This window comes from Dipteris shenzhenensis, chromosome 4, assembly GCF_047967505.1.
Source record: "Dipteris shenzhenensis isolate YYH24624 ecotype China chromosome 4, Dip_SZ_1.0, whole genome shotgun sequence".
Classification (NCBI taxonomy): domain Eukaryota; kingdom Viridiplantae; phylum Streptophyta; class Polypodiopsida; order Gleicheniales; family Dipteridaceae; genus Dipteris; species Dipteris shenzhenensis.
In genome coordinates this window covers 37,914,583-38,058,761 of record NC_141599.1, presented here as the reverse complement: position 1 = coordinate 38,058,761, position 144,179 = coordinate 37,914,583, and the positions used below count along the sequence as shown (strand labels likewise).

The 144,179-nt window shown below is 41.4% G+C and overlaps 1 protein-coding gene across 2 annotated transcripts; it reads right to left on the bottom strand.

Annotated features, from left to right (window-relative positions):
• Positions 1-44,128: 44,128 nt before the first annotated feature.
• APP1 (aminopeptidase P1) lies at positions 44,129-134,000 on the bottom strand. 2 transcript variants are annotated; one of them, XM_087373828.1, is made up of 16 exons: positions 133,814-134,000; positions 113,616-113,679; positions 106,892-107,031; positions 99,913-100,197; positions 99,645-99,767; positions 97,793-98,212; positions 95,261-95,347; positions 94,811-94,878; positions 87,329-87,395; positions 78,107-78,241; positions 77,846-77,926; positions 77,546-77,600; positions 60,685-60,789; positions 60,464-60,535; positions 52,605-52,729; positions 44,129-44,756 (listed from the first exon to the last, which is right to left on the bottom strand). In XM_087373828.1, the coding sequence occupies exons 1-16, from the start codon at positions 133,922-133,924 to the stop codon at positions 44,607-44,609; spliced, it is 2,088 nt and encodes a 695-aa protein (XP_087229954.1). In that variant the 5' UTR covers positions 133,925-134,000; the 3' UTR covers positions 44,129-44,606. The 2 variants fall into 2 exon arrangements, with proteins under 2 accessions (XP_087229954.1, XP_087229953.1); XM_087373827.1 differs by having other exon boundaries at positions 44,130-44,768; positions 133,814-133,999.
• Positions 134,001-144,179: the final 10,179 nt, after the last annotated feature.

Here is a 144,179-nt window from a genome sequence, read left to right as displayed (position 1 = left end):
CTATTGGGTCATTTCTAACACATTTGTATAGCCGTTGATATATACTAATACTATAGTGTCGATATAGGCATTAGTATATACCGATGTGTTAACAGAAGGGAAAAACAAATTTGTGGGGCATGATGGGGCTTGTTTCTATCCCATCCTACCCAATAGATTTTTTTTTTCATTAGAATCATGATTAAATGTTACAAATGCCAATAGATTTTTTTTTCATTAGAATCATGATTAAATGTTACAACTGAGGTGTACATGTTACAATTTTGCAAAAAAGGTCTACAAAGTAGCAAAAGTAGTGCCAAAGTTGAGAATGGAAAATCTTCCAAAGTAATGCACTACAAAATGGCAAATCCACCAAAGTAATGCAGTGCAAAAGGGAAAAAGTGCCAAAATACTAAACGACTAAATGTCTTATCCTATTATTGCTCCTCCTCATCCTTCTCACCCTCCTTGCCCTCAGTCTCTCTACATGTGCCTGATCCCTTGTCCTCCTCTTCTGCGAGCCTAATCGCTTCTTCTTCAGATCCACTCTCTAAGTCCAGATCTCTAGATGGTCGATTGTGCCTCCCTAAGAATGAAACAAGTTAGAAAAACTAAGAGCGTCAATTGTAAGACAATGGTGATAGTCAAATGATAATGATGAGGATTAAGGTATACTCACATTACGCACTGCCACCTTGTGCTAATTGATGTTGTATCCCTTGCCCTCCGTCTCCTTAAACCAAGCGTGGGATCCAATCCTTAAGCCCTTCTATACTCCTTGTTAGTGGTTGGAGGCATACCAATTACAGATTCCTGTGGATCCAGATTCACAGAGTTAGATATGAATGACAAAACATTTGAATGACAGAACATATTAGATATTTAGTAGAAGATAAATATATACTTACCACCCATGCCTCGTTGCCTAGTCTGCCACCTCTCCCGAGTGTGAAGGACATATAGTCTCTAGGCATATCGCCATCCTCTGCTGAGCCTCGAATGCTTTTGGATTTTCCTTGTACTCGTTCTTTGCTATCTTCCAATCTTTTGGGTCCACCCACCTAGCTTGTGCTTACCCCCCTTAATAGCCAGTCTTAAGTCATATCTACGAGACTTTAGGATCTTCCTCATGCATGTAAGCATGCCATTGCGTTCAAACTCATACCATCTAAGGTTGGGAAATTGTCTCTTGAGGGCATCTATGATGGCCTCCTTGGCCCTATTGTCTTGTTGTTTCCAAGGTTTGAATATATCCTTGGGAAAGTGGGTGCTCATCAACCTCCTTATGTATCTTATGAACTTCTTCCCATCATTTTCCTATAGAAATTCCCCAACGTTGTTCACTTGGTAGGATAGGTCCTTGGGCAAAACAAAGTCCAAAGGATGTGTGGTGGATGGAGTAGAACATCTAGATTGAGGGGTGGAGCAAGCACTTAAGGAGCGAGTGTTCTGTAGGTGCTGTGTCTTTGAGAGGGGAGGCAAGGGACCAGATTGGTATTGTGTCTCATAAACAAGGGGAGACCTAAAGTGGTGGGAGTGTGCAGACTCGTCTACATCTCCCATGCCACCATAGTAGCCTCGACCCTTACTACCCTTTTTGGACCTACGATGATGATGTCCAAGTCATAATCCCTCCGAAGGGGCAAGAGGGGGTGTCTATCGAGTAGGTAAAGCCATTGATGTCCCTGATCTACCCCAAAGGGGTGTAGGAGAGGGAACGTCTCGGATACCAAAGAGAAGAATCTTATTGCCTCCGCGTCATTCATGGCTGCAACAAACTCATTAGGACTCTCGACGAAGCCATGGGTTGCTAGCAAAGGAGTTCCCCAAGGGGTAGTCCCCTAAGGAGTTGGCCCCTAGGGAGTCCAAGTCCCCTAATGAGTGGGCTAAGTGGAATCAAAGTCCTATGGAGAGTAGAGCCCATGACATCTCCTCCTACAAGGAGTCCCATGATCACGGGGAGTCCGCTCTCCACACGTGCAACATGATGACATGTCTAAGTTCATGGAATTGGATTGTGGGAGCCAATGGTTTTTGTCCAAAGGGAGACCATGAGTGGCACCGCATCGAATGCATTCATGACACATGCAAGCATTGTAGTCTGAAGCTAAAGAAAAAGGCATTTCATGTCTGTCCTAATGAAATGAGGGAAGACAACCATGTTGCTCTAAAATGGAGGAGACTTGAAAATGTCAATTTTGAAGTATTCGATAAAAAGAGATGGCTACTGTCATATAAGAGCACTCAGTCAAGGGAGCTTATAGGTCACGTGGTTCAATCCATCCCAAAATATGTGCTTCACAATTTCATAGCCAGCTGGTAGGATAAGTAGTTTAGGATGTGTCTTGCCAATTTTCCCCATGACATTATTGTCTCTATTATAGACTTTATTGAAAATTATTCATTTCAAGAACAAGATGAGATACAAATTGTTCACTAGTACAACACATAGATAACAATTCTTGTGCATATCACGTATAGTCATTCGCTTGATTCTTCTATGCCCAATGCCAATCTTCTTGCTGAATCATAGGAGTCCAGGTCACAGTGCAATACATGGCCATTGGATCATGTAATCATCTATGATGGGGGTATGGTAGACCATGCATTTTGAACCCTACTGCATAGCAAGATAGCATCCGATTTAACAACCGTCAATACCAAAATCATGCTCTATACATGATGAAGTTGCTTCTTGATTCCTTCCTCCCTCATCCTAAGGATGTGGATGCTCCCCTTTATCTCCTCCACTCTTTGCTCACTCTATGCAATAGCTTCATCTGAATCCCTCATTGTTGAAGTTGCTTTAATTGCTCAAAAACATCAACATGGGCCATTTCCAAGACTTCTCACTCCAGTTTGGAAATCTCTCATGATGTACAAAACACACAAAACACAATAGTTTATTTTCATTCATTTTGGAGGACTATCCAGGCTGAGTACCTTGACATAAAAAGAGAGATCTGGAGCATACATAGAGATGTTTAAAATGCATAATCTTCATGGGATGCCTCATCTTGTGGAGGCTCAACTGAAAGTAGATTTGCATTTTCTTTCTTTGCTTTGGCTCTGCAAAACTTCTCATTATGGTTGTTCTTGCCACAGTGCTTGCATGGATTAATTTTGAAGCAGTCCTTTGAAAGGTGAATCTAGCAAAGAAGATGAAGATCACAATATGAGCTAAGAGGAAGATGTGCATAATGACATCATATGGGAGGAAGATGGATATCACGATATTGAGATCACCACACTTTATTGAATAAGATGATCAAGTCTTAGGTGAACGTACGATGCTAGAGTACGATGATGATATAGGAGATCAACTCAGTATAGAGTTAGAGATAGACTTGTTTGGCATGTTAGACTTGAAGCCATTGATGTAAATGCTCTTGATTTTTTTTTTCATCTCAAACTTGGGCATGAATATATGAGCTTCAAACTTGATGTACATGCTCTTGTACTTTTATTCTCTCAAAGGATTAAACATGTATGAAAAGGAAAAAAAATTTGTCCTTGGGAAAAACTATCTTTTAAGGTTAGTATGGGAAAAACCACTCTCTGTAAAAAGTCACTATAGGAAATTGTCTCAGTGTCACTATATAATGACCATTCACAAGTCTAATAAGTGTCTCTATATAGCGACGCTCTTTAATGTCACTATATAGTGACACTTGTCTAAAGTCGCTATAGAGAAACACTTATGATTCCCGCTTTGATTACTGACAATTAGCACCCCATGCACGCTAAACGTCAATGCTTAAGCGTCGGAATAGGGCTCGTGTGTAGTAGTGTTAGTTTTATAAAGATCCATCCATGCTTGCATGCAGTATTCAAAGAGCATTCTATGAAGCAACTAAGGCCGTTATGTCAAACTAGATTTGCCATTTCTTTTATGGTGCTTGCTAGATTGTTGGAAGTGCATCAAGACTGTTGCTAATAGATGATGGGCAAATTGTCTCAATAAAAAGACATAGTACAAATACTGGGCAATAAATGTGTACATCTTGTGCAATCAATCAATATTCTAGAGGAAAAATGTAGAAAGAATAAAAGAAGGTGTAGAACCATTTGTGACAGTCTCGTGACAGTGTTGGGGATGGTTGATGCTGATGCCTTTGTTATGGGCAAAGTGTATTGGAAGATGTCTGAAGCAATATGCTAGGTTAAAGAATTCGTGCGCTTTGCACCTAGGGAAAAGCAACAAGTGGTATATTTGGTTGATAAGAGATGGAAGAAAATGCATACCCTTTGCATGGAGCCATGTTTGCAATACATCCACAAGATAAAATCATGCTCACTCACAAAATCTAGAAGTCATAAGTAACTTTCAAGAGGTTTGTAAGAATTTGCTTCTAGGAGATCAAGGCTAATTGGCCTACCAACAACGAGTGAGGTATATATACCATGAAGGCTCTTTTTTGGAGATCCTTGGAATCTTAATGCTATTACGATGACAATCACACCTACTTAGTGGAAGGAATAAGGTGGAGAGACATTGGAGTTGTAGCATTTTGCAACATGTGCGCTCTCTGTTGATGCATCATCGGGTGCATGTGAATGAAATTGGAGTCCATATGATTTTATTCATTCAAAGAGATGAAATTGTATAAAGCCATCAAGAGCTATAGATTTGGTTTTTTACTCTGGGAATCTACGATTGTTGAAAGGGTTCAATCTTGTAGCTAGGGCAACAAGCAAAGACAATGTAATGAGAATTGCTGGGCAACGATTGACTATAGAAATAGTTGTTGAAGGTGCATTTAGCAAAGACGAAGACGAGCTTGAGCTACTCAGTGACAACAATGAAGTGAAAGAGATCGACGATATCATATCTATGTTAAATGCAATATAGAGTGCTATACCTTGCACGTGAGGGGATGGATAGGAGAATATGTTAGGTGATGGAAGAGCCATATGCTCATATCCATCTCATCTCATTTTGTACTTGAAAACGATGGGATGAAGCTCTAAATATGTAGGTTGGTATGTTTCTTGTAAGGGGATGGATAGGAGAATATGTTAAGTGATGGAAGAGCGCATATGCTCATATCCATCTTGTCTCATTTTGTACTTTGAAAGCAAAGGGATGAAGCTCTAAATATGTAGGTTGGTATGTTGCATGTGAGGGGATGGATAAGAGAATATGTTAAGTGATGGAAAAGCACATATGCTCATATCCATCTCGTCTCATTTTGCACTTGAAAGCTAATGACTTATGGGCTACGAGTTATGTTGTTACGTTGTAATTATTCAGTTTGTAGATGATTTGGTATTCATAATAGGCTAGAGCCAACCTTGTAACTTGCAAATACTTTCAAGGCAACATTGAGAAAAAGGGGAGAACAATCATATATGCACAATCAAAGTTTATATTTTCAAGTCACAAGGGTTGATCTAGTTATCATGTGCACTAATCCACTTCAATATATTTCAACATTAACTTTACAAAGTCCACATAATCCACATAGTCCACTTAGTCCACTTAATCCACTTAATCCATCTTAATCCACTCAATTCACTTGATCCACTTAATCCACTTAAACCACTTAATCCGCTAAATCCACATTATGAACTTAGTTCACTTAGTCCACTTAGTCCACTTAATCCACTTGATCCACTTAATCCACTTAGTCCACATAGTCCATGTAATCCATCTTAATCCACATAATCCACATTATGCAGATAATATGGATCAATATATTTCAAGATGAAATTCACAGAGTTATATATGAAGTGCAATCGGTTTGTATTATAATTGGTGCATAAAATCCTTAGCAGGGACAGATGTACTAGATCCCACATGTGTTGTTTCCTAAGTGCTTGGCCCTACTGCCTGAGAATCTAGATTGGTGAGGTCTTCAAAATCAAATGTGTCAGTATCCTTAGTGGCATCCAAGTCCCCAAAAGCATCTCTATAGTGCGCAAGCTCAATCTCTAGTGTGTATATGTGTGCTCACAAGTCCTCAATCTCTTTGGCTTGAGATGCAAAGGCGAACTTGTAACTCCTTAGCAGTAATACCTTATTGACAAAGAGGTATGGCAGACATTACCAGATCAACAAGGTCACTATGTTCCTAGGGAGTTAGCATGTGAGGCCTTTGAGACATGGGCTCTCTGTTCTTTGCTCTTTCTCTCTTGCACTCGGTGGGACATCCCTTTCCTATTCCTAATAGGTGATGCTTATCATACAATCTACACGTCGATGCAAGATGTTACGGACGTACACCTGCTGAATGAAGAATATGGGTACCTTCTGGTTGTTGGGGATGCTCCCTTCCACCTCTATGAATCATTGGAGAAGGATGTGGGCAAGGATTTTGTGCCGTAGGTATGACAACTTGGACTATGCATATTTGTTTCTAGCATTTTCGCTTTGAAGAAACAAGGTGTTTCTTACAAACTCCGATGGAAAAAGCCTTTGTACTTGTCGAAGAGAGAGTGGGTCACCTTGCATGGTGTCGTCATCCACTGGAGTAGTGTAAAACATACCCAATCCCTCCCTTCCCAACATCTCTCTTTGGGCGTACAAGATAGCTTGAGCATTAGCATGATTTATTTGGTCCACTAAATCGGCCTCTTGAGGCACAAATGGTGCTTCTAGATCCTCATGAATTGGAGGAGGCATGTAGATAGAATTGTTTTATATCATGTATACCAAATTAAAAAATTAAATTCAACTTGACACTTATCGCATCAATTCTTATACAAACAATAGTTAAACAATCTTATTAAATTGTACCAACATGACACTTGTCACCTTAAAAATCACCAACCTAGATTTTGAATATACAAACAATATTTAAATAGTACGCATTGAATCATGGACTGGAGACTCAATGATATATAAAAATAGTAATTTATAAGTAATTATGTACTAAAATAGTTATTACAAATTGTTCAGGAGAGACTCGGTCATTTGTGGTCTAAGTCCTTGTAGGTACTAAGTTGTATGCCGCATCTAGTAGCAATATCGAAAACACCACAAAGTTTAGCAGTGCTTGGATGACTGTTTGGTTGTGCAGACTTTTGTTGAACTGCAAGCCATTGTAGCCATCCTATTAAAGTTTTAGTATGAGTAGATGGTCTACAAATTGATCTTCAAACTATGGTGGGACATTGCATACACATCTTGTGCAATGTCGAAAGGTGGGGGGTTGGTGCATAGGCACTCTGGAGAGACATGGTGAAATATTTGATGGGAAGTCTGCACTATTACTGAGTAATGCTAGATAATGCTTGCTAGTGCTTGTTGGTGTCATAATTCCACAATCACAAATGCCCAGATACACTTCCTCGGATGACTCGGAGAAATGTAGCATAATGTTTTGCGCATGCAAATCATTATGTAGGACATTGTGTTGGTGCATGCAATGAATAGTGTGTACAAGTGCACTTAAAATATGAAAAACATGTGAGGGGAACCATGGAGCTCTAGCAAGCATTTTTGCATCATCTCTATGTCCCACCGGAGATGATCGCTTTTTGTCGTGTCCGAGGTGAGTCATCCATGTTTCCAAATGATTTCCATTCCAAAACGGAAATATTGTAATTGGATTATCGTCATGTACTAGACCTATAGCTCGAATGATGTTTGGACGTATGACTTCACCCAGGCATGTGGCTTCTTCCTCCAAGGCTTTTGTCTTCAACTCATCGGTAGAAATAGAGTGCTTCAACACCTTGCACACATAAATTGTACGGGGATCAAATGGTGAGATACGAATATTGCACATGCTGACAATCCCATGTGCGCCTATGCCCATAGCTGCATTGGGTGTGCATCAAACATCATGTCATTGAAGCACTGTAGGTCACAGGGAACAATATCCCACCATGGCTAACAATAAAGAAAGGACACCTCATTCTTGCACTACTTGTGGCAGGGAAGTACAAGGCCAAAAATATGGACGTGTACATGGCACCTTTGATAGAGGAGTTATAGATCTTATGGAGAGGAGTGTAGGTCTTTGATATTTCCAGAGCTCCTAAACATACCAATGACATTATGGTCAAGGAATCTTGATGTGGACCATGTATGACTACCCAGAATATTGAGAGTGCATAGGTATGTGGTTGTGTTTTTACATGTATAATGATACTTTTATGACTCTCTTTCTAGTGCATGTCTTATACTAACACATTCATGCACGCATGTAGGACTTGCAATAAGTGGGTACCATGCTTGTCCTATTTGTGGGAAGGGTTTGAGTGCACTTGCACGAAACTCCAAACATATGAGGAAAATGGTTTATGAAGGTCATGCTCGATACCTTCCGCTCAACCTTCTCGCATGTGGAGTCCATCTTGCTCCACCACCACCATATTTGAAGGCAAGTGAGTGGATTCAGGCTTGGAGGTCAAATGGAGAGAAGCCTCCTCTTGGCATGAAGAGGCTATCCATCTTTCATGAGCTTCCTTATTGGGTTCAGTTACAAATCAATCATCTCTTGGATCCCATGCATATCTTCAAGAATGTGGGGGCTACTATTTGGGCACACTTGGCTGGTGACAAAGACTTGAGAGGAGTGCGAGAAGACTTGTGTGCTATGAATAGGATGCCTCATTTGTGGCCCCAAGTGTGTGTTCGTAAAGTTGTCCTCCCAAAAGCAATATGGATCCTCTCCAAGAGAGAGGAGGCAGTAGTCAAGGCGGACATTGCCTCTTTTCAAACATCGACATGATACATGCATTGCTTGAAAGGAGCATTTCCAAAGGACAATAAGCTTAGTGGGCCCAAGTCCCATGATTGGTACAAGGTCTTACAGGTATTCTAAGCTATAGGATTAGTGTACCGATAATCATGATGCATTAGTGTAATTACGATTATGTTATATTATTGACATGACTTCTTTGTTGCTTGGATAGTTCATCCTCCCAATTACAGTGAAAGGGTGCTTACAAGAAGATGTTAGAAATGCTATATTCAAGATTAGTGGTATTGTGAGGTATGCTTACTATCAACTCACATTGATTGCATTTTCTTTAATTGAAGTTAAATAATCTGTCGACTGATTATGAATCTTACATGGGCACGTGAAATAGGTGGATATGTCAAAAAGAGATCTCCATATTGAGCATCGAGAAGGCTAGGGTGGACTCCATCAAAGCCATATGCTTGCTTGAGAAGCACTTTCCCTCAAGCATTATGACAACTCTAGTGCACTTGCATGTGCACATAGTTGATGAGGTGGCCATTGCAAGTACCATTCATAGTCTGTGGATGTTTTTTCTCGAGTGGTTTATGGAAACTTTAAGGGATTTGTAAGGAAGAGATAAAGACCGGAAGCAAGCATGGTAGAAGGATGGCTTGTGCAAGAGTCATTAGTATATATCACGGAGTTTCTTGCATCCATGGATCCCGATATGCTGCAAGATTTGCATAACAAGGATGATGATCGCATCATTGACAAGGTTTCCCAAGGAAAAGGGATCGAAAGAAAGATGAGCAAAGAGCAAATGAAGAAATTCAATAATTTTTGTATCCTCAATAGCAAGGAAATGCAAAAGTGGATTGAGAGATATGAAGCAGCCAAAGCAGAAAGAATAAATGCAAGGATGAGATTTAGAGTAATGCACAAGCGAGCGCAACCATATCCATGGGGTCTCACCCTTCTCCCCACTCACATGTCACTTGATTGGCTACAACTGGCTCTACATAAAGCCGAATGCGATGGAGAGAATAAATGAGCGCGACCAAGAGTTATCATCTGGATGTATGATGCATGTAAGTTTCTTACCTCTTGACATAATTAAGTAATTATTTGTGGCAATATACACTATAAAATAGGTGCATCCTCATTGTTTTAATTATGCTCTTTTGTAGTACAAAAAGTACAGTGCATTATGGTCATATGGATGACATTTTCACGTGGAACGCATCGATTCAAAGAGACTCACATATGATTGTGGAGTCATGGCTAACTTCACACAAGATAGCCGAGCAAGTGCTTCATATACCAATCTTCTCTCCTCGCAATTGGATTATTGTGGGACCATACGCAAAATCTATAAAATTGATTTCAGACGATTTAGTATTTTCATTCTTGATGTAAAATGGTTTAGAACTATTTACAACGGTTCCCATGCGAGGCAGTCAATAGAGTGAGCGAGGAAAAGTGAGTGGGCCCAAAAAAGCGAGTGAGTTTTTCCACAATTTCCTTATCGAGGTACTCACAATAGCTTTGTGGAAACCACTATTTGGGAAGATTCTCAAAAATAAAACTTATCTTACTATGTGTAACTATACCAACATTGTGAATTATAGTCTACCTTAATTTCCAATTGGAGCCATACTCACATTATGCAACAATATTATGTGGTTTGGAAGAAACCAAATTTCCACTCCAAAGCATTGGATTCCATTATTGATACAACAATTATTTTGCATTTGAAATGGGTCTTATTATCACAACTCCTTCAATAATCACAACAAATGCATTGCTTGATATGTTGAATTTAGTAACGTAAACATCACTTCACCCATATGTAGGAAGCACAGACTGTCTGTAGACTTCATAGCATGGGATTGCATCAACACTTATGACATTCAAAATGATTCTTCTTATTAAAAGTGTTATAAACCATGAAAGAAGTGAATGTTTAAGAATAGTTCACCCGTATGTTGAAAAACCCAAGTGTCATTTATGACATTCAAACTTGTTCTTGCAACCATCATGTGATTCCCAGAGATTTTGCCCATACTTCCAACCCCTTCACTTCAACCACTAAGAGGTACCTAATAGTTTTGTAGAACACTTGAGATATCATCACCTCCTAATACAAAACCATTATTACTATTTGTAGAACACTTGAGATATCATCACCTCTTAATACAAGACCATTCTTACTATTTGTAGAATACTTGAGATATCATCACTCCTTCCCTTCAACCACTAAGAGGTACCTAATACTTTTGTAGAACACTTGAACCATTCTTAGTATTTGTAGAACACTTGAGATATCATCACCTCTTAATACAAAACCATTCTTACTATTTGTAGACCATTTTTACTATTTGAGAGATTAATGGATTGAAGGTTTGAGGATCATAGGAGATGAAGGAAGAGAAAGTTAGTTTCAACATGAGGATAATAAAACTAATTGGAATATTTTGGCTTATGTATTATACCATTTTAATTAGAAGATTTTGACTTATATATTATATCTTTTTGAATACTATGAATTTTAATGAGGAGAGGCACGCACACTACTTAGTAAATACACTAGTACTAATACTAGCCTACGACTATTAAGCCTAGTAGCACCAGTGTAATTTTGAGCCTTGTGTCAGCCTTTTGATAATTTTCTTTCATCATTATTGCAATAGCAATTATTCCTTCTATCAAAAGAATCTTGCCAAATTTATTCAAAGCGATGATTTTGTAGTCTACAGCCACTATCCTCTGACTCTAAAAAATATATTAAATGTGAGCACCCATTTATCTTGTATGGTCAACCCTGGACTGTGCTGCAGCTACAGTTCATAGTGAACTACTGCAAGCATTTAATAAGAACAAAAACAATCAAAATCAATAGGACATTACTAGAACAAAAACAATCTAAATTGATATGGCGATGTTTGGTGTGAAATAACCAAATTAATAATTTAATAAGAACGAAAACAATCAAAATCAATAGGCTATTCAATGGCTCAAATCTACACACAAATTACAATGTGCCTCCCAACTCTTATGCATTCCATCTTTTCACGTTTGACAAGAATGAAAACGATAATGAAATCAGATTGTCCTTAATTTCAAAGCAAGCAAAGCACCAAAAATTAATGCAAATGCATTGGATGAGGATTAAATAGGTATAGATCTAGATAGACCTATATATATATGCATTCATAGATCTAATTGATGATTTAAGTTGGACTGTCGTAATAATAATATGTGTACTATCATTGGGATTAGGACTACTATTGGTAATATTGTATGTAGTAGTAGGAGAACTACTATTAAGGAACACTCCAATAAAATTACTCATGGTAGTGGCAAAACTACCACTAGTAGTTTGGTAATTACTCCTAACATCTACAACAAATATTTGATGGGTAGCTAGTATTAGGTCAAAAGGCCCCAATTGTGCTATAATACTGGACCAAAAAAGGGAGTGCTATAGCATCACCTAAGGGTTGAAAGAAACAAGTCGGTGCAACCTAGGTCATATAGATCTAAGTCATGTGGAGTGGTTCATGTCTCTTTCCTTGATAAAAAAGCTACACTACCTTTGATAGTAACTACAAAAGGTTGCTGCCATAGTGCCATAGAGTAGCCCCTAGGTTATACCATCATCCTTTTTTGCTTTTGAGACATTAAGTTTGATCCACTGATCTTTATGTAGAATTATTATACTATATGTTCACATGTCCTTAATGGGATCTTTGATATAATCCCTGCCATTGTAAGTACTTTTACTATAAGTTTCACATATCCTTAACAAACCACTAGGCTTCAACACAGATTCATTCTTATGTTTCAAGCCTCAAACTCAAACACCCTTGTAAAAGGGATAATGTATTAAAGCTACATTCAATCCATCAAATCTTTTGAATGATAGTTCTATTGAAAATTCATGTATCATCAGTAGGATTTCATCCATTATATGTTCATTTGTCTTTAATAGTATGTATAAAAATTCATGTATCTTCAATATTATTTCTCTCATGTGTTCCAATATCTTCAAAAGGATACCTTTATTTGTGTCCAAACTTGAGCATTGATTTGTATTTCTCAAACACAATTTCACTCCACCTATTCTTTAGAATGAAATTTTTTTGCCATAAGTGGGCCAAACATAAGGTCTTTCCACATATTCTTAAGAATGAGAATTTTGGCCTTACCTTGGCAAGTCTATGGAACGAGGGTAAGGCCAAAGTCTAGTACAGTGCATTAGGTCTTAATTAATGCTTCTTTAGGCTTGAATATTTAATGTATTAAATTCATGACTATTATTTATGCTTGAATATTTAATGTATTAAGTTCATGACTTAGGATTTTATGAAGTTATATCTAACATGTCCCACATTTAATGGAAATTAATATCCTACATAACACAACAAAGTATCATCATATCCCTTCCTGAAATCATTACTACCTAGCCACTCTCCTTGCATTTTCACTACCTTGCATTTGAGTTAGCTATGATGAAGAATGTTGCCTGCCTTTGCACCCTCTTATAGTTACCGTCAGCATGATTTAATTTCATGGACCCCAAAACTTGAGACTTGGAGATTCCCATATCACACCAATAGTAGCAGTCTTGTCCACTCTCAATGCTAGTAAGAGTCGGTCCCCATAGACTCATAAAAGAAGTCTTTTTGGAGGTTCAATTTTTTCCCTCCATCTTCTGCAGGCCCCATGATGGAATAGGATATATTCACCACCCTAGATTTAATGCAAGAATTGACACAACCTTTTTTGGACCTGACTATGCAGTTTACATCCCAAAATTGATGCTAAAATTGTAGACTGGGAGATTCCCATATCACACCAATGGTAGCTGTCTTGTCCACTCTCAAGGCTAGTAAGAGCCAGTCCCATTGGCCAGTAAAAGAAGTATTTTTGGAGGTTCAATTTTTTCCCTCCATCTTCTCCAAGTCCCATGATGGAATAGGATATATTCACCACCCTACATTTAATGCAAGAATTGACACAACTTTTTTTGGACCTGACTATGCAATTTACATTCCAAAATTAGTGCTAAAATTGCAGACTAGGCATCTCCATTTGCTGGGGGGTGTCCCTAGCAACCCCTTGGACTTGCTCTATTTGTCTAGTTGGGTCTCTCCACGCAAATCGGGGTGGGGCCTATTTTCCCCATCTAGTAAAACTATATGCATCAAATATATATGTATATATGTATGTATGTATGTATGCATGCATGCATGCATGTACATACATACACACATATGTACATATACACACACATATATATGTATGTATGTATGTATGTATATGTACTAAAACTACTAACACTATATGCATCAAATAATATTGTTGATCAATTTTTGGCATACCCCCCCCAAAATCAAGACCCCCATTGCAAAGAAAGGTAAGGAACACAAGTGCTTGTTCTTATGCTCATGAGACAACAAAATGCATGAAATAGGAAACCAATGGGATCTTACTTTTGATGTATGTATGTATGTATGTACATATATATATATATGTACATATATGTATATATATATATGTACATATATATATATATATGTACATATATATATATATGTACATATGTATATATATATGTACATATATATATATATGTACATATGTATATATATATGTACATATGTATATATATATGTACATATGTATATATATATGTACATATGTATATATATATGTACATATGTATATATATATGTACATATGTATATATATATGTACATATGTATATATATATGTACATATGTATATATATATGTACATATGTATATATATATGTACATATGTATATATATATGTACATATGTATATATATATGTACATATGTATATATATATGTACATATGTATATATATATGTACATATATATATATATATATGTACATATATGTACATACATATATATATATATATATATATATGTATATGTATATGTATATGTTGATGCATATATGTATATATTGATGCTTCAAATTTTGATATATGGAGAAAATGGACATGAAAACTGTCTAAATTAGCTCTTTCCATTCGATTTGATATATGACATGACCCAGTTTGGATTTGTAAGTCCAAAGATACGGGGTCCTTCTTTTAGGGCCTAAATGCTTGAAATAGATAGTGCATTAATCCGCTGCCTATTTTAGGCATTCAGGCCCTAAAAGTAGCACCCCGTATCTTTGGACTTGCATATCCAAATGGGGTCATGTCATATATCAAATCAAATGGCAAGATCTAATTTAGATGGTTTTCATGTCCATTTTCTCCATCTACTAAAACTATATTCATCAAATAATATTGTTTATCAATTTTTAGCATACCCCACCCCCCCAAAATCAAGACCCCCATTGCAAAGAAAGGTAACGAACACAAGTGCTTGTTCTTATGCTCATGAGACAACAAAATGCATGAAATAGGCAACCAATGGGGTCTTGCTTTTGATGTATGTATGTATGTATGTATGTAGGGGTGTGTGTGTGTGTGTGTGTGTGTGTGTGTGTATGTGTGTGTGTGTGTGTGTGTGTGTGTGTATATGGTGAGAGCCAATTTAGATGGTTTTCATGTCCATTTTCTCCATATATCAAAATTGTATGCATCAATATATACATATATGCATCAACATATATATATATATATATATATATACATATATATATATATATATATATATATGTTGATGCATATATGTATATATTGATGCATACAATTTTGATATATGGAGAAAATGGACATGAAAACCATCTAAATTGGCTCTCACCATTCGATTTGATATATGACATGACCCCATTTGGATTTGTAAGTCCAAAGATACAGGGTCCTACTTTTAGGGCCTGAATGCTTGAAATAGGCGGCACGTTAATGCGCTCCCTATTTCATGCATTTAGGCCTCAAAAGTAGGACCCCATTGTGTTGCCAATGGGGTCCTACTTTTGAGGCTTAAATTGCATGAAATAGGTAGTGCATTAACGTGCTGCCTATTTCAGGCATTCAAGACTTAAAAGTAGCACCCCGTATCTTTGGACTTGCATATCCAAATGGGGTCATGTCATATATCAAATCAAATAGCAAGATCCAATTTAGATGGTTTTCATGTTCATTTTCTCAATCTACTAAAACTATATTTATCAAATAATGTTTTTTATCAATTTTTGCATACCCCCCCGAAATCAAGACCCCCATTGCAAAGAAAGGTAACAAATACAAGTGCTTGTTCTTATGCTCATGAGACAAAAAAACGCATGAAATAGGCAACCAATGGGGTCCTACTTTTGTTGTATGTATGTATGTATGTATGTATGTATGTATGTATATATATATGTATGTATGTACATACATACATACATACATACATACATACACACACACACATGTATATATATACATGTATGTATGTACATACGTACGTACGTACGTACGTATGTATGTATGTATGTATGTATGTATGTCTGTATATATTGATGCATATATTGATGTATATATTTTCATGCATACAATTTTGATCTAAGTTGCATTAATTCGTTCGATTTTTTTTTTTTAATTCGAAAAACGCAAAAAATCATGATTTTCCCGAATTAAAACGAATCTAATGATTTTTCCTAATTTATTCATACGAATAAACGATGTTATTCGTACGAATAAACGTAGTATAAACTTAAAACAATTGTTATATCTGGTATTCATACAAATACATCCAACTGTATTCCTGAGCCACCTACTTGCCTACCTGCCACCTCCTGCTTGCCTACCTGCTACCTCCTGCTTACTTCCATACCTACCAGCTCTCGTCATAGGTACCTTACTGCACCTTACTTCTGTTATAGTCTTTCATTAGTAATTAATGTTTCTCTCTCTCTTGTTTTGTTTAGGATTGGCACTCATCTCTCTTAGGAGAGTTGTGTGTTGCAATCTTTTTAAATTGTTTAATATTTATTTTGTATTGTATTTAAGTGTGTAGACAGGTTGGCACTCATCTCTCTTGCGAGAGTTGTGTGTTGTAGTCTGTTTTTGTCGTGTGTTGCAATTTTAATTATAAGGGAAGAACCTCAGACAGAGTGCATGTGCAAGCTCCAACGTCACTGCCTATTCCAAAAAAATGTTGCTTGATGCGAGTAGAACCACTTGTGAATTTTTGTCCACAATATTTACATTGTAAGAAAGAGACCAAGTCATGTACTTTTTGTATCTCCATCACATATGACCAAATCTTGCCGCACACCATGCTTTTGAAGTTGCTAAAAATAAAATGCAAAAAAAACTAATTTGAGTATACAATAGAAACATATTGCAGTACACATTTTATAAAAAACAACACATATCCTTTGAAAAACACGTTCAAGCATGCAATATATTAATTGTCATTCAATCACTCTCTTTTAAAATAATTTACATTCTATTGAAAGAATATTAAATATTCATTCAAAAGAAAGTGTAAGAATGAGACAACTCTTCTAATAACTTTTAAAACTTTCAATTCGTACACTTTAAACTCTTTGTATTCTTTCACATTCTATTGAAAGAATATTACATATTCATTCAAAGAAAGTGTGAGAATACAAACACAAAATCAAATCATATTTCTCACATGAGGTCTAGGGAACTCAACGAGGAGATCCTAGAACTCTCACATAAAAAAATTCCCACAAGAGATCTAAGGAACTGAACAAGGAGATCTTAGAACTCCCACAAAGTAATTTAATAATTTCATAGACATGAAAACAAGCCCATTTCTCACAAGAGATCTAAGGAACTCAACAAGGAGATCCTAGAACTCCCACATACAAAAATCCTCACAAGAGATCTAAGGAACTCAACAAGGAGATCCTAGAACTCCCACAAACAAATTTCATAGACACAAAAACAAGCCCATTTATTATAAGAGATCTAAGGAACTCACCAAAGAAATCCTAGAACTCCCACATACAAAAATCTATTCACATGAGATCTAAGAAACTCAACAAGGAGATCTTAGAACTCCCCAAACAAATTTCATAGACACAAAAACAAGCCCATTTATCACAAGAGATCTAAGGAACTCACCAAAGAGATCCTAGAACTCCCACATACAAAAATCTATTCACATGAGATCTAAGAAACTCAACAAGGAGATCTTAGAACTCCCACAAACAAATTTCATAGACACAAAAACAAACATATTTCTCACAAGAGATCTAAGGAACTCAACAAGGAGATCCTCAAACTCTCACAAATAAATTTATCTCACAAGAGATCTAAGGAACTCAACAAGGAGATCCTAGAACTCCCACAAACAAATTTCAAACACATAAATATCTAAATTATTTTTATCACAAGAGATCGAAGGAACTCAATAAAGAGAACCTAGAACTCCCACAAACAAATTTCATAGACACAAAACAAATATATTTCTCACAAGAGATCTAAGGAACTTAACAAGGAGATCCTCAAACTCTCAGAAGAGATCTAAGGAACTCAACAAGGAGATCCTAGAACTCCCATAAACAAATTTCAAACACATAAATATCTAAAATATTTTTATCACAAGAGATCGAAGGAACTCAATAAAGAGAACCTAGAACTCCCACAGACAAAAGAAAAAAGACCAAAACCAAAATCCAAACAAGAGATCTCACGTACTCAAAATGAGATCCTTAAGCTCCCTAACAAAAATCCATCTTATTTCGGACCTTCTAGATTGCTTTCACAACCTTGAGGACCTTTCTTCTTCTTTTTCTTTTTAGATCTCTTATGCTCGGCTGAGGAACCAAGCGTGAGATAAGAGAAATAGGCAAACAATGAGGTTATATGCAAAATCGTAGGAACGTATTTGTCCTAATACAAGTTTATTCATACGAATAAAAGTTATTCGTACGAATATGTGGGGATGACGTGGTGATTTATATAAAAAACGTGACGTGTCACCGTTTTTTTAACTGATTTTTTCTTTCATTCGAATCATTCAAGTGATTTTCTCAATTTTTTTGAATCACGAATTCGAATTTTTCAACTTAGGTTTTGATTGATGGAGAAAATAGGCATGAAAACCATCTAAATTGGCTCTTGCTATTTGATTTGATATAGGGCATGACCCCATTTGGATTTGTAAGTCCAAAGATACGCGGTCCTGCTTTTAGGGCATGAATGTCTAAAATAGGCAGCGTGTCAATGTGCTGCCTATTTCATGCATTTAGGCCTCAAAAGTAGGACCCCATGCAGGCATTCAAGCCCTAAAAGTAGGACCTCGTATATTTGGACTTACAAATCCAAATGGGGTCATGTCATACATCAAATCGAATGGCAAGAGAAAATTTAGATGATTTTCATGCCTATTTTCTCCATTTAATAAAACTAAATGCATCAAATAATGTTGTTTATTAATTTTTGGCATATACCCCCAAAAATCAAGACCCCCATTGTAAAGAAAGATAAGTAACACAAGTGCTTGTTCTTATGCTCATGAGACATTAAAAAAGAGGCCTAGCATCCCAAAAACGGTAATGCATCAATGCGCTGTCAATTTTGGGCTACCAGGCCTCTTTTTTGTTGTCTCATGAGCATACATATCGAGGTTATTATACAATATAACTAAGCAATAGTATTGAAGTAGTTCTACAATTTGGATGCATTAAGAGCATTCATATAGCAAGGAAGAATATAATAATTGAATACTTTTTTTTTTTCAATACATATTGCTAGTGAGGCTACCAAAGAGAGGCTCTACCCCTCATGATGTCGCTAGATACAGAATATGAGATTGCTTGATGCTTGGATTGTAGCTAGCAACGTTGCGTGGGCGAAGCCACTATATGCCTCAAGTGTTGGAAATTGATGTATGGCTCAAGTGCTAGAATGTGCAAATCATGGCCAAAACCAAGACCCCTTAGAGATTCCATGAGGGCTATTATATCCACACTTTTTTCCTTTACTACTACACACATGTCACCTTCAGTCAAGGGCAGAACCATTCGTCATCACAGGCTACAGGTACATGTAACCCCATCCCATGATCCAAGGCCTTATTCAAAGGCAAAGTATTTCTGACAATTCCCAAATCGAGTTTGCCAATTCCTAATCTGATTGATTTCATTTACTAAACTTGCAATGCTTGCAAAGCCCTTGCTTAAGCTTGAATGAGCCTCTTCATTTTGGGGGTGTAATGGTCGAAAATGGCTTAACGTGCATTGCCATTTTCGACCACTACACCCCCAAAATGAAGAGGCTCATTCAAGCTTAAGCAAGGGCTTTGCAAGTCTTGTTTTCGGGTGGTAGAAGCAGCGCATTAACATGCTACCATTTTCATGCTTCTCCCCTCCAAAAGCAAGACCCCAAGCTTTTCATTGGAGATACCAAAATGAGGGAAGATCCAAATCTTGCAGATGTACATGGCCTTCAAACTATTCGATGAGGGAGAGTGCACTATTAAAGGAGCCTGCCAATGAGGGAAAGGACGATGCAAGGAGTAGAGGAGCTAGCTAATGAGGGGAGGGATGGCAGTCTTGGAATTGCTAGCAAAATAAGAAGCATGCAAGGAGGTGAGAAGGAAAAAGAGAAAGGAGGTGAGGAAGCAAGGAGGCGAGGAGGCAAGAGGTAGTCTTAAAAAGCAACAAGAGGGTGAGGTGGCTAGAAGGAGTAAGCAAGAAAGGGAGGGATGGAGATTGTTTGTAGAAAATGCTTGGATTAATGCTACAAATGCCATTTTTTTGTGTATGTTTTGCAGAATGAAATTTATGGCATTTTTCTTTAAAAAATTACAACATTGTTGTGATTAATTGCACTACAAACAACTCAAGCCATAAATCACCATGGATTAGTACAACAGTATTCATCATGGATGGATGCATACACTCATATACATCACCGATGGATGCATACACTCATACTCACATCAATCTCCAATATTGTATTAGATGGACTCTTAGCATACATGTGTGCATAGAAGACCATTTCCTATATTGATCCCTAATTTCATAGTTAAATTATTCCCTTTCTCACATTCTAACATGTGAAGATTTAATGTAAATGCATTATGGGCACATTATATTGCATTTTATGACTAACTTTTTTTATGAATGCTTGATACTTGTATATGATCAAAGAAGATATATTATCATTTTTGAATGACAACGTTACTCTATGCTCCATTTTATCCTATATTAGAAACTATGATCACTAGATATTACATAAATATATTGCTCCATTATATCCTATACTAAAAACTATTCTGACCCAAATACATAACACCAATTGAGGTTAGTACTTATGACAAGTGATGAAAACATTCTAATGGTATGAATGAGATCTTGTAAATTTTGGATATATAATATGGGTACTATGTTGATTGAGCTGTGACCCTTTTCTAAGGGAATATTTTCAACTTAATTACTAAATACATGCTTACAATGGTGACCTGATTTCCATCTATATGTATATTTAGGTTTTACTATGTGTTTTAAAAAAAGCTTTTGCATAAGATTAAAATTCGAATAGTATTTATATTTGTTTAAGACTACCCATTGAGCTGGCTCCTATCCTTATATTGAACATGATAATGTTCATAAAGATTTTATGAATACAAATAGATAGCATTGGATCCCTTTTTAGTGGTTGGGAACAAACCCTAAAAGTAACCTAAAACGACTATGTATTCCCTTATTTGTAGCATGGAAGTGACCATGGTAGAGTGGCATAATCTCTATTTTGTTTTTTTCATAGGTTCTTTTGCTACTCATGGTTGGCGAATACACCATGGCATAGATCCAAATAGATATTTGGTTTTTTGCTTCAACTTGCTTGACTAGAGTTTCCTTGATGATTGGTCGATTGTGACTGATGAGTGGTCATTGGCTTAATTGATGCATTAAGTGCAATGTTTTCCTTAAAGTTTTTCATACTATAGGATACGATTTTGCTTATAGGGGTGGAAATAGAAGCTTGTTAATGCCCGGTGCATATTTTCTGTTAGATGTAGTAGGATACCTAGTTACAGAGTGTCTTTGCCAATTATTTCACTTGAATCATGCTCCTCTTATGCTTGAGTTTGTGGTCATGTATTGAGTTTAACAAAATAGTCTACATGATATTGGATGAGCAATCAACATAGTGGTTCAGATGCATTCGTTTCTAGTTCTGATAGAACTATCGTTCAAACATTGGTCATAATAGAAGTATGGAAGGATAAAATCCTTTTTTGGCTCCCTAAGTTTTTCAAAGCATGGTATTGTCCAGATTACATAAGTATTTTCACTAAGCAAAATTAATCCTTATGATGAAAATGTGTTTTTTTTCTTTTAACATAGTTGGATTTGCTTCCATTTTTTTGGATCAAATGTATGGACGATCTTCTGCAAGCATGGAAGACATGATATGTACATGTAGCACCTGATCATGTTTACATATTTTCAATCATATATTCTACCTTGTGATCTGTCATTATCTTGATGTGTGGATGTTCAATTTGAGTAGTGTTTGCTTTTTTTATCACAAATTTTATGTATTGTTGTGTCTCTACCTCTCCACAATGACTCAAATGTGATAGTATGAGGATTAAAGAGAAGTCAATTGTGAGTTACAGGCATGCCTACTCATTGTTGGAATATGTTTGATTTGCTTATGATCACATCAATTGTTCCAATGATATTGAGAGGAATAAGATACTAGATGAGGGGCTTGCTCGCTTGAAACCTATTTGATCTTGCTCATTTATTTAGGGCCTCTCGCTTTTTGGTAATCCTCTCCCCATGCGCTACAGTGAGGAAAGACAGTAGTGGTTTCTTTGCGATAGACTCCACCAAACTCTGGACCGATGAAAGTGATACTTTTGTTCTTCCCGAGCATTGTGAGCAGGTGCATACTAATGATTTAATTAATCGAATGCTTTCAATTTTTAAGATCAATTGGTACATGTACTTAAGCATAAATTCATATAATTGATGGCATTTAACACCCATCTTCAATATAGGTTGTTTTTCATCCGAATCGTTCTGATCCAAGATGGTGGTATGTGATCCAAGTTGCACCACGAAGTAAATATATTTTTGAAGATAGAGATGTAGATATGGAGATTACCAATGCCAGATCCAATTGATCCAAATGAATCTAGCGAAGAAGATAAAGATCACAATATGAGCCAAGAGGAAAATGGAGATCATGATATTGAGGAAGAAGATGACGATCAAGAATCACCCGATTTTATTGAAGAAGATCAAGTCTTAGGTGAACATACGATGCCACTGTACGATGATGATATAGGAGATCAACTCGATATAGAGTTAGAGATAAACTTGTTTGGCACGCTGGACTTGGCTCAGGATGAAGCCATTGATGTAAATGCTCTTGATTGATTTTTTTCATCTCAAACTTGGACATGAATATATGAGCTTCAAACTTGATGTACATGCTCTTGTATTTTTATTCTTTCAAAGGATCAAAGATGTATGAAGAGAAAAAAAAATTGTCATTGGGAAAAACTCTCTTTAAAGGTTGGTATGGGGAAAAACACTCTCTGTAAAATGTCGGTATAGGAAAGTGTCTCAGTGTCATTATATAACGACCTTTTACAAGTTTAGTAAAGGTTGCTATATACCCACCATTTACAAGTCTGGTAAAGGTCGCTATATACCCACCTTTTACAAGTCTAGTAAAGGTCGATATATACCCACCATTTACAGGTCTAGTAAAGGTTGGTATATACCCACCTTTTTAAACCCACCTTACATACTGATGATTAGTGCACCGCACGTGCTAAATGTCAATGCTTAACCATCAGAACAAGGCCCCTGTGTAGTAGTGATTTTTGATTGTTCTTCAGTAACTCTAGAAGAGGGTCCAACTTTATCAATGCAATTAATTGAGGGAAGCACTTGTTTGATGATTCCAATAGACTCCTTGTGAAGATGTCTAGGATCGGTCAATTGGAAGTCATAAACAAGAATGCCAACCTCATCAAGAACAAGAGAACTTAAATGTGGCTGATTTTTTACTCCTTTATGCTTTCTGCTACCATGAGCATTTGTGACCATTTCAAGGGTGTAGTTCCCACCATTGTATGTGTCATGACTCTTGGTTCTAAACCAATGCAAAATTAATATCTCTAGATTTAGATCTGATCAAACCAATCACCTTTGCAATCCAACAAAAGCGGTCGAGAGGATCATCCTCTGCAAGTGTTGCAACCATGAAGTCCACCTTTATATCTTGTACACTTCCACTCCACATTTTTACAACTTGCTCTTGTCTTTTACAAGACCTCCATGCACCCAAATGCGTTTCTCTTTCATGTGCATCAATCATAGCTGGTAATTGTGTATAAAAAGAACTTGTTGTATTTGCAACTAAAATCGCATGAACTGATGGCCAATAGAAAGAAACATTTAGAGTTACATCATTATGCTCAATCCTCGAAAGAATTTGGTATTGGTCTTCAAAGAACTCATTCCACCATGTTGTTTCCTCATTCCATGCTACATATATGTGGGCCTTCTCAATAAGATCCTTCTTCAATGGTAATCAATGTCTCTCTTTTGGCTTTGAGCTTGTTGCACTTCTGATAAAACCTCTAATGGATCTTGCAAAGAAGCACAAATCATACGATCGGGAATGAAAGATAGAAATAACAAGCCCTTCTCTGGTAGCCACATTAGAGATGAAGAGTATTGCTTGCCGTCCATATATGTTTTTCCATCATTCATCTTTATGTGAAATTGATATTGAAAGCTTAGATCATTTAGCTTTTGAATACATGTCTCTTGAACCATTCACAAACTTTCTAAAGTCATATGTCTCTTTCAAATGTAGCACATGAGGATGTGGTGTATATACTTCAATTAACACACTATTCAAAAAAATTGCACTTGTGTAAAGTCCAATTTCAAAACTAGACTAAAGAAAAGTCCGAAAATCACGAATACACTCCTAATGCAGTTTTTAAAGCTAACTTTAAAAACCAAAGTTTAGTGAAAATACCACCTACTGTCTATTACTACACTTCTAATGCAATTTTTAAAGATTAACCATATATTTCTATATTTTAAATTATGCTACAAGTCAAAAAACTTTTCATGAACATTGTACTTTTGATCATTTCTTAAGAACACATGACCAATTCTCTCTTAGAAAGGTGGTGTACATATACACCTTCTTGGTGTAGAAATATACCCTTAATGGATGACCAGTTCTCTTGGAGAAGTAGTGTATATATAAACTTTCTTATTGTAGAAATACACCTTTGAGTATAAAGTCAAATTAAAGAGAAAGGGATATAACATTAATGAGAGTAAAGACATCAAATGAAAAAAATGTAGAATAAAAATATATTATTTTATCCCAAAATTTCTTTTACATCAAAGCTCAAAGCTTCGATCCTTCTCTACAGGCTCCTCACTAATACAAAATATGTTATTTTTTTCCAAAATTTCTTTTAAATTGAATAATTACGGCTCTTGCTCTTGAGTACCAATCACATGCCCTTGAATCTACCAGGGTCCTAGCTAATAGGATACTCTAGGTGCTCTAGAGGATTATGATCCTCTCTAGTATGCTCTAAAGGATTAGAATCCTCACCAATCTGGGTGATCTAGAGGACTAGGATCCTCACCAATCTACTTTGGAGGATTAGGATTCTCACTAGTTTGCTCTAAAGGATTAGGATCCTTGCCAATCTTCAAACTTTTAGGCTTAAGCTCTTTGCTTAGTACCCCACTTGCTCCACTTCCTTGACCTCGAGGGTTAGGATCCTCACTAGCCTTCCTGATTTCAGTTTTAATCTTTTTGCTTAATATCCCATTTGATCCACTTCCCTGGCCTTCTTCTAAGACTTTGGATGGCATACGGGGTTTTAATTTCCCTATGCTTTCCACTACTATACCCTTCCCTTTGCCTTCAATGTGGTGGACTACTTCTTTCCTCTGGCCTTCTTGTATGTTGAGTGTAACATCCTTCACTCTCTCTAATACTGGATCCCCCTGCATCTTCGTGTGCACTTCAATCAGGTGCTCTCCAATAGATGAAGGGCTATTCTCCTCCTCATTGCTTGCACTAGATCCATCAGTCTCCGAGTCACTACCTTCTTTATTTCCTCTCTTCTTTGGAGCTTTCATCTTCAAAGACCTTAGTACAACTATAAATCTCGGGGGGTTTAGCTCTCCAAAAGTATTGGTATACCACGTGCATTTAAAAGGAGGGGTATTTTGATCCCACTTTTGGAAAAACTTTAACAGGATTACAATAAAAGAGGGGCTTTTTAACTCGATTTTAGAGAAAAAAATCTGTTAGTTCATAAGTAAAGAGGGGTGGTTTTATTGAGGGAAAAATTTTAGTTGAGGGGTTTTTAAAATACCCCCTGAATGTACGTGATACCTAGGATTTCTTTAGTAGTGCACCCCTCGAGCTATAAAGTGTATCAAAATACTAGATTTGATGGGGGGTATCAATGGTATTTACATCTATACCATTGCGTAGTAATTTTTTACCTACAAAACCCATCCAATAGAGTGCTAGCATCCATCGATTATTCAACAAGTTGAATACCATCTCATGTATCAAGTCGGGATACTTTGGCTTTGACAATCCACCATTGCTCCATCTACTTTAGGCTTTTCTTCCTCTTTGTAAAATAGCTCCAAAAATTTTACAAGAAACTAAATTAAAGGGCCACCACCCCTATTTAAGAAGCAAATCAAGAAAGGACTCAAGACATGATAGCCCGTGACCTCTAGCATGGTCAAATCATAGTGCAAAACTAAACCATGACATACTTTGGTAAGTGGATATGTAATTGATGTCAAATTGGAAAGCAAGGGATCCCTTTGTGCTTTTGACATGAAGAGGACCAATGCTGACCTTTTCTTCTCTCCGAAAGGACCTTGTATGATGATAATCTTTATAAGATCAACAATCCCTGCCACTCCAAAGTTATTATGTTAGTCATAACTATGGAAGTGTAAGCTTGGTTATGGTAAAGTAGGAGACTAAGAGGGCTCAACAATGCTTGTGTATGTGGGGTTCAAGGGGCTAGGGATGAGGGGTAATCATAGGCCTAGGCATTAATTAAGGGTCATTGTTTGCTTAGGTGTAGCCATTTTTGTGAGGTTTAGGGAATTTTCTGTATATAGGTATCTTGCATGACCCATAACTTATGCATTGCTCAACGAAATTTGGCAAACTTTTTCTTCAACTTGTAATACACATTCCAACTTGAAGATGAGAGCAAAAAACTATGGAATAAGGATTTGTAACAAGACCATTAAATCATTACAAGTGCTATGTTGCATGTGAAGCATGCATCTTAAAGCCTATAGGATATAGCAATTTATTCAAAAACATAAAATTTTTATTCTATGCATACATGCAACCAAGTAATCATTCAATGTACACTATGTGAGCTTCTCCTCAACCCAATGAAACACCTAAATGAAAACATTAGGCATGGATTAACGGGCCTCCAATGTTGTGCTAAAGTGATGCATACCCATTTGAGGGCATGCTCCATAACTTTTTTTTGATTTGTTGAAAACCAAAATGGATTGAAAATTCAGAACCCAAACTAGTGGGACTACTGCATGGTGGTCTTAAAACATTGATAGTTGTTGGTATTGGTATCTAGATTCACCCTAAAAGGGAAGAAGTTGAAAAAGTGCAATTTGTGCATGTGCGAAGATCCTTTTATAAATCCAACAATATTTACAATTTTGAATTGTTTCTTTTTCCATGCACTTGCTTGCTATATGGCTCATAATCATGCCAAAGGTCATTGCATTTCATGATACACAACATCAAAATTGATAGCGTGCCCTTTGGCCTATTTGTGTTTTGAAGCATTTTAGGCCACATTGCACTTGTTTGGGATATCCAATTCTACTGACAAGTATCGCTAGAGGGGGAAAAACTAGCGGCTCAAAATTTTCTACTCCCATGAATTTTGAATTTTCACTCCTCCCACCCATCAAATCTTGGAAGATGAAGTACTTGCAACCTACCCCTACTTTGCAAATGCCCTAAAACCCACACACACCTCGATGTGACCTTGCATAGACTTTGTTTTGTCATTGTCTTCTTTTGGGTAAGTTGTCTTCTATTCTTTGCTCGCCTCACCAGCTAGCTTCTCTGGGTCTATTTTGGACTGATCATGGCCATGGTGCCAATGGCAACATGCAGCTCGCATGGCTTGCAAGAGAAGTAGATAGAGGCTACAAGATAGGTTGAGGAAAGCGTTGGCACGGTATCAAAACGACAACGAAAGAAACTTTTGCAACATCTATGAAGGGAGAAACAATGAGAAGAAATAAGACTCCTTGTAGAGCAACAGTAGAAAATGGTTGCAGATGCATGCATTTGATCATTGCCATCAGAGCAAAGAACACGAGCTATGGTGTCACAATTGGTGGGAGGATTCGAGGCAACAACATTAAGCCATACAGGTGATTACCATTCTCAACTCTTCACAAGCTTTAGCCTGCACCCTAAAGTGTTGACATATTGAGCTCCACTTGTGATATGCCAGGGTGATCGTTGTGCATTTATGTCATCGACTTGTTAGTAGCTGCAGATGCGGTTGGTACACCGCCCATGAATAATAGGTAGATGATAGCTATCCTTATGTACTCTAGTTAGTGGCTCAGTTAGTATGCCACCTTAGTTAGCTGAGTTTGGTTTGAGACCCACATATAGGGTTCACCTATTTCTTTTGTACTTAGAGTGTTCTTTTGGCTTTCACAACTAAGAAGAGGAAAACTATTTTCAGCCTCCACCTTTGTGTGTATTCCCCCATTGTGTATGTGAGAAAGCCACAAGTGAGACTCCTTCCTTCTCTCCCACTCTCTTCACATGGTATCAGAGCCCAATTCGTGGTAAGGAGCTCAAGAAAGCAAACCAAGTTTGCAGTGTCTTGGTAAGAGGATCAGTGTTTCTTATCTTTTTTCAAGTTTGGAAGCAAATATCTATAGGTAGCACAGCTGAAAAGTGCAAGAGTGCACTGTCTTAGATTGAGACACCCTTCGCGGTGTGGCGAGAGGGTAGTATATGCTGCAAGGTCGTTTCGAGGTCATTTCGGGGCTCGTTTTGATGGTGGAAGTTTTCCGCAGGCACTCAAAAAAGAGCCTTGTTTTTGCTGTGCGACCACTATTCTGCAAGTCGATGAAAAGTTGTCGCAAAATTACATCGTATGCCTATGCGCAAAGATATTGGGAGTGACAGAATCATTCTTATTGCCTATTGATGCATAATCGTCACTAGGAAGTGACTGTGTGGTCAAATACCACTTTCGTCGGTTTTGCAAATTTGCCCTTGTGAGGCAGAAGTTGTGTTTTTTGTAGTGACAGAATATTTTACAGTGTTTTGTAATGGCGTTCTGATGCTCTTTCACAGATTGTCACTGAAAAGATTGACAAGAACAACTTCCAAGCATGGAAGTTTAGAATGACGAATTTCCTTAAAAGAAAAGGCTATTGGGAGTTCATTACTGGAGCTAAACAAGAACCTATTATTCCTAATGTTCCCAATCAATAGGAGTTGTAGGCATTTAAAGGATGGCATGAGAGAGCCAGAAAAGTTATGTACTGGCTTTCTATCAGTATTTCAGATTCTATGATTGTGCATATTCAGGATGCAAGCACGCTGAAGGAGGCATGGGATACTTTGACAAAAATGTATAGCACAAATATGCAAGCCAGGAAAATGCAACTCAAGCAGGAGTTGCATAATGTGCAAAGAGAAAATATGAGCATCAATGACTACCACATGAAGGTGAAGAAGATTGCAGATGCACTTGCTTTTATTGGATCGCTAGTGGAAGATGATGATTTATATTTTGTGACCTTGAATTTTCCTGATTTTGGGGAGTTGATTGCTCTTCTAATTTCTGAAGAGCAGAGAAATGGTGGTGCATCTTCTTCAGGAGGAACTTCAAAAGAAACTATCTTCTACTCAAATGCTAGAAGAGGTAGAGGCAGAGGTAGAGCAGGCCGATCTGGAGGCCGTGGCAAAAATTAGAATATGTAGCAAATTTAAGAAAACTAGTCCTATGGAGGAGGACCTGGTAACTTTAGAGGCAGGGGGAGTCAAAGAGGTCGTGGTGGATGGCAAAGAGGCCAAAATGCAAACAGCAGTGTTGAATGCTACTACTGTGGTAAAATGGGTCATATGGTTAGAGACTGCTATAAAAAGCAGAATGACATCATGATTGGAAAATTGCAGCCAAGCAATTATGCATCCTCTAGTAGACAGGGTGATGACAAAAATGAGCATTTGTTTATGGTGCAGCACATGACCAATTCTGGGACAAGTGCAGAAGAAAGTAATGATGTGTGGTATGTTGACTCAAGTGCGTCAAACCACATGACAGGTCATGCAGAATGGATGCAGGATGCAAGGAAAATGGAAAGACCAAGATTTGTGGAGAGTGGTGATGATACTGCACATTTTATTGTGCAGATTGGTAAAATTCCTTTGTCTATGCAGGATGGGAAAAAGAAATATCTGTCTGATGTATTTCATGTACCGAATATCACCAAGAACCTAGTTTCTGTTGGTCAAATGGCTGAGCAAGGCTTGCAGGTCAGATTTAATCCTCATGGATGCTTTGTTGAGGATATGAAAAATAAAGGTCGCTTGATAGCAAAAGGGAAGAAGAAGGGCAGGATGTTTACGTTGGATGTAGACATGCCTGAATTGAGTGCAGCAATGTTTGCACATGGGACCAGTGTAGTTGCAGATATTGATATCTGGCATAAACGCATTGGTCATGTTAATGTACAGTGACTTAAATTAATGCAGGCCCAAAATATTGTTGCAGGATTGCCTAAGTTCAAAGTTGCATAAATGCATAAGGTATGTGAAGCCTGTCAATTTGGAAAACATGCAAGGAAACCATTTCCTAGAAATGTTCAAGAGAGTAAGAGTCCATTGGAATTGATCCACTCTGATGTGTGGACTACTAAAGTTGCATCTATTGGAGGCTGTCATTATTTTGTCACTTTTATTGATGACTACAGCAGAAAAGTTTGGGTGTATTTTAAGAAAAAGAAAAGTGAAGTGTTTGGGCATTTCAAAGCTTTTAAAGCTATGGTTGAAAAAGAAATAGGCTTGCAAATAAAATGCCTAAGGTCAGATGGAGGGGGAGAGTACCTCTCAAATGAGTTTGCAAGGTTCCTACAGAAGCATGGCATAAAGCAGCAATATTCATGCAGTCATACCCCACAACAAAATGGACTTGCAGAAAGGAAAAACAGGCATATTGGAGAGGTATCTCGTGCCATGCTCGACAAAAAAGACCTACCATATTATTATTGGGCTAAAGCAGTTGCTACAGCAGTCTACATAATGAACAGGACTCCCACTATAGCAATACATGGCATGACGCCAGAGGAGATGTATACTGGTAGGAAACCAGATATTTCTCATTTGAGAGTTTTTGGTTGCATTGCCTATGTTCATGTGCCAAATGAGCTGAGATCCAAGTTGGATCCAAAAGCTGAGAAGTGCATCTTTATTGGTTATTCTCTGCAGCAAAAAGAGTATAGATGCTCTAACCCTTCTACTCATAAGTTTACAGTGAGCAGAGATGTTGTTTTTTATGAGATGAGGAGCTGATATAAACCAGTAAATGTGATTGATGATTTAGATACACAAAATGGTAATGCTGCACAGAATTCACAGTAGCAATCACAAAATATTAGTGGACATGTAGTGTCCTCTAGCAGTGGTTCACATACTTCGCCATGGACAGGCAGATTGAGATCAGGAGAATCTCCTCAAAGCAATGTAGATAGTGGTATGCAAGTATCACGAAAAGGAAAAGAGAAAGTAGATCAGCCCATGGTTGATGTGAATGTAGGTCACTCTTATGTGGATGGTGAATCGAGTGGCTTAGAACAGAGCATTGATGACGAGTTGGGTATTCCTTCTATTGTTACACCTGGAGTAAGGAAGACAAGGGATGTTTTGAGAGCACCTGGTAGTGACCTATTTTGCACAGGTCTACCAGAGCTAGGTATCTTGTGGATAGGCTGAAATATGATGGATTTACAACAAATCACTATGCCTATATGGTCAAAGTGATACATGAACCAGAACCCACTTCTTTTGAGCAAGCCATGGGAAAAGAAAAATGGGAGAAAGCCATGGATGAAGAAATGGATGCCTTGGAAGCAAATGCTACATGGGAATTGGTGCCTTTGCCTAAAGACAAGAATGCAATTGGCTGCAAGTGGGTTTATAAGGTGAAGCACAATGCAGATGGTTCTATGAACAGATGAACAGATACAAGGCAAGATTAGTTGTCAAGGGGTATGCACAGACGTATGGCATTGATTATGAAGAAACATTCAGTCCAGTTGCAAGGATGTCAACTGTAAGAGCAGTCATTGCTATGGGTGCATCAAAGGGATGGTCTTTACATCAGATGGCTGTAAAGAATGCTTTCTTGCATGGTGATTTGCAAGAAGAGGTCTATATGGAGCAGCCACTAGGTTATGTTCATGCTGTTCATCTTAAGTTTGTTTGCAGGTTGAAGAAATCCTTGTATGGCTTGAAGCAAGCACCCAGAGCATGGTCTGACAAGATAGGGCAGTATCTTGTCACTATTGGCTTTCAGATTTCCAAGGCAGATTTCTCACTTTATGTGAGAAAAATAGAGAAAGGTATTATGCTGCTTGTCATTTATGCTGATGATTTGATCATCACAGGTGATAGTGATGAAGATATCCTTCATGTGAAAATGCTATTGAAGCAGAAGTTTGAGATGAAGGATTTAGAAGAGCTGCGTTACTTCTTGGGCATTGAGGTGATTAGATCCACAAGTGCGATATGGCTCTTGCAGAGGCAGTATGGATTGGACATGCTGTCCAAATATGGGATGACAGGCTATAAGCCTATTTCAATTCCTTTGGAGCAGAATGTGAAGCTGAACGCAGATGCAGGTGAGCTTCTGGAAGACAGACCCTACTATGTACAGACGCATAGTAGGAAGTTTGATTTATATGACTATTACCAAGCCATATTTGAGCTATGCTGTTGGTTTGGTAAGTCAGTTTATGCAGGCTCCAAGGAAACCGCATTTGGATGCGGCTAGATGCATAGTGAGGTATGTGAAGTCCACATTGCAGTATGGACTATTTTATGAGACTGGGGTTCAGATACAGTTGCATGGATACACTGATGTTGATTGGGCTGGTAGTATTTCTGATAGACGAATCAATGGATATATGTTCTCTTTTGGGAGTGCTGCAGTCACTTGGAGCAGCAAGAAACAACCTACAGTTGCCTTGTCGAGCACAGAGGCTGAGTACAGGGGTGCAGCAATGGCTGCATGTGAGGTAGCTTGGTTGCATAAGCTACTTTATGATATGCATCAGTCTACAGATGGGCCAGTTGTCATTTATTGTGAGAACATGAGCAGTATACACTTGGCAAATAACCCAATCTATCATGCTAAAACAAAGCACATTGAGGTGCATTATCACTATGTGCAGGAGAAGTTTCTAGTAGGTTTTATTGATCTAGTTTATGTCACCATAGAGGATCAAGTAGCTGACATATTCACAAAGGCACTGGGCATAGAGAAGCTGCGCAAGTTCAAAGACCTTCTTGGTGTGCAAGAATTGGGATTGAGCTCGAGGGGGAGTGTTGAGCTATCGAGCTCCACTCGTGATATGCCAAGGTGACCATTGTGCATTTATGTCACCGACTTGTTAGCTGCAGATGTGGTTGGTACACCGCCCATGAATAATAGCTGGAGGATAGCTATCCTTATGTACTCTAGTTAGTGGCTCAGTTAGTATGCCACCTTAGTTAGCTGAGTTTGGTTTGAGACCCACATATAGGGTTCACCTATTCCTTTTGTACTTAGAGTGTTCTTTTGGCTTTCACAACTAAGAAGAGGAAAATTGTTTTTAGCCTCCACCTTTGTGTGTATTCCCCCATTGTGTATGTGAGAAAGCCGCAAGTGAGACTCCTTCCTTCTCTCCCACTCTCTTCACATAAAGTTCGTAGAGTAACAACCCTACCAACACCTCAGGAGATGCACGTCCAAGAGGCGATGCTCTCTAACCTGAGAAATGGCCCAAGAAGTCGGTGGGCTTCAACAGAATGCAAGAAAAGGAGAGATAACCTAAGTGCAGAAGTCATTGCTACAGTGATGACAACATTTTGGCACGAAAATATGAGAGTTTCTCCAAATAGAAAGGAAATATGTAAAAAGCGGATGGGAGCAAGGTGTTTGAGGAGAACATCATACACATGCTAGATACAATGCAAGTCAGTGGTGCTTAAACCAGCCCGGTGGTTTTTTGTGATTAAGCTTTGGGATAGTTTACTTGTTTCATTTCTCTTTCATTTCTTAAACCAGGCTTGGACTAAATGTGATTGTCCTAAACCAGCCCGGTGGTTTGAACATCATCATGCAACTGTAGGGAGGCTGGTTCAGCTCAATCGCCAATTATGTGATTGTCCTGAACCACAGCGTGGTTGAACATACATTAGTTGTTGTCTAGCCAGGTGGCATGGTTGAGCAAAAATTAACAGTGATATATTTCACAATAGAATAGCAATATATTGTTATTTTACTAAACCAGCCTGGTGGTTGGAACCTCATGCAACTGTGGCTGCTTTAGCTCAATCACCAGTCATGTGATTGTCCTAAACCAACGTGGTTGAATAGACATTAGTTGTTGACCAGCCTGGTGGTTGAAATTATTGTGTTTCTTAGTACTTAAATTTGTTAAATTTAATTTCCTACTATTCGGGTCATATACCACTATTTCTAGACTGGGATGGCTTGGACTTAATGTGATTGTCCTAAACCAGCCTGGTGCTGGTTCAAGACACAAACAGTAATTACTGACTGAAATTGTAATTGAAATTGTGAAATTCAAAAATGAAAAGAAATCTATTGTTATTTTCTAATTGTGACATTCAAAAATGAAAAGCAATATACTTGTTATTGTCTAATATGTGAAGTTGAGACCGCCGTCCAGCTAAACCAGTCCGGTGGTTGAAATTGTGACAATGTCCTAAACCATCCCGATGGTTGAAATTGTGACTATCCTAAACTAGCCCGATGGTTAACTGTCCTAAATGTGTCCTAAACCAACCCGGTGATTGAAATTGTGACTATCCTAAACCAACTCGATAGTTGAAACTATGACTATCCTAAACCAACATGGTGGTTGAAAATTATTTTGCTTCATTATATACTTTTATTGGACTATGTTTTGTCTTATTTTAGTAGTGCAAAAAGGGGGCTCATTGTACTATTGTTCCATTTAAAAGAGGGCTCACTGTTCTGTTGTTCTCGCATTGTTGGGTCAGTAGATGGAGTTGTATCTCAAGTTTGTGGATCACAATCTAGACATTTCAATTGGGTAGAGGAGCTTTGAGCATTGTAAGCCCTAGTACATCAAGAAACTCAAAAACATGAATGTTTGTTGTTGCAAAACACACACAGACTTTGACCTGGCCTGGCAAGCTATGAATGACTTGAGATCTGGTCGTGTTGGAGCATTGCTCCATGGGGATCCATGCCTCCCCGATCACACAAACACAAACAAGAAAACAAACACAAATACAAGATCGGGTAAGAAGTGAAAAAAAATTAAATACTTACACTGTACTTAAAAGACAATTTACTACTTAAAACTCAAGTTCAATTTACTAAAACTATGACAAATTTGTATTGATAAACAAAATTCATATTGATAACAACATTGGTCTCCATAAAAAGACATTATCATATATTATCATATATCTCCATAAAATACATTAACATATGTACACAAAAAGAGTATTCATAAACAAAATTTGTCTCCAAAGAGACATTCTCATGCATATGTTAAACAAAGAGCAGGTATATTGCTCTGTGTTACTATCACTCATACTATCCTCCTCCTCATGGCTGGAAGGGTCACTTGGGACCACATCTTGCACATCTTCTTCTATATACTGATACTCTTCTTGGACGATGCACCCACGGTCCAAGAAGATGTGAACACAATCCATAATATCCTTCCAGGTCTCCTCCTTTTTTATTTCTAGCTCAAATCAGTCCCTCCAAAGCTTGTGGAGATCCCTCATGTTGGTTCTTGTGACCCTCAAGAAATGCTACTCCCTTGACGATCTATCTTGACCCCACCCACGTGTGTGCACTTCCACATTAAACTTAACCCATTCTTCATCATGCTTAATTTTCTCTGCTACATGGGATAGCAAGGTATCCAAATGCCGAATGGTGGCAACCTAAGGAAGGGAAGATTGTTGGGGATTTGGGAGGTCTATTTATAATCTGTTTCCAAAACAACCAAATATGGGCATATAAAACACATTACAAGGCACTCAATTAAGGATATTACTCAAATTATTAAAAAATTTAGGGTACAAACAAGCTACAATCACATTCACTTCCATTCAAAAAATTAAGGGTACCAACCAGCTAAAATCACATTCGAAAAAAACACATGTAGAATATAGTAACCTCAAACCAATATATTCAGTATGATTTGACACTAATATATATCGCACTAGCCTCATGGGAAATACAAAGTCAACCATCCACATCAAAGAAATGATAATTCTAAAAAACTAAGTGTGGAGAAAGAGGAGCCGAGCTATTTATAGTTTCTTATATCTTAGCATGACTCAATGTTCTTTAGGTTTAAAAAAATAGATATCTATGCTGAATAACAACTTGAGGATGTTGTGTTAGAATCATATGAGTGCCTCACACTGGCTGAAAACATATTTGATACGATTAAGTATGGAGTGATTACTTCTATAGGTTCTAGTCTTTGCATAAGTAAGAGTCCTTTTATCTCTCAATTTAGTAGTTTGATCTTATCACTTTTTCAAAAGGGCAATAAAATAAGAAAAGTAATGAAGAAATTCTACTCTATTCTATGTTATGGTCATTATATGTTTGGAATTTCGACTTTGGAAATGTTTGGGATCTTAAACACATAGTAGGGAACTTCAAAGTCCATTTAGAGATTTTGAAAGCATCTTAAGTAGAGAGTGCATCTAGAGTTGTAGGAAGTGAACATATGATTGTTTTTTTATTGGCTCATAAATCTTGGTTGATCATTTATGGATTTTATTAGAGCAATTTCATCCCTCTCTCTCTCTCTCTCTCTCTCTCTCTCTCTCTCTCTCTCTCTCTCTCTCTCTCTCTCTCTCTCTCCACGAGGCCTCTCTCTATCTATCTATTACACATGAATGAGTTGGACTCTTTTGTGGACAAATTTTGTGGAAGAGATGCATGGTGGTACAAACTCTCAACTTCATCTTGCTCAATTCTTATGATGTCGTGTTAGTCTTAAACACAACAAGGGGTTTACATATGGCAACCCTAAGGCCTTCTATGAGAGCTAAGATATAAAGTTCAACCTTGTTAAAGCCAAGATTATGAGTCTTAATACCAATGAAACTCAACTATAGTGTAAATAATTTAATTTAGCCTTTCAACGAAGTCTGTATGTGCTTGGGATGCATTCTTATAGGCCCAAAGTCCACCACTATGAAGTTGGTAGCACATGCATGCTACAAGTATGCCCCATAGAGAGGAATCGGAGGTGACATACAATAAATTGCAAACATATTCTAAAGCCATTAGAACTCTTTGTGGGACCCGTCAAGTCCATGTAAAGATCACATCACTTATACGGGACACATGGCAAGGACGTGGATGGTACTTCTTTTTCTAGTTTGAGTTTTAGCTTTAGTTTTGACACTAGACACCTCTTGATTTTGACCAAGGGAGTTTTTTTCCAGATGATGTTATATGATTTGGTGTCATAGCCCATATTGGACTTTCTTAGATGTTAATAAATCTTTCTTTTCTTACTTTTCATTTTGATAACTTCCCAAAGACATGCCAAACAGGCTAGTTACTGTACAAGATAATAATAAGATATTTGTCAATAATGAAGGTTAATCCCAAAAGGAGATAAACATGACCAAGAAGGTCATTTCCAATCTAGAACTAGAGAAGGTTTCCTATAGTAGGGCCTAAAATTACAAGTCAATAAAGTGTATTAGGATTAGAGTTTTCCTTGGAGGGACTACTCATTCACTAGGGTATTAGGATTAGGGTTATGATCAAGGACTACTAATTTGATGTCCAAAGTATTATGAAAAAGATTTGGCACCATCGACAATGTCTACTTTTGCTATTAATTGAAGCTCGCACTCAATAGACATCCAAATTGTTATTTCTAATGCAAGATGAATAGATAAATTTCAAATGGAAGAAATGTATTTCTTACCCTTCTAAGGCTCACATGCTGGTATGTCCACATGAGGCTTTTTTGCTACCTTAAGACTGGAGCTAGAGGTGGGAAAACTTTTATCTTAGAAGTCCCATTAAAGTGCCTAAGATATTTGAATTCGATCAAAAACTAAGAAACACAAACAAACCCAAGCAGCCTTGCCACGTATCTCCAAACATAAAGAAGAGCATCTGAGATGCCAATCTAAGTCACATTTATCAAAGACGATAAATGAATATTTTTGAAAAGTTGGACAAAATTTGCGTATAATGTTATTTAATATATGAAATTAGGAGTTTGAATCATGAATTAGGATATTCTTCTTGTACAAAATATTTTTGTATGGATTTTTTTTCTTGAATGTAAATATATTTAAAAAACCAATTTTTAAGAACTTTTTAAATTCAACATTTTATATAAAATATTTGAAGCACTTAAAATTTTCCCTCAAAAAAATATCATATTTCATAAGGAAATAACAAAATGCAACCCAATTTGCAGATCTCACAAAATCATTCACTCAAAGTTTATTCCCTTTGTATAAATCAACCAAATTTTTTGAATTATTCAGACCTCATATAACAAATAATGCAACTTAGGTGCCAATTACCTATATATGACCCTTTGCAGGTAAGGTGTCAAAGGAACCTATGGAGCCATAGTTGGTATTGCACCCATTGAGATTCAAATGAAAGGGGAAAGAGTTTTCTTTGGTAAGACACTATGTACACTTGTAATTCCTATAGTGTTATAAGGCACACTCTATCAATAGTACATACGTTTTTCTGGTAGAGTTTTCCATGGTAAAACACTATGTACACTTGTAATTCATAAAGTGTTAAAAGGTGCATTTGTCCTTTGCTAGTAGTTTGTTTTCCACTCTTTGATCCATTTCATCCTATCAAAATACCATCACTAATACACAATAGTTGTCTTCAATAGTGCCATCTAAAATTTAAATACAAATACTAATGCACAACAACAATCAACCCCACTATGATGCACAAAAGACATTTTGATCCAAAGACATGGAAAATACATACCTTCTAAAAGAGTTGCTATAAGATGACAATGGAAGGTTTCCCATGTCCTTCACCCTCTAATTTCAAATCTTTTTGTATTCTTGATTAGATCCATTCCCTTTGATGTCTAGTAAAACTTTAAGTAGCACAATCATCTCTATACAAGAAAATTGTTGAATTAATATCTCAAACTGTTGAATCAAGAATATTGCCTTCTTTTGGGTTTGATGGACATACACATACTCATTCAACCTATACATAAACTCAACTTGTCATGAATGGATAGTCCCATTTATTTAGCAAAATTTGCATGCAAGTATAGTTATTCTCTTAGCTTATGGCTTACTTATTTATCTTGGCTAATTGTCCAACATCATTCATGTAAAATTCCGCAAACATGCACAAGCTAGAAATATGCACGCTCTTATCAATCCCATGAGTTGCACACTGAGTAGAGAAGCACATAGAAAGCAAAACAATGAGGGAAATTTTGTTTACCAAATTTCACCTAAGTTGATGCATTTTGAATATGTTAATTTTCTTATCCTTTTCAAGAATGATTAATGGCACTAGCTTTCAATAGTTGGGCAAACACTTCCTCCACCGTTTGTCCAATAGACTCATTTGCCTTGTCATTATGTTTTTTGTTTGGTCTACGAGGATACCATTCTACAATGATGAGACATTTACAAAGATTAAAATTTGCAAGTCTAGAACCTTTCTATGTCCCAGAAGGATGCATATATCAGTCTGCTTGTCACCTTTTGTGCTAGACAGATGGTTATGTGCTCATTACATTTTCCATGTTTCTTGCATAAGTCTTCATGTAATTAAAATTCTTATTCCTACCCATCTCAAACAAATAAACACAATTCTGTCAAGACAAAAAGAAGCTTGAAACATACTAGTAAGGGTGTTAGCAAACATTGACTTGTGACCCACAATTTTTCAAGTAAAGGGTAAGGTTTAAAGATTATCATAGCTGGTTTTGCCATTACAGTTGTGATTGAGGATTCCCAAAAGGTAAACATCATTGCCATTGTAGGTCTAATGGTATAAGAGGAGGTAGTGCAAGTAACTTTATGAATACAATGTGGGACAAGTAGCACATGAGAACATAAACAAGGCTCTTTAATCAAATGCAAGAATTATAAAGATAATCATGGTAGAGCAGGGAGAAAGCAAGAGCATAAACAAGATGTTAATCCTAGATCAAGGGTTGAAATGTAGCAAGTAGTACATTATAAAATCTCTTGCACCATGATTCTTCGTAGAGCCCATTTGGTTGTAAGGAAAGCATGCATATATGGTGTAATTCTTCGCAATATAACATAAGACATGCGTGGAAATTTAGTTCTACTATAAGGCATTTTCCCCATCAAGTACCAAGATTTTGGCCTATTGTAGAGGGAGCTAAGCTCACATTTGATGAGATTGAAAGATAATCATAGATGATTTTTCCATTGGATTTGTGATTGAGTATGTCTCCATCTTATAGGCATGATAATGTAGCAGGAGTTAGTGCAAGTAACTTTATCAACGCATTGCGTCACGATAACATAAAGAAGGCTCTTTAGTCACATGCAAGAATAACGAAGACAATCATGGTAGAGGAGGAACACAGGGAGATATTTCACATAGAGACATCTAGAACCACAAATAAAGACCATCCTCCATACGAGATTGTGGTACAAAACCATGCTTCTTGTAATTATGGCAACCTTGTGAGTAGAGAAAATGGTGGATATCTTTCCAAAACATGAAGGTTAGCTTGATAGTGGCACGATTACAAAATTTCCCTATTGTAGAGAATTCCTCCTACATCATCTCCAAAATGAAGAAAATACTACTTAAGAGATGACTCATTTGTCACCATTCCAAACATTGACCCTCCAATGGTGGATAAGGAAAGTAGGAGTCATCAATGTAAAATATCAAAAAGTAGAATGTGTTAGGTGTAATTATAGATGGTGGCTCTAGAGTAAAGATCATTTTACAAGATGTGGTCAACAAACTGAAGCTCAAGAATGTGAAGCCTTCACCATTTTGAGTCTAAATGGCAGATAAAAGGCCAATCGAATCAATAGGTATGCTTTTTGATTTTGTGCTTACCATTGGGTATTACATAGTAAGTTTATTGGTGATCCCTATGGAAGAGAGTCCCTACCCACTCTTGCTTGGAAGACCTTTGGTAAATAGCACAAAAGTATTACATGACTGGGGAAATAAGTTAATGACAATCAAGATTGGATATAGAAGTAAAGATTCCTGCTAATCTCGACAAAGTACCTAAGAGTTATAAACCAAAAGATTTAGAATTTCAAGATTAGTATCCATAGGATGTTGAAACTGGGCTAATGGAATTGCAGATCCTACCAGTGGGAGAGCTTAATCTCTTCCAAGTGGCTGCTGAACACAAATAGAAGATTAAGGATGATAAAATAGCTGCACAGTGGAATCTTTATCCAACCAATGTCTTGAAGATATAGTAGGTGAAAGAGAGTTGGCCAAGCAAAGGTTGATAAATCACTCGGCTTGGTTCCTAAACATTTTTTTCCAAAACCAACACAAGAATTGAATCTGGAGATAAAGGAGGAGCCAAAGACTATTGTTATCAGTACCCATGTGATTGGTGACCAGATTCAAGCAGTTAAAGGTCTATTCATTAAATACCGAGATGTTTTTGCTTGGAGTTATATTGATTTAGAAGGGGTTCCTTCAGATATCTATCAACACAGAATCCCATTGGTACCATATGCAAAACCAATCTAGCAACAAAGGTATAGAATGAATCCTTATTATGCCAAGCAGGTTAAGGCTGAGATAGATAAACTCATTCGGGCTAGATTCATTTATGCCATTGACAAAAGTGGTTGGCTCTTCTCTATTGTGGTAGTATATAAGAAGAATGGAAAACTCAAAGTGTTTGTGGATTATAGGAAACTGAGTGCCCAAACTATATGATATACTTGACCAAGTTGCAGCACATGAGATGTACTCATTTGTGGATGGCTATAGTGGTTATAATCAAATTTTTGTTGCACCCAAGGAGCAAACTAAGAATGCTTTTGTCATTGAATGGGGTGTTTATGTCACGAAACTCATGCCTTTTGTGACTTGGAAATGCACCATCTAAGAATGCTTTGGTCAATGAATGGGGTGTTTGTCACAAAAGTCATGTCTTTTGTGACTCCGGAATGCACCATCAGGCTTTTTAAAGGTTTATGGTAGAAGCGTCAAAGACTATCTTATCGAGTATATTTAAATGATTTTTGTGTATACTCAATTGTCTCTGTTCATTTAGCTCCTTTAGGAAAGATATTTGATAGATATAGACGAGTTGGTATTTTATTGAATTCTACCAAAAGTGTGTTCATTGTTCGAGTTGGTATTCTACTTGCTCATGTGATTTCTAAGAATGGCATTAGAATTGAACCAAGGAGAATTCAGGCCGTAGAAAGAACGCCTCATCCTACAACCTTAACTCACTTAAGTTCATTTATCATTTTTTAAAGAAGATTTATTCAAGATTTTGCTAAGATAGTAACTCCAATGTATGAACTTACCAAGAAAGATATGAAGTTTCAATGGACACCCAAGTTGTCTCATTCTTTTCATACATTAAAGAAACATGCTTTTGGAACCCCCATACTTGGGCAACCAAGGTGGGATGCAATTTTCCATGTTCATGTCGATGCTTCTGGTTATCCAATTGGGATTATACTAGCACAACTAGGTGGAAAGTTGGATTATCTGGTTTATTATGCAAGCAAGTAGATGGCTCAATCCAAGTGCACCTATAGCACACCGAGCGAGAAGCACTAGGAATGGTTTATAGTGTACAAAAATTTAAACACTGTTTACATGGAAATCAATTCACTTTCTATGTTGATCATCAAACCTTATTATACCTTATCAACAAACTTTATTCAAGGCAAATTGGTAAGGTGGATGCTATTGCTTTAAGAATTTATTTTCAAGACTATTCATAAACCTAGGAAGTCATACGAAGGAGCTGACTATTTGTCATGCTTGCCCATGTCAACAAGTGGTAACGGTGTAACAACTAAAATGCCGGATGCCTTGATTTTACTAAAACAAAGTATGATAATTAGTCCATTATCTCTCACAGGCAACTTTTCCCAAGAAAATGACAAAGGATTAGCACGTGTAACTAATCGCAAAGGCTTGAAAATAAAGCTTAATAGGTGGACAATTGTAATGATAGGGTGTAGAAAAATCCTTGCTAAGATGGGTATTGCCACATAAACAAGCTGCATCCTCAAAAGGGGCCTATTGGAGGTCATTTTGTTTGAGACCTCACTACTCAGAGGTGTAAGAAGCTGGATTATGGTGGAGTGATGCTTGTCAGTGCACAGGGAGAATGCTCCCTCCTGATCATATGCCTTTGCAACCAAGTGAACCATGCGAAGCTTTCAACGCTGGGGCCTCAATTTCATTGGTCTTTTTAAATCACAATAAATATGTTATTGTAGCCATAGATTATGCTACAAAGTGGGCTAAGGTTAAGGCTATCAAAGATATCTTGGCTCAGATCACAACCATGTTTCTTTTTGAAAATATCATATGTAGGTATGGATGCCCGATTGAGTTTTTTAGTGATCAAGGCACTCATTTTATAAATGAAGTGTTTGAATTACTAACCAAAGAGTTTATGATGGTCCACCAAGTAGCTACAACATATGTATCCATGGTGTAATGGACAAGCTGAGTCCACCGAAAAACTCTAAGGTTACTGGTTATTACAAGATTAAATGCCAATCGTACGGATTGGGATACAAAGTTGCATGCAGCATGACGGGATTATAGGATGGCTTGCAAGGTTACGACTAACCTCACTTCATTTTGTAGGACATTTGGGTTAGATGCTATGGTTCCAATGGAATTTTTGGTTCCCAATAGAAGAATATTGTTTTATATCTTTAGAAATAAAAAGATGTAGTCTTGGAGTCTTCTGCTATCTGTAATTAGAACTTTCTCTAGAGTGCGAACAATAAAGATAGATCACTTCTCTAAAGAATATCCATCGACCCACAAAGAAACACCAGGAAGAGAAGGGAGGGAAAGGAGGGTGGGTTGCGGTGCACGTGGCTTGAATCACACTTGTTATTGAACCCTGTTAATGAAAATTCTTAACATTTGTTCCTCACTATATATATACCAAAACCAGCTTTCAAGGGAATCTATTTTTATCATACTAGAGCTTATGGATAACACCAGTTCAAATGCAGCATGAAATGTTATGAAATACATTATAGATGAAAGGCATTGGAGCCAGCAGCTTCGAAATTATATCTGATCCGGTACTTCTCCACCAAAAGCATACAATCCCATGAATATTTTAGAAATAAAAAAGATGTACTCTTGACTTTGAGGTATGGAGTCTTCTGATACCTATACCTGAAACTCTCTAGAATGCTAGCAATAGATGTATATCGCTTTTCTGAAGAGTATCATTGACCCACAAACAAATAAACTTGTTCCTAAAGGAATTCGATCGCGTGACAAGTGGGGAACTGTCTCCCACGTCTGAATCACAAATAGTTGCACCATAGGGTGATTTAAGATCCGGATGTTGGATCATAAAATGCTATTTTTCATTTCAAGTGTAAATGCATCATCTTAGTTACAGAACTAGTCCTGATGTATTGTTCTGATAGTGTCTGTTGGTTTGCAACTGGTCCACTTCAGTAGACAAGAGGTTCAGTCGCCTTCTCTAACCACTCAAGATCTGATCCTGAGAGAAGAGGACTTAAGTGCTTACGACAATCCATGTGATAGTCATCAACCCATTTTTTCTCTGAATCAGATAAGAGGGAGATGTTGATCATTTTCTTCTGAAAAGGAACCTGCCATAACAGTAATTAGATAGATGTGATACTAACCATACTGCATAAATTTGTATCAGAAATGTACATCAGGAGGCTCAATGAATCAGAAGAGAACACATCAGAAATAGGTAAATGAACACCTCGTTATAATAGCTAAATGTGTTCTCTCCTGATGTATCAGAAATATTTTTCAGTGCAGGATGTGCTCGTCATTTGACTGTAGCAGAGGATTAATCTGCTTCAAATTTGTTTTGGTTGTAAAAGTTATATCTTGTCCCTCTTAAAATCGTTATGGCACCCTAAATATGTAGTACACATGGAAGAAGGTTGTGAGTTGAGAATGATGAAATTGTGAAAGAATTACACACATTTTAAAGAAATTGAAGTAATTTTCTGCAGGTTTTGGCACATGCAAGTTGCATGATACAAAGAATCCAAGTCTGCCCTACCTCGAACGATGGTATTCTAGCATTCAAATTCCATTATATGAACAGTTAAATATGTGTCAATAAGGCCTGTTAACCAATAAGGCAGCTCATATTTCAGGAGTTTTTGGATGACATCTCAGAAGGGCTGCGTTTGGTGAACCTGTTGGTTAAATATATCACCATGCCCCAATGCATCCGTCTCCTTTCTCCACTAGTTTTTCAAAGGTTGGATAAAACTTATTCTTGCATGGGATTTGTTAGGTCCTTTTCTCATTTTTGCCACTGTTCACTCCCAGCACCACTAATAAAATGAACATTTGGTGGGTTTTGAGAAAAATGCACAAGGTGGCTTGTTTTGCAAGGCCATGGATTGCCTTGCTTCCAACCCGATCATTGTGCGATATTTGCAATCATTGTGCAATATTTGCAATCAGGTTGTGTGCCAGCCTATGTTGCAGAAAGCATTCTGGGAGGATGTAAATGGAGACTTTCAGAATGGGAAAAATCTTTTGGTGAGCTTTTTAATGTGAGCTTTTCTACCATTTCCTTTGTTTTTGCGAGCTTTTCTTAGAAATCCATACGTGTTTTTGTTATAAGAAAGATGGGGAGGTTAGAAAGAGGGGGAGAGGATATAGGATATGTTCATTTTCATAGCATGTGGGAGGGGTGAAAGAGTGTATACTATGCACAAGGGGGGGCGATATGAGTGGCAGTAGGAGGCAAAAAATTATGGAAGATATGTCCATATTCAAAGTAGAAGGGAGGAACTATGGGAGATATGTTCATTTTAAAAGTGTATAATTTGAAACTTTTAACCTCATATTTGGATTCCTCGTCGAATTCCGGTCATTTTGAGTACCAACATGACCATATTCCGATAAAAATTGAAAAAATGGTGTTTTTGTCATTTTGGCCTGTTTTGGGCCTATTTTGAGTCTGCGCTTACAAATCCAAAGAGTAGACATATGTGTCTAAGGAAAGATAAGATCAAATTTTCTTTCTGTTGGATTATTGTATCAAAAGTAGTAAAGAAAATACTAAAGAAGATGTGATCAAATCAATAACTTTAGAAAAAGCACAACTTGGGGCATCAATAATTTATATGAAAGTATCCTTATGTGTTTCTTGTCATGTAATTCTGATGTCTTTAGGACGGTCGCTTATAGTCAAGGACTCCATTGGGAGAATAATATTGAGAGTATAAATTAGATGTAGCACCTCCTTCCAAACCTATGCAAAGGGCAATCTTAAGGACTACTATTAGATTTATTAAGTCCAAAGATATAGAAAGAACTACTTTTGATACAATAACCCAACAGAAAGAAAATTTGATCTTATCTTTCCTTAGACACATATGTCTACTCTTTGGATTTGTAAGCGCAGACTCAAAATAGGCCCAAAACAGGCCAAAATGACAAAAACACCATTTTTTCAATTTTTATCGGAATATGGTCATGTTGGTACTCAAAATGACCGGAATTCGACAAGGAATCCAAATATGAGGTCAAACCTGTCAAATTATACACTGAACAAATTATCATGTGAGAAAATGAACAAATTTCCCACATGCTCTCCCTTCCCCTTTGCATTTAGTAGATGAACATAACTTTCATATTCCTCATCCTCTCTCTCCTCCTTACACTCCTCTTTGCATACCTTATAAGTTCCCCCTCTACGTTCTCCACTATGATAACAAATATATGTTCCAACTCCCCTCCCCTCCCTTCTCCATGCCACCTTACCCATGTGCCCATCCCTCCCCTTTCCTTTATCTCCCCTCCCCCCCCTCTCTCGTCTTAACTGCAACCACAACCCAAATTTTCAACCCACCCTACTCCATGAAACCCCCCCCCCCCTCTCACTCTCTCTCTCTCTCTCTCTCTCTCAAGTGAATGAAAAGCTCGCAATATTCATGAAAATTGAAAAAAAGCTCATGACAAAAAGCTCACCAAAAAATCACACCCTTTCAGAATCTTGCCTTGCAGATGATGTTGAGTCAGTTGTTACACAGACAACCTTCTTGTCAGCATGGTAGTCGATTGGATAACAAAAGGACGACACCACATACAGGTGCGGTGAGAACGGCAACGATATACATTATATTTCAGATGAATCAGTCAGTATAATAGCCATTGTAACTGCACATCCACTCAGCTGCAGGCTTAGCTCAACTCTGCATTGGGTGGCACTAAGAATAGCCCTCATGAAACACATGTTATTTCATTTAATCATATTTTTACAAAATCATAATTCAGCTTATATTCTTGAACTCTGGAATGAGGTCACACTGAGGGAAAATAAAAATTATAACCAGGGTACATCCATACCTATTTTAAGTGAATCATCCAGCCTGCGCAGATAATCATCCACGCAGCCCCCTCAGGACTACAAGAGACTACCTGCAAGCTTGTGGCATCCCCCCATATGTTGGTCCCATATGGTCACTCTCAACATGCGTTTTAAGAAGGATAGGAAGAAGCTGTGCCAATATTAAAATGCTGGCTATTTGCTCTTTTGATGTGATATTCTCTTTTAAAGGATATCTCAATGGACATTACAGATACACATATCCACACCCCTATGTGCACATGAGCATCCATCTATATAAACACACCCAGACTGTACTTTACACGAAAACTTCACCATGTGAAACTTGCAAGTTCAATAGTACGGAAAACGTATACAGAGGAGAAACTGCACATACTTGGGAGGATGCAAATAGTACTACACAAAACTTGGTCAATATTAGTAAAATCTACCTGAGACTCAATTGCAGCCTCGCACTATCACCTCCTGCATCATCACTCAAATGTTCACCTGCAATCCTAGTCCTGTCATCAACTCTATTCATGGGTTGCACTAAGCATGACTGCAACCCTCAGCATCCCTTGGCCCTCTTTTTGTGCCAAGGATTGTAGAATATCTTCAGCAGGATTAGTAGCATCCCTACATACGTTGGTCTAGCGGACCCATCAAGGTCTTGAGTCTTGACTCAACCTATGATTAACAAGGTCATTGTCAAGTCTACGCCATTATCTATATATATATATGTATATGTATATGTATATATACACATACATACATACATATGTATATATATATATATATAGAGAGAGAGAGAGAGGGCCTCATAATTTTGTAGGCCATTTTATGGGCTCTCCATAGGTGTCCCTCATTCCTTGGTATGTGCCTTGTAGGCCTAGTTACATTCAGTTAGGTCAATTGGTACAGTTAGTACATGTACCACTTAGGACAGTTAGGACACTTAGTGGAGTGCTTGGAGAGGCCTCAAACACTCCATGGGTGTGTAGAAAACCATCAAACCAGCAGAAATGAGAGGTCCAGGGGCTGCCAAACAGCTTGAACAAGCTGCCAATGGCTGTGGGAATGGATCCCTAACCTACTCTGATATCACTGTAGGCTAGGGCAAGCAATGGAAGCTCAAAATGAAGAGAAGACAAAAAACGAGATGCTGTAATTAATTGCTGCAAAATTGAGTGGAGGCTCAAGAGAGAGCCAATATAACAAAACTGTGGGCTAAGTTCCCTAATTGGTGTCACGAAAACTGTGCATTTGACACGTGAAGATCGCATTTTGGAGCATCTACTGCGAAGAGAGCTGCATTTCGAGGCATTTTCGGGAATGTTTGCAACAGGTACACCTTGAGACAACACAGATCAGCATTGGGCTTTTCTTCTTACATGTCAGGATAATCCTGATATTCGTGAGGTTCATGATGCTTGCATTACAGTTTCTGATGTATCTAATGCCTAGTTCTTTGATAGTGGTGCTAGCAAGCACATTACTTCCCGCAGGAAGTTATTCAGCTCACTTGAGCATGCATCTAAGGGGGGGGGGCAGTCACATGTGCCAATAATGCATCATATATAGTGAAAGGCATTGGACGAGTTGCTCTTACTTCTGTTTTTTGTGGTCTAGTCACTCTAGAGAATGTGCTTTATGCTCCAGGCATTCGCAAGAACCTCATCTCTATTTCATCCATAGCTACTTGTGACTATCAGGTTCTTTTTTATGGTGTTCGATGTGTGGTTTATGATGCTACACATGCGTTCACCATGTCTTGACTGGGACATTGACTAGTGGGATATATAGACTTGATGCCTATGACACATGCTTGGATGATGCTGGACTTGCAGATGCAGATCCTTTGCTGTTTATTCTTCTACCATGGCAGATACCCATTTGTGGCATGAGAGGTTTGCACAACTCAACTTTGGGGCTTTGGTGAAGCTACATAAGGATGGTATGGTTGTTGATCTTCCCAATATGCATATTCCTTCAAAGCATGTTTGTGAATCTTGTTTGCTTGGTAAGATGCACCATTCTGCATTTCCCAAGGATAGGAGAGTTGGTGCCTCATGCAAGCTTTATTTGGTTCTTAGCGATATTTGTGCACAAATGTGGGTTGCACCTCTCGGGGGATTCTATTATTTTGTCACATTCATTGATGACTTCACCAGGTATACTTGGTTTTTCGCATTGAAATCCAAATCTAAAGTTTTTGCATGCTTCATGCATTTTATTGCCTTGGTTGAGAATGAGAGGGGGCTGAAAATTGCTCACATCAATACAAACACGGGGGGTGAATATATGTCAAAGGAATTTGCTGATTTTTTTGCCTCACGTGGCATACATCATCAATACACTGTGCCTTACACTCCTCAGCATAATCCCGTGGCTGAGAGACAGAATAGATCAGTCATGGAGATGGCCAGGTGTATGTTGAAAGGCAAGCACTTGCCTTACAAGTTGTGGTTGGATGCCGTTGATTATGAGTGCTAATTACATTTTGAACAGATGTCCCACAAAGGCATTGAAGACCATCACACCTTATGAGGCTCGGACAGGTCATAAGGCCAGGATTTCTCACATGAGGACTTTTGGATGCTTGGCATATGCACGTGTGCCTTCTCAAATATGCACAAAGTTGGATGATAAAGCTGTCAAATGCATTTTTATTGGGTATAGCTCAAAGAGCAAGGGCTATAAGCTCTACCAACCTCGCACGGGCAAGTGTTTTGTCAGTAGGGATGTTGTATTTGATGAATCCTCCTCTATGCCTTCGCTGGACTGTCAAAAACAGCACGTTGTTGATGTATCTGATCTCTTTGACAGCTTGATGCCTTTGTTTCTGTCAAATGCTCATGATGATGTCACATCAGAGGTTGCTCCTCCTACATCTATTGGTCATTTGCAGCCACATGTGCAGAATGATATTCAGAGCCATTTACAGCCTGATATGCCTCAGCTTGATCACGACATTGTGCACATGGCTCTTGACCTCGAGAGAGCTGAAACATAGGAGCCCAAAAAGGTTCCTCATTGGCTCCTGGCATATTAAAAGACAGTAAACAGGATACTCCCCTGCCAGCCCCTACTAGAGCAGCTGTTGTCCGTAAAGAGCATACTAGTTTGATTGCTTGTGCATTGGTTGCTACAGCATGCAATAAAGAGCCGCTATGCCATAAGGATGCCTTTCTAAATGATTGTTGGTTTAGGGCTATTCAAGTTGCTTGGGAGTTATGTGAGTTGCCTTCTGACAAGAATGCTATTAGAACTAAGTGGGTTTATAAGATTCAAAGGAAAGCTGATGGTTCAGTGGACCGTTACAAAGCCCGTCTTGTTGCTAAGGGCTATGCTCAGCAGCAAGGCATTGACTTTGAGGAGACTTTTGCCCCCACTTCTAGGATCACTACTATTAGCATAGTTATTACATTTGCTGCCCACTTTCATTGGGAGGTACATCAGCTTGATATCAAGACAACTTTCCTTCATGGGCATTTGCAAGAAGAGGTCTATGTTTCCCAACCTCCTGGCTTTGAGGTTGAAGGTTCTAAAAGCAAGGTATGCCGCTTAAAGAAAGCCCTATATGGATTGGTATTCCAGGATACATGGTTATTTGCTTACCCTTGGCTTTTAGAACAGCCCTACAGAGGCTACTGTTTACACCAGCAAGAGTGGGACAGATTTGCTGATTTTAGTACTCTATGTGGATGACATGCTTGTGACTAGGATACATGCTGAACTAATTGCCGGTTTTAAGCTTGACTTGCAAAAGACATCTGCTATGTCTGATCTTGTTCTTTTGCATTACTATCAGGGCATTCAATTTGCTAGCAGTGAGGGGGCCCATTTTGATGTCACAATCCAAGTAAATTGGACAGCATATGCAGCGTTTTCAGTTTGAGGATTGCAAGCCAGTATCCACCATTAGGGCCTCGTTTTCACTTCTCTTCTGAGGATCGCAGCGGTGCATGTGATGTCACTATCTATCAACAAGCAGTTGGTTGTTTGATTTATTTATGCCAAGACCCGATCTTCAGTATGTTGTCTCACAGTTGAGCATATATATGCACAGCCCCTCTACGCACCCGTGAAGCATGTCTTCAGGTACCTCAAAGGCACTCAGCATTTGGGCCTCCTTTATGAGGCTGATTCTTACTTGTTATGCATGGAACTGATAGTGATTGAGTTGGCTGTTGGGACACCCATGTGTCACATAGTGGCAACTGTTTCATGCTTGGTACTTCATGCATCTCTTGGTTCAGCAAGAAACTGACTACAGCTGCTACTTCTAGCTGTGAAGCTGAGTACAGAGCAACTTATATAGCTACAGTGGAGTGTGTTTGGCTCCGAAAGTTACTTACAGATCTTCAAGCATGTCACACTACTACCATCATCTTCACTGACAGTTAGAGTGTTTTGATTGTTGCACGGAATCCTGTTTCTATGCTCACACAAAGCATATTGAGGTTCACTATCACTATGTCAAAGGGAGATTATCACCAAGTGATATTCAGTTGTCTTATGTTCCCACTGAAGGCCAATTGGCAGATCTTTTTACGAAGGCTCTACCTTGACCTAAGTTTGAAGCTTTTCGGCAAGCTTTCAGCTTAGTACCTTTTGTGACTTGATATGTTGTACTCTGTACAGTCATAGGTTGCTATATCCCCACAGGATGAACATGTGCAACCATGACATTAGATAACATTAGATATTCAGGTATTCTCAGCCGTGTCCAAGATACTTCAGCCATTTTATGGGCTATCCATAGGTGCCTCTCATTCCTTGGTATGTGCCTAGTTACATGCAGTTAGGTCAGTTGGTACAGTTAGTACATGTATCACTTAGGACAGTTAGGGCACTTAGCCCAGTTAGGGAACTTAGCCCTACGGTTTTGTTATATTGGCTCTCTTGAGCCTCCACTCATTTTTGGAGCAATTCATTACAGCATTTCGTTTTTTGTCTCCTCTCCTTCCTTTTGAGCTTCCATTGCTTGCCCTAGCCTACAAATTCCACAATTACTCTTGCCTATCCACTCTGCTCGGTCACCTTTAGTGTTTGCACATAAATATCAAATATAGACAGACAAGATCTTTTAGTTGAGGGAGATAAGTGTGCGTACCCAAGTTATATGCTCAAAAGCTAGATACCCCTTATCTGCAAAATTATATTCAGTTGATGCTTCTTTGACAATGAGGACGTTTTCCAGCCGAATACCAAAGTTTCCATCTTCATAATATCCTGGTTCTGATCACAAATACAACAAATTAGATAGGAATGCCCGCTAAAATAAATAATAAACAAATAAACAGATTGTGCGTGTGTGTGTGTGTTCATTCCACAAATATATACTTTTTCCAATTTTCATTCCTTCCAGATGTCACTCGCACAATCTTTCTATGATTGTCTATGTTTTCCTCAGATAGATTACTCTGTTTACTTGTCTTACAATGAAATCTTTTGATATTGTAATCGCTGTGTGTGTGTGTGTGTGTGGTGTGTGTAGGTGAGGTTTTGAGATGGAGCTCGCTACTCCATCATCATCACCTGCTTTTCTTGGACTTGCTGCAGTTCCATCTCAGCCACAGTCCGTTTCCGTTGTAGATATTTCGTTACAGCCACAGTCCGTTTCTGTTGTGGAATTTTTGTTACAGCCACCATTGCAGCCGTCGCCTGTACATACTTCCTTGTTTTCTCTTTTACCCTCTGCTGGAACTTCGACTTCTTCCATTTTCCCTGCCCTGCCATTTCCCTCGCCCTCTGTTGGAACATCCCCCATACCCATTTCCTCTGCTGGAACATCTGCTGGCATAGCTTCACCCTCCCTTCACTTTCAGATTCTCCTTCCCCGCTGCAGGCTTCCCCTTTTCTATCAGACCCACAGTCCCCTTTTAAATTTTGGCTTCACCTTTGAAAGGCTTTGGAAAAAAAAAGAGAGCAATTCACTACTCGACCTCCGCTCAGCCTGATAAGACGATCAAATATGATTTTTCGAGTTGTCCCTCTTCGTCTCTGCAGTTGGGGCTTCTTCGACGTCTCTGTGAGGAATCGGTGTTGGAAGCTAAGGATTCATCCTCGTTGGCATCTAGATTTCTTCCTCCTGAGCCCCTCCATAGTAGTATTTTTCAGGCGCAGCGAGTGTGCATCTACTTCATGGGGAGAATAATGAACGTGTCTATGTTGAAAGCCTGGTCCACTGCAGCAGTTGGTAATGATAAAATTGAATCTTTTGTCTTTCTAGGCAAGGGTTTTTACTATGCTCATTGCACTGCTGTGGACACAGTGTATCAGTTGGTTAATGTGGCAGGGGTAAATGGTGCTGGTTATTTTGCTTATGCTATGCCTTGGGATCCTTTATTTGACCAAGCCAAAAATCTCATGAGTTTTTGTCTTGTCTGGGTCACTTTGAAGGCTTTGCCGATACCTCTTCTCCCACATATTTCCTCCCTTGCAGCCCTTTTAGGGAGAGTCTTGGATCTTCCCAAGCGGGATTTCTTGGTCATAAGTAGGGACATCCGAATTTGCATTCTGTGGGAGAGCAACCTATACCCTCATGTTTGGATATTGATTATGGCTTGGCGCATCCATTTCGCATTCCTTTACATTTTGCATCCTTTCCGAATGCGTGTTACAAGTGCAGGCAAATTGGTCACTTTGCTCGGAGTTGCCCCTCACCCTCACGTCAATCTCATGTTGTGAAGAGCATTTTAGCTTTTCCTCATGCTTCTACTCCTCTCCAGTCTAATAAGTTAGAGCAAGAAAAGCTTAAAAAAGTATGGAGATGAGTGCAATCTCATGGCAAAGCTTCAGACATAGCGCCTTCTTTGGTTCTTTTGGTATGCTTTGACTCTCAGGCAGCCTCTCCGGTTATTGAGTCGCTGAGTCACAGTCTATTGAGCTACAAGTAGATCTATCCTTCAGATATAGTTGTTGATAGTAATGAGGAGCAGCCTATGGAGTTGAGAGAAAAAGATATGCAGGTGGATCTCTCTTCTTCTGATATAGTTGATGATAATACACTGGATCACACTCTGGATTTGAGAGTGCAAGATACTCAGGATGCTTCTCCTCCCCCAAAAAGTACTTTTATAATTGAGGATATGCATCCTATGTTGCAACAGGTTTTTGATTTAGTGACTAAATGGTTTTGTCTTCCTGCTTATGTCAAGAAGAATCACAAAGGTCAAAAGAAGTTGCATTTTATTGATGGCACTACTACTTCACTCAATGCTTTTTTGTTACAACAAGGGATCACTTTGGAGGATATTGTCTTTATGCCGCCACCTAGAGGCGTGTAAATCCATATTTTCCTCCTTTTGTTTTTTTGGAGTTTTTTTGGTTATCTGCATTCCCTAGTAAATTGTAAACTTTTTTCACTTTTCTAGTTTTCACCTAGCCTCCTGGGTTTTCCCAAGAGCCTACTTGTAATCTTTTTACTTTGTACTTCATGGTGGGTTTTCACCTCTTCTGAGGTTTCGCACAGATAAATATAAGATTTCACTATTTAAAAAAATGTGTGTGTGGTGCTGTGAGGGAGCAGGTCACTGCCTTCCTCCTTCCTCCTAGTCTACTGCTGGTCAGGCGGCGGCCTCAGGCCGCCCCCTCTCTGGGGCTTCTCTGCCCCTACGTAGACCTTTCCAAGCCCTCATGTGGCCTTTTCTAGGTCTCAATTTCTGCCATTCTTGCTCGTGAGCCTGTAACTACCTTCCGAGGTCATTTTGGGGTCTTCCAGGGCATTTTCGGGTTGTATGCAGGTCTCTTGCAGCCGCTGTAGGTTTTGCCACTTGCTGCTCTCTGACCTCTTCTCGTTTCGCGTGCTGTTTGGGAGTTTTCCTCTTTGCCTTTGTGTGGTTACTGAAGACGCCTGTCAATAGTTTCATTTTGCCTTCCCTTTCTGCAGCGTTACCCCTCTTACCCTCCGATTTTCATCTCTGCCCATATTCTCCTTTTTGTGGGGGGGTTTTGCTGTTTCTCCTCTTTTTCCAACCTCTTACCTCAGAAATTATCCCGAGTTTCTGATAGTCCTTTTATGGCATGTTTATTGCTGGGGTTTTTGTTCATATTCGCTGTCCATAGTTGTCCATATACTTTACCTTGGTTTGTAAAAACAAGAAGCTGATGTAGGCTTTGGGTCAGGACAACCCTGTCTACATCTCTCAAGAGGCACAGTTGGTGTTTGATGTTATGCATGAAGGTTTTGAAGACACACGTAGGGATTGGAAAGATGCTCCTCCCACTGTTGGAATTATGGTGGAGGTTAATGAAATAGTTGACCCAGTACATGAATGTGCCAAGCATGCTATCATTATCTTCTTCTCAAGTCGTATGCCTATTTCAGCTGATGAGGGCAACTGGTTGACGAGGACTTTGTAGCATAGTGCCTAGAGGTGGCATTTCTGGACACCTGAAATGGTTTGCAAATTTCATATCAACATTCGATTGCTTTGAGCTTTGGTCACCCCTAAGCGATCTAAAGCAAGAAGAGGTTCAATCTGCAAATCAGTGGAGGATTCATACCACTTATGCAACTTTTTCAATAGCTCGTCGTTGTGATCCTCATTCATGAGCTTCACAGTGGAGCACAAGATGTGGACTGCATTGGAGGAGGAATTGCCTCGCTACTGCTCATAACAGCCTGGATATGCATAGAGTTGAGGGAGGTTGCGACCTAATCTTTCAGAAAAAATTTGGAAGGATACATGGTGCTTCATTACACAAATCTTTTACCATCGTGAAGACTGGCCCCTAAGTAGGTGTAGGACTGCACAATCTCCACATGCTCTCCTTGGTAGGTGAAGCTATGTCGATGAAGTATTGGCCGCGAGGTGTTAAAAATCATAACCTTGGTTTTGCCAAGGTTAACAGTGAAGTCTCTCTCTCTACAGAACACCTCTAGGGCATCTAGATGTATCTGAAAACCTACTGCTGAGGAGGATTGGAGAACTATATCCTCCACATACAATAGTATATGTATCATGAGATCAGCCAGCCGTGATCCTTGCCTCCCAGGCGGTCAATGGACATCGTGATCTCATCGATATAGAGCCCAGATAGCGTATGTGAAAGCGGGCATCCCTGTTCCACTCTTATCATGCTCTCCACCCAATATGGCATGCCTCCATGGGCAACGTACTCTCCCTCTCACTGACTCACAGTGAATCATCACCCCCCAAATCATGGCATTTGGAATCTACATCTCTTGAAGTCGCATGGTCATGCTAGATCATGGGACTGTGCCAGATGCCTTCCGAGTCTACAAAAGAGGCATAGACTTTCTGAGATCTCGATCTCGCCTCCTCAATCACTACTCTCAAACTGAAGATATGGCAAAACCAGCCTTTCCTCGGAAACCAGCCTGTCCCAATGCTCGCTTCCCGTGTGTCTCTGTGTAGCTCTCTCTCTAGTACCAACCCATAAACCTTGGCCAGTATATGACCAATCATGAGAGTGCGGTGGTTTCCAATATCCATGGGATCTTCTTCTTTTTGTATCGGCACAATGGTAGCGATACTCCAAGCAGGAGGGAAGCCATGACATATAGCATGGCTGAAAATCTTTGCTAGGATCAGGGCTAGGAACTCCTGTCCATGATGCGAACTGCTCAGCCCGAAGTCCCTCATGGTCTTGGGCTCTCCGGTTGTGGAGCCGGCGTATATGCAGCCTGCACGTTTTGTGCAGTGAATAGGATACAAGTGGTGGGTTAGGGGACGGTAGACATATCGGGTGATGCCTAATCCGGGACGTTGATAAGGAAAAAAGAGGAAAAACAACCAGGAATCATGTACTTCTCCACGTCAGATAGTTGAGACTTCATAGGGATCAACTGCAATGTGGGCTCGTAGATGATGAGCTTATGAACCAAGTTCCAGAGCAGATATCCAGAGCACACAAATAACAAGTTAATCTCCCACACAATCTAACTAGAACACACACATAGGAACACAGACTCTTTGAAAGAGGGGAAAGAAGGCTTTGACTTTTTGTAGCTCTGTGTCAACCAAGAGTTCACACACACTCGTTCTTTGTACAACAGATCAACCACACATGATGTATCTACAACACCTCCTTCCAGCAACTTGTATATGATAAACAGCTCGTACTTATGCTTCTCGTACGGAATCCTCATGCACAAAGGACCCCCAAGAATGCTAATCTATCGGGTCATCCCCTCCACCTATAGATTCCTAAAACCTCAACGATTAAAGTCCCTATCATGACTTTCGTTCAGTCGCTATTGCATTTGCACACAAGCTGTACGTCATACTCAGAATTGTAAGCAGCCACATCACGAGTGCTTCCAGCAGCGACAACTCCCACTCTATCTTCTGTTCCAGCTAAGCTCCCCCACGCAGCCTGCACACTTGTGCGTGATTAAAGGTAACAAACCCACAGCCCAAAAAAATAAGCAACCCGCACTTCATGTCAATCAGCCCATTAGCTCTCCGCTCAGCTAATCGTCAGCCCTGTGTTATTTCTTTTCAGATCATCACACCCCCTTGACAGCCCCTACACAGCCCAATCGCTCTTTCAGATTGTCACAGCCCTCTACACCCTGACGCACTGCTCTTGTACAATGATTTGGAGCCCGTCAACCATCCGTTCATCGATCAGCAGATTCTCCTCTCTCCTTCCCCGCTCCCTCCCCTCCATCTCCATCTCTCTTTCTTCATCAACGTTTTCCAGCACTCTCCAGTAGCCGCCATCCCACGTATCAGCCCACTCTTCAGCCAGAGCATCCCCTTTTCTTGATCACGTAGCCACCTTGCATGCATACATTCCCTTCTAGATTTTCCAGCCACGTCATCACGTAGAATTTACCACTCTTCCATTAAAAAATGCAAATACCCCCAAGGCACATTAAATGCACATTTTGGACCTTTAGTCACACAATTCCCACACATTAGCATGCACATTAAAGCTTGCAAGCACCCCGGTACACCCACATGAAAAGCCCCTTGACATGGACACCAGAACACATCAAATTCCTGTAACATGCAAGTGCACATTGACTCAGGAAAATATTAAAAAAACCCTTCATGACTTGACTTTACATGACCCCAAAAACATTTCACTTGACCACACACTGGACACCCTTGCTTTGAAAGTCTGGTACAACCACATTGCAATTTCATCATTTCCCATGAAGTCCCTGCAAAACATACTTTATTGTCTCAAAAAAACTATACATCAGTCCATCATGCTTGTGAAAGAAAAATCCACAAATGCCAAAAGCCCACACCTACCCTAGATGTGTACTACTATGTGCCTACCCACAGCTATATACAGTGCTCAAAAACTTGATACAGGTTTTGTCCTATCAACGTCATAAAGGGACGTCGCATAGGTGGGCCATACATCTAGGCCTGTGATGGGAATAGGCGGCTTCCCCTCGGATAAGAGTACCCATGCAAAGGTGGGATCACCTCCTCGAAAAGATCGAATCACCTTATCCATTCTATGTGAGAGGAACGCCCGTCTCTAACGTCGTGAAACCCGCTATGCCTCAGACCTCGTCAAGTGTCCCAAAGCCTGCTCCCGTATGAGGTGAGATCTTGTCTCCCGGCACTCATCGTCACACATAAAACATAAGTCCAAGATCTACACATAACTACTACACCACAAATGCCAAATAACAACATAATAGCCTAAAGAATTAGACATAAGTTCAATACAATACTATTGATTTCTAACGTCTGACTTTTATAGACCTGATGTTTGCAAATGGCCAAAGCTTTTCAAAATCTATCATTCTAATAGAAAGAGTTACAATGTAAAAGTCTTGGTGCCCGAGCATATTCATTGGCATGACTTCAAGCATAGGATGCCTGTCAAGGGGCGTGACACAGCATGTCGTTCAAACAAAGTGGAAGAGCTAGACAAGGACTTCTTTGAGGACTACCCTGACATCCATTGTGCATCAGCATTAGCATTAACATTTCCTCCTGTTGCCAAAATGCCCACCATTAGGATCCTCAATCGGTTGGTAGTGGCACAAAATTCTTCTTCTAGATAGGAAGATTGGTAGTGCCATACCAAACATGAGATTGCACATGCTACTGTATTCTCTGTCAGTTTCTGCACTTGGCCACGAGTCCCTCATCGACAGGAACCCCAAAAAGTTCTGCAGCATGTAATTTAGTATGCAGTGCTCACATTTAGGAAATGTGATGACAATGTTCTTGTTTCTTTGTGTAATACTTGCATAGTTTGTGGAGTAAGAAAAGACCAACAATTACTCTCTCATCCAGCGAATTGGAGACATGATAGCAAACAAAACCACTTGCGGTTGATGTGATTGATGAGTAAGCCTGCAATTCACAGAACAAGGCCACTCCCATATACTGTTCATAGTCAAGTACTACTACCATTGCCTGTAATCCATCTCTAGGCATGTGACATTGTCTTTATGCATGAGATAAGCAACAAATAACAAGGGGTCTAGGGAAGTGATGTGTTTGCATTGTTCTTGCTTCGGACAATGTATTTCAATTGTTGCCCTAAAATTTTAAATATGACTTGTAAATTGTCGCCAACATGTAACATTCTAAATTTTATCATCTTGTGCCACATGTATCTGCCTTGTAGCAATGCTTTGGGTATTTTAGTCATTCTTCCATCCTTCCATTTCCCCTCAAATTAAAAGCACCCTATTCTGAAGACATGTGTCCTCCCACAGCAACATTTTCATTCCCTATGTTGATAACCTATCACTGTAAATGACAAGGATAAATGATGTGTGTTTAATATTAGTTCTCATCTGATACCCAACTCTATCTCATGTAAAACTTGGCCCAAACTCTTACAATACCATACCCAAATCAGTCCACCCTTCAATTTTCTTCCATGAAGAGAAAAGAGGACTACGACAAGTGGGAAATTAAGAGCTTCCTTACCGGAAAAGTGAGACAAAAAGTCATGAGCTTTCTTATCATTGGAAATTCTGGACAAAAGACAGCATAGGCCAGAGTTCAGAAAAATAACCATCAGTGACTGTCATTGAAGCCTGAAGAGCAACATTTCGAGCCTGTGGTCTGAAGCTGATCAAATGTGGGCCTGAATCACGTATTTATAAAACATAAATTGATCAAAACAACATGGACTCAGCATCGAGCATTTGTTAGATAGTAAACACATTGTAAAACGTTATACGCACAGTTCCAATAAAATTGAACCGTAACTCAGGATTGAAAAGTTAAGCCTACCCTCATGAACATTAAGGTATGAACCAACTCCATGACCTGTCCCATGACGGTAGTCCAAGCCACTTTGCCATAATGGCACTCTTGCAAGAATATCAAGTGCATGCCCTATTCAAACAGAGTAACAAAAAAAAAGCACATCAAATTTGCATAAGACTTACTTCTTTAGCAACTCTGTTGAAAGAAAGCTTAGGTTTAACATCCCTTCCATTCTAGTGTTCCGATTAAAACAACATGTTTGAGTAAGACCCAACATGTATTCAAGAAGTTGCAGATCTAAATTTCTCATCATGACACAGGTTTTGAATCACTGTCTATATGTTACCTTGATCGCATTCAGAAAAAGTACCCAAATTCAGCAAGACAAGGATTCTTATTATACTTAAACTTCCACACCTACAATTAGTTTGTCTTCGTGATTACGTAGTAGAGATGGTATCTGTAGCTAGTACTATATATATATATATATATATATATATATATATATATATATATATACCTTTGTAAGACTAGAATATGTCCAATCGTACAAATTTAGATTTTTTGTTGTTCTAAAGACCAAAAATCTATGCAGAAAATAAAAGAGAAAACGAAAAGAGAAGAAAAAATAGAGGTAAACAAAAACTTCAATGAAAAACAAAAGGAAGACATACTTAGCAAGCAAAGCAACACTTATGTCGTCATCAGTGCCCAAGCATAAGCAGCTATCCTCGGTTTCACTACAAATTGTGCTGCTTGGAAGCACATAGACAACATGTGGCCAGACTTTGCAAGGTAGCCATGTTATGACACTAGAGTGTCCCACAGTGGCACTGTTCATGCTTGGATCTTCATGCATCTCATGGTTTAGCAAGAAGCACTTCCAGTTGTGAAGCTGAGTATAGGGCATCTTTCACAGATACAGCAGAGTGTGTCTAGTTCCGCAAGTTGCTAGCAGATCTTGACATCAGCCAGCCAACTTCTACTACCATTTACATTGACAGCCATAGTGCTTTGGCAGTTGCTTGCAACCCAGTGTTTACCTAGTGCTTACTAAAATACGTCCAAAAAAAACCCCAAAAAAAACAAAAGAGAAAGAAAACAAGAAATAAAGAAGAAAGGAAGAAGGTGACTAAACAAAAATAAAGAAGCATTTGAAGACAGGTGACCATTAAGAACCAAGACAATGATGCCTCATCTTTATAAACAGAATTCACTCAACACAGCTACTACGTAACTCTCCAGCAACAGACATCACTATGGATAAGCTGTAATTTTCGAACAGCTTTAACTGATCCATCCTTCTTAAAAGGAGATCTGTGCATTTTACCAAGAATGCACCCTTCACAGGCATGTGGAGGAGGTGTTTCAAGAGGAGGCAATGCATCAACCATGGCATGTTTTTGAAGCGTCATCAAGCTGCCATAATGCATGTGTCCATATCTCGCGTGCCATAACTCCGCATTGTGCATAGCCGTAGTAGGAGTGGAAACTGCAAGAGCATGTGCTGGTCTTTTCTCATACATGTCAAGCTGAAAAAGACCACGCAACAAAGTGCGAGACAATCTCAAGGCATAGTCATGCTCTCTATCATGGATTGCACACTTGTCATCTTCAAAAATGACGTGAAATCCAGCTCTGTTAAGAGTGGACACTGAAAGTAGATTTTTTGTGATACTAGGCACATACAAGACATCAGAAATTTTGAATGTTGAGCCATCAATGGCTGTAAGTTCAACTTCTCTTGTACCACGAACTGAATAGGAGGAGTTGTTGGCACATGTGACCTTTTTACCAACGGGTGGTGGATGCAGAGATGTGAAGAGACACTTCCTGGAAGTGAAATGCTTTGAGGCACTGTTGTCAAAATACCATGTATTATGTGTCTCATTGACACTGAAAGTTGATGCATCCTTGGAAGAATCATAACTGCATGTCAGAAAAGCATAAGTGTCATCATTACAAGTGGCTGTACTATCCCGAGCAGCCAACTGAGAGTCTGAAATGCAAGACAAGAAGGCATAGTCGTGCTCCACAAAGTTGGCTGTAGCTTGCTCATTGTCAGATGCATGAGGAGCTGAATCTGAGACAGCCATACCGGAGCTGTTTTTCTTTTCTTTTGCAAGCCTTTTCTTGCATTCTCCGATGTAGTGACCTGGCTTTTCGCAGTAATGACATATTCCCTTCTTCTTGGGCTTACCTGCATCACCCTTAGCCTTTTGAGAAGGCTGTCCTGAACCACTGGAAGGCTGATTTGCTGAAGTCTTTGCCTGTCCCTTTACTTTAGGCTTGAATTTTGAGAGCATGGCATGTTCACCTGCTCATGAAGCCATGTTTTTCCTGGTCTGCTCTTCCTGCAGCAGAAGTCCTATCAACTCGTGAAAAGTGAGAGGATTTGCACCCCCCCTCAACGACAAATTCAGCGAGGTATGAAAGCTGAGATAAGACTCAGGAAGAGAATTCAGAGTAGTGGTAATCATCTCTAAATCAAGAATGATCTCATCAATATTCAACAACTGCTCTCGTAAATCGTGTAGCTTTGTGAGGTGCACTGACATGGAGTCACCCTCTTCCATATGTGTATGAGACAATTCTCTTTTAAAAAAAGACACCCTAGCCTCATTCTGAGCTGCACACATGCTCTCCAAAATATCCCATGCTGCCTTTGAGGTCTTACACGACCGGATATGCGGAATGATGAATCTTTTCATTGAAAGAGAAATACACGACAAAGCTAAAGCATCACGTGAATCCCATCTCTTCTGCTCTGGAGTGGTAGGTATAACTGCACCAATAACTTGTGCTGCAGCTGTACCCTGTGCACGACCTCTGCCTCCTCCTTGTTGAGGAGGGGTATTAGGTGCCACATTTGCTGGCCGGAACTCATCCCCACTTACATTGTCCCATAAATTACGAGAAATCAGAATATTGCGTACCATAAAACTCCAGAGGGAGTAGTTGGTACCATCCAGCTTATCCTCTTGTGAGAGACCACTGAAACCGAAATCATTCTGATTTTGCTGGGCCATGTTTGAGAAAGAAAATACAGCAAATGCAAATCTGAATTCCCTTGCTGGGAATGGAGTGCACAAATCCAAAAAAAACACAGCCAAACACTGGCTAAAAATGCAACTTAAATCTCTGTAATGTCTCTGTCAGAAATCTGCCAGAGCATTCAATCTCTCCCAAAACCTGCCAAGAGTGCTTCAAAACACTCACAGAAAGGTAGTGTGAACTGAAATCTATCAAATTGCTCTCCGAACACAAAAGCCCCAATTTGTGGCTTGAAATTGCAACAAAAAAGGAGCAAATTTACTAAAAGTCCCAAATCTGCAATTTCTGAACAAAAGCCCCAAATTTGTTGTTGAAATTGAGCCAAATTTCACCCAAAAAGCTAATCTCCTGCAAAAGCCCCGATTTCTTGGCCAATTTGCAATCTGCCTGCAATACTTGTCCAATCCACAAAATGCAAAGTGCAAACTCCACCTGCAAAGTGGCTCTTGCAAAGAATCCTCTGCTAAAGAAGGCCCTGCAAAGAAAACGATTGGTGCAGAGCTGCAAATGTACGGGTGCTTGTTCGTACAATGTATGAACAACCGTACATACTGTGCGACAAGCAGCGCCTAGCGATGTACGGAGGACTGATAGGCAATTGTATAGCTGTACGTTGACGCCTATTGTACGGATGGCGATTGAAGCTGGTACGGTATCTGCGACTGGACTGTACGGTCGTACGGAGATTGTACGGCGCCACACGGACGGGATGTACGGACGAACTGCAGGTGTACGGTTGGTGACGCAGGTGCAGTACATGCTGTACGAAATCAGGTGCAGGAGCTGTACGGATTGTACGGCAAACCGTACAGTTGTACGGGCGACGAGCTGGTACATCAGCAATGGCGATGGGGCTGTACGGAAGGCAGCGCATGTACAGTACTGAACTGTACGGAATCAGTCCGTACGAATTGCATGGATGGTGAACAGATGGAGCTTGCGAGCTGGAGCTGGAGGCAGGAAGCAAAGAGCAAGGTCAACCTGCTCTGATACCAAATGTGAGAATGGGAGAGAGAGAGCAAAGGTGAGAACAAGAGCAGGAGAGTGTGAGAGCTGAAAACGTAGTTGCAATGAGATGAGAGTGTTACAATTGAATGGAGTGATGGGTTTTGTCTAAGTGACAAAACCTTATCACTTCACTAACCATAGCTAGTGAACTAACTGTGGTTAGGGGGAAAAACCTCTAAGTGAGGGAAAAGTGCCCCTAACCTACTTATTACATTACATTGGTCACTGCTAAATTATAGCAATAATTCTAACATTCAACTCTATTAGCCAAAATTGCCAAAACCAATTCTGTAAAAGGGAAAGGCAAAGCATCCAAGCAGGAGGGTGAGGCTTCTACCTGCTCATTAAAGACTCTACAGTGAACATAGAACCAAGAGTAAATGCTATCCATTCATTGAATAGAGAGTAGGCATATTCATTGTAGAGTATGGACAGAGAATAAAGAAATTTCCCCCCCATGTACAACGCCTTATAGGATGAACATGGCTGAAATAGAAGAGTTGAAAAGAAATGAGAGATTGATGATCTATAGTTTCTAATGATTATTAAGCTCTTCAACGCAAAATCATATATAGCCAAGGTCTACCTAGTTTAATAACACATTTGGGATGAGAGAATTTCTTTTGAATACTGACTAGTTTGTTGAGAATATGTTTCAACTTATTCAGCAGGTTACTATAAAGAGATTTCAGCAGCTAGGTATTCAGAAGAGGATTCTGAGCATGAAGAGATACATATATCTACTCACTTGAGATACTGCATACTGAATATCGGGCCATGTAAGTAGATGAGGCATCCAACAGCCTGGCTATAAAGTGTGACATCCACTGATTCAAAAAAAAAAGAAAAAAGTAGATGAGGCATCCAACAGCCTGGCTGTAAAGTGTGACATCCACTGATTCACCTGCATCATACATAGTAAGCTTCAGCCCCAGCTCCATGGGAGTGGCTATAGGCTTACAATCATGCATGTTGAACCTATCCAAGAGTTTCTGCACATACTTGGATTGAGACATAACGATGCCACGCTTGTCTTGTATAAACTGGATCCCCAAATAAAAATTTAACATGCCCAAATCAGTCATGTCAAATTCAGCTTTCAACTCAGCTTTGAAATCTGCAATTATATCCTCATTTGACCCTGTGAGCAGCAAGCAGCATGTCATCTACATAAAATTTTGCTACTTTTTGCTATTTTGTACTAGTATAGCATTTTAGTACTCGGTAAGGGCCTTAATGAGCCCTTTGGCCTAGCCCACAGTGGTCTGTATGAGTTACTTGATTCCATACTTTGTCTCATAGGTTCCATAGGCCTGCAAGGCCTCCTGTAGACATTAATATATCTTTCTTTCTTTCGTTCTTTCTCTCTCTCACTCAGCAAGGGCCTTAGTGAGCCCTTTGCTTTAGCCCATGGCGGCCTCCTGTAGACATTAATATATCTTTCTTTCTTTCGTTCTTTCTCTCTCTCACTCAGCAAGGGCCTTAGTGAGCCCTTTGCTTTAGCCCATGGCGGCTTGGACAAGCTATCTTGCTGATTGTACTTTGTCTCATAGGCCTGTCTTGAACACATTAATACACCTCTGTGTGTGTGTGTGTGTGTGTGTGCATGGAGAGTTTCTCACATGAGAACATCCACATAAATGTGTCGCCCTATTGTTTTACATCTCCTGACTCTTTCAGTCATGGCTGCACAACAATCCAACTGAAAGCACCCTCTACATCAAGAAGGATGGGGGGGATATTTTAGTCATCATTCTTTATGTAGATGACTTACTGCTCACAGGGTCAAATAAAGATAATATTGCAGATTTTAAAGCTGAATTGCATACCACTTTTGACATGTCAGATTTGGGGCTGCTACACTTTTATTTGGGGATCCAGTTCACTCAAGAGCAAAGTGGCATCGATATGTCTCAATCCAAGTATGTGCAAAAACTCTTGGACAAATTCAACATGCAGGATTGTAAGCCCATAGCTACTCCCATGAAGCCGGGGCTAAAGCTTACAATGCATGAAGCAGGTGAATCATTTGATGTCACACTCTACAGTCAGGCTGTTGGATGCCTCATTTATCTCTGCAATACACGACCTGACATTCAGTTTGCGGTTTCTCAGGTGAGCAGATATATGCACAGCCCAAAGACTATGCATTGGCAGGCTGTAAAACGCATCTTCTGTTATTTGCAAGGTACCAAGTCTTTTGGCTTGATGTTTCCCAGCGGGGGTGACTTGCAGATGCATGCCTACAGTGACTCAGATTGGGCTGGAGATTATGACACTAGGCAGTCCACAAGTGGCAATTGTTTCTTTCTGGGGAAAGCTTGTATTTCTTGGTTGAGCAAGAAACAATCTACAGTGGCTACCTCTTCATGTAAAGCTGAGTACAGGGCAGCTTTCACAGCGACAGTTGAATGTGTTTGGCTGCGTCGTTTATTTGCTGATCTTCATCTTTCACTGGAGGGTCCTTCTCCAATTCTCACTGATAGTCAGAGTGCTATTGCATGGCAAAGAATCCTGTGTTTCATGCTCGCACGAAGCACATTGAGGTTCACTATCACTACGTCAGAGAGAAGTTGCATGCAGGAGAGATCAGCATGATCTATGTGTCAACACATGACAATGTTGCAGACATTTTCACCAAAGCACTTCCACGTGAAAAGTTTGAGGCATTTCACAGTGCCCTGAACTTATCTCCTTGTGGTGATCGATCATTTCCTTGTACATGACATTGGCACTGCAGGGGGTTAGAATTATTGCTATAATTTAGTAGTGACCAATGTAATGTAATAAGTAGGTTAGGGGCACTTTTCCCTCACTTAGCGGTTTTTCCCCCTAACCACAGTTAGTTCACTAACTATGGTTAGTGAAGTGATAAGGTTTTGTCACTTAGACAAAACCCATCACTCCATTCAGTTGTAACACTCTCATCTCATTGCAACTACATTTTCAGCTCTCACACTCTCCTGCTCTTGTTCTCACCTTTGCTCTCTCTCTCCCATTCTCACAATGAATGCCCTGGCTTATGTTTCTTACATCCGAAACATTTACCCTCCTTAATTAGCTTTTTCTTCTCATCGTCAGTGGAAGAAAATGGTATCCATCCAGGACGTGATTGGTTGTTTTTGTACAATAGCTTTCTCCTTTCCTTTGTTGAAGGGTTTAAGAGGATTCAATTTCCTCTCATCAATCTCAGCCAATTTAGTGAGGTCTTTTAAGGTGGTTGGATTGAACATTTCAACCTCATACCTCACTTTCGAGGTTAGGGCTGCTAAATACTTCTTCCTTCTATCATCCTCGCTCTTCTCAGATAACTCTAAAAAGAGTTCCCAGAACCTAGCTGTAAATTCAGCATTACTCTCGTTATCGAATTGCATGAACCTTTCCCAGTGGAAGGTTAATTCTTCTTCATGCCTTGGAGGTCCGAGGCATGAAAGTGGCCTTAAGCATCTACAAATTTGGAACATTGAAGAATAGGCTCTTTTCTGGTTTGTAATAAGGACCACCACATCAAAGCATCCTTCTGTAGATGCAGTGTGGCAAGAGCAAGTTTCTCATGATCGGTCTTATCTTGATGGGCAAAATATAGCTCAAAATGGCAAATCCAATTGAGGATTTTATCCGCCTCTCTTGCTCCATCATACTTTGGGAATTCAATCCTCTCTCGGGGTTGGAATTTAGCTCTCTTTGAGGGGGTACTTAAATCGTCATTCCCAAAATTCAGCACTCTCTTGGTCCCTAATTTTGTCATAATGGATTGTTCAATCATATGACTAAGCTAAGAAACCAGCTTATCAAGGGGAGACTCCTCTCTCCCTCTTGCAGTTATAATCCATGTGTACGGGATTTTGAGTTAAAGGCGTAAACTCAATGCCTTGCTCTTGGATGAACTCGTTTCTCCCTTCATTTCTGAAGAAAAACTCCCTATCAAGAGATTCTTGAAGGAGAGATGAAGGTAATTCTATACGTGGGTTATCATACTCAATATGTGTGTAACTCTCATCTACATTATCCTCTTTAGGAGGAGGTAATGGTGTTCTCTCCCTATCTCCTTCTGGTAGGGAGGAAAACGGACAAGTTCATTATTAAATATCCCTTCTCCTTCCATTCTTTCCTTTTAGTAATACAAGAGAGAAAATGACTTGCTGTAATTTCAGAAAAGAGGTTTATTTTACATCAAAAGTCAAGTGTTGTAGAGTTGGTGGTACTTATCCGACTCCCACTTCGCTTGTGTCGAAAAACCCACTTCAAATGACCTCTTCTTCCTTCTCTTTTAGCCTTTCTTCCTTGTTTTTATACTGTAAACTGGTACACTCCATTTGGGCTACTTGTTTTGAGCGGGTTGGTGCTCTCGATACCGTTATAGGGGGTACTTGGTGGGTGGATCACCCCCTTAAAAGCTTGTTCCGATCCGACTTCCCATTGGGGAGAACGGGGGGTTCTCTTTTCCTTACGGTTTAAGGGTTTTAAGGGTCTATTCATCCAAAGACCAAAAAAATCAGAGAAAGCCCTTCCCTCAGGAGTTCCAAATTCAAGCCTTCCTCCAAATTCCAAAGCCTGTTGGCCATGTTTTCCCTGCATTTAGCAGGCCAAAATTTGAAGTCTCGCGGCCCTGTTTTCCTGCGTTCAGCAGCCCTCTGTCTTCGCGCGCAGGTTCCAGCCAAGGGCCTTTTTCACGCAAAGTTCTTCAGGGTTCCGTGCAATGGTTTCACACACACTGCCTTCCGCCTGGTTCTCCGCACACGTGCCTTTCCGCGGCACTCTCCCACTATGCCTTCCGTTTGGTCTCCTCTGTACGCCACCTTCTCGTATGGCTCCCTTCCACGTTGGCTGCTGTCTCGCACGCTTGCGCCCTCTCTCGTGCTCGCTTCTTCTCCTTCTCTTTTCATCCCGGTAGTGGATCATCGAAGCTCTGATACCAAATCTAAAGAACCAGCCTTCTCAAGAATGCAAATGTGTGCAATGCATGCGGAATTTGAATGCCGATTGGCCCTCCAATGGGGAAGAGCGCCCTCGTGAGAGTACTTTTTTCTATTTCGACCTACATGCAAGGTGTGTGAGAGATGGCGGATAAATGCAAGGTGAATAGAGAATGCTACGTGAGGGTCACAATGAAAGGGCGATACCCTTTCATTAATATCCCTTGAGATCACTCAAGTTCCATCTTCCCATTTACACCTACCCTTATCCTATGACCCATGCATCTACCATTCAATGCACCTTAATGCACCCTTCCCTTCCTATTGCCCCTAGGACCTAGACACGTGTGTGCACATTTTTATTAGTAGAATAAGTATCACATGTCCAAATTTGATGCCATCTGAAGCAGTGGCTCTAGCTCAACTAGTCCTATCTACTCAGATGATCCACTGCCATAACAAATCGGTTGGTGTCCATATATACATGTTACACCATTGGTGATATATATATAATAATGTTTTAATGTCTACTAATCACGAATTAGTGACTTCTCTTGTCATGACATCTCTAGCTTGGTCTGTCGGTGCTGCTCCCTAGCTCATTTCCTTTTCCTTTTTGTGGCAGAGGCATTGGGCTGCTACTTGCGATCGCAAGTAGCGGGCCTCAGAGGGTTGAGACTCCCAATCAGACAGGAAGAGGAGCTGCTAGACTCAGAGTTTGCAGATGACACACCCTTGTATGTAGAGGGCACCACAGCGAGCTTGAGAGAGTCAAGGGAGCCTTGGCTATCTCCTGCAAGGCCTCGGGCGCACGGCTCAATTGGACAAAATCCATTGGTTTCTTCACATGCTCTAAGGAGACACACGAGATTCGAGAATGGAGGAGTGCCTTTGGATTCCGAGGGGCCACACAACAAGATACCTTGGATGCCAAGTGGGTTTTGATATTACGGCAAAGCAGTAGATTGCCTCGGTCCTCGAGAGTGTTTGGCGCAAGCTTCTCTACTGGAGCTCGGCCAAACTCTCCGTAGCCGTGCCTTAGTGGTAAACCAGATTCTTCTTACCACAGCCTGGTACATTGCCTCATGCCGGTGTTTTCACATAGGGTGCATTGGACAGCTCCGACGTTTGGTTCGAAATTTCTTCTAGGCACGTTCGGACGACACGAGGAATACTAGAGCTCGGTCGCTTGGCAGACGGTGATCATGTCGCAGGCATTGGGAGGCTTGGGCATCATAGATCCAAAGATGCAGAGCACAGCCCTCTTGGACATGTTGGTTGTGCACGGCCAAACCCTTGGCACAGAGTCCTCGAAGCTCCTCTTGTAGCGAGGGCTTCTCAGAAACACCCCATGCGCAAATGGATCTTCTCAGAGGCCCTCCTTATGGGAAAGGGTTCCCCCATGATGAGGAGCCTCCATAGGGTCTAGCAGAGATTAGCAGGGGGCCTCATCCAGGATCAGCCCCGTTGCAAAGAAGAGTTCGAGCGCCAGCCCCTCATCTGGCATCCGGAGATCAAGGATCAAGATGGACGTATGCTCAAATAGCGGACTCACATTGGATGGGCACAGTGGAACAGTGGCCCGGCTTGTTCCTTTGGTAGATGGAGCAGATTACCCATGGAGGCAGAGGCGAGGCTTGGAGCCATAGTGCATATGCGAGGGACAATGCAGCGTATGAGGGAGATTGACCTAGCCATCCCCGAGTCTTAGCAGGAGGGACTCCACGTGTGAATGGACAGCAGATGGTTAGGTCAGTTTTCTCAAATTGGGGTCCCCCTAAGGATCATGATTCAGCGAGGCAGCACACAACCTTGCTTCTTACGCAGCCTTGCTTCTTCCGTGTAGGGCCTAGCAGCCTACTCCAGGCACTCACTGAGAGAGACCGAGAGATGGACGGGAGTCTCGATGGGATTCATTGGCAGATGATCAGAGTGGTGGACCAATATGGGAAGGAGTGGCATATTGATCCTCCTAGCATCCCAGAGCAGGATGTCCCAAGATGGCGCCTCTAGCTTTGGGAAGGTACAACCCTGAGGGAGGTCTAGTGGGATCCAGGAGAGTGGTTCTGACCCTCCAGGATCGGCCTTGCCGACGAGCAGGTGGACGAGGTGCCCTGCTTTTCGTACACCACTCGGATTGGCAGGAGGATTTAGATGGACTCTTCGACTTGGACACCTTCGAGGGAGAGGCATTGGGTAGCCCAGAAGGTGCCCCAGGAGGTGCGTTCCATATTTTGGACGCGTCTCTAGTCCAGTTTGCGACCGAGGAAGATCTCCTACTTCTTTTGGCTGTCCGCCCATGGAGGGTTGCCCATAGGCCTGTGGTTGGAGCAGATGCGGGTGGAGGGACAGTGTCACTGCTACTCTTCTAGTTTGTTGGAGACGATCTCGTACTACCTCTGGAGCCGTCGTCGCAGCGCAATGAGGATCTAGATGGGAGCCCTCAAGATCATGACCCGCATGCAAAGCCTTCAGAGGGACTACACCTAGGAGATGGTGGCTTGGTTGATTGAGGGAGGACATGCGTTCCAGAGTGCTGACGTCTCTCCAACTTACCGGATACAGGGTTAGAGCATTCAAAGGATAGAGCTCCATGAGGCGGTCCCTCCTGATAGCCCAGATCCTCATTCTCCTCCGGAGAATAGCGTGTGGGAAGTAGTAGCCAGTATCACAACATGGAACATCTGGGTTGCTCATTGTAGTCTGGTGATGGGTGAGCATCTGGTTCCACCCTCCGCTACCTTGGTCACCATCTGGCAAGATATCATCTACACCCTCCGCTTCACCTGGGAGGATATCATCTACACCTTGCGCTCCACCTGGGAGCGCCGGACCCCAAGCTCTAGGACGACTGTCGCGAGGCACGCTCGTTTCTGAAAGGCTTGGCTTGCAGGAGTTTTCTACATATTCACTCCACAAGGGATTCGCTGGTTGTATAGTCCTCCCACCTAGCTATTAGCCTAGAGGACCTCTTGCAGGACCAGGAGATCCAGAAGGTCATAGTGGGGATTTGGGAGCAATCAGAGATGACACCGGGCGAGGGTTGGGCCTCGTGGGTGGCCGATACGATCCAGAGGAGCTACATGCTCACGCCCTTAGGCGAAGGAGGATGCTTCACGATCGTGAGTGGGATTTGAGGAGGGACCTCACCTCCATAGAGCGGCTCAAGGAGCAGGACCCAGGTTCTCAGTGGCTTAGAGACAGGCTCGAGAGCGCTTGCCTTGAACTTCAGGACAAGGAGATTCGATGGGTACAACAGGGGGACAGGATGACGAAGCAGTTCTTCCAGACCACTAGGCCCCGCTCCGCAGGCACACAACTGCAGCGTCTCCAGGATCCGCAGGGCATCATGCACACTGACCCGCTGGAGATATTAGACCTGACCACAGGTTTTTATAGCGAACTTTTTCAAACGGCGAGGATGACTCCTACTGGTATTATCACGTTCTGGCAGTAGTCTTGCAGGATTTATGCAGCAGGCTAGAGGATCCTTTCACGGATGAGGAGCTCTAGGAAGCCCTCAAGGCTCTACTGAGCCAGAAGTGTCCTAGCGAAGATGGGCGAAGATGGCTCCGGCCTTCTTCCGGAACTCCTGAAAGATTATCTCCACCCCTTTCCGACTAGCATGCCAGGAGATTTTCGACACGGTCATCCTCCCTCAGTCCTTGAGCAGGGGGTGGATTTGTTTGATCCCGAAAGGGGGAGATAGATCAGACATCCGGCAATGGAGACCGGTCACTCTGCTTGATACTGCTTACAAGATCCTCGCCAAGTTCTTGAGCTTGTGGTTACAGCCCCATCTTACAGACATCATCCACGACACACAGACGGGGTTTTGTCTAGGAGCACAGCATCTTGGACAACATCTTCACTTTTTGGGAGGCAATGGATTGGTTCAAGGAGGAGTCACAGCCGTTGGCCATCCTTCTCTTGGATTTTGAGAAGGCCTATGACAAGGTGGAATGGTCCTTCCTGGAGGGCACTATGCAGAGATTGGGTTTCTCAGACAGATGGGTCAAAGGAGTTTCAGTGCTCTATGCAGGGAGCTCTAGCCAGATGCTTATCGGAGGACACACGGGCGAGGCCTTTCCTCTCTCGCGCTTGGTCCGCCAGGGCTGCCCACTTGCTCCCTTCCTCTTTTTGTTCGTGGAGGAGGCCTTGGGCTACTACTTGAGATCACAGGTGGCGGGCCTCACAGGGTTGAGGCTCCCAACCTGACAGGAGGAGGAACTGCTTGACTCTGAGTTTGCAGATGACACGGCCTTGTATGTTGAGGGCACCACAGCCAATTTGGAGAGAGTCAGGGGTGCCATGGCTATCTACTGCGAGGCCTCGGGTGCGTGGATCAACTGGACAAAGTCTATAGGTTTCTTCACGGGCCATGAGGAGACATAGGAGATCCGTGAGTGGGGGAGTGATTTTGGCTTCAGATGGATACCGTGGGGCCAGACAGCGAGATAGCTCGGTTGCCAGGTTGGTATTGGTATTACAGCAAAGCAACAGATTGCCCCGGTCCTTGAGAGTGTGGGGCGCAAGCTTCTCTACTGTGGCTAGGCCAAGCTTTCCCTAGCAGAGCATGCCTTAGTGGCAAACCAGGTCCTTCTCGCCATGGCCTAGTATATCGCCTCCTACTAGTGCTTTCACAAAGGATGCATTGGGCAGCTCCGACGATTGGTTCGAAACTTCCTTTGGGCAGGATTGGACGGCACGCGGAATACTAGAGACCGGGTCGCTTGGCAGACGGTGATCATGCCACAGCCTAGGTCGCTTGGCAGACGACGATCGTGCCACAGGCACTGGGAGGCTTGGGTATCATAGATCGGGAGATGCAAAGCAGATCCCTCTTGGGCAAGTTGGTTGTTCGCGGCCTCACTCCAGGTGCAGAGCCTTGGAAGCTCCTCTTACAGAGAGGGCTTCTCAGGAACACCGCACACACCGGAGGACAGTGGCAGCCTTCACACAAGTGGATCTTCTCAGAGGCTCCCCTTACAGGGAAGGGTTCCCCTTTGATGCAGAGCCTTCACAAGGTCTGGCAGAGACTAGCAAAGGGTCTCATTCGTGCTCCGCCCAGATGCAGAGAGGAGTTTGAGCGTCAGCCCTTTATGTGGCACCCAGAGATCCGAGATCAGGAGGGACGTATGCTTGGACAACGGACGCACATTGGTTGGGCACAAAGGGACAGTGGCCCAGCCGAGTCTTTTGGCAGATGGAGCAGATTACCCAGGGAGTTAGAGGCGAGGCGAGGCGAGGCGAGGCGCCGTAGCGCATCTACGAGGGACAGGGCAGCAGATGAGAGAGATCGACCTAGCCATCCTTGAGTCCTAGTGGGAGGGACTTCACGCTTGGAGGGACAACATTTGGCTGGGGCAGTTTTCTCGGACTGGTGTCACTTTGAGGATAATGATGCAAAGAGGCAACACACACCCCGGCTTCTACCGTGTAGGACCTGGAGGCCTACTCCATCCGCTCACTGAGAGGGACCTTGAGATGGATGGGAGTCTTGATGGGATTCATTGGCAGATGATCAGAGTGGTGGGACATTTGGGGAAGGAGTGGCACATTGACCCTCCCAGTATTTCGGAGTAGGATGCCGCTAGATGGCGCCTCTAGTTGTGGGAGGATAGACCCTTGAGGGAGGTCCAGTGGGATCCAAGAGAGTGGTTCTGGCCTTTCAAGGGCGGCCTTGCCGAGCAGATGGATGAGACGCCCTTCTTTTCCTATACCACACGGATTGGCAGGAAGCTTCAGACGGACTCTTCGAGGTGGACCCCCTCGAAGGACCGGCATTGGGTGACCCAGAGAGTGCCCCGGGATGTCCTTTCCAAGTTTTGGACACGGTTATGGTCCAGTTTGTGGCCGAGGAAGATATCCTACTTCTGCTAGCTGGCCGCCCACGGAGGCTTGCCCATCGGACCGTGGTTGGAGCAAATGTGAGTGGAGGGGCAGTGCCATTGTTGCTCTAGTGGTTTCTTGGAGACAATTCTGCACTGCCTTTGGAGCTGCCGTAGAGCAGCGAGGATATGGATGGGAGCCCTCAAGATCATGACCCGCATGCAGAGTCTTCAGAGGGACTACACCTGGGGGATGGTGGCCTGGTTGACAGAGGGAGGACACACGTTCCAGATCGATGAGGTCTCCCCAGCCTACCGGATATAGGGTCGGATCATACAGAGGACAGCACTCCATGAGGCAGTCCCTCCTGATAGCCTAGCTCCCCTTTCTCCTCCGGAGAACAACGTTTGGGAGGTGGTAGCCAGTATCACTACATGGAACATTTGGGTGGCTCGTTGCAGTCTCATGATGGGTGAGCATCAGGTTCCACCCTCGGCTACCATGGTCGCCATCTGGCAGGATATCATCTATACTCTACGCTCCACCTGGGAGCGTGGGACTCCAGCTCTAGAGCGACTATTGAGCGGCGTGCTCGATTCTGCAAGGCTTGGCCTGCAGGAGTCTTCTACATCTTCACTCCGCGAGGGATTCGCTGGTTGTATAGTCCCCCACTTGGCTGTTAGCCCCAGTACCAAAGATTCCCTAGGCAGTGAGCTGGGTTTATCTAAAACAGGCCGGTTTTTCTTTCAGCTTTTTCCTGGTTTTTCCATACTCAGCACCTTCAGGGCTGCTGTTTTGTATGAAGTCTTTCAAGCATTAATAAAAGGTTCCTTTCTTTGGAAAAAAAAAAGAAGAGAAATGGTGGAATTAGAGAGAGAGAGAGAGAAAGAGAAAGAAAGAAAGAAAGAAAGAAATTTTATTAAAGGTCCACGGAAGGCCATACATGGCCTATGGGACACAAAATCATCCGAAAGGAAAATACATCATCAACGATGCGCCAACTAGGTGGCCTCATCGTAATACAGCTAAGATGCCAAAAGCATATCATCGGAATTAGAGAGAGAGAGAGAGAGAGAGAGAGAGAGAGAGAGAGAGAGAGAGAGAGTACAAGAGCCAAAAGCATATCATAGCACAAGATTTTGCAAAGAGGCAGTGCCCTGACAATTTGGACCATGGAAGAGAACTCGGCAAGATTCCTCTTTACCCCCCCCCCCCAAAAAAAAAAAAGGGGAAAAGGAGTAGAGAAGAGTGGGAGATGAAGATAATGAAAAGAGGGATATACCCATTTCAAAGGTTCACCCTAATTTTTCAATGCAGCGAGTACAAGCTTGGGACCTACATCAACCTTCCCTACTACTACGGGAATCCCAAGCCTCTGATGCATAGGTAACATCCCTTGGACGTTGCGCCATGAAAGTGGAAAACTACATTATATACAATCGAAGAGTGCAAAACAGGAGTCCTGGAGAGGAACACGTCAGTCACCAGCACTCACCTCCCTTATGATTAGGGGCATTAAGAGGCTTAGAGGTATTTCTTGATGCCTCTTCCCTATTAAAGGAGTCCATGGCCCTATGTGGCTCTACTATGTAGAACCATTTAAGCCTTGACATTGGATATGACTAAGTGACTGTCAAAAGTTTTTGGTTTATCATTTTGTGACTTATCTGCATTCATGTGGCAGCCCCTTTTATATATGGATTTGATATATATATATATATATATATATATATAAGACTCAGTTCTCAGGCTCGCCTCTTACTCGTGTCGGAAGGATCTACATCTGTCTATCTTGGATGGTTATGTTTCCTATGGGTATATGTATATATCTTCAAATATTCTTAAAGTCTACTCTCCTCCCCCCAAAAATACAAATCTTACCCCTCTACGAATGTAAGAGTCTTATACCATACATACCTATTATGGCATGCCTCTTATGCTTCTTACCATTGTGACTTCAATGACACCAAAAAGAGGGTAGCCTCATCATTGCCCAGATTACACAATGTGACTTGATGCAATTACCAGTCAATAACAGTCAATAATAGTAAGTTTTAACTTCTTGCAAAACATACCATTGGTACCATTTGGGAAAACAGCTGTATCCAAAGCTATGTGACCTTTAAGGACCTGCGAAAAAGTGCAGCATAAACGTAAGTCCTTACAAATAATGACAGGACCTCAATTGCAGCAGGGCAAATAAGGTTGTGCTTTCTGGAGTAACCGATGTTTTTCTACTTAATTTAAATCCTAAGTTCTGGACAGTCCCTATAGGTTCCTATTCGTCCCAAGGAAAGAATCATTTTGAAATCAATAAAACAATGTTCGCAAAAAAAACGACAATCATGCAAAATAGGGAAAGGTGATGACTCTACCTGCGTATAGCATGATTTTTCATGGGCCGAGGGTTTGTCAAAGTGCATTGTTCGAGTAACATCTGTGGTTCCATCCAGATACTGACATGAAGTGCACATTCTAATTAATATTCATGCAATATAAAATGATTCTGGTGGACTGGCTTGAGGATCCTTCGACAATCCCATTTTACAGATAAATCATTTCCATTATTTTGACATTTCTTTGGGTTCCTTTTAAACAATTGATCAAAATTTGAAATTTTAAAAAATCCAACATACCTGTCCACCTGAATCACAAAGATAGATGCTCTCTGGTTGCATTTCAGCACATGTATCCGGTTCAGGGGCATAGTGGATGATGGCTGCATTGGCACCCACCGATGATATGGTCTCAAAGCTCAGGCCCATAAAAAGCTGCTTTCAGAATGATAACAGTCAGCCTTATTCATAGAATTCCCTATTAGTGACTTCTCTTTAACCTTGATTCAAAACACCAATCATCACTCTTGCAATAAAAGTCCATATTCTGCGTCAAGAAACAAAGCATTTCTTTAATCAAAATGTATTGTTGAAGGCATCCAACTTTGAAGTGCAGTAACTAGCCATTCATGATTTTAAGCATTAACTGGCGATAAAGTAGGCATCATCAAAGAACTCGTTGACACAACCTACCAGCCTCCTTACAAAGACATTGAGAAGCAAAACAGATCGCATATGACTTAATGCTACTTAACTCCTTTTCTCAGGAAAGAAAAAAAAGCTAATTCCACCAGAACTTGGCTCTTACACCAAGAAAAGAAGCAAAAGGCTAGCTTCCTCTACAAAGCCCTACCATACATTTTGTGACTTCCCTTGCTAAGAAATTTCGATGCACAAAGACCAGCTCTATCCATTAAATTTTGCCTTTTCAGAGGACCCAATATTACTTCCCCATACTCAGTCATAAATGAGACCATTTAGCTCATAAGATATGTCCAAACTTTACCTCCTTTTGTCACTAAAGAGGGCCTAGTGTCCTTGATTGTTTGAAGACACCCACATACCTACACTTTTTCTACATTACATATACAGATTACTCTTGGACAAATTATTTTCCTTTACTTTATTTGTTCTTTTATGCGCATATGTCTACTGACCACACGTGAGTTTCTTTGCATGATTTCTTGTGTGACGGGTGTTCACGCCCCGGCCGGTTCTTTTCTAAAATTCTTTACACATGGTTATTTACAATTTAGAGGTTACCTCTTATCCTGGCTGATCACCATATATGCTACCTTCAGTGTAGCTTTGTCACCCACCACATTGAAATATAACTGATGGTTCTAGTTTGGGTAAATTTTGATTGTCTAGTCAAGTAATGCGCCTAGGAAGTCTAAGGTTGTATTTGTACTTAAATATTATTCTAATCTAGAATATCTAATTAGATATTGCAATTTACAAAATTTGTAAACCGAATTTAGTCACTTCACCTACTTTTAGGGCTTTCTCTTTCAATTCGAGAAAGCATTAAATTGACGAATTTGCAATTGTTTTCATAGTCTCTTCTAGCTTCCTACCATCAGTACCTACACTTGTTCATGATTCAGGAGGCTCCACTCCTAATTGTGATTTTCCTTGGAGTAGGATACAACAAAGAGGCGAAGCTAGGTGACAAATCACAGAAGCAAAACAACTTCTGGTAGAATTGCAATTTGGTTTGTCTCTCCGCTGCTCAACGCTGACCCAATTAGCTCTGCTTGCAAATTATAATTTGTGATTGGTCTTGCCTCCTTTTTTTCTTTTTTTTTTTCAAGAAAGAGACTTCTATTAAGTAAAAGAAAAAACCCGCGAGAGCAAGCTCAAAGCGGAATACATCATGAAACCATGAGGATAAATAAACCCCCTCAAAATGAGGTGGAAAACAACCAAGGCTAAGGCTGAAAGTGTCACCTCAACCCTATAAGAGTCTCAGAGAAGAAAGGAGAATCCTTCCATTCCCTGAAGAAAGAAGCCCTCCTAGTTGAGGCTGCACGGGAGTCTCCCTGCATGCTCGTCCATACGGCCATCAAAGTATGTATGGTGTCTATCCAGATTGTCTATCCAGATACTAGCCAATGTGTGCAAGGGATGAACCTGAGTTCCCTCCAATGCCTCTGTGCATCTGGCTATCCAGATATGCCAGGCTGCTATGCCCGCCAATATCTCCCAAGAGGTATCCACAGAGGCATGTACCACTGCAAAAGGAAGGTGTGGTACCACATCCAAAGAACAAAACTCAACTTGACGATGTCGAATCGAAATGGCCCAAGAAGAGTCATGTCTCTCATAAAAGACCTGAGGCCCAGTAAGAGAGAGCCAAGCCACTGAGCCCCATGTCATAAAGAATGGGGAGTACACAAAGTGACTGAAAATCTTGGCTACCCCCATCCAAATCATCCTCGCTTGTCTGCAATCCCATAAGCAATGCCGAATCGTCTCCAAAGCAGAGAGGCAACGAGGGCAAGTAGGGTCGGCTTCAAATCTGGATCTCCAAAGGTTCACTACAATCCCACCATGGATAGAAAGCCAAAAGAAAAGCGTGATCTTTCTATTCTTGTGGGATTTCCAGAGTCTCCTCCAGAAGCACCTCAGCAAATCCGCAGTGATATCAAATGCCTCCCAATGAGGAACTCTGGAAGGTCTCCAACCTCTACTACTGAGCTAGAATCTCCTTGCATTACTGACCGTGTAGCGAAAGAAGGGGATGCTCTTCTCTCGATGCCCTGCGTCAAGTCTTGCCTCCTTTTAGCCTGACAATTTGCAGAAAATTCCCTTGTATCTTGCTTCGCCATGCTATTTACATATTACAGTCATCCAACTCCTTATTTTGCACAAATTGATTTCATGATGCTAAAATTCATTTTTCACAAATAAGCACACGTGGGAGGTAAATTTACTTACGTCTAGCCTATTTAATCTATGTTCTAAGAGTCCTCCCTAAGTTGAATTGGAAAATATTTATTTCTAGATATTTTCTAACTAGAATTCCTAGAGCTAACTATTTCTAACATGAAATGTTGTGTTTCACAATTTGAGAAATAGGTTGGTTCCTGCACAATGAACTCATACATCTCAGCCTTAGTGTTTTGCTGAGATTGGGCTTTACCTATAGAAATTTTGGACCATTTTGCAGCTAGACATCTCCAAGACTAGCCAGCTCCACTTCTATGTGTTACTGGTTTTCTGGATGCACCTTGGGTTGTGTTTGAGGATCTGTATTACTATTCTAATTGAAGCCTTGCATCATTGAAATAACGAAAATATGCATAGGTTAGCCTAGGTAGAGGGTGTATCTCATTCACACCCATCAAGTGCCAATGTATTTTCTTCATTACCTACTCCCCATGTGAATTTTCAATGATAGTGTAATTGTTAATCCTTGTTTAATCGCTATTTGAAGTTTTAAGTTTGTTAAGTAATTAACTAAAAACTGTGCTTTTGCTATAGCACAACTCTGACATGTATCAAAGCTTGCTTTCCTTTGCAATTCAAAATCTTGGTAGACCTTGGTACATGCCCTTAGGTTGGCTTAGAAATGTGTTGTTTGAGAGTCCGTGTACAATACCCTACGCTTCCTCATGGTGAATACCAAGAGAACGAAAGGAGAATCAGCAAAGCAAGTAGCCCTGGTGATCAAGAAGACTATGCCCACAAAGCAACGCAAGACTACGAGACATGTTGATTGGACGTGTCTAGTTCACTCGGAGACAGAGGAGGAGAAGACTTCAGTGATATGGGAGACCAGGGTAGAACCTATTGGGGATGAAGGGGCACTAAATTTGTTGCAGCTTTTTGATGGCTTCAAAGATAGAATAGAGTAGTGCATGAGGTATTTCTAGGGTTGAGCTCACTTTACATGTGACAATGGCTCTCTCTCACCGCCATATTTTTTTTAATCGTTATTTTTACTAGTGTGTAGGTTTAAGATTTAGGAATTAGGGCTTAGGGATTAGTATTTAGGGCCTAAGTTTTAGTTTCTAGGGTCAAGGGTTTAGAATCTCAAATCTAGGATGTAGGGTTTAGGGTAGATTCGTAGAGTAGAAAAAACAATAAATATGCATTCCAAACCATGAAAATGATATCAAATGGGTATGATAATTTTCCTAAGCCAAAAATTAAGTAAGTTTAAGGCCTATTCAAAGTATCATACCCAACAAAGAAAATTCATATTGGATGAACATGAGAGGCATCAATGCATATTTGTTTACATCGAGGCATCATGCATGGTAAAAAACAAGGAAATATGCATTTCAAACCATGGAACCAATATCCAATGGATATGATACTTTACACAACCATGCTTGAGATCTCATTTTTACAGACCACACATATGTATTCTTCTATGTGAGTCTGACGGGACTTCACATCCCGGTTGGACATCTTCTGCTACCGTGTGCACATCTTCATAGGCGGTTCAAAGTACTCTCTTTACATGGCTGATCGCCATGCATTGCTATCTCCAGTATAGCACTTCTCACCTTCAGTGTGACCCTTTTCGGACATCAGATCTCTTATCGTCTTTAGCATGATCTATCGCCTTGAATCACCTTCAATGTGGCTCTATCACCGTCAGTGCGATCTACCATCTTCAATACAGTCTTAATTTGCCATCTCCAGCATGGCCTATGTTTACCACCCATGGCCTATCTATCAACCTGCTCCTGCTGCCCATCCATCGCCTATTTCACCCGCTCCTCATGTTGTTGCACATCACCTATTCCTCCCGCCTCTCTTGCTTCTGTTCATCGCACTGTTTTCAGCCATCCTCTTACTTATTTTTCCTGCTGTCTCTTGACTCTATTGCTACAGACTTGAACGCCCTATTTCAGCCTCTGCTGTGCGTAAATCCTGATCAAACAGGGTATTCTATTCTGACCAATTGCTTCTTTATTTTCAGGTTTTGTTTTTTCTCTCTAGACGTTCTCTCTCTCTAGATGCCTTCTCGCAAGACTCTCTCTCTCTCTAGATGATTCTCTCTCTAGACGTTTTCTCTCTTTAGATATCTTCTCTCTCTAGCAGCGAACCTTTGGTCTATAAGGTGCAATTGATGGTTGAGCTATTTCTATTGCCTTGTTTCAAAATCATTTTTTGCTTTTGGTTGATCTTGAAGGCGTTTGATTTCAGCTCTAACCTGTGCTTTTTTTTTTTGGATAGATAGGGTTTTGCCTGCGTTGAAAAGATTGATATTTCTAGAGTCTAAGGTTTCTATACTAACCCTAACGGGTAGAATATGAGTTTCCTGTGTTTAAGGGATAAGGAGGAGGAGCAACACAGTTTATGTGGCTTTCTGCACTTCGTACTAGGCCAGCGGCGGCTGCCAGTTGTTACTTTCTTGGATGATCCTCAATCATACGTATATATGAGTCCCAATTTGGAAAGGAACATAATTGTAATAGTCCTATATTTGAGTCTTGGTCTAGAACTCTAGATTTCCTAGACAGGGTTTTGTCCTAAAATCTATACTACCATTTTAGTGAGGCTAAGCATCATCGAGTATTTAAAAAATACAATTGGGTTTACCCAGTTAGGGGGAGCGGCCTCATTCCTTCTCCGTCGGGTTCTGTCTCTTTTATCTTATGTTGCTATGTGGATGTATGTGGTATGAATACATTTAAAGTTGCGGTATTTTATGTGGAATTATTTAAGTTCATAAGTTATTTAACTGGAAATCACACTTCCATGTAAGCACAACTTTGACATTACATGAGATTTATACAAGGAAAAGCAAAATTTTCACATGGAAACCTAGAGCAAAATCAACTTTTGAGCAGATAAAAAAAGCTCTAACATCAAGACTAGTTGAGTCCTAAGGTGGATGCAATGAAGGACTAGTATGCAGAGGATGGGAATTTTGCAAGGCTCAATGATCAGTTGTCTAATGGACAGCAGCATTTGCATTATACTTTCAGAGATGGATTCCTTCATATGCATGGTCGTCTCTGGTGTTACAAGCAGTTTTGGCCTAGCGTGCAGGGCATCGATGTGCTGATACTTTAGTGAAAACAGTTGAGACTTTCTTTGGCCAGCTTTGTGACAAGTTGAGGATGCTTGTGTAAGGACTTGCATCGTATGGTAACATATCAGTGGTGTAGCTTACTGCTTGAAGCTACCAGATCTTTGCAAGATTCATAATTATTCAAATGTAAATCTTCTCAAACTTTTCCAGGAGATGTGCCAGAAGTTGAGGGACTTGATGAGATCTTAGTTCCAGAGCAGGTATTGGCACATAAGGAAAGAAAGTATAGGTAAAGTTTCTATCTGGTGAAGTTTTGGAATCATTTACCATTGTATGCGAAGTAGTTGGACGAGGGTGATCTGGCATATACACCTCAATTGTTGTAGATTTACCTGGAAGCTTCATAGCTTGAGCCAACTTCAAGTGTGGCTCGTTCAGGCTCAGCAGAGCATAGGTCTGAAGCATTGCTTGATGCTCAAGAGAGGGGTAGTGCCTCTGTCTCTTTGTTACAGATAGGCTCAGATATCTAGAGGTCGGTTGGTGACATTGTATGCTTCACCCGAGGCACTGCTTGCTAATGGTACATCTGCCTTGGGACTTCTATGATCAGTGAACTAGTCACTATGAGGTTTTTGCAGTGTATATGGATTGCTACCCTAGGTCCTGAACAATCATATATGCTATGCGAGTTTCTAATACATGCTTTAATGATGGTATCTTCACATGTATTTCAGATGCAATCAAGGTCACTTGCCATGTCAAAAAAGACATGGTTTCTAATGCATGTCAGCCTCTTTCCTCTCAAAGCCTTATTGATATAGATTATGCTTGGGATGCTTTTGTTGCTCGCATGCAATCTGTTATCAGATACCTATGGTAAGAATTATATGAAGACTCTGCGGGCAAATGTAGCTCAAGCAAAACAGACTCGCCAATCTTTAACTGAGCTCAGCCATTTTCGGCCTCTCTTGGAAAAAAGGGATTGTCAAGCTCATTCCGAAAAAGAATATATGTGAATCCCTGGCTGATTGGAGGCCAATTACCCTTATGCCTGTTGTTTACAAGATCATCACCAAGATGGTAGTTGATCGCATTAAAGGGTATATGCATGATGGCCTTTATCCTGCTCAATATAGTTTTGTTCCTCGACAGCATATTACAGATAATATTGCTAATGCATATGTCAGTATACAATATGCCAGATATATAGAGCAGGATGTTTTACTATTATAGGTTGACATTGCTAAAGCTTTTGACACAATTCAATGGGATTTCATTTCACAGACTATGCGTGTCTTGGGTTTTGGTCAAAAACTGCAGAATATTATTTTTTGGCTTTACAGTGATAGTAAGACTACTTACATACTCTCGGGAGATATTTCTCAGTGTTCAGTTCGTCAGGGCTGTCCACTTAGTGCATTGCTTTATGCTATGGCTACCCATCCCATGCTTCAGTATATGGATCATCTGGTGGCAATAGATAGGCTTCATGGTTTGGACATTCCCGGCAGTGGTACACTGATTGCTCAAGCATATGCTGATGATTCTTTTTTTACTCCAAGGAATACTCGGCAGGATTTATCCTCTCTCATGCAAGCACTCTCTCTTTTTGGTTTGGCTACTGGACCTCATGTTAGTTTTCAGAAATCCAAATTGTTACCTTTGCATTCCAAGGAATGGAATTCTCTCTTATGGCCTGGGGAAATTGTTCAACCAAATCAACTAGTTCGTCACTTGGGCTATCCTCTTGGTTGGATTATAACTCGCCGACAACAATCTGATTGGGTCTTGGCAAAACCGAAGAAGAAACTTGAATACTGGAAACTGGCCATATGGCCTTTGCATGTCAGTTCAATCCATTCTTATGGCATACATTCAGTTTTATTTGCCCTTGATCATGTTCAACAAAGGGCATCTTTCAGCCTTCATCTCTCTGGTTATGGAAGCCTTTTGGCGCTCTAAACATCGCAAAAAAAGCTTACGGTTACTTTCAGTGCACCATTTATGTTCTCCCAAGATGCATGGAGGACTTAATATTCTAAATCTTTATGTACATATTCTTGCTCATAAAGGAAAAATGGTGCTGCAATTTATGCAGGGTTCTCAGCCATGGGCTGCTATGATGCATCATTTGCTCTCTCAACTTACTACACCTGCTTTTGGTTATTGGCAGCCTACTCCCTGGGATTTTATTTAAGGTTCTATTGAGGGAAAAATCAAAGGCTGCCCACTCATCTCCAAAATGTTGATCGACTGGAAATATATTCTATCTCACTTGAAATGGAATGGTAGGGATTCTTTACAGGGCAATTCTTTACGTTCTGAAAGCATACATTGTTCAAGAGCAATTTCCCCTTTGTTGGCTTGGCAAGAGCCTCGACGTTCTTATTTCCTAAGTATTAAAAGGATCCATTCTGTTGCAGATGTGATTCATGATGATGAGATCCCTCTTTCTTTTCCTCAGGCTGCTGCAAAATTCAGTCTTGGCATGCATTACCGTCCTTTTTGGTATCATATTACTCATATGCTTCAACCTTATATTCCAATACCTCCTTTGCAAATTCAGGATCGGCTTCAAGACTGGACACTTCATTTGCCAAGGTTGGCATGTCGTCCCTTGAAGCTGTCTCACATAACAGTTTCTTCTTTGTATAAGGTTCTTTAGCCCTTGCCTTGGGTTTCGCAACGGGCAAACAACCTTTGGCATATGAATCGTCCCGCAAAATGGTGGCAACGGAGATTGCGCAAGATTTGGAAATCTAAATTTCCTCTTTGACAACAGTTTTTTTCTAGAGAATATTGCTAGAGTTCTTCCATCTGGACGGTTTTTGTCACGCAGACATGTTTCGCCTCCTATTTGTCACAGATGCTTGGCTCCACAAAGTCAGTGCCTCATCTTCTTTGGCATTGATCTCACACTCCTGACTTTTTGGGATTGCTCCGCCAGTGTTTACAAACCAGATTTCCCAGTGCAGCTTTTGGAAAATCTTTCTAGTTATTTGGGATTCACCCACACCGACAAGGTTTTGATTTGTTTTTTGTATGGGTTCAATATTAGGCACTATGGACTCTCTGGAAAGATAGAAATCATAGAGTCTTTAATGATCCCTTTTTCCTCCTATACTCCTTCAGTTAATTGCACAGCTAGTGGAGATCATTGCTCTTTCTTATATCTTAGTATTACTCAATCCTATGGCACTCTTTGCAGCAATCTTTTCTTGATTGCTTGCAAATGGGGACTTTTGATCATGATTTATATTTGTCATATCTTAAAATCTTCCCTTGATGTACTTGAGCACATCCTACTTTGGGATTGTGACTGTGTAGTATAAAAATAACTCTTTTCACTCAAAAAAAAAAAAAGTGTGTGTGTGTGTGTGTGTGTGTGTGTGTGTGTGTGAGAGAGAGAGGTTCTTTTCTATGGGCGTTGACACATATGATCTTTATCCATTTTTCATTTAATGTGGCAATCAAAAGCCCACATTCAAAGCATAACAAAACAGTCCATTGGAAAAGTTGATGACAACCTCTTGCTTTGCTCGAAACTCCTCCAATTTGTCACTTACAGACACCTCAGTCAACTTCTCTTCTTCTCTACATAAGTCCAAAACCAAAACAGCAAATCAAATCGCTAAGAATATGCCCATTCATGCAAGTTATTCAGAAAAAAGAGAAAACCTCGTTAACCTTCTTCACTTCACCGAGCATGTGAGTCAGTTGGTAGAAAAATGAGAGTCTTTTTGAAACAGGGCACAAAGACACAAGGGTACTAAATTTCACAATCAATTCAAAGAAAGAAAAATTCATCCACACCAGCAAGACAACATGAAAACTCATAATAGAAATACCTCAGCTAAGCAAGCTTAGATAATATTCCATACAAATATATACCTTTGTAAGACTAGAATAAGTCCAATCATACAAATTTAGAATTCCATAACCCAATGGCATTGCGAATAGATAGAGAGAGTTGATAGGGAGAAAAAGGTGTACTAATAACTGAACCTTTTATGTCATCAACCGAGCACGAAGTTACCCATGTATTAAGACTGTTTAACTAAGCTTACATTACTGATTTTTTATAGAAATTCTGGTCTCATTATTTTTGTCATCAAAAGGACCGTCAATGGCTTAAGTAAGCTAGCCGCCTTCTTGTGGGAAGCCTTGACTTTTTGGCATCTCTGACAATTCTTAACATAGTCGTATACGTCCTTCCGCAATTTTGGCCAATAGAAATAGCGGTCTAACTTCTCCAAAGTACCATTGATACCTCGATGACCACCAATGAGGGCATCATGAACAAGTAACTGTCGTTTTTCTTTAAGCACACACAATCTTTTCTTATAGAAAAGCCAACCGTCCTCTACTGAGTAATGGCCTAGAGCAAGAGTCGTGGCTAACTACAACTGAGTGCCAAACTCTGCTGACTCCGCATACTATCAACATCCTTTCCTTTGATTTCAACCACAATGGCCTTCTCAATGGTTTGGATTGAACCTTTCCGACTTGCGTCGGCAACGGGGTTGTATTTCTCGGGAACGTACTCGATCATTCCCCCACTGCTGGAATATCTGGCTCCACCGATGCTGCCGATCACTTCATTGTGAACTAGGCACTGTCTAAAGCCACTTAAGGGCTTGGTGATCTGTCTTGACCGTGAAAGTCCGTCCGTGGAGGAAAGGCTTGCAATGTTTTAATGCCTGGATGACACCGAGGAGCTCTCTATCATAAACTGAATAGTTCTTTTCGGCATCGTTGAGCGATCTGTTGTAATATGCCACAGGCCTATCCTCTTGCTGTAAAACTACCCTGATGGCGACATTGCTAGCGTCTGTAATTACCAGAAATGGATCATCCCAAGAGGCGATCTTCATAGCTCGTGCTATTGTGGCTAATAGTTGTAAGTCATGGAAGGCTTGCAAAGCTTTGTCTGTAACTTGAATTTTATATATGCATGTCTTAACTCCTTTAACAAATTTGTAAGAGGGGCTACATGTGTTGAGAATCTATCCATGTGTGAGCTGTAGGCTTGACACAAACCCACAAAGGACCGGATCTCTTGAGCTATCGTCGGGACAGCCCAACTGGTGATAGCTTGAATCTTCTCTGGGTCTAAGCGAATCCCTTGAGCACTAATCATGTATCCCAAATACTGGATCTCCATCAGCCCGAACTCACTTTTCTTTGCGTTGAGGTATAGCTGATTATCGCGCAGCAACAATTGTAGGGCACATCGCACATCCTTTATATGCTGCTCTACTATAGCAGAAAATATAAGGATATCATCGAGAAAGATGAACAGGCACTTCCCAACATAATATGCAAATACCCGAGACATCATCTTATTGAACGCTAGTGGTGCATTCTTTAGACCAAATGGCATGACTACGAACGCGTAAAGAGCTCGCTCTGTCCGAAAAGCCGTCTATGGGATGTCAGCTTCAAAAATACGGACTTGGTGGTAGCCACTCTTGAGATTGATTTTTGAGAAAAAACTGCACCATTGAGTCTTTCCAAGATGTACTCGATGCCGAGCATAGGGAACTTGTTACACACTGTACGTTTGTTGAGTGCTCTGTAGTCTACATATAATCGTGCAGACTTATCCTTCTTTGCCACAAATAGAATGGGTGTCCTTCTTTGCCACAAATAGAATGGGCGCAACGAATGGTGAAGATGATGGTCTAATAAACCCTGCACGCAGTAACTGAGACAATTGTTGCTCTAATTCCCCCTCCATAAGTTTAGACAATCAGTAAGGAAAGTTACTTGGAGGCGTGGAGTCCGGAATCAAATCAATACGATGATCTTCCGGTTTGTCAAGAGGTAGTTGGGGTCGTAGATCATCTCGGAGCTTGGAACTCCATGGCTTGCCCCATCGAAGGAGCAGCTTGAACTGCAATGATCTGGCACTGGACATAAACAAGTGCACACATGGCACCCTTGCCGACGGCACAACCTACTTGAATATGAGATTTTAATGACATCCCTAGTATGCTCCGATCACCGCGTATCTCGGCGAGCTCAGGTAAACCTTCCACAATCGTGAAGGTGTCCTGTCGTCAATCAGGCATCGTTTCATGCTCATGAAAGCACTGAATTTCTAGGATCATGGCGCACCCATCAAAGGTGTCAAAATGAAATCCCGCGTAAAAATAGCCTTCTGAACTGAAAAAGTAAAATGGATGGCCTTATGAGTGATGTGTGCGCGCAAGCCGCATGCGTGAACCCATCCAATGCAAACTCGTGAGGCACCAAAGTGCACCCCACTGTCTTGGCAAGCTGAGGGGAGATGGCATCTTCTGAACTCCCCATGTCGAATAGAACAATGAACTAATGCCCCGTAGCTGTGCCATACGCTCAAATGAGCGCCTTCTTTTGGTTTGAGAGGTCGCGCTCCTTACCTTGAAAGACCACCGTGGGAACGGCGTTCAAAGCAGGGAAGACGGCATTTGTAACTGAGGATGGTGGCGGGGCTGGAAGAGCCAATACATTGGCGACGGACTAGGCGCTTTTGCAACCTTCTCCGCAAGCCACTTTGGACAATCCTTCTTGCCATGCCCAACGATGTAGTGGCAATGAAAGCAACGATATTATTGTTGAACCGCTTTTGTTTGTCGAGCTGTAGATAGCCTCCCGTAATGCTCGCTTTAGCCTTCTCATCCAGAATCATCTATGGCTTGGACTTCTTTTGACCAGAAGCATGGCCGTCTTTCTTTTGGTACCGGTTGTCTTCTTCTTATCCTTACCCGCTGTGTTGTTTGACTGCTACGAGGCTTTAGAATCTTTCTGGACCTGCTTGGCCTTTCCTCCATTCAACATCATCTTTTGATTCTGGGCGAGGGTCAACGTCCGCTAGTAATCGGGCGAGCCAAAATTTCGGATGATAAAACGGATGTTACTGTCCAATCCTCGAATGAATTGCTTCATCTTCTCACTCTCAGACACGCCCAACTGCTGCGCCAAAGTGATGACCTGGTTGTTGTAAGTCAACACAGGCAAACCATTTTCGGAGAGACGAGAGAACTCATCCTCCAAGTTACGCATATACTGCAACGGTAGAAAACGAGCTTTGAGGTCGATAACAAACGTTACCCAAACAAAATTCGTCTTAAAAGTTGTTAGGGGTTCGTATGCTTACTAGCCCAATGTTGCCACCGGGTAACCGCCTCACCGGTAAAATGAGAGGCTGCTAGGTGGACTTTGTCTTGCTCATCTTTAATCCGCGATAGCGAAAAATGAGCTACGAGCTGATGAATGAACTGAAGAATAGTTGTCACACTTACCATCGTACTTAACGAAACTTGGAGTGGACTGGGTGAGTGGTGTTACCTTTGTCGATGACGAAGCTATGGCGGTGACTGTTGTTGCGCTCAAACTTGCCTGCATAGTGGCTAACATCTATTTGTATTAGAGAAGCATCGCCTCTCCATCTAGCTTTTGTTGCCTCTCTGCCTGGGCAAGCTCCACGCATCGCAGTGCCTCCTCATTCTTGCATTCCTCACGCATCAACAAGAGCAGTTTTTCAAAATATGTGGTTCCTCTTTCTTCCAGCGACTTTTTTGCTTCTTTTTTCTCCAGACGTTGTTTTGTCTGGTCCAGATGTCCTCTGCTTTCTTCTAGTTGGGATGAGTGTTCTTCGAGTTGATGCAGGAAGACCTACTTAGAGAACTGAGAAATACAAATAACACTCTTTGAGAGAGCACGGAAACGTGCTTCTGAAGAGTATAGTATGCACACGTATAGCAGACCCAAAGACAATGCCGACCAATACCGAGACCTTGATGCTGTCCATACTAACAATGTAGGGCACTTCTGCAAGTGCAAGGAAGAGGCTTGTGCTGTCCACCGGAATGCAGGGTTACTGCATGAGTGAGAGACTGAAATCTAGGAGTAATAGATTCTAAAGAGACTGAGAGATGACTGAAATATAGAGCTGAGAAGTGAGCTGTGTAAACATGTAAAGAAAGCTGTAAAAAGTTGCTGAAACAGTACCCTAACCTTACTCCGTTTGCTGGTCCGAAACCTCAACTGTGGTACTGCGTATACACCTTCCGAAGAGGCTGAACTGAAGGCCAATGGCTGAGGCTGATCAGTGCCAACTCCGGAGGTGTTCAGGGCTGCACACAAGAGGCTGGAGGGGAGCTGTTTGGAGTGATGAAGGCTGGGGAGCTGGATGATAGGCTTCCCATCCTCTTGGAGCACTACCACCATTGTGCCAATACACAAAGCAGAGGACCCCATGGACATTGGGAACTACCATACTCTCATGATGGGGGGCCACACTTTGGCTAAGATCTATGGATCGGTACTACAAAGGGAGATTAGCAATCACACAGAGGCGCATGGACAGCCGACTCTAGGACAGGCAGGTTTCTAACGACAACACTCCACCCTTGATCACATCTTCACTTTGAGAGCCCTCATTGAGACGACAAGATCGTCTATGCTAGCTTTGTAGACTTCCAGAAGGCCTTCGACACTATCCCACACTCCTGTCTAATCAAGAGGCTTCAGGAGATGCAGATCCTAGAGGTCTTGATTTGGGAGGTGATGAGCTTATATGAGTCCGTTAGAGGGAGAGTTCTTGCCTCGAGAGGTCTATCTAACTGGATTGAGAGCACCATCGATGTGCAGCAGGGGTGTCCTCTATCACTGACTCTCTTTGGGCTCTATATTGATGAGATCACATCTTTTATTGACCGTCTGGAAGGTGAGGGATCACTATTGGCAGCTTTAATGATATAGATTTTGCTCTATGCGGATGACATAGTCCTTATATCATCCTCACCAGAGGGACTGCTAAGGCATTGGAGGTGTTTTGCAGGGAGAGAGACTTGACAGTCAACCTTGGGAAAGCCAAGGTCATGATCTTCAACACCTAACCCGACATAGTTTCACTTACCGAGGCGAGCCAGTGGAGATCGTGCAGTCCTATGCATACTTGGGGGCAATTTTCTCAAGGCCAACCCTCAGGGTCACTCATACAACCATAACATGGTCACATGCGGATAAGAAGCTTTAGCCCGACTTGAGAGGTATTGCTTTTAGGCACATTTTCAGGACCCCCTACGAAGGGGTGGCTTTTCGACATACTAGTGAGACTGACTGCCATGCATGCAACACCCTTCCACGGGAGTGACTTCTCAGCGACAGATTGGAGGAGATTTGAGCGGCTATAGGTGATTATGGGTTCTAGGATGATGCGGAATAAGCCCTCAGCCCCCCATCAGATAGTGCAGGCATAGTTTTCCATGACACCTCTTCAGGTTGATGCTCTTTTTTTAGACAGTGACTTTCCTCCACAGACTATGGACCTTACCTCACTGGAGATTACCGAGACTAGCACTACAGTCGTCCATATAGCTAGCAGAGAGTGAGGCCGACACGGTTTGGTATGCATGTGTATCCGCATTGTTCGCCAGTCATGGACCGGCTCCCCCGTCCTGTACAGCATGGATGCACCGCCCGAGTCGATCCCTGGAGATGAGATTAACTGTATCATACGATTAGACCTCCTCCAATTACATAACATGCTTTGGGGGGGGGGGGGGGACAATGCTTCGTACCAAGGTGCAATTCTATTGCAACCATTTCTCGAGGTCATCAAAGGATGGACTCGTCATTAGAGCCCGGTACCTTGAGGACAGAGGAGCCTCACATGCACTGAGGATTGCCATCGGGCAGATGCGGGTCTCATCAAACCAGCTCGGGATTGAGGCAGGTAGAGCTGCAGAGATACCTAGAGAGTAGCGGATTTGCAGGTTATGCACACTGGGAAAAATTGAGACAGAGGACCACTTCTTATGTGTCTGCCCAGCCTACTACAAGATCTGAGGGCGATACCACTGCCTCTTTCAAGAGGGACAAGGCTTTGGTCCACTCTCACGCAACTGATCCATTTTCAAGACCAAGTCTGCATTGGGCTTTATTTGATTGAGATGAGACCACATTCAGACACGCTACTACGTCAAACTAGACAACAGCGAGAAGATACACCGTCACAGACTGTGGGGGAAGACCGAGCGCAGCGACATGTCATAGACTTCTATGGCTTTGAGCCGACTCCAGGACACAATGGGGTGGAGGAGGAGGAGCTAGCTAACCTACAAGCATTGTGGATAAGTGGAGGGAGATGACATGGTACTGTCAACCGAGTGACGTAGAGTCCACACATGACGAGGGACCAGGGCATGCACCATCGAGGTTCGACCTATCTCCACCCTCCTCCTTAGAGCCAATTGCCCGAGACGAGGAGTCATTCTTGACATAGCACTGCATACAAAGGTTGAGGAGACCATGCCCTCCACCACACCATGAGATAGCTCGACACACGCAGATCCGGGAGATCTTTGCAGCCCACAGAACAGCTACTACGGTGCCAGGTTTTGGCTTTTGATTCAGTGCCGGACTCTCAACTCCAGTTTTTTTTGAGTTAATGAGTTTTTTGGATCCATAGCTATAGCTTAGATTAGCATAGCACTCAGCAAGGGCCCTAGCGTGCCCTTTGCTTCAGCCCTTTGAGGCTTGTGTGAGTTTCCACTTCTATTTGGTGTACTTTGTCCCATAGGCCCGTGAGGCCTTCCGCGGACATTAATATTTCTTTCTTTCTCTCTCTCACACCAAGTGTGTGTGTGTGTGTGTGTGTGTGTGTGTGTGTGTGTGTGCAAACATGCACATGTGCATGATTGTGTTCATGCACACGCGTTTGCACATTGCGTGCACATTTGTGATGTTTAGGGGGACGCAGCACTTAGGCTGACTGTGAAGCTGGATTTTACTCTATCTAATCGTATGCCATATTCCACATACATTGGCTTGGAATAAATGTTCATCTTAAAAGCTAAGATCCCATCAATGAGTTTAGTTCAGTGCTCAATCAGAAATGTAGCCACTTTCAAAGACCTATGTTCTCCATGCACCGAACAAAGAAGCCAGAGTTTTTGAATTCTACAACTTAAGAATTATACTGCAAATCATATTAAACTACAAGTTAGAAGGGGCCTCACAAGCGTTTCCTTTTGTTTGAACCCTTGCTTTCAGAAAAGTAACCTGCAGCCCCATAAAGTTCCTGCATCTAAAAATTTTAAGGTTCACACAAGAAGGCAAGCTGTGAGTCAGAACGACACCAGGTCCGGAAATAATACATTCAGAGCATTGGCAAGAATCAAGGAAACAAGAAATAAAAAGGAGACTACTTCCAAAAGTTTCAAAGTGTTCTTGTAGGCAAGGCTTTCTTTTCACATGTCTCTTCTCACAATTTACATAACCTTCAACCCTCTTAAGCAATTTCAGAACCCCTGAAGTTCTTTCCAAGTTCTAAACAACAATTTCATTCAGTTCTAAAGAAAATAATGTACTTGCTGGAAAGGGAATAAGAAGATTGGCAGCTGAAGATGCAGCTTCCCAGCACTATTAAGGAGAATTAAAACTTGGGTATAAGGATAGAAAAGGTAAACCTTCTCGTCAAGCCATGCAAGGTAAGAAACTACTGCAGCCCCATCTCGTATATGTGACTTTCTGAATCCTTCAAGCTCCACCGGATGCTGTATCACAGAATGCCTCCATTCAGGCTGACACAGCAAACAGTGCTACATAGAATAAACATGAATCGACAGCATTCACCAATTCAACTCAGTAATAGAGTGGTTAAATTTGGTACTCTTCAACAGTGGATCAGTTATGAACGAACTCCCTTTGAAAGATCCTTTCCTCTTTAGAATGGCTTTTATAAACAGCTCTCTCTCTAGTCCTCCCTAGAGGAGGCATACTCTCATGATGTTTTCAGAGTTTGATGTCACTCTCTTTTCACCCATGGACACACGTATATGGGCAGAGCAATTCATTACTCAAACTAGAGATGCATTGCACCCTTCATACACAAGGTTATATATAACAGCTTTGCAAGACTTTTTTGAAGGCACAGACAGGAGGGTCAATTTAGGTAAAACCAAGATTAAAATCTTCGACACTATTGATGTTCGACTTCAACACAAGGCTTCTGCACTTAAAAGGGAGCCAGTGGGATAGTCAGCTTCTATGTATACTTGGGAAGCGTTTTCACACGCCCTAAGTTTACCATGAAACTGGCGTAAAAGGCATGCTTGACTACATGCTTCTTTGTGGAGATTGGAGAATCAATGTTTCCAAGCATAGTTCCAATGCATGAATACAAAATCATGCCTCCTTGATTCTCCAGTTTGACTAACGGCCTTTTATGCAGGTGTCTTTTGGGTGGCAAACCTTAGAGAGGACAAATGGACTAGTTTGGGGAGGTTATAAGTCATGATGATATCTTACATGATCCGGAAGAAGAGATGTACCCCACATGACACTATCGTAGCAGAGTTTGAAACAAGACCCCTCCACATAGATGCCCATTCCAAATTATTACCTATATGGACCAAGTCAGATGGCTTGGCTAGAGAAATGCACATCGACAGAGATTACCATGGAGGGCCCTCTCACCATCTATGCAGCTTGCAGCGAGGGAGATGAGTAGTGCTGGTACCATAGTTACCGGGGAGAATGAATACGGTCTAGGAACATCCAATGCAAAAATGCAAACATTTCGGGATGGGGAAATGTAGAAGGGGGAACGAGAATGTCACATCGTATGACACATCATCAAATCATATGGAAACAAAATCACATCTAACAGCTTTAAACTTTCCATTTCAGCTTTAATTTATTTTTTGAAATCCATAGAAAACTGAAATGTACACCGATGAAGATGTTTGCAATGTGCATAATGTCATAGAAGTGCAGATGCCATACAGTTGCATAATGCCATAGAGGTGAAGATGTTTTGCACTTTTGTCGGCGTGGCGTAGAAGGGGTGAAAGTCCCAGAAGGTGGAATGCCAGGGAATGGCGGGGAACATGTAGGGCAGCTCATAATGTCATCCGACCAATTCCAAATCGAGGCAGGGCACATGCCACCATGGTGATCTGAGGCTCTATTGGTAAAAGTGGTGAACTGTGCAGTTAGTTCACTAAATTACCCTTGGGGGAATTTTGGGTTAGGATTTAAAAAAAGGTAGATAGACCTTAGGTCCTAAGTTGGACATCCGTGGACCGTGACATTATGTCATGGACAAGGGTTACAAATTTTTTAGGGGCCACATGATGCTGCAAGCCCTCCTATACATCCATCATGGATCAAAACGATAGCTGCGACATGGTACCAGTCCATTGGTCTCTTTCTTGTGGGCCTGCCAGTTGTCACGCATGCATGCATCATCATGCCACTCACTCTAGGGCAGCCAATCAAATGCAAATATTGCACCTATGGCATGTGTTTGCTGCATTGTGATTGGGCACACTGATAGCAGTCAATCAAATCAAAACATTCAACCTAAGGCATGTGTTTGATGTATTTTCGTTAGGGACATTGTGTCAATCTGCCACATAGGATGGGGCTGAAGTCTGGCTTCAGGGAAGCTTCTCCTACTCACCTCCTCAGATAAGGCTTGCTATATGTGAGGTTAATCGTGTGTTTGCAGTTTAGTTTCTGCATTCCGAGTTGTAAGCTTTCATTTGAGCAAATTTTGGCATTTCCACTGCAGCAGTTCACGTGTGTGCGCACATGTATTTCTAACTATGTGTGAAGGGCACTTAGTCTGCAGATCTCTGTCCCTATGCAGAATCCAGAGAGTTGCAGAGCATAGGGAACACGAGTCCAAGGTAGGACACACAGAACACCAAACTCAAATATCTTAGTGTCAGAAATATTGGCTCCTGAACTGTTTGCAAGGTAAACAAAAGCTTATTCAATCTTATACAAAAGTCTGCCTGAAAATCTGGTCGTAAAATGAATGTAGATAAATGAGTAAAACAACTATCGAGGACAATCAGAAAAGCTTGCCTTACGTATTCCATAAATAATTATTTAGTTATCGACTTGCCAAACATAAAACACAAGATAATATCAGCATGATGTTTCAAGAAGCAGTATTGGATTTTGTGGAAGCCAAATGACAATAACTTTACCTTCAAGGCCTTTGCCAGAGCCAAAGGTGATGATTGTAGCAGAACTTTATCTGAGGGAAGCCTTGCATAAAGAGCATAACAGCAAGTTCCAGGATTCATCCAAACAAGGCCACTTTTATCCTCTGCTGTACTTACCAGACCTGAAGAATTTGCAAGAGCTGAACCTGCCTGTTCTTTTTCACTCTCCCCATGAGTTCTATCCTCTATATTCTTTTTATAATCATTTTCTTCTGTGACCAGTCGGTCCTTTCTTCCTTTACCATTTTGATCAAAAGAGTTTTCTTTACACGATGTCCCACTTTGACAAGCATTATCGGACAAGCCTTCCTTCATTTCCCCAGCTGCAAAAGACCGTACATCAGGCAAGATAGCACCATAGTCTCTTATCTCAACACCTATCGAAGTCAAGTATTCTTCCACCTGCAAGAGATTTTAGCCATAAATTACACTCTTTCTCTATCACTTTAACCACAAAAAGAAGTGTACACATAATTGTGCAAGCAGAATAATGCTTGTAGAAGCCATAATTCAATTTAACCCATCAGGTGCAAATTTTCCCTACTTACAATCACTAGACATAAATTTGAAATGCAAGGATTCACGTAGCTCTCTACTCCTTCAACTGTAGGTAATGAATCACTTTCACACCTTTACGAGTGTAATCCCTCTTACTACACCTCAGTGTGTTACAGGGAAAGAAATCACGAATTTCTGTCTTCACAAGACGAGAATGGTTAATGAGAGCCCAAAAAAAAGGTGCGTGATGCTTAGTCAAGAATCATGGGAGAGCCTATGTGCTTCTCCACTCTAGCACAAAAGGGAAAACGGCTAAACTGTACCCTTTTTTCATAGACTACCATCATACAAATGTTGGGATGGAGATGTGAACATATTCAATCTGATGGCATATAGGAAGGGGAGGGTTGAAGAATCAAACAATACCGTCAACAGAATGGTACTTCCACTTGTGAAAGTGTGGAGACAGACATGATCACTTTCTATTTGTGACCATTTCACATAAGGCTATGTGAATACTCCATTGTAGATGCCATTTCACTTCTCTCTCATCATTTATTATTATACAGGTGCAAGTGTTTAAATTTTATTTTTGTAAGTTCATTTTAAAAGATTTTACACACCGACTAAGTGTCTTCATCAGCAAATCCTGTGCACTAGTCATCAATTATTACAGATACATCTCTAGACATGGCTTTCATCGCATCCTTTACTCCACCTTTGCTATGGTGGTGGCACCTTTCTCTATGTCACTTTTTACAATGCTTAAGCAGTCACCATATGTGAGGAAATGATTGGAAGCTAGTGCATGAGGTGGATTCCAGCAGTTGAACTATCAGCCTTTCGGCTTCAGTTAGGCTCTTCAGTCTATCATCAGATCACCCTCCACTTGATTATAGATCAGCATGCCATACGAGAATGAGACATGAGAGGACAAAGGGACAAGATGCTGCCAGCACACACAAGAATGTTTATCTGCATGAGTCAGCCCTTATTGAACCATTCCATGATACAGTTTTGCAATCGTCAGCTAGCTAAGACCACATTGAGGAAGAGCCATGGTGCTTGGACAAAGGAACAAATCTCGATGCACTGTTGTCAACTTACAGCAGATTTTCATACACAAATCTCCACATTGTTCTACTAGCAGTCTCATCTATCTAGATGACAAGCATACACTGGATACTTGAAAAAACAAAATCCGTCATGCGCTCTAATCATACACTGAATACTTATACCCCACCAGTTTCACACTCAAACTCTCTAGTAAGAAATTTTTTCAACTGACCACAGACGTAAACTGATGAATTCCATGGCATGGAGTCTCGAAAAGTACCTGTGGACTGAGTTTCCGCTTGTCAACATAGAAGAAAGCCGAATGCAGTGTCACAATAGCAAATGAATGCACAACTGGATTGTAGGACACATCCTGACCTCTCAGATTGTAAAGCCATGCAACCTGAACATTACAACCACTAGACACCTCAGCTGAATTTGTCATAAATTCATCATTTTGTGGACTATGACAAAACAAATTATACATCTTTATCGGACCAAAAGAAATTTGCACTAGACCAGTGAGAAACTTTAAGACAGAAAAAAACCTCATCAAGAGTCGTGATGACAATAGCACCAGCTTTCTCTTGAGAAAGCTTTGCCCTCAGCTCTCTCAGCTTGTCTTCTGATGAGCGCCCAGCAAATTGTATTGGGTGAATTGCCACTGGTAGGATAGCTGGTTGGGGGCGATCTTCCCAAATCTCATCCACCAAGTTCCTTTCAAGCTGAACAAGCTTTTGCCCATTTTTTGCAAAAGCCTGCTCCCACCGCTGGGCAGTTTCAATAGATATGCACCATGGATCGATTCCAACAGTTGCACCTTTTTCCAAGTTCTGCACATTATATTAGAAGATTTCTACTTTCAGAGTGAGAATAACATATTTTCAAAACATGATATAAAAACCTAGAAGTCATTCATTTCTAGAGGCCCCAAGATTCAATTGTAAAACTATCTGCACTCACAGTTCACCAAGCTTGGTCACTTGCCTTAGTGACAATGTGATGTATTAACCAGATGCCAGGTAAATGGTTCAAAAACATATTAGAATTCAGTAAATGCACATATTAGAATTCTGTAAATGCATGAGAAAACCAGTTGTACAATTTATAAGTTCTACAGCAGAACTGAATGCTTACCATCAATGAAGCCATTTACCTACATGAACTATTGGTAAGATATGTAATGATGACCCTGCTATGATGCCTTTATTTAAAACTGAATATAAGCAAACTTATTCCCATTTCATGATGTCCATGATGGCCAAAACATTGTCATAGTGCAAGAAAATGCATGCCTGAAGGCATTATCAAAGTCTGAAATCACATCCTTCCAGTCTTTGCAATTACTGTATAATGAGAAGGTAGCAATCCCGTTCCCCAAGTTAATATTGTTTCTCAATGCCAGGTCTTTGGCATCAGTTTGCACGAATGCATCCACAATGTCACCATTGGTAACAACTGACCACATCAAACACGTCTCAAGAAAATCCAAGTATGAAATTTACAAATAACTTCTCATGGCCCATGGTGGTGTCTTATTGACTAAGAGGATCCTTGACAAGGACATTCTCTTTTAGATGTTCTCCCCAATAGCCAACTTGCGTAGGCCTCCTATGACCAGATCAGTTTCATTGTTTTCTCAAACAGATTGGAAAAACTTGTAAAGTCAGCAATATTCATGTAAGATGAATAATTCATAAAGCTCATCTGCTAGAAATTCATACATATCAGGTTACAATTCCCGCCATATCAACTGCAGCGATCAAGTACATATCTATTGGAATATGGAAGCAAGAACTAGAAACTAGAAAACTAGAAGTGAAATAATAACAAGATTGAAAGACAAGAAGTACCTTGAGAAGAGTGTAGACAAGACACAAGCTAGATAGATAGATTGCAATGATGTGACCCATGAATATATGGGCCAAAGTACAAGACATAAAGCAAGAGTGCTTATGGGATAATTGTAGAGGTGCCACATGGCACACACTCAAGACACAAAAACTAGACTAGACTTAGACAAATGTAGACTAGGGAAATAGTACACTTAGTGTGCACTTATCTCCAACACCCTCCTTAAGTGGACACTAGGAGTAAGACAGAAAGACAAAACTAGAAGATAGACATAAAGACTGATAGACTGAGAGACAAGATAGAAGACATGATAGACAAAGATCCTGAGACACACCTCCTCGAGTGATATCCTCATATGGGTCCACAAGGGTAGGGACAAGATGGATCTAAAACAAAACACAGTCAGATTGATAGACAAATAGACAGACAGACAAACAAAACTAGATAGACAGAAGACTGACTGTAGACAAACAGAAAGACCAAGACACTAGAACCCCTTGACCTACATCATCGGTGGTCAAAGTGGTAGACAAGAAATAGAAATAATCAGAAAGCCCACTTCTCATCATATGAGGAAGGAACAGCAGGATCTGCTAATGGAGATGTTGCAGCAACATGAGCTGCGGTAGATGCAGGGGCTGATGTAGAGGGTTTGGAGTAGCAGTCCTTCTCCCGGTGATTGTCACGGCCACAAATGGTGCATGGATGAGCCTTGAAACAGTCCTTCTCCATATGATTAGTTTTGCCACAATGGGTGCAAGGCTTTCTTACCTTAGAACTTCCTTTCTTTGCTAAAAATGCAGTGTCAGTTACCTTTCATTGTTGAGTTCTTTCTTCCTCTTGGAGAGCATTGATGATACCTTCAAGAGAAGGATTATTGTGATACTTGAAGGTAGTGACAAGAGTAGCATAGGTGTCAGGTAAGCTTTTGAGAAGCACAACAATAGCAATATCTTTGGAGATGGGGGACTTCACTGATGCAAGCTGAAGCATAAGACTGCGAAGATAATTGACATGAGAGGCTATAGTAGCTCCCTCCTCCATATGTAGATCAAAGAATGAAATCATAAGTGCAATCTTAGAGTTTTTAGATCAGGGTCCAAAAAGGGTATCCAAAGTGATCCATGCTTGAGAAGCAGATTGTATGTTGGAGATGTGATGAATGTAATCATCTCCAAGACCGAGCAAGATGATAGCATAGGCTTTGTCGTTCTTGGCAGTGGGAACATTAGTGACAACTTGCTCAGTGTCGGAATCTTCGGGAGCAGCACGGTGAACAACATCCCAAAGACCTTCTTTCATAAGATGGCACTTGATTTTGATTTGCCAAGTATGAAAGTTGGACCCATTGAATTTGTCGATAGACATGAGAGAATGAGAGGAAGATGCCATGTGGGAAGGTCTTACCTCTTGCTAAGATGCAAGGGCAGTGTCTATTCCCTTACAATATTACAGAAATAAATGAAAGGAGAGATCCAAGAAGCTGGTTCTCTCACCACTTTGTCAAGGCCATAGCATGTGACAGCCCATCGAAGCAGGAGGAACCAGCAAAAACGGACTGTTCAGCAAACTGAAATAGGCAAAGCACAGTACCTTAATCCCAGGCAGAGGCAGAGGTGCAAAAAAGAGGTGCAGTCCAGGAGGTCGAACAGATGGCGCAGATCTCCGTGAAGATGGCGCAAATCACGAATAGCAGCTGGAGAGGTGCGGCCTGTGCAGGTACAAACGTGCAGGTACGGATTCCGTACAGTCGTACGGACTGTACGGACAATCTTCGTTCGTTGATGCAGGTGCAGGAGCGACAGCAAGAGCGGGAGCTACAGCAGGGACAGCAAGAGCAGGAGCTACAGCAGCGCCAGATCTGTGAAGATCTGACGCGCAGATCTGGCAGAGAGCGGAACTGCGCAGCAGATCTGGCAGCGCAATGGCGTGCAGATCTGGCACGCAGATCTGGCAAAGAGCTGGCGGGCAGATCTGCAGCGGCAGCAAGAACGGCAGCAGCGTGGCAGAGAGATGGCGGGCAGATCTGCAGCGGCAGCAGGAACGGCAGCAGCGTGGAGAAGACGGGCAGAAGATGAAGATGGCGACCAGCTGAGCGAGGGAGAAATCTGAGAAGAGGCAGCTATGGCTACAGCAGACTGAGGGGAGAGAAGAGGGATCAACCTTGCTCTGATACCATGTTGGAATATGGAAGCAAGAACTAGAAACTAGAAAACTAGAAGTGAAATAATAACAAGATTGAAAGACAAGAAGTACCTTGAGAAGAGTGTAGACAAGACACAAGCTCGATAGATAGATTGCGACGATGTGACCCATGAATATATGGGCCAAAGTACAAGACATAAAGCAAGAGTGCTTATGGGATAATTGTAGAGGTGCCACATGGCACACACTCAAGACACAAAGACTAGACTAGACTTAGACAAATGTAGACTAGGGAAATAGTACACTTAGTGTGCACTTACCTCCAACAATATCATGCTAAACCTTGGAACTAACCATGTCTAGCTGAACCCAAATGTCATGAAATTCTACTTCTCCCAAGAAAAAAAAAGATCTTTTTATTGACTCCGGTCAACGAAAGTTGACTTTGGTTAACTAGAGCACGTGTACTTTCCTTTGTTTTACATTGAATAGTAATGGTTGGCTATTGTTTTGTTTTGTGACAGGACTTTGGAGAGTGCAAGAATTCTCAGTTTTTGAGAGGGAAAAGCACTAAGATATGTGGCGCCCAGCTTTTAGAGTTCCCACGGGAGGACAGCCCATGGATTGTCAATGTTTTGGAGAAAGCTCTAAGAGCCCAGCTTTTACTATTGTAGGCTAAGAAAGAAGGCTCCAGCTTTTAAAAAGCAAACGCTTTCTCGCTGCCAGCCCAAAGCTGTAAACCTAGAGCCTTTGTACTCTCTTGTACAGATTTGAGTATTGTCAATGTTCATGCTCCCCTGTGAGCCAGCCTTGTATCTTTTTTTTCGAGAATAGGGGTAACTATTTACTCGAAAATCAATTCATCAAAAAACCTCTTGTATAAGAGACATGGCCTCCTCTAGCGATAGTGGAGATAGGGCAGCTGCCACCACTTACGCCAAAGTCTGTTCAACTCCAGAGCTCAATGACAAGACTGCTATTGACATGCCGCCAGTGAATCTAGTGCATGCATCTGAAGTCCCACTCATGCATGGTGCATGGGAACTACTCGGCTGCAGTGGAGAATGACGTTGAGATGGACATCTACAGATAGAATTCTGAATTGGACCCCCGAGAGGAGGCAATGAGGATAACGACATACCAAGACACTTCGTCTCATTCCCTGGATTCACCTTGCACCTTGAAGAAAACAACATGCAGGATGGATCCACATAGGCAGAGGCTCTTAGACCAAAATCAGTGGCGCTCTTGAAGCTAGCCATAGAGGGCAAGCGAGTCCTCCTACGTGGACCCAACAGGGTGCGAGAAGCAGCCAAAGTCCTCGCCCGGTGCCACCCAAAATGTCAAACGGACAAGAAGACGAACCAAGGAACCCACCTGTGCGCCCGATGCAGGGCAAGTCTTCTTACAGCAGGACTGTCCAACGATGGTACAGAAGTTCTCAACACCAGCACAAGGAAGATCTTCCAAAAGAGCTCGGCTAGCTTTGTATCAAGTTTCTTATGACCTTCAAGGGGGGCCAGCCCTTTTTCCTAGCCCCTAGTACATTTGCCCTGTTTTCTCTCTCCCTCTCTGTCAATTGCGATTTCATCCCCAATCCAATCGTTGAAGTTTTGCTGCTGCTTTTAGTTTCCAGCATCAAGTGGTAGTTGATTATGCAGCGCAAATTAGTTAAGACTGCCAGGTTTTGACTATAGAGCTGCGATTTGATTAGCCAGAAAGGTTACACCAAAAGATATATTTCTTATAGAATATTTGAAAGCCAAGTTGGTTGTGCGTTTAGAGGATAAATGGGTTAGGCCTAGCACTAGGGCCAACAACCTTGGTTGCAAGATATTAAATTGAGCATTAAGGGAGGGTGTTAGAATTAATGCTGCATTTTGACGTACTATCCGGTGTCAGTAATGGACCAACAACCTTGGTTTTCAGCCTCATCCTTGGTTTCTTTCCAGCTATTTACTCAGGAGTATTTATTTCCCTCATGCCCAGCATGATGTATTTCCGCTTTGAGCTTGCTCACGCGGGTTTCTTTCATACTTAATAGAAGTCTTCTTCATGAAAAAAAAAGTATTCGACCAACAAGTGTTCCTTTTGAAATTATGGCATCAATCTCAGCTAGGGGAGCTTGTGGACAAGATTTGTCAATTCAAAAAAAAAAAAAAAAGCCTACCACGTGCCACTTCCATGTCCTTAGGGGTTGTGGAAACCTTAATTTTGTACTACACAAGTCTAGTTGTGTGAAGTCTTGTGTGTTCCTTTCACAGGCTTCGTGCATGTGTCCCAAGTCCTCCCTCTCTGAATTGTGAGAGAAAGTTAATGAAAGCACGCTGATTTCTCCATTCTCTTACTTTGTTTTGCTGCTGACATACCTTTTACCAGCTGATGGATAGCATTCGTGCTAAAAAGGGAACAATGGCTACTACAGAAATTAGGTCAAGCCAATATGTTTTTGAGGGTTAGTGGATTCACCCTAATACAAGGGGGTGTCCATTTAGAGGGCTAAAAAGCACCTCTTGGAGAACAGCAGAAGGAACCCAACAATCTGATTTGCACCACGATGGCCCCCCACTTTAATGAGACTGGGGTAGTCACTCCGTAGGATTTTGAGGGACTTCTTCTACATTTGTGTACCACTTCTTCACTCCTCTCTCTCTCTCTCTCTCACCATGTTTCTAACACGGAGTGCTTGCACAAGAACTAAGTTATGTGCAGTCCCTGCAACCTAAAAACAACACCAAAAAATTACCTCTCAACAAAGTGATTGCACAAGAACTAGAAGTTATGCGTAGTCCTGTAATTCACAAAAGTCCACAAAAATCTTCAAACCATTAACCTTTCAATGTGCAGCTTGGACATGCACAGTAAGTATACTTCTGTCATCACAGCCTGGAAGTACACACATATGAGATTATCAACACACTGAGTAACTAACTAGCAACACTTCTAAAACTTGGACTCCCTTATTACAAAGGCACAGTCTCTTCCTTCTCCTTCAGCCAGTATATTTATAGAGAAAATGTTATAACATTTTGTGTTTCCAATGTTTATTCCTTTTGCTCAAGTCCAGAGAATGGGTTAAAAGCTATATACACGAGCATACATACATCTGAATGAATCCAAAACATCTTGAACTCAAGAACTAAGAGCAAGGTGAAAAAGTGCATGTTAAAACCTTGTGATAGTCACAAGATTTCCAACCATCACCCCATCATGCATAGGAAATACTAAAACCTCATGATCGTCACAAGGTTTCCAACCATCACCCATTACGCAGAGGAAAGACTAGCTAGTACGGCTTCCCCACTGACTTAATCAGCATCCAATTGTAGTTGTAGTTCACTCACACGCTAATGAGCATACAATTATGAAAAGGTCTTTATACTTCCAGCCTTACTGATCCACTGCAACTTACTTATTATCAAACATAGATTGTGCAGACTCACCACTATTTCAGATCTAAGCATAAAGCCAGATGCTTTTTAAATTAAAAATGCTCCAAATAAGAAGGCTCTTAGAATGGGTCCTTACTTCAGCAATCCAGGTCTCAACTACAAGATCTTCTCCAATCCGCATGAGCTTCCAGTGGCTACTCAGTTGCTGTGTTGCTTGCAGAAAATATCTGCCATCTGTCCATAGTAATGCCTCGTTTGTTGTTATTAGGGCCAAACCTGCACACAAAGCACCTTACAAAGTATCTAAAAAATGGCCAAAAGAACACACCAACAGTTCTGCATTCTACAAGATTCATTATTACATAGCCATAGTTCATATAAAGCCAAGAAATGTTGGCATTGATAAACACAATTCCTTGTAAGTTCACGTCGAGGTTACTGAGCTATGAATATTTTCAAACCAGTGTTTGTCCCCACTCTTTTATTTCTCAGGTCAGACAACTGCCAGATAGTTTTTCTTCGTATGAGTAATACATCAACGGAAAGAAAACTTATTCAATTTAAACAGTCTACAAGGACAACATAGACAAGTTGACGAACACTCCAGCCTACTTATACAACCAAGATGATTGATTTAGCAAAAACATCTGTCACGTACTTTGTCATAGATACACCATCTGATTAAAGTACTCAATCAATACTGCTTTGTAATTTGAAACTCTAAAATACATCCCCTATTAGATGCTTATAAGGCTGCATTCAAAGAAAACTTTAAGCAGTAATTGTAGTCTTCTCAAGTACAAGCTGACAATCCCCTTCCATGACTTGATGACGTCACCTGCCATTCTCTTCTTCAATTAGATTAAAGGAATCAGATCCTGCATCATTTCAGCCTCTCAAAACTTAGTTACTGAATCCCTTGACAGCCAACTAATATGTGGAGAGCACAGTTCAGTGAGGAGATTGACATAAGAGAACAGGATTTATTGATGAGATTTCTCTATGTCATTTCAGAGATGAGCAATTCTTATGCCAACACAGCCAAAGTCAGCACACTGGAGTGACACAATTGCAGGATAAAGTGATGGCCCCACTCCGTCAACCAGGCTGCCATATCCTAGGTAAAGTCACACTACATCCTCCTCGTCCGAGCTATACTATCCGTAGGGCCCCTGCCAAGTCCTCTGTGCTGTGGGGCAGCTCCAGAGACAGTACAAGATCTTCTCAAGGTCTCTATCCATGCAAGAGTGGCACCTCCCATCAATGCGCATCTGCTCCAGCCAGGGTCGGATGGGTAGGCAGTTAACTGTCTCGAAGAAGTAGGTAATCTTCCATGGCTGACGGCTAGCCCACAAACGCAACCAGAAACTAGAGATGACCTCCACTACTCGATCCAATGTCGCTATCTCAACCGCCTCCAACTGTACATGACTACCAATGTGTCATGCAGGAGAAAAGGGCACATCCACACATCTCTCCAGGTGCCCTACTCTAGACAACCAAACCACTCGCCTAGATCCAGCTGTAACTCACGGAGAGGCCAGCCCTTCCAAATGAATGGTGCTGGGTCAATGGTCTAATCCATGCCTTAGCAGCCCAATAATCTAATCCTCCACCACTCGAGCACATCTAGGGTCCCATCCATCTCTGGGTGTCCATCAAACACTAGCTAGAGAAGCCCCCCGGCCCCATTCTATAGTGCCTAGAGCAAAACAATGCCTAGACAAAACAATCCAAGAGTTCGATATGCAAATACAGGATCCTCAAGGGCAACTGCCCATACCGATGTGGGGCCATCCCTCCAAGACTCTATCTCTAGCATCCGCGTTCAGATGCGAAAGAAGGCACTGGCGCTCAAACTCCTCTCAGCACCACGGGCTGATCCAACTAAGTCCTCCTGATTGCCATTGCCATACCCTATGTGAACTCCTAATCAAGAGTGAGCCTTCCCAGCAAGGGGGGACTTTGAGAAAATCCACCGATGAGACTATTGTCATTGACCACCTACGCAGGGGGTGTTCCTGAGAAGCCCTCCTGAAGCAAGAGCTTCTTGGGCTCCTAGCCTAGAATGAGTCCACACACTACTAGCTTTCTTCTACATGCAAGTTCTACATGCGAGTTCTACATGCATGTTCTACATGCAGCTCCTACATTCAACTCCTACATCCGAGTCCTACATGCAACTCCTACATGCGAGTCCTGCATGCAACTCCTACATGCAACTTGCAACTTCTACATGTAACTTCTATATGCAAGTTCTACATGCAGAGAGAGAATGTCTTACAATTTCTACACGTAGAGAGAGAAGATCTCCAACTTGTATAAATACCCCATAATGAAATGAAGCCCACACTTTTTAGGGCATTGTGTTGAGTTCTACTTTGGTATTCCAAGCAATTGTCTCAAGTGTCCATGCTTCCTTGCACTCCGCATCCAAAAGCATGTCCTAACCTTGCAACTCCTCCTCCCCTCTCCTCCAACCTTGCAACCCATCCTCTCCCTCTCCTCCTCCCTCCTCCGCCTCCTCCTCCCTCTCCTCCTTCTCCCTCCTCCTCCCTACTCCTCCTCCCTCCTCCTCGCTCTCCTCCTTCTCCCTCCTCCTCCTCCTCCCTCCTCTCTCTTCTTTCCCCCATGCTCTTACACCTTCTTCCTCTCCCACTCCTATGCTCTCCCTAACCCTTAGTTCCTCAACCCTAAACCTCCATGATCTACGAGGGAGACGAGTTCTCCACCATGTACTCTACATACATATTGGAATCTATAAGGCTGAAAAATGAACCATATAAGAAGAAGAAGAGGTTAACAGTTTCTAAAGTCCTCATGAAAGTAAGGAGTTATGGGTTGGGTATAGGAAGCCACAACTTTCAAGGGGCTAGTGAGCAAATCATCTTGTTGCCCCTATGAAGCCGTCTACAAGTCCGTATACTGCCCTTGAAGATCAGATTTTTGCATCTAAAGGGTCAATGATATGAGCCTTCAGAGTTGTGAAATGGGATGACTTTTGCAAGTTTTTCATAAAGGCACCCCAATATTTCATCTTCAATTCTTGTGCTTTGGCCACCATATCTTGAACCAGCCGCAACCTCAAACTACTGGGCTGCTTTTCCTCCCCTCCATCCATCAAGCGCCTGAGACTTCTGAGAACAAATTTTGTTCATGAGCTCCTTGACTTCCTTATCATGTTGTTGTAGGTTTTGAATCCTTTGAACACTCAACTAACACATGTGATATAAAAGTCACTCAACCTGAATTGCAATCTCTCATGAAATGTCTACTGTAATAGTCTTCACAACACCTCTTTCAAATTAACATTGCAACAGGCATAGGACTCTCTGGACTACAGCTCATGCTGACAAGCTTTGTTGCTGCGTTACAAGACCTTGGTCTAAATCCTCCTTCTGCCGTTCACCCAAAACCATGGGTTCAATTTGATGACTTGTGTTACAACACCCCATGCAGAAAGTTACCACTCAGCAAGGTCTCTACTGCTTGTCACCACCGCCTTGTTGCTAGACCTATTTCTAACAGGCTTCTTACAACCTGTTGTGAAACTGCTTCTGCGAGCCACCATCATCTATGTGCCTCTTGATTCAGACAGAATTTTCTACTATTGTCCATACAGTCCATATAGACTGCACGGTGTATATCAACTACAGTTGAGAGTGTGTTGTTGGTTCGATGCAGTTTCGCTTACAGTGGATTTGGAGCTTGCATTTGTTGAACAGTCATCTACTATAGTCAAAGGTTGACTTCAATCAACCCACTGATTTTTCAAGGTTCTTTTTTAGGTGCGGTTAGTGCAGCACTGTACAGGAAGCACACATTGGCATCTAGTTGTTGTGCAAGCAGTTGACCTTGTCTGGTCACAATCACACATTTGCACTTGGTTTTGGTACAACCAGTTGATTCAGTCACATTACCTTCGCATTTGTGCATTTCGCCTCAAAAGTAGTGGCAAACAATGATCTGCTTGGTATGCTTGCCGCAACAACTACCCCATGTGACCCTACATGATGCGTCATGTGTTGGTAGCCAAGGACTTATGGAGTATCCTTACAAGTTTTGAGGTTAGACCTCCGTCACAGGCACCTGCCACTAGAGGTGGTGCTAATGATGTAGACTCTTCATCTTCCAGCAATATTGCACTTTTGCCTCCACTCAGGAACAATTCAAATGGGATGGCAAAGATACACAAGCTCATGCTTTAATTGCATTTTCAGTTTAAAAATTATAATTCCCCACATCAGGTCTTGCAAAACTGCAAAGGATGCTTGAGAGGAATTCGCATCGTTGTATCAGAGCAAGAGTTGCATACTTCCAAAAGCAGTTGGACACCTTGAAAGTGGATGAGGGGAGAAAGTGTGGATGCCTATTAGACCAAACTCAAGACAACATTGATGAAGTTGTGCCAAATAGTTAGATTGTGTCGATGACACTTAGTGGACTTCCTGACTAGGTTTGCAACCACTTTGTGCTGCTGGTCATGGGCAATCCCAACCACTATACCTGAATCAAAAAAGAGGAAGAAGCAGTCTAGCCTTGCAACTATTGATACTTCATCTTCACGTGAGAACTAGCAGTCTTTAGAATTGTGGATCACACACGCAGCGGATGCAACAGGACTTCACTTGGGGGATGGTTGCATGGCTCACGGAGAGTGGACATGCCTTCTCAATTGATCCAGTCATGCCATCATACAGAGTCCATGACCAGCAGGTCTTTTGGATAGAGATATACAACGCATCACCGCCTTCCAGTGTTCGCCGACGCCCTCGCCAGGGGACAGTGTTTGGGAGACGGTGTCCAGCATTACTACCTCGAACATTTAGGTCGCGCGGTGTAGTCAGGCGATGGGAGGAGCAGCATATCACTCCTACGGCTACCCTCATGGCCATCTGGTAGGACATCATCTTTTACCTTGCGCGCCATTTGGGAGCACAATACTCCTGGATCGAGAGCAGCTGCTGAGAGGCAGGAGAATTTTTGCAAGGCTTGGCCTGTAGGAGTTTTCTACACCCTTTCTGCGAGGGAGATCCACTGGATGTATAGACCACCAGCCTGGCTGCTAGCCCCTTCTTCAGAGATTCCCTAGGGATCTCTGGACATAGGCTGGTTTCTCTTCTCACAGCCGGGTTCTTTCCATTTGTATTACCCATCCATAGCTCCTCCGGAAGCTAATTTGTACGGTGTTTTTCAAGCATTAATGGAAGTTTCCTTTCATTTGGAGGACGGCCTAAACAACAACCAAGAAACGCTTCCCGGGTTGTTGCTTTCTTACTTGGCTTAGAATTAATCAAATATCAGCTGTGAGCAGCGATAAATTGCTTGTCAATGCATGTAGACAGCGTTTTAATTAGTTATGTAGTGATGATTGCATACATAGGGCTACCTTGGTAATCATATCACATTTCCTCTAAAAATGTTGACTGTAGAGATCCCTGGCATTCCATCATGATGCAAATTTCACATGTGATGTATGAATTAACGATATGAGACATATCATCAAGGGAAGATGGCAATGGTTTTGAATGCCAGTTGGCTGGCAGTATATTCAAGTCGTTGCCTCAGAAATGCAAAATGAATGGAATTCTCTCAAAAGTCTATTCCACGAGGTCTATCAATCCCCTTCAATTTCCATTCCCGTGAATGATGCTTGATAATTGCTTCTTTATGAATGACATTTTTTGTTTTTATGAAAGCAGACCTATCCAATGTCAAAGTGCGCTGCAAAATGTCAAGGTCCCTACTTTACTTTTAGGAACAAAAGTCGAATGCATACCTCAAGATCTTCATAAGCATGCATATATATATCTAGATGATTCCAGGAACATGCCCAAACTCATCCTCTAAAGACAAAACAAATAGTGCAGTTTCAATCTCATGAACATTACATGAACGAATGAGCCCTCACCCCTTTTCAAGGTGTCTCTTAGGGATACCATTCTTAAAGAACATATATATGGCTCTCAAGGAAAATGTTAAAGAGATAAGTTGTGGGTGTGCTATCCCCAAATCTTTGACGAAATTAGGCCACACAATTCTATCTTCTATACATAAGCCTAATTCATGCCTCAAAAAAAGTACATAATTTAGAGGCAAAACGCTGAGATAGATGTCAGAAAAGGCAGCTAGATAAGTCGATGTAGCTGGACAAAAAGGAACTTTAGGAATGTATTTTTGCCCAAAGTTGGACTCAATGTGAGCATATGGTATAAATTATAAGCTAGAAATTCAAGTTTCAACCAAGGTAGATTCTATTGAAAATCTGTAGCTAAGTTGTCACGTGATATAGCCTTACCAATCTATCAGTCCTACACAATCTTAGCATTGCTAGGATTTCTTATTGCTAGCATTGCTAGGATTTCTTATTGCTCCAATTTCTTGGTATTAAAGTCCTTTCCTATTGAATGAATTTGTTTGCTATTTGCAGGTTATTCAAAGCCACACTGTTGAGGCTAGGGATAGAGTACTTTCTCTCCCACCTGTTGTATGATTCGTTTTGAATGGAATACATCACTTTCTTGTTTTTAAAAAAGTTCATTTGCAGATCTACAAGCCCTGAACACCCAAAGGCTGAAATCAAGTGGATCTGGAGAGTGGAGGTAGAATGAGAGTTAAAATGAGTGACTAATTGTGTTTCTAATGACGAGTCTAGCATCGGAATGCCTCTCAAAGACAAAAACACTCCTATGCCTCAGTCCTCCCTCTTAGTAAATGCCAGCATAGTAAAACTAGTCTCAAATCAAAATCAAAACAATTACCATATGTAGCAACAGCCACGACAACACACTTCAATTGTTTAACTTGAGCCTTTAAATAGCCATGGTATGACAAATTTTAATATTGCAATGAATACATACCAGCACTCCCCGTGAAACCAGAAACAAATGCACATCGTCTGTCGTGGTTTGCTACATATTCACTCTGAAAAAATAGCAAGGGTTTGTCAAAACTGAGCAAACATTTAAGTTTTACAAGGTGACACCTATGTAGCATCGAGCAGTAAACCAAGAATGCCATATAAGAAGTGTTTTGAAAAACAGATATTTCAATATACGAGTATCGTTAGAAACGAGTATAACATTCATTAGCTGTAACCTAACATGGTGATTAATCTCACCTGATAGAGCACAGATGAAAAGCATTCTAGTCTAGGAAACCACAGGAAATCTCAATCCTAGCTCTGGACAGCTTGTTCCTCATATTCTTGTATACTTGCCATAACATGTCTTGAGAAGCTAAGTTGAGAACTACTTCTGGACCTCAATTCAACAACATAAAGTATAATACAATAGGTTCTACATATCGCATGTAATGTTCCCCTACATTGATCATCTATCCATATGTGTGTGTGTGTGTGTGTGTGTGTGTGTGTGTGTGTTGGGGAGTGTAAGAGAGAGTAAGCTATGGTGTCTCTTGCCCTCTAGCCACTTCGTCCAGCCTCATACAGCTTCGCTATAACCATCGTACAGCTCTGCCCTTTTCCGTACGTCGTTCAGTTCTGTCGTCCGTACACCCATACAAGCACTGCCCTTTTCCATACGCCATATAAGCTCTGCACTTTTCCATACACCGTATAAATTCGTCGTCTGTACTTCCAAACAACACGTACATCCATACATTCGTACAGCATGTACATCCCTACGTCCGTACATTCTCGTCCGTACAGCACATACAGTTTCTGCCTTACATATCCTTTCACGACTATCAGCCGTACAGTTTGGTCAGGATATGAGAAAACCTTTCAGAAGGAAAGGTCGGGTCATAACAAAAAACAAAAGCAGGTGATGGGTCACGATGACCCTCTTCATGCCTCCGCAGAGGCTCAGCTTGTTTATGAATTGATGCATGAGGGTTTTGAGGACACTCGAAAGAGTTGGAAAGAGTCGATTCCCAAGATGGGCATCATGGTTGAGGTGGATGATATCTATGATCCCGTATAGGATTATGCTAAGCATGCTATCATCATTTTCTTTCCACGACGTATGCTTGCTGCTACAGATGTTGGTAACTAGTTGACTAGAACCTTGGGTGGTTAAAAGTACATTATGTAGCAAGTGGCTTTTTTTAGGTAATCATGACTGATGAAGTGCATAAACAGATTTTGTTGAAGCATTCTCCTCTCTTTTATGGACAGCAGATGATTCATGTGTTGCCTTGGTCCCCTACCAAGGATTATCAGGCTTTGATTCAACACTGTTGTCTTGTATGGGTAGAAGTGGTCGATTTCCCCCAATGCTTAGCCTCTCTTCTACCGAAAATTGCAGCTTCTATTGGTGAGGTGGTTTGTCCACCGAGACTTTTTCTTGGCTTTTTGGGATCTTCTAAAATCTACTCTGCTGCGCATGGTTGATTCAACTTGGGAAAATCAGCACATGCCAATGTCATGGAAAAAAGGACTTGTGAAGCTCCTTCCTAAGAAGCAATTATGTGATTTACTCTCTGATTGGAGACCAATCACGCTTATGCCGGTCATTTACAAAATCATAGCCAAAATGCTTGTAAACCATATCAAAGGTTATTTGCATGAGGGGCTGCATCCTTCTCAATATGGGTTTATCCCTCATAGGCATATCACAAACAATATTGCAAATGCTTCTGTTGGGATGGTATATGCAAAATACACGTAGCAGGATGTTCTAGTCTTGCAGGTGGATATTGCAAAAGCTTTTGATATAGTTCAATGGGAATTTATCTCGGTTTGGAATAAAAATGCAGCAGGTTATCTACTGGCTCTATGAGGACAGCAAAGCTGTCTATATTCTCTCTGGAGACATCTCTGAAGAATGGACTCTTCTTTATTCGGTCCGTCAAGGATGTCCCCTTAGTGCTTTGTTGTATGCCATTGCTACACATCCTATGTTACAATATATAGACCATCTGATGGATACAGGAATCCTTCATGGCTTGGAAATGGCAGAAAATCGCAGCATGGTTGCTCAAGCCTATGCTGATGATTCCTTTTTTACCCCAAAGAATACTCAAAATGATCTTTCCGCTTTGATGCAAGCTCTTTCGCTCTATGGTTTGGTAGCTGGTCTTCATGTGAATTTTCAAAATTCTAAGCTGCTCCCCTTGCATTCTAAAGACTGGCATGGTTTCTTATGGCCAGGGGAAATAATTCCACCCACTCAGAAGGACCAAATGAGAAGATGGCCTTCTACAAACATCCTCGCTCACAAAGGGGAAATGCTACTGCAATTTATGCAAGGTGATCAGCCTTGGGCTGTTATGATTCGCTCTCTGTTACAACAAATCAATACTTCTTCCTTTGGTCACTGGCAACCCACTCAGTGGCACTTCTTACTTGGTTTCTTTGATGGTACATTGCATGGTTGCCCTTTGGTCTCCGGCTTGCTTCTTGATTGGAAGCACGTCCTTTCTCACTTGGAATGGCATGGCCGCGATTCTTTGATAGAAAATTCCTTGAGGGCTGAAAGCATTCAGTGCTCAAAAGCTTTTCAACCTCCACTGGCTTTACAAGAACCTAGACGTTCCTATTTTATTACTTTCAAAGGAATTACTTCTGTTGCGGATGTCATTCATGATGATGGAACTATTTTACCTTCTTCTCTCGCAGCCACATGGTATGGCTTGGGATCTCATTATCGTCCTCTATGGCAAAAAATTACATGTACGCTTTCACCTTTTGTCCCAATTCCTCCTTTGGAACTTCAAGATAGGCTGGAGGATTGGATTTTGACTTCCCGCGAGTCCTCCTTTCATCCTTTGAGGCTATCTCAGATTACAGTGCCTGCATTATATAAAATCCTTTTGCCTCAGCCTTGGGTTTTAGATAAGGCTAATTCTATTTAGCGAATGCATCGGCCAGCTAAGTGGTGGAGAAAGAGACTAAGGCAACTTTGGACATATAAAGTTCCTCTTTGGCAATAGGTCTTTTTTTGGAGAGTTCTTCTAGGAGTTTTTCCATATGGTCAACTACTGGCACGTAGACACATTGCTCCTCCTGTATGTCGCAGATGTTTGGCTTCTCAGGAGACTATGCTTCATTTGTTATGGTTTTGCCAGTCCTCGCGTGAGTTCATGGATTTTCTTCAACAATCGTTGAGAACAAGATTACTCCTGCTTTGGGAAATCTCTTTGGTTTTCATCCGCGCACTCAGGAGTTTGATCTTTCCTTTGTTTGGGTTCATTATTGGACACTTTGGACTTTGTGGATAAACAGGAATTGTGAAGTCTTTGGTGATCCAACATTTTCTTTATTTGCTTTCTTCAAGCTTTCTCTGCAGCAATCTTTTTTTGACTGCTTGCAGACTCAGTACATCGATCATGATGTATATTTAGCATATACAGAGATTTTCAGCTGATGTAATTACTAGCTCCTCCCTTTAAGGTGGCTTTTCTTGTAATATAAACAATCATGGCTTTCACTTTAAAAAAAAGTGTGTGTGTGTGTGTGTAAGGAAGGATCAGATACTAAGCCTTATGGACCCTCTGGCTTCAGTGAAATCATGCATTTCTGAATTCATCTCTTCAGCGCCCTTATGAGTTCTTCCAGGCCTCATTGCGGCAGTCCTTATTCGATGCCTTGCATGAGCAAGATTTGGATGTTTCTTACATTCAGCTTTTCTTTTACTGTTTATGATGGATAGGGCATTGGCTCTTTTCTCGAGCACTGCCCTGTTGTAAAATGGATGTTTCATTATATAATGTTTTTAGTTTCACCAAAAAAAAAAAGTGTGTGTAAGGAAGCACCCCAAAAAAAAAAAACTGTCTGTTCGTACAGCCAGGAAAAATCCGTACAATTTTGTACTTGTTGTGCTTTCCTCCTTATAAAGCGTTGTTGCTTCCAAGCCTTTTCCTTAACTCGAATGGCGGATTATTCCTATGAGAAAACCTTTCACGAAGACAAGTCGGTTTCCAACAAGATGTTGAAAGTGGGAGAGGGTGAGAGACACATGATTGGAGACAAGAGCTAAGGCACAATAGTTGATGTTGATTTTTTAATTCGTAGCAAGTACATGGCCTCTTTTATAGGCTGGGCAAGCCTTATCTTCCCACACAGACACCTCATAGATGAGGTCACACACAAGAGAATCTAGATCCTATAATCTAGGTGAGGAATCACATCTACCACATGAGGTGGCACAAGTGGCCTCAAGACTCTTCACACTCACACACCTATAGGACACTCCTAGGACTCTTCCAAGATGACGAACAAGCTGATTGGGCGGAACAATCTCTCCTGGCCACAAAGAACTATGCCAGACCTTGCCACACAAAGGCGGAAGCTTAGACTTTTTAAAATTCACCTGCAAGCCAGCAGCTAGTCCATATAAAGATAAAGCCTTCATAAGTTGAGCAAGATCCTTTTTACTTGGCCAGCACTAGAGCGTTTTATGAAACTCTAAAATCCTACGAAGCCATGTGGCACATTCTAAGATGTTAGATTAACTGGCCTATTATTAGCTACTTACAATAGCCCATATACTTAGCAACTGGCCAAGCATTCTAGTTTGTGTTCTTAGGAGTAAAGAAAGAACCATCAACATAGGCTTGCCCAAGCATGGGCTTGCTGCCATGAATGTTGAGACCATGCAAAACATCTGAGTCAACAAGGTGATCAATATAACAAAGCATCGAATGAGTAGCGATTGCATAAAGCAAAGCACTAAGAGGACATCCCTGTCTCACTAATCGATACAAAGTCCATTCGTCAGAGAGATCCCCTAATAAGATGCATGTCGCTTTGCTATCACAGTAGAGCCAATAAATAATATTTTGCATTCGATGCCAAATCCAAGAGCTTGCATAGTCTAGGAGATGAAGTCCCACTGCACTGTATCAAAAGCTTTGGCAATGTCTACTTGAAGCAAAAGGACATCCTGCTAAGTATACTTGGCATATTCAATGCCAACATAAGCAGTACCAATATTGTCAGTGATGTGTCCGCGAGGGATAAAGCCATATTGATTAGGATTCAAGCCATCATGTAGGTAGCCTTTGATTCTGTCAACCACTATTTTGGCAATGATCTTATAGATGACCGGAATGAGTGTGATAGGCCTCCAATGAGCAAATGATTCACAAATACGTTTTTTGGAAATTAGCTTAACCAACCCTTTCTTCCAAACATCTGGCATTTGCTGATTTTGCCATGCAGCATTATTCATACAAAGCAAAGTATGCTTCAAAGCATCCTAGTATGCTAGAAAAAACTCTACCGTAAACCCATCCCAACCTGGAGACTTCCATTTGCCACGGGATTTCAAAGCATCTAGAAGCTCCCTTTCAGTAAAGCTGCCTCAAGTTGCATAGCCTGGTCAGAATCAATAATGGCAGCTATGATTTCTCATTTGCTTTTGCACTTGCCTACTCCCACTTTTGGGCACTAGCATCCCACTTCATGGGACATTATTCCGGGACACATTGATGGCAAGATTAAAGGTTGTCCTTTTGTTTCTCAAATGCTCTTAGCCTAGAAAGAGATTTTATCTCATCTTAAATGGACCAGGCATGATTCTTTGCAAGGCAATTCTCTGAGGGCTGAGAACCTGCACTAGTCAAAAGCATTTCATCTACCACTTGCTATACAAGAACCCAGGCGTTCTTATTCTCTCTCTTTTAAAGGTATTTTGCTTGTTGGTGATGTCCTTCGGGTTGATGGAACTTTATTGCCTTTTCCATTGGCAGCCACACAGTATGGATTGGGAATGCATTACAGACCATTCTGGCGTTCCCTCTCTCAGATGCTTTCTCCTTTCTTACCGGTTCCCATATTGGAGCTCACAGATCGGCTTATTGATTGGTCTTTACATCGCCAGGGTTCTCCTTTATGGCCTTTACACCTGGCTGATATTTCAATGACTGGTTTATACAGGATTCTGCTACCTTCTCCTTGGAATCCGCAGCATGCCAACCGAATGTGGCCTTTTAATAATAATGCCAAAATGGTCTTTTAATCATAATGCCAAATGCTTGCTGGCTTTCCGTCTACTATCCCAAGAATGTGCCATTCAAGGCAATGGTCTCAATCGGAGTGAGAGTCAATCGGGCCTACATGGCAGCTTGGGTGGAGATGATATCCTCGGAACTCCCTGAATTTGATAAGATGAGGACCTTCAGCCTGCCTTTTATAGGCCCCTAGGGCCCTGGAAGACTCCCGACCAAATCTGGCCGACCTAGCTGACCCAAGGTCAGGCCTGGCTGACCAAGCTGCCACCGACCTGGTTGCCAGCTGACTGCCATGGGGCTGCTGTTGCAGCAGCTGGCCAGTGCAGTCCGCAGACAACATGCCATGGGTTGCATCTGCCCATAACAGGTCCATTCGCATGGCGGAAGTGCAGTTCCATTTGCCCATTATTCCTTGGATTGCATGGGACATTGAGAAATTTATGTCTAAGGTTATGAAGTGTATTTGGCGCACCAAAATCGTAAGGCACTCCGCCTCCTTAAATACAATTATGCTTGTATGCCCAACATCCTCAATATTCACACTCATCTGTTGGCTTGCAAGGCCACGCTGTTGCTCACCTTTTTGGAGAAACGCCAGCCCTGGACACTTATGCATTCTTGTCTCATAAGCTCTCTTCATACAGAGGCCTTTGCCATTGGATTCCTACTATTTCAGATGTTATTTTTGGGCATCTATATGGTATTATTTCTAGGTGTCCCTTTTCTACCCATTTGATTCGTGATTGGCAGTAGCTCTTGGCTCATCTATTTTGGTCAAGTTGTCCTCCATGATCCTGGGAATACATTCCGTCTATAGAGCATCCATTGGAGCAAGGTGTTTGATCCCCCTTTGCTCACCTTCAGCCTTACAAGGCATATTTTTTGCATTGTTTGGGTATTTCCACTATCGCAGATGTGGTGAATGATCAGGGCTCACACTTTATTTCCCTCACGCCACGAGACAGTATTGTTTGGGCTTGCATCACAAGCCTACTTGGCGTGTCATTATGACTATGCTGTAGTCTTTTCAGAATCAGCTTTTTTGCATGCTCACTTTTCCAGGATTTCATTTGGCAAGCGTTTCTAGTTGTTTGGGAGATATGCCTGTAGACCACATAATGATCAGTTCTTTTCTAGTGTCATTAATGGGTTCTGTGGTCCTTATATCATGCCTGTAACTTTCGGGTGCATGGGCATTCCTTTCTTTCCTAGACACACACACACACGTGTCTACACTCGCACGCTCATGTGTATGCTTGCACCCATGTATGTGTATGTGTATGCACATATGTGTGTATGTGCCTATGTCCCTAAATGTATGGGTGAAGATGAAACCAAGAACATGCCCTGAGTCTGCTAAAACAAAACATATAGTGCAGCTCTAGCCTCAGAACTATCACCCACAAGGTTAAAGACCACAAAACTAGACTATGACATCCCACCACCGACGTCATCAATGCCCAACAACCATGGTATGCATATGCTCTCACACAAATATCCAACGCTAAAAATTCCATGACCAGGCCTGCATTGGGCTCTACTTGTTTGAGGTGCGCCGACACGGGGAGACACTAATACGACAAATCAGAGAGTAGCAGGAGGCGACCACACCACAGGATACAAAGGCTGACCAAGCACAGAGACGTGTCACACACTTCTATGCATTTGAGTCAGCTCCAGCGGAGGAGGAGGAGCTAGCTGATATGATGTGACATGTCTAAGGCCAGACTCAAATGTGTAGAAACCTGTGACGTGTCGCTGAGCTCGATCCATCACAGTCCCCTGCTGAGTCACCCTCTATGATCAGACAAAGAAGGGTCTCCCTGTGACGTCTCATCTCCATCAAGTAGAGACCGATGCAGACCTGGTACTAGAAGTGAATCAATCTGGAGAGAGGTTCGAATCAAAGCCCCTCCTGGAAAATGTAGATGACGCCAAATAGGGTCCCTGTACCTATTGAGGGGCCCCTTTCCTAGATAGGGAAGAATCTGCTTTATACTTGGAGAACTGCAAAATATACAAATAACAAGCCTTCAAAGAGCATGGGATGCAACTCCAAGGATGGCCCTTCGACACTGAGAGCTGACCCACGAATGCCTGAGAAACAACCCAATCTCGACCAAGGCCAACACTGCCCACACCTAGACCACTATGCAAGGCTATTGAAGAGGCTTGTGGTGTCCACAGGCCTGTAGCGGAGCTGCGAGAGTTAGAGAAATGAAGGGAAGACGGAAATCTGAGCTAAGAGATCTATATGGAAGCTGAGAGATATGGAACTAATCAGAGCTGAAGATAGAGCTGAGAAAAGAGCTGAAAACAGGAAAGAAAGCTGCTGAAACAGAAACCTCAAACCTCTACTCCGAGCCCGGGCTATGGGGCTGCGTAGACACTCTCCTTGAATCACCAAAAGACTGCTGAACTTGCTGCTGTTTTGCAGGGGATTTTTGGAGGGCTAGAGGGTGCTTCAGGGCTGGAGAGGAAGGCTGAACTGTGAGGCACTGGATGCTGAAATGAGGCAAAAAGTCCCTCCCTTTATAAGAGGGCTGGAGGGCCTTGTTGGCTGGCCCCAACCAGCTAAATCAGCCGACTGGCTCGCTGGTTGGCTGGTTGGTTGGACCACATTCCCAGCCCTCTAGGCTGCCTAGGGAGATACACAAGGCTACCTATAAAAGGTGCCTTCCCCTAGCCCATTTCTCTTATTGTAGAGCTGCCATTCTGGGCTCCTACCCTAGGCTAAGACCTAGACCTAGCTAACCCTAAAATGGAAACCCTAAATGTTCTCCAATGGGTACTAGTGACCAAGGACTTGACTTCTAACTTGACCTAAGTCTAAGAGACTGACCTACGTAGCTCGTGCTTGACTGTCCCTAGACAAAAGCTCACAATGGGGTCACGGCATACGATAAAATCTCCTATAATAGGGATCTATTTGCACGTTGTCGATGAAGCTAGTTGTCACGTTGCACCCACGTGCAAGTGTGCATGTGACATTCCCTCATTCTTAACTTGGTGGTAATTGCATGGCCTCCAAGTAGTCCACCAATATCTATGGGAACTTGAAACTGGACTAGAAACCCTAAAACGAATCTGTATTCATCTTTGAAACCCTAAAAACGAATCACTGCTGGTAGAAACGCAGCCTGGATCTTTGATTCGCAGCAGATAATCACCAAGATAGATTTAGAATTTCATAGATAACAAGGAAAAACAGCATCTAATAGCTTCATTTGACGAGGAGCAGCAGCCGATTTCTTCTGGGAATCAAAACGAACTGAGAGAGGGAGAGAACGAACAAAGATTGCTACTTCCACGCAATAATTTTGCAACATTTCACAAGAACTTCACGACAAAAACTTGAGAACACAAACTGAAATCTGAAAATCAGAATTGCAGCACTTATCTCAAAGATTCTTCACGATAGAACAGAGGGAGAGAAGAAGGGAAGCAGCAAGCGCCACATTAGGGCCCAGAAATAAGGGCTGGACCCCCCCGAAGGTCTTATTTCAATAGAATAATACTTTGTACAACTGGCTCTGACAAGAGCATGAAGCTGAGTACAACTCTTTTTTATAAATCTAGGAGGCCTGGGGCCTTTCTTTTATAGATTAGGCCTAGCAAAAAGCTAGGGCCTGCTTTCTAAAAGCTACTTTACATAAAAGTAGCTTTTAGATCTGGTGCTTTTGGCGCCTTTTTTTTAGATCGTGGGCCCTCCTTTTAAAGAGACACCCCCTTGTCCATGCTTTTGGACCTGCTTTTTGTGCTTTTCTCCCCACTCTCTTGCTTTCTGCATGGAGATTCTTGCCTTTCTTTGGCATTTAATGCTGTTTAAGAGCACTGGGTAGCTATAGGCCCTTCTTTTTCTTGGTGTTTCTTGCTCTTTAAGAGCACTGGGCAGCCATAGGCCCTTCTTTTTCTTGGTGTTTTCTGCTCTTTAAGAGCACTGGGCAGCCATAGGCCCTTCTTTTTCTTGGTGTTTCCTGCTCTTTAAGAGCACTGGGCAGCCATAGGCCCTTCTTTCTGATTCTGGGTTCATCTAGGTATTGTCCATGCCACTGCTATGCAATACTCCTCTTGCTATGGTCAACCCACCTGACTCCTTTCGATCTGGTGCCATTCTCCATCATATCAATATTCTTGGTCCAAATTCCTTGGAATGACAAAGCTCTTGGCATCTCTGTTTCTAAGAAGCAACATAATGTCTGTAGATACACTCAGAGAAGTTTCTCATCCGGTACTTATATGTCCCTCTTTCTTGGCAAATCCACGCCCCTTCCACTTGGAGTTGATTGCTTCTTCTTTGACTTTCACAAGCTGGACTAGAGATAGTTCTAAAATGATTGCTTCTCCAAGGGCTCTGTATTCATCTCGGCTTCTTTGGTTGCAACTCCATCTTTAATTCCAAATAAAAAGGAAGCCATAAATCGCATGGCTAATATTTGGGCATATCATACTCATTGACTCCTCATTCATCCAAGATGTTTCCTTAAACAAATTCAAGAAATCAGTCCACTTTTCTCCTTGTATTGCCATACAAGGGTTAGATCTTCATAAGGCAAACTTTATCAACATAAAAGAGATACTTAGCCTTAATGAAACTATTTCTTGGAATCTTTCCATATCCTCTTTCTTTGAGAATCCACTCAAATCTTTTTGAATGAAGTGATAGATTCCATTTTGATACTCTTTTGTAAAGCCCAAATTGGAAGTTCCTTTGGAAAGAACTTTGCATTGGAGAATATTGGCAATTCTATTCACTGACTTGGTGCTTCCTTATACATAAAATATCTTCCTACCAAACACTTACCGTGCTGGTCAGACATAAACTTGGAGAGTTCTTAAACTTTCCAAAAGGGCATATAACTGACATATGAATTATAAAACTGTCATTTTGGCCATAATAATCCATGAGAAACCATAGGAGTTCTTGTATAAAACAAATCCCAATGGAAACTATTGAATAATAGAATCCTAAAGAAAATACTGGGTCAATAATTACCATAAATTGCTGCCATATTGAGGGCTGATACTTGAGCATGTCATGCTCCATAACAAAAAAACAACAAAACTGAATATCATAACTGAAACTCCTCTGGATTTGAAATAATATAACTTGAAACTGAAATACTTGGTCAATAATGACCACATGGAATCCCGCCATAAAGGATCGGATACTTGATCATCTCCTCCTCCATAAGAACATAGCTGATTAACATGACTAGTTATTATAACTCAATTTCCTAATTGAAGATCATAAAATCAGGTGCATGACTATCAACTTGCCAAATTTGAACATACTACCCTCAAATAGGGTCTGATCTTGAATCTGTTATCTACTCTTCAATTCATAAAAGATATACAAGTAGTCTCTGACACTTCTCCTCTTTGGCATAAGCTGCTCAAACCCATAAAGCCCTGGTACTATGTATACAAAAGGCTTTTGATTCATGAAAGTTGAAACAATCAAGGAAACAACACACTTCTTTCCTTATAAGATACAAGGATTAGATCTTTAAATGAAGATAAATCAAACTTCATAATCGTGAAAGAAATACTTAGCTTTAGATTTCACATAGCATCTATGAAAGCACTTTGTCCAATGACAAGCTTTCGCTAAGAAGTGGTTCTTTCTTGCTTTTGTCAATTCCACCAATAGTTCTCGATAGGAATCCTCATCCTGGGATCTTCTTCCCTTATCTCGCAATCTTGCTTAGGCACTTGTACTTGTGAGGGCTGAGTGCCCGTGTCCATGATGAGAAAAACGAAATAGCAACTGTTGCTTTTCGCTGCTGTTACTGCTTTTTGTACAGCACTTTGGAAAAAAGAAGGCAACGTGTGCACAAAAAGCGGGTGCTTTTTTTGGAGAAGCAGATGCTTTTCGTGAAAAGCAAGTGCTTTTTGCTGCGAGAATTCTGAGCAAAAGATTGGAAGCACGTCACCAAGGATAACAACAAGATGAACGTCTTTCCCACTTGATAGATCACAGAGGAGAAGAAAATAGCCCAAGATATAGGGCGATCAAGAGAGAGGAGAAAAGATGTGCCTCAGCTCCTAGTGCCGAGCCTCCAAACAGAAGTGCCCCACCTTCCTGGATGTGTATTAGTTCACAAACAGGAGCGCCCCACCTTCTCGAGCAAGAATCGGGTCACAATTGGTGCACCTCACCCACCAGCACTCGAACTGATACCAAAAACAGGTAGACCTCACCTTGATTCATAGCTATGTGCTAGCCTTGGACCGTTTCCACCAAGGAAAGTGAAAATCTTATGCTCTGATACCACTGAAACCGGACCAGAAACCCTAAAACGAATAAGGGTTGGACCCCCGTGAAGTAAGGGTTGGACCCCCCCGAAGGTCTTATTACAATAGAATAATACTTTGTACAACTTGCTCTAAAAAGAGCATGAAGCTGAGTACAATGAATATGGGAGACCTGGGGCCTTTCTTTTATAGACTAGGCCTAGCAAAAAGCTAGGGCCTGCTTTCTAAAAGCTAGGGTCACCTTGCACCCAAGTGCAAGTGTGCATGTGGCATTCCCTCCTCCTTAACTTGGTGGTAATTGCATGGCCTACAAGTAGTCCGCCAATATCTGTGGGAACTTGAAACCAGACTAGAAACCCTAAAACGACTCTGTATTCATCTTTGAAACCCTAAAAACGAATCACTGCTAGTAGGGATCTTTGATTCGCAGCAAATAATCACCAAGATAGATTTCGAATTTCATGGATAACAAGGAAAAACAGCATCTAATAGCTTCATCTGATGAGGAGCAATAGCCGATTTCTTCTGGGAATCAAAACGAACTGAGAGAGGGAGAGAAGGAACAGAGATTGCTACTTCCACGCAATAATTTTGCAACATTTCACAAGAACTTCACGACAGAAACTTGAGAACACAAACTGAAATCTGAAAATCAGAATTGCAGCACTTATCTCAAAGATTCTTCGCGATAGAATAGAGGGAGAGAAGGAGAAGCAACAAGCACAACATTAGGGCCCAGAAATAAGGGCTGGACCCCCCCCAAGGTCTTATTGCAATAGAATAATACTTTGTACAACTCACTTTGACAAGAGCATGAAGCTGAGTACAACTCTTTTTTATGAATCTGGGAGGCCTGGGGCCTTTCTTTTATAGACTAGGCCTAGCAAAAAGCTAGGGCCTACTTTCTAAAAGCTACTTTTACATAAAAGCCAAGCTTTTTAGGCTTTCTATTTAGATCTTGTGCTTTTGGCACCTTTTTTTATCTCATGGGCCCTCCTTTTAAAGAGGCACCCCCTCGTCCATGCTTTTAGGCCTCATGGAACTTGCTTTTAGTGCTTTTCTCCCCACTCTTGGGTCCGTTTTGCACTCTCTTAGGTCCTACACATTGCACAAACAAGTTCTTGCACTTTAACCCATTAGAGCTTAGCAAAATGCATGCATTCCTAGTTCTTGGACTAATCCTAGTCCCTTGTGGGCGTCCCCACCCTTCTCTTTTACTTATGCAAAGCAAAAGTAAACAAAGCTTATTCTAGTTAACCAAAGTCAACTTTCTTGACCATCGTCAATGCAATAAAGATTCATCTTTATGTCTTGGGGAAGAAGTACCAATTTGGTGACAAACCTCTTGGAAGAAACTTTCGTCTAGCCACACCGCTTCATGGGTTTCTCGATCTCTAAACGTTGTGTAGAATTCATGGATCTGGCATCCTGACCCATGCTTCCATTTGTGGAGGAGAATCTGCTCCGGCTCTATAATTTATGTATCATCGATCACTTCGGGCTATTGCTCATTTGTGATATCATTGAGTGCTAGGCCAATATACCGCTTCAACCACACAACGTGAAATACATCATGCATTGTCCAACAGTATGGTAACCACAGCTTCACAGAGACATCGTCGATCTTCTCAATGATGCGGACGGTCCGAAACTTTATAGTTGACACCTCGGCAAGACTTATTGGCTTGGCGCGAGTATGTTGCTTGTGCTTCGGCAAGGCAGTCTTTAACTGACTCTCTGATCTCAACCATGGATTCTATAGTTTTATTGGCTTCGAGAGATGGAAATATCATCCTGGTGAGGGTGAAGAGAACATCCTACCAAAAGCTACTACATACGAGATACGACCAACGCTCGATGATATGTATCATTTAATATGACATGTACAAGTGGAAGGTCTCCCACTTTGACTGCGCATCATGACAATAAGATTTTAGTATGTCAAATGCCAATTGATTATATACCTCTGATGCCCATCAGTTTGTGGATGAAAAGCACTGGATATCTATAGCTTGGTGCCAAAGTTTTTTAGCAGAGCCCTCCGTAGTAATGGTCTGTGGCAATTCTCCAATCACGTATCAATACTTCATAAATAAGCGGGCTATGCCTTTTGCGCTGGCCATCTGCTCGCACGAAAAAAGCATTCAAAATTTGCTAAAATGATCGACAATAATTAGACATTGGGTGTTTCGCATACATGCAGATGTGGGAAGGTGTCCGACAAAATCCATCGTGATGTCCCAAAAAAACCTTCTGGAATCGATAAGGGCAGAAGCAATCTTGCCGCCTTCTGATGGGATACTTTTACCTTCTGGTAGATTTGGCATCTCTGCATATAGCTAATATACATCCTTCCGCATTTCGGGCCTGTAAAAATATCACTCTAACTTATCCAAGGTACTATTGATGCCTGTATGGCCCCTATGAGGGCGTCATGGGCATCATGGAGCAGAGCTTGCCACTTGTCTTTGAGCACACGAAGTCTATGTTTGTAGAATAACCATCCATCTTGGATTGAATAATGGCCATGCACAAGAGTAAAAGCAAACTGATATTGATTGCCAAACTCTGATGAGTCCGCATACTATGTTTTCATAGAGTCTAGGTCTTTCCCTTGAATCTCTATCACAGTAGCCTTTTTTATTGTCTAAATGGAGGCTTTCTTGCTTAGAGCGTTTGCTTTCCAAAGACATATTCAATCATGCCCCCGAATAGATTTGACTTCATCGGGATTGCCAATCTAAGCCACTTTAAGGTTTGTGGTTTGTCTTGACTGTGAGGATCCGTCCATAAAGGAACGGCTTCCATTGCTTCAATGCCTGGATCACGCCAAGTAATTCTATCATAGATCGAGTAATTCTTTTCGACAAGGTTGAGCTTTCTGATGTAGTATGCCACAGGGCTTTCTCCTTGCTCTAAAACTACCCCGATGGCTACATTGCTTGCATCGGTAATGTGCTGTCCATACATCACTATGTACTAGGTGCAACTTCTTGGATGCACCAAGGGTCCCGTCTTTAGGAAATGGGAACCGATGTACTTTCCCGATTAAGCATATACATGTTTTCTAATTGCATGCATGGGTGGGAGATCTACCCCCATGTCCTTTGAATGCATCTTCACCAAACTGTGAAAGTTTAGATGCCCCAATCTCTCATGCCATAAGAGTATCGAAAATCACAGATTCAACAATCGCATTAGCTTCTATAGCTGTTTGTTTTTCAAAGATAATCAAGGTTCAAGTGTCCCAGTGAGTACAAAACAACTATCGTATGGGTTATCATACACAATACAACGATGGATAGTAAAAAAGAACTCTGAAGCTATTTTTGGAGATTGCTAAAATAGAAATCACATTCTTCTTGATACCTAGAACATACAAAACTTCCTCTAGTGTCATTGTATCACCTGACAATGATGTGAATACTAGGAATGGATCACCCCAAGATGCTATTTTTCATAACATGAGCTATAGTGCCCAACCGTTGTAGGTCGTGGAAGACCTGCAAAGCTGCATCGGTCACGAAAATCTTTTGTTGGAGAGTCTTAACTCTTTTTAATAGGTCTCTTGAGGGTGCTGAGGTTGTGGAGAATCCGGGCATGCACGAGCTATAGGCGTGGCAAAGCCCTACAAAAGATCGGATCTCATGGGCTGTCGTGGGAACTGCCTAGCTTGTGATTGCTTGAACTTTTTCAGGGTCCAAGCGAATGCCATTAGCACTGATGATATAACCTAGATACTGAATTTCCATCAGTTTTTCTTTACATAAGATATAACCGATTGTCGCACAGAAGCTGAAAAGCTTCCCGCATATCCCGTAAGTGTTTCCTCTGTTGTGGCTGAGAAAATCAAGATATCATCTAGAAAGATGAACAGGCACACTCCTATATGCTCAACAAACACCCGCAATATCATCTTATTGAATGTTGATGGCGCATTTTTGAGACCAAACGGTATGACTACTAACTCGTAATGAGCTTGCTCTCTCCTGAACGTTGTCTTTGGAATGTCAGCCTCGAATATGCGGACTTGTGATGACCGCTCTTAAGGTCTATATACCTACATGAATCCAGGAACATTCCCAGACTCATCTCTTAAAAACACAACATAGTGCAGTTTCAATCTCATGATAGTCACTCATAAGGTTGATATCCGCTCTTAAGGTCTATCTTAGAAAAATATTTGGCACTGTTCAAGTGTTCTAAGATGTAATGTATGCAGGACATTGGAAATTTATTGATGATCATAATCTTGTTGAGTGCCCTGTAGTCGATGCATAGTCGTGCCAACTTATCCTTTTTTTAGACAAATAGAATTGGAGCCGCAAAGGTTATGAGGATAGCTGGATAAACCCAACGCGCAATAACGAAGTGCGCTGTGGTTCTAATTCTATCTCAATGGTATATCGTCTCGGAGCATAATATCTTGAAATTCCTAGATTAGATTGGTCATGGCCTGCCCCAAAGGTGGAGTTGGCTGCACTGAATATAAAACACACTATGCGACTTTGCAAACAGCACCGGCTGCTTGGATGTGGGAGATCAGAGGGATACCAAAAATACTTCTATCCCCACGGATGATGGTCGGCTCGGGTAGTCCTTCGACAATTGTGAAGGAAACTTCCCGCCAATCGGGGCACACGTGAATATTCTCAGAACCACTGGATCCCCAGTATCATGTCGCATCATAATAATGGTGTGAGGATGAAGTCCCACTGAAAAGAGGCCTTCTAAACTGTGAAAGAAAATTTGACCAGCTGACCAATGGTTGTCTTTCTTGTGGAAGCTATTGTCCTTTTGTTAAGGGTCTTTACCCGCTGGGGTTATAGACTACTGCAGAGCTTTGGCTCCTGGTTGGACCTGCTTAGGCTTTCCCCCGTTCAACATTATTTCCTAATTCTAAGCCAAGGTAAGCGCACACTCGTAGGTGAGTGGATCAAAGTTCTGAATAAGGAAGTGAATGTTGGAGTCAAACCTCCTAATGAACTGCTTTAGCTCATTTGTCTTGGACAAGCATATTTGTTGGGCCGGGGTAATAATCTTATTGTTGTAGGTTAGCACTGACAGACCCTTCCGGGCGAGATGAGAAAACTCATCTTCTAGATTCAACACATACTATGGCGGGAGAAACCAAGCTTTGAGGCTGGTCACAAACGTATCCCATTTGAAACTCGTGCCGTGCGTGGTCGGATCGGTATAACTGCAGGACTAATGCTGCCACCAAGTCACCACCTCACCGGTTAGATGAGGAGATGGACTTTGTCTTGTTCATCATGAATGTGTGCTAGCGGAAAATGAGTAACAAACTAATGAGCAAACTGCAAAATGACTGAGTGGTCGCACTTACCGCTGTATTTTGTGAAATTCGACATCGATCAGGTCAATAGAGTAACCTTTGGTGTTCTTGAACGCGATGGGGAAGCTGCACTCATGCTGGCCTATATAATTGGCAACATCTGTTTGCGCAGGAGCAACATGACTCCCGGTCGAATCAATGTTGCTTCTGGGCTTGGGCCATCTCGTCACATCTAAGTGTTGTCTCCTATTTGCGCTCCTTGTGCATTAGCAAGAGCAATTTTTTGAATTCTAAGAGTCCCTCGCCTTCTTCAAGTTTTTCCTCCTCTATAGTTTTTTTTTCTTTGAGCTTTTTCTATCTCCCCTCCAGCTACTTGTCTTTTTCACCTAGCTGCCATGAAGTTCCTTTGAGCTAGGCTAGGAGGAGTCAATTCTATTCCATGAGCTTCTCTAACTTGCTTGAGTGCTAGGCGGAAGTTTGTCTTCTGGAGTTGAGATCTTGCTCTTCTTCTCTCCTCTACTGCTCCATGATGCTCGTTCGTGTGTCCTTTCCGGATCTCAACAAGACCATGCACTCACAGTAGTCAAGCTGATATAGACCGAAGCTGATCATGTAATCACAGCGATACCTTTTTTAAACCTTTGTATGAGGCATATGCGTATGCACCACACAAAGGAAGAGAGAGATTAGGGTTAGAGAGAGAATGTAGACGACACAAAATTGGGTCCCTATACCCACTGAGGGCTTCCTTTCCCAAATAGAAAAGAATTTGCTTGATACTTGGAGAACTGCAAAATATACAAATAACACTCCTTCAAAGAGCATGGGATGCAGCTCCAAGGATCACCCTTTGACACTGAGGGCTGACCCACGAATGCTTAAGAAACAACCCAATCTCGACCAAGGCCAACGCTGCCCACACCCTAGATGTAGACCACCGTGTAAGGCTATTGAAGAGGCTTGTACTGTCCTCAGGCAAACAGTGGAACTGCATGAGTCAGAAAGATGAAGGGAAAACAAAAATCTGAGCTATGGAGCTTGAGAGATCTATAAGGAAGTTGACACATATGGAACTAAAGAGAGCTGAATATACAGCTGAAAACTGGAAAGAAAGCTGCTGAAACAGAAACCCCAAATCTCTACTCCAAGCCTGGGCTATGGAGCTGCGTAGACACTCAACTAGAATCATCCGAAAGACTGTTGAACTTGTTGCTGCCTTGTAGGGGATTTTTGGAGGGCTAGAAGCTGCTTTAGGGCTGGAGAGGAAGGCTGAACTGTGAGGCGATGGATGCTGAAATGAGGCAGCAAACCCCTCCTTTTACAGGAGGACTGGAAGGCCTGGTTGGCTGTGTTGTAGAGCTGCCTCTGGGGATCCTTCCTTGGCTGCTCCTGTTCCCATGACTTGGTTCAGCCCTTGGAGGACCTTCTGGGCTCCTAGCCTAGGTTGAGACCTAGACCTAGCTAAAACCCTAAGATGGAAACACTAACCTACTATTCTCCAGTGGATACTGGTGAACAAGGACTTGACTTCTGACTTGACCTAAGGCTGAGAGACTGACCTACGTAGCTTGTACCTGACTGTCCTTGGACAAGGGCTCACACTGGGGTCACAGCATACGACAAAATCTCCTATAATAGGGATCTATTTGCACTTTGTCGTTGAATGCTCCTGTCCTACTGGTTGTGCAACAGTCTACAAAGCCAGAACTTTGTGTAAGCCCACATGCTGACCTCATTGCAGCCCTCATGGACCTTCCTCTCCACGAGGCGGGGTGACTGCTTGGTTAAAGACAAGTCTTCCTGACATGGGTTTGGAGCGTTATAGATGTGCTGCTTGATCTTTTCTGCTGCTGCTGAGGACTCTTGCTAGCAGCCTTGACACTGTCCTACTCGTTGTGTAAATGTATATTTGCTCCTGTCCTACTCGTTGTGAAACAGTGTACAAAGCCACAACTTTGGATCTATCTGTGTGGCCGAACCACATACACTGCTGCCTATGTGGCAGTCCGAGCATGTCACCACCTATATGGCCTTGTTTGCTGCTGCTATAGCTGTGTGACCTGCCTAACTTTGGAGCCTTTAGAATCTTAAGGCCCTTCTGCCCTGACTGTGCCTCCAAGCTGCAAACACATCCAGTCAAGATACTGACGTCATGCACGTGACACAAACTCTGCATGGCTTTCTTGAACTGGAAAATAAAATTATGTGTCCAAGATATGACTGGCATCTGATGGACTTTCCTTTTCTTATCAAAATAAAAAAGTTCTACAGAGCAAAAAGATTTGCCCAAGTCACGTATGGTAGGTATTGTACCATCTCTAGAGTCACTTCTAACGTTAACGTTTGAGGAGGTACGATTGAATCTGACGATCCAATCTGTAACATCGTGTGTCTGCTGAAAATTGCAAAAACAAGCTGAAAGAACAACCAAGACTCTGAGCATGAGATGATCGTAATGGGTATTCATAAAGTTGAAACTTTGGCTGTTGGGAGAGGAAAAGCGCAAAAAAGTAAAGTCATAAGAGGGGTAATTGAGAGATCCCGTTTGAGCAGCGTGGAGAGCACTCAAAGGAGCCCAAAGCGCATTACCTGGTGGGCGTCTTCTGAAGGGACAATGATGGCGTGGAGGGGAGGGGAGTGGGCTGCCATGAGAGGGCGGAGGGCGTCCAGAGGATCCATTTTCTTGGGAGAGGCATCCATAGCTGAACAGGCAATGGAAGACACAAGGGGAGAAGGAAAACTCGCGTGAAAATTAAGTAGTCTTCAATTTGGCCGCGTTGACCTTGAATAACCTCGGTTGTAACTTTGAGCAATTATGAGGGTGCTTAAGATAGTGGTTGGCCCAAGGTGGGCCAACCTCGATGCCACGCTGCAGAAAACGATTGGGTGCTCAATCACCATGAGCTAACCAAATCAAACCTGCCAATCACAGCACTAGGTAGCGAGGTTGCTAGTTACATGAAGTAAAACGTTTTGACATATGAATGTTAATCTCGGCCGTCTATGAACCTACAAGCACGCAGGCCCTGTCCAGTTGCCTTTAACAGGAATCACAGCACGAACTATCCAACACAAACAACCAATACAAGAAGAATACAGATGAGGCATCCGAGAACATGGAGTTGATTAAAGAATGTTGTGGAAGCGAGTGCGCTCCTTCACTGCTCAATGATACGGCGGGCTTTCATTGTAAGCATACATGCAAACACGCCAAAATATGAAGGCTAAGCCACCACAAGTTATTTTCGAACTAGTCGAACCTTCACTTAGTCCTACCCCCAAGGGTAAACCAAAAAGGGGGTGGACAAAACCTTGGGTAGCCAAACTCCGCATCCATCCCTGCCCAAGTTCTTAACCATGGTCCATATGGGAAAAAGACAAGAGTCTAAAGCTAAAGCCCATAGCGATGGATAGAGCTACCTTATCCTTTAAAAATATTATCTAGTCTCTAGCATTTTAAATGGCCCACAACATTGCACTGTGAGCACATGCCCCTAGCACTAGCGATGGACTTACTAACTTTTATCTAACAATCCCCAACTGGGTTTATCCCATTCATGAACTTAAAACTTGACAGCCTTACCAAAACCTTGGCACACAATTATCTGAAGCTTGCTACCTTCTCCTTAAAAAAATATTATCTAGTTTCTAGCATTTTAAATGGCCCACAACATTGCATCGTGAGCACATGCCACAAGCACTAGCAATGGACTTACTAACTTTTATCTAACAATCCCCAACTAGGTTTATCCCATTCATGAACTTAAAACTTGACAGCCTTACCAAAACCTTGGCGCACAATTATTTGAAGCTTGCTATCCACTCCCCTACTATGAGGGTGGTTACACACTACCCTCACGTCTGCCGATCTACTTGAGGGATGTGTGGTTGTGCTTTACACACACAAAGGACGAGTGGGAGGAGATTTAAGATAAACCACTAGGGGTCCCACATCTGTTAGCAATTGTGCTTGTGACATGTGCTTTTTAACGAAAGAAGGTAGCTTGGATATGAGGAATAACTATTCAAAAACCTTACTATGGTTGTGACCAAGGTATTTGCCCTATTTTGTTTATGAATAAAGGTTTGGAGCACCATGATAAAATATGAAGAGGGGAGAGGAGAAGAGTGGAGATGAGGAGAGAGGGCACAGCTAGAGAGCACACCACAAATGACTAACTGTACACTAGATTTAGTTGAAAAAATAGAATATATACAAACCCTTTTAGGGTTAGGGTTAGGGGATCTAACCCTTTCCTTTATAGCACTCTATAAGGTTAGTGCTATGCACATATGATCACGTGATGGTGCTATGCACACATGATCACATGATGTTGAGCGTGAACTCTCAACACCTTCCCTCAAGATCAACATCATGAAGTAGGCCTTCCCTCAAGATGATGATTCTGGGGAATCGAAGAAGGACTAAGCATTACATTCCATCACACCCCTTTAATGGGAATGTCCTTCCTCTGCATCAAACCAAGAGCTAGTCGGTGTTTCTCGAATAGCTCTTTACCGAGTGGTTTGGTAAAGATGTCTGCAACATTCTCTTTGCTATCACAATGTTGCAGTGTGATGTCACCAAGTAATACTCTTTCTCTGATGAAGTGCTCTCTGACATCAATGTGCTTTGTCCTGGAGTGATATACTGGATTTTTGGCCAATGCTTGAGCCGATTGATTATCACAGTATATTGTTGTTGGCTTTGACTCATCAAAGTAATCTGTTTCTGACAATAGTCTTCTGAGCCATATAGCCTCACATGCACCTGTAGTGAGTGCCCTATATTCTTCTTCAGTCGAAGACAAAGAAACAGTTGGCTGTTTGTTTGACAACCATGATATAGCACCTTGACCAAGGAAAAATGCATATCCCTGTGTCGATCTCCTGGTCTCATGATCTCCAGCATAGTCACTGTCACAGTATCCATGCAACCGTGGATGACTTCCTCTGTATTCTATCCCAAACTGTCTTGTACCTCTGATGTATCTCAAGATCTTTTGGTTGCATTCCAGTGAGACTATTTTGGATTTGCCATAAACTATGCTAGTGAGCTTACTGCATAACAAATATCTAGCCGTGTGATTGTCAGATATATAAGAGATCCAATGAGTTGCCTGTAGTATCTGTCATTGACTGTAGACTTTTCTAAATCTTTAGTAAGTTTCAAACTCTGTTCCATGGGGGTGGCTACAATCTTGCAATCTGCCATATGAAACTTCTTTAGGAGACTATCAACATACTTGAGCTGACTCATGAATCTGCTATCTGAATCTCTCCAAAACTCAATTCCAAGACAATAGTGCATAAGTCCAAGATCTTTCATGTCAAACTCTGCAGATAAGTCTTGTTTCAATTTTCTGATGAAGCTATCCTTGCTTCCTATCACAATCAGATCATCTACGTAAAAAAGTGCAATAGTAATGTCTTCCCCTTGAACTTTGTAGTAGAGAGTATGATCTGCATTGGACTTCATGTATCCCAGATCAGTAAAATACGTGTCAATTCTACTGTACCAACTTCTGGGTGCTTGCTTTAAGCCATAGAGACTTTTCTTGAGATGGCAAACCTTTTTCTCCTTTCCTGGTTCAACATAACCTGCTGGTTGTTGCATGTAGACTTCCTCGTCTAGATAACCATTGAGAAATGCATTCTTGACATCGAGCTGATACATATTCCATTTACTGAGTGTCGCTAGTGATATCAAGAACCGTATGGAATCCATCTTTGCTACTAGAGCATAAGTCTCATCATAATCTTGACCATATTGTTGTGCAAATCCTTTTGCAACTAATCTGGCTTTGTATCTTTGAATACTGCCATCTGGATTGTACTTCACTTTGTATACCCATTTGTTGGCTATGGCCTTCTTTCCTGGTGGAAGGTCGCATAATTCCCAAGTGTTATTTTTATACAAAGCATCCATTTCTTCATTCATAGCAGTTTGCCATTCTGGCTTGTCTACTGCGTCTTCGAAGTACACTGGCTCTTCTGTAGCCATGATGGTAGTCATAAGAGCATAGTTGGTGGTTTCCACCTGAATTGCTTTGCCTTTCTGAGCATATGTCAATCTGGCTAGTGGTCTACTTTCCCTAGTAGACCGTTTGAGCTGCTGTGGCTCTGCTTGGGGTGTTGTTGGCAATTCTTGCTCTTCTTCATCAACCTGTTCTGTAGATGATTGTGAAGTCGATGCTTCTATCTCCTGTGTAGGTGAGGTTTTCCATTCTGATTTCTCATCAAAGATTACATCTCTGGAGATAATGACTTTGCGGTTGATGGGATCATACAATTTGTATGCTTTGCTTTCTTCACTGTAGCCAACCATGATGCATTTTGCGTGACTTCGCATCCAATTTCCTGCGATGATCATCATGTATGTGGGCATATGCTATGCAACCAAATATGCGGAGATGCCCAATGCGTGGCTTGTGTCTAGTGAATGCTTCATAAGGAGTCATACCTTGTATCGGTTCGGTAGGAAGCCGATTAAGCAAGTAGTTAACTGTAGCTATTGCTTCTGCCCAATACTGATTCGGAAGATGCTTTTCACTAAGCATTGCTCTAGCACTGTGTCTACTAAAGTCGCATTCTTCCTTTCAGCTCTTGCATTCTGCTGAGGAGTATCTGCACATGTGAACTGTCTTCGTATGCCATGATTTTCGCAAAAGTTCATGAATGCTGAAGACATGTATTCACTTCCTCTATCTGATCTCATGACCTTGATCTTTCTGCCTATCTGGTTTTCTACCATGGCTTTGAATTCTTGAAATCTGGAAAACACTTCAGATTTCTCTTTAAGAAAGTAGACCCAACAATATCTGCTGTAGTTGTCGATGAAGGTCAAGTAATAAAGTGAACCATTGATGCTGCGGGTCTGGGCATAACCCCATACATCTGTGTGAATCAAATTAAGAATACCTCATGCACGAGAGGTACTTCTGACAAACTTGGTTCGCTTTTGTTTGCTAAAGCAGCATGCTTCACAAACTTTTCCAAGAAACTGTAGCTTCAAAATCCCAATTGCCATATTCTGATTCCTGAGATCTAACAAGTACTTGAAGTTGACATGACCATATCTCTTGTGCCATTTTGCAGATAGTGGCATCTGTTGCATTTGAGCTGACATGGCATGCTTATCTGGTACTGTAGCTAGCATCCTGTATAAGCGTCCTTCCTTGACACCTTTTGCTACTAGCTGACCTCTTTTGGATTTTTCTATGATAGTGCATTCATCACCGTCGAAGATGACTTTGTAGTTGTGTTCCGTCATTTGACCTACTGACAAAAGGTTCTTGCTGAGCTCAGAACATAGAGCACATCTTTGACTAATCCTTTTGTACCAGTGAAATTATTCATAGGGATAACACCTGTCCCTTGAACTGGATTCGGTGTATTGTCTGCTGTGTAGATGACATTCTTTTGACCTTCTAATGGCTTCATTTCTATGAACCATTCCTAATGATTTGTCATATGAGATGATGCACCACTGTCGATGTACCAAGGATCCTGTTCCACTTGGTCGACTTGATAACTGTAATCCTCTTTGGGATTGAAATCAGTGTCTAGGTACATTGTATTAGTCTGATGCAATTCCTCACTTGCAAGAAACATATTTCCATGTTCATTTGCAAAATGATTGTGACTAGAATGTCCACCACGATGATTTCCTCTTCCTCGGGAATTCCCTTGATTACTGTTGGATTGACCACCTTGGTCATACTGCTTCTTGCGGCAATCTCTTTCATAGTGTCCAAACTTGTGACAGTAGTTGCACTGGATGTTTGACACATTGGTGGATGCATTCCCTCGTCCTTGAAATCTTCCTCGATTGGAATGATTTTCTCTTTGCTAATTTTGATGTTGCCGAGGATGATGCTGATGCTGATTTTGACTTTGATTTTGTTGATGATGACCACTTTTCTGATATGATCTACCTCTGTTTCTGCCTTTGCCTCTGCTTCTATCTAAAGTTGTGAATGCCTGATCATTAGAATGACCTTTACATGCTTGAATGGCCTGAGTCCTGAGTTCTTCACCAAGTAGAACTGACTGAAGTTCTTCCAGTGTTGGAATTTGCCGTTAATGGCAATACTCTGAACTAGATTCTCATATCCTTCTCCTAGTCCATTCAGGATTACTTGAACCATTTCTGCGGGATTCATAGTCTCTCCTGCTGCTGCAAGTTGATTGTTGTAGTCTTTGATGCAGAGTACATAAGCATGACTGGTTTCACTGCTGTTACGGAAACTCTGGTTGATTTGGTTTCTCAGGGTGAGAATCCTAATGTGTTCTTGGACTCGTAGAGAGCTGCGAACATATCCCATGCTTCTTTTGACATCTTGACTATGTTGAGCTGTCCTAGCATGACATCTTGCACATTCTGCTTGATCAGGTGATAGGCATACTTGTCTTCTTATCCCATTTTGCTTGAGCTCGGGCAATGGCAGGATCTGCTACTGGTGCGGAAACTGTTTGTGTAGATGTAGATCCCGATGTAGATCCCGTTGCTGGTGCTGTGACAATAGATGGAGTAGAGCTACTAGTGGCTGGATCGGCCAATGGTCTAGGTATAGATCCATCGACATACTCCCATTTGTCTTGAAGCACAAGAATGGTCTCCATTTGGTATTTCCATGTACCGTAATTGGAGTTGTCTACCTTAGCAGATGCCTCTAGATTGAGGTTGCTAGTCGACATGGTGCAAATAATGTACTCAAAAGTGTCCTGAAAAACTCTGTATGAATCAACTACAAATACACTGAAGATGCCAAGTGAAATCTCTGTACCGTCGGTGAAGATAGAACTGCAGTATATAAAATCTGATATGTGTTACAAGGCTTGTGGCAATAATGCCAAGAATAGCCAAGAGGCTTTACAAGGCTGAAAATGATGTGCACGATGCCGTGAGATAGCCGAATAGGCTTTACAATGGTGGCATGTGTGTGTGAAATCAAGTGCTATCTGCCCACTGAATCAATCTGCAATGCCTCTGAACTCTAAAGTCTGCTCACTCAACTGATAAAAGTAAGGTTTCATGTAATGTAATGATGTGAAATCGGATGTGAGCGTATGGTCTGACTTCGAGTAGGTACTAGTCGGGAATTTCAGGCATGGCTTAGATTGGCAACTTGGGGAAATTCAAAGCATCCCCTCTATGGCGATCTAGTCTACTCTGATCTAGATCTAAACCAACCGTCCATCGATGAAAGAGCAGCAAATAATTCCTTTTCTTTTGTTCTTTTTAAGTGCTGGGTCAGATGCGTCGATGTAGAGGCAAATGTGCGTAAAGGAAGTGGTTTTGTCGGCGAGGCTCAAATGTGAGTGTAACTTGCGCCAAAATGTGTGCGTGATGTGAGAGCGCGTAAAGCATGAAAAAACGAGCGACTTTCCTTTTTGGAGTGCCCTCAAATTCTTCCTAGATCAAGAGATACGACTTGATCTAGGTGGAGGGGCAAAAGGAGTGCAAATGGTGCTCAATGATGATGTGTCACTGTGAGTCACATGCAGTGATGATGTGGCTGTGTCAGTGAAGCTCTGTGCTGAGGTTGCAGGAGTGTGCACATGCAGTGTGTGCACAGTGTGCCTGGCAAGGGACTGTGCCTGCAGAGGGTCAGTGCTGATTGGATTGCTGAAGTGGCAGTGCTGAGGTGGCACAGATGATGTCAGCAGGGTGACGTGGTAATGCTGACATGGCACTAATGATGTGTCACTGATGACATGGTAGGTGATGTGGCAGTCGATGATGATGTGGCAGTCGGTGATGATGTGGCAATCGATGATGACGTGGCCTGATGACATGGATTACTGACGTGCCAATGTTGATGTGGCAGTGTGGATAGGTTGATGATGTGGCAATGGATAAGATGAGGTTGCCACGTGGCAAAACTCTATCTGCCACGTGTCAGAACGAGAGGCATCGAAATCTATCAAAGATTCGGACGGAATCTTTCGGATTTCGTCGTCTTCTCCGTCGATGGAGCTTTGGAGTCGCACGCTATGGAGAGCTTCCAAGGAGCACAGTACGCTCAATCCGAAGCAAAAGAACGTGTTGGTGAGGCAGCTGAATACAAGGAGGTGCAGGAGCTACGAGCACTCAAGGTTGCATCGCCCTGCGTGATTGCCCACGACCTCTACATGCCGCTGCCTACAGCGACGCTCACCATGTGCCCTTCCTGCAAACGTTTGGCCACACTGGACAACAGAACTCTGGGATTCGCCAAGCCTCAGCTGACTCACCACTTCTTGCAGCTTTCGGCTGCTTGCTAATCGCCATTGCCAAAGCTTGCCGTAGAGGCGTTGAAGTCGACGTAGAGGTGTTGATGGCATTGAAGTCGACGTAGAGGCTGGCTGTTGAAGGAGCCGCTGCTCAGTTGAGAGGCTTCGAGAGGTTTTAGACGGGTTGGCATTAGGTACCCGGGAGATCTCATTGTTGTAGAAGGAGGTCCCGTATGTAGCTTGGCAGCTGGCGGAGTACTGGAAGAGCTAGTGCTGGGTTGTAGTCGTTGGAGAAGCTTGGATGCGTGAGCTCCTTGGTTGCGTGAGTTGCTCTTGCTAGAGACGTAGCTTGTTCGAAAGCTGAGTTGAAGGTCTCCAATGTCAAATTTGATGCAAAGAATAACTCTCTTTCTCACACACAGTTAAGGGATCTCAGGGAGTAGTTGCAGAAGGTAGAGCTTTGGGCTCTCTCTCTCCCCCAAAGCTCACTAAAAAAAACTCAGTCCCTCCATAATGGATGGAAAATCTCTCTCTCTCACAATAGAAGTCCTCACAAAGAATGGAATTTTTCTTTCACTCTCAAAGGAATGAACACTCAAAGGATTCTCCCTATTTCTTTCAATCTAAATCTCTCTCTCTTTCAATAGATCTCTCACAAACTATCAAAAGAGATGAATGGAAATTCCTCTCAAATGGACGGAAATTTCTCTCAACGGAAGTGAATGGAAGAATCTCACAATCACTCAAGAAAACTCTCAATCTCACAATCTCTCTCGCACTCTCAAGAATCTCAATGTCTCAGCGGAAGACAAGGAAGCTCTGATACCATGACAAAATATGAAGAGGGGAGAGGAGAAGAGTGGAGATGAGGAGAGAGGGCACAGCTAGAGAGCACACCACAAATGACTAACTGTACACTAGATTTAGTTGAAAAAATAGAATATATACAAACCCTTTTAGGGTTAGGGTTAGGGGATCTAACCCTTTCCTTTATAGCACTCTATAAGGTTAGTGCTATGCACATATGATCACGTGATGGTGCTATGCACACATGATCACATGATGTTGAGCGTGAACTCTCAACACACCATCTCCTTCCACCCAAAAAACAAGAAAAAGTCATTACATGTGGACGTATGGTTATATCTTTATTATTCAGATGTTATTTAATAATGAGCTTCATAACAACCTAAGAATTGAAGTGAGACAATGCCAAAAGTCATGCAAAAAGTATTGCATCTATAACAATACTCGTAATTGATACATAGGTATACATATGATACATACCCGTAATTGATACATAGCACTAAAGTAGGTACATTAATCAACCAAATGCCATACATGCCATGGAGCCTTTACCTCACTATCTACATATAGCATTACTCTCATTGCTTTGCTTTTCCTTATGCTGGATTGACTATCATGTAAAGGGAGGCGAGGGAAGGCTATTAGGATGGAGAGGGCAAAGTGGGGGGATCATTGGAGAGGTTCCCTTCTAATGGCTTTCACCTAATTCATTCACTAGTTTGCTCATTGTACTTCCCATCTACCTCTTTTAAAGGCCCTTATTCCCAACAAAGTGGCAAAGCCACTATGGCCCTGCTTTTAATGAATCTTTTAATGAAAAGAAGTGTAGATGGATAAAAGAAGGCTAAGTAAACTTAACATTTAAAGTCATTTAAAGAACTAATGGCCTTCTTAACAAAGGCAACTTCACCAAACACAAACAAAAAACAGGCCCTTTGGACCAAACAAAGTGGTAATACCACTGAGGCCCTACATGGGAAATGAATTTTGTATGATTAGCGTTATGATCAAATTTTGTAAGTGTTCCATTTGATTGTTATTGGTTCCGTTAATTCCCATGTAAGGTGAAATTAGTGCACATATGAACATATAAGAAACTTGTTAATGTAATGTGTGAATTGCTTTTGGTATTAATAGATAGTATGTACTATATGAATATCATTCGCCTTCACTTCCTTGTATGGTGAATAAGCTAGGAGGTTTCAGCTCCTTCAACACTTCCTTGTTGCATTTTTTGAAAGACTTGAGCTTTTCCTAATTTGATAAATTTTCCTCTTGCTTGAAGATAGAGATAGATTCTTTGATGGATATGTAGATCTCATAATTTCCATCATATCTTTCATTGTTCTATTTTCTTCTTCAAAGCATGTTCTTCTTAAGCTCACTTCCATTTTAGTGCTCCATACTTCTCTTCTACATGTTTTCTTTTGCAACTTTTATGGATAAATATTCATATGTGGATGTTGTATCAATATTTGCATGGTTATTGTGTTTGCTAGGGAGTTCTTGTTCTCAAAAACTTCATATGGAATTCGGTTGTCCTCATGAAACAATTCGACTTTAAAAGAATACGATACAACCATTCTAGAGAAGAAGCGGGGAAAAAAAGGAAATCTGAATTTAGCAAGTGATAGTAATATGATTCGATGCTTGTTAATCCAGGATATATGTTGCAAAAAATTGGGCCATCAAAGAATGTGTCTTTCTGATTGTTTCCATCAACACTGTTTGAATCCATAATTTGTTGAACTTTGTGACATATGAAATTTCTAAATGCATCAATGGCTATGTGGTAGTTTAGTATGTAAGACATACATACTAAAGGACACTTGTTGTTAGGAAATTTCGAGGCAAAGGTTGTATCTATTTGAATGTCGCATGATGAATTGCTTGGCTTCATTTTTTATTTATTTGCTGAAATCAAATCTTG

Excerpts from the sequence above, each read along its gene's own strand:
- APP1 (XM_087373827.1), bottom strand. The coding sequence starts at position 133,924 with ATGGATGCCTCTCCCAAGAAAATGGATCCTCTGGACGCCCTCCGCCCT. Across the intron at positions 99,768-99,912 it reads TCATCACGACTCTTGATGAG|GTTGCATGGCTTTACAATCT; the intron begins GTTTTTTTCTGT and ends TGTAATGTTCAG. Across the intron at positions 77,601-77,845 it reads AAAAATCATGCTATACGCAG|GTCCTTAAAGGTCACATAGC; the intron begins GTAGAGTCATCA and ends ACTTTTTCGCAG.